This window comes from Lagopus muta, chromosome 1 (assembly GCF_023343835.1).
Source record: "Lagopus muta isolate bLagMut1 chromosome 1, bLagMut1 primary, whole genome shotgun sequence".
In the NCBI taxonomy this organism is placed as follows: Eukaryota; Metazoa; Chordata; class Aves; order Galliformes; family Phasianidae; genus Lagopus; species Lagopus muta.
Window position 1 is genome coordinate 15,551,892 of NC_064433.1, and position 143,598 is coordinate 15,695,489.

Sequence of the window (143,598 nt, forward strand, 5' to 3'; positions counted from 1 at the left end):
CCCCCCTGCAACCCCTGCTTTCTGACTTCTGCTGGGACAGGGGGCAGTGACAGTGGTTCAATAGTGCAGGTACGACAGTGCAGGTACTTTTTCATCTTTGGTATCTGATTTTGACTATTTAATTGGAAAACCAAAGGAGGTGCTAAGCTGTTTCTTCCAAAGTGCCATGAGGAAATGGTTGAGGTTGGCGACAGATTTCTGCTGCCAAATACAGCTGCTGCTGCTGGGAGCTGCTTGCTGTGGATGCTGGAGTCTAGAGACACAGCTCGTGCTTTCTGAAAGACATTGCTAGTGATTCCTGCTGGAATTACTGTATGAAATGTGGCTGAAAACCCTCCAGTGTCCTGCCACTGAGCAAAGCACAGCAGGAGAGCCTATTTTTGGGTGTGGGGTGCTCAAACCCCAAGCTGCAGTAGGCTGCCACCTGTCCTTAGCTCCTGCACAGTGACCATGTGGGAGCTCACCTTACTCCCAGGTTTCTGAAGTGCTCTCAGTGGCACGGCCACAAACAGCCCCTTGCTCAGGCCAACTGGATTCTGCAACATCCTTATAAGCCAGGAAGTGACTGAATCTTCCAGACATGCAGAATTCTGCATCTTCAAAAACGACACAACAAGGGTCCCCATCATTCTCAAAGGGAAAAGAAAAAAGATGGAGATAAAAAGTAGTGGAAAACGAGAGATGTACCACAAGTCTGTTATTTAGGGGTAGGAATTTGTCCTGTTATCAGCAATGAATTTTGGACAGCACCTGCATTAGTTCTGGATGCTGTGTCTTTGCTGCTCTTTTTATTTACAGAATAAATTGCAAAAAGCAATTTAGGCATGAATCTTTTTGATCTGAAAGTGCTAAAGCCTACCAGAAATTTTGACTTTTTTCAGTGTTGGCTAATTTTGTGTTCTGAGTAGGAAGCTTCAACTTCACACCATTTCTACACATGCTCCTTATCTGTTACCCAGCAGTTCAGGCATGCTAAACTTGTAACTGAGACATTCCTCCACTAATATCTATGGCTTTATGGGGATTTTATTATTGCTCACCTTACTGTAGATCTTGAGAAGTCATGGGGAATATCTGAAGTAGCTTGGAATGATTTAATTTGTGAAATACTAGTGGGATGCAGTGATATTTTAAGAGTCCCTACCTATTCACCCAGCCCTGACTTTGTTTCGCTTGCCAGCAAATGAGCGAAGCAGGGAAGGCAGGGGCAAGGTGAGCTGCCCACAGCCCCTTGGACAGCACCCACTTGTCCATCCTTACAGTGAACACGGCAGAAGAGAGCACACAGGCAGAAAAAAGTCTCCAAGAAGAAGCAGCATTAGCAATGTCTTGCACACTGAAGTATGTCTCAGAATTGGCAAAGCAGCAGCTGGAGGAGGCAATGACCGGGTTCCACCATTGCCCTTGTTGGTCCAGATGCTTTGGCACAAGCTGAGAGCCAGCTGGTGGCTCTGGCATCTTGGTGGGTAAGGCCACACATGCCTGTGCCACCAGCCCGCTCGCTTCTCCTCCCTCAGGAGCAGCAAGGAGGGACAGCACATGGCATTATCACAGCATCTTTAACAGAGGCCTTGCACACCATTGCCAAGCAAGATCTCTGCTGGATCAGTACAGATTTTAGTCTATGGACTGTGCCTGGTGGTTGCTGTGGCTGATGTCAGCTTCACCTGTACAGGTAGGCTGTTTTGCTGTACAACAGGATGGATCCTGACTATCACAGAGTGGATGCAGTGCAGTCTTCTTGGTGCCCATCTTGGACGACTGTATGAAAGCAGACAGGAAGACTTCAGAGGCAATATCTCTGGAGCAGCCAGCCATCATGGCCAGCACCACACATGCATGTTTTTCAAGCACAAAGGAGAATTTGGATATGCTGCAGCCAGTCCCTTCAGATGAGATGTGAAAGCAGAGGCCTCCTCCACCAGCGTCGCCTGATGTGCAGCGTGCAGAACCCGTAGCACATCCTGAATTCACAATGAAAAGAAGCCAGCATCCGGTTCGCTGCCTCATCTTCTACTAGCCAGCTCCTAACGCCCATCCCAAGTCTGTCCACCGCCATGGAGAATAGCTGTGACTTTCATCCAAACCATAGCTGCCTACCTGTGCTGTGCTCAATGGGCCCACCGGAGAAGAAGCGCCGGGCTACTTGGAGCTGGTGTACTTGGTGACGGCCTTGGTGCCCTCGGAGACGGCGTGCTTGGCCAGCTCTCCGGGCAGCAGCAGGCGCACGGCTGTCTGGATCTCCCGCGAGGTGATGGTGGAGCGCTTGTTGTAGTGCGCCAGGCGCGAGGCCTCACCCGCGATGCGCTCAAAGATGTCGTTGACAAAGGAGTTCATGATGCCCATGGCCTTGGAGGAGATGCCGGTGTCGGGGTGGACCTGCTTTAGCACCTTGTAGACGTAGATGGAGTAGCTCTCTTTCCTGCTCTTGTGTCGCTTCTTATCGCCCTTCTTCTGCGTCTTTGTCACGGCTTTCTTGGAGCCCTTTTTAGGGGCAGAAGTGGACTTTGCTGGCTCTGGCATCCTGAGAGCTCTTTTTTCTGGTTCTTGAAGCTGCTCGGAAAGAACACAAAAAATCACATTCATTTTTATTCTCCTATGGTATAGTTCTACTGAAAGATGCATCAGTGCCATCTCCAAATCTGAGACAACCACCCCACGACCCCATCCAAGTGTTTTTGAACTGCCACTGGGAACCACACTGGTTTATGATTATTTTTGTGTTGTTTTCTGTTTAAATCCCCATGATACTGGCCTTGTCAACACTGCTGAACCCAGACCCAGCTGGCATCTGCTTAGTAAAGATGGGCTGGGGATGGACATATTTCTGAGAGGGACACCAAAGTTCCAAATAAAGCATTAACTGCAGCATGGATTAAATTCAGTCTTTCTGGAACATGCTGGAGGCACTTGGATGATATCACTGCAGCCAACTTTTTATGAGGCTGTTTATTTTGTACAGCTACTACAAACTCCAACAGAACTTTTTGTTTGGCACGTCCACAAAAGTTTGAGAGTGCCCATATTTATGTGGCTACTGTTTTAAATCACGTATTATAAAGGAGCATAAAAATAACATAGTTTTAAGGTAACCAGCTGAAGCACTGGAATCTCTCAGCATGAAATTTAGTAAAAATGTAAAGAACTAGAGAAACTCAAAGGAGATGTCAGGAATCATGTGACAGAGAAGCAGGAATGCAGATAGGAGGAAACAAAATGCTTTTGGGCTACATGTTGATTGAGGCAATGTTCACAAATGTTCATTTCTGGCTATTTGGGGCTTTCTGCTTTGTGGGGAGCAGGCCTCTGTTGGCCAGCCTACGTCTAAGATGTTGGATTCTCTCTCTGAGCTTTAATTAATTCCACCACAGCTTGCAGAGCCTCAACCTTTAGCTGCTTGTTGTCGTCAAAGAGTGCTGTAGCAAAAGGGCAGTATGTAAACAGGTCATAAAAGTGGATGCCTCCTCTACACTACAAATTTACATGTGTTTTATTGTGGGTCAAGGGAATAACTGTGCTGCAGCCTGGTCTCTTATTACAAAGGTTTTGTGTTTGAGTGCTCCCTTGGAAGACAAATCTCCTGCAGGCTCTGGATGCTGGAGGATCAGCTTCCAGCATCGCCCCAGGGCTTGGTCTTTCATGGCTCTGCAGTCTCCTGCCTCCTGCTGAGGCTGCACCTCCCTCGAAGACAACCTATGGATGCCAGTCAGTTGGCCAAGAGAGACAAGAGGAAAAAAAGGAGAATCAAGGCTGGAGAATCAAGGAGAATCAATGGCACATGTGGATATCATAGAATAGCTTGGGCTGGAAGCAATCTTAAAGACCATCTATTTCCACTCTGTGGTGGAGACACCTCCCGCCAGACCAGGTCACTCAAACATGTAGAAGGATGTGGGGTAACCAGGCATGCCCATCCAGAACAACTTCTTACCTTTCTATAAAACCTGCAAAGATTTTCACCAATCTATCTGCTTGATTCTCCCACCCTTCTAAATTCCTTTCTGGTGTTTTTCTCAGTGGAGTTATTTGGATGGGTAAATTCTAGATTGACCAAAATACAGAACGCACCTCAAAACTCTGACACCTGTTCACTCAGATATTGTGTTTTCCTCCTTTGGTGACAACAACATTTTTCTTCCTTTCTTCCTCTACTTGAGAAGCAACATTCAAGAGAAGAAAACCCCTACTGTTCTTGTTTGCAGACTTGAAGATAAGTCTTTTTAAGGGAAAGGCATTTTTCCAAGACAAGAAATAACTGTGCACTTTCTTCATTTTCTCTTGGGCTAATTCCCTAACTGAAAAAACACTGCAACTGAAAAATGGACGTGACTGTTTCTTATGCTTACAGGACAGTTTCAGCTGTTCAACTCATTGAAGCCCTTGGGTAGTGCAGCCAGGATCTCAGTTTTCTCCCATTTATAGCTGTGATGAGGGGAGTAAAGATGCTAAAGCTCAGAGATTAGCACAAATGCTTCAGTGTCCTTGCTTTTCCCCACCTATTTCTTTGTAGCATACAGTTTAACAGCTAAATAATACCTTCTTTGGGAACTGGCTTCCTGCCTTCCAGTTTGCTGGGATGATGCCCAGTACAAAGGGCCTGATTGAGGTTGCTAAGTGCTAAATAAATCATGTCAATAATGGCCCACAGTACCACCTAGAACTCTGGTGACACCGCTATTTTTCTGCCACACAGACAGGTACTGCCTTGCTACAGAGGTGAAATTAGTGGGATTATCCCACTGAGGACAGTCTGCTGAGCAAACATTACCTACCTTAGGAAAAAAAACCAACAATCACATTTCTTTCCTTTCTTAGGAAAAGAAAAAAGAACAAAAAGAAAACCTGAAGAGACCAACATCTATTATTTTGCATTTAGAAGCATTGCCATGATGTCTGGCTTTTTTACATGGAGTGTGGCTGACCCCTTGATCGGAGAGGCTGTGGGGTCTTCACCCTTGGGGACACACAGAACCCAGCTGGATCCAGTCCTGGGCAGCCAGCAGCAGCTGGTCCTGGTGGAGCTGCACTAGACAATCTCCAAAAGTGCCTCCAGCCTCAGCCATTCTGTGGCTGCTGGAGACTGAAGCCGGGTACCCAGAACAGGCTTTAGAAGTTGTGCTCCCCCAGATGGCCATTTCCCATGGGATGCTGCAGCTAACAGCACCCCTACAAGCACTCCTGGTGAGGGGTGATGACACTGGTCTCCAGGCACTCCAGGTCTTTGGGAAGCAGGATATGGCCATGCAAGAAGAGGCACTTGGAATCATCAAGGTGAGATTTAAAAGGATTCAGGCTTCTGAGGAAAATCTTCTGGAATGTTTTTCCTTTACTTTCTATGCTGTGAGTCAATCAGTTACCATTGTTGGCATTTGTTTCCCTTCCTCAGAAAAACAACAAAACCACTGCAGTATTTCTTCCAGCAGTCCTATGCTGTAAGCAGCAGCCTGCCTGCTGCTAGGGAGCAGAGTGGTAGGAAGTGACAGATACACCTTTGCCTCAACACCCCTTTCCTCAGCATCATTAAAAGGAAAAAGAGTTGAAAACATATTCAAAGAGATGAATCACTGCAGCCTCTCTGATCTGAAGAGTCCTGCTGAGAAATCCCATATGAAGCCTGATGCTGCCTGCATCTTTCCTATGCCTGATACACTGACAGCCAGACTGGAAGAGAGACTCCCTCAGCAATTCTTTTTTATTTTTGGGGTTGCTGCCATAAAATCAGCACCAAGTTAGTACCAGTGGTGTGCAAGGATGACAAGGGCTGGACCATTCTTTGGCCTTTAGGACCTCTCCTCATGCAGAGGTGGAAACAGCACTCACATTTTTCCTCCTTTTCTCTCACAGAATCTGTCCCTGCTGAGATGAGCTTCGTGGCATCTGCTGTAAATCCTCACGCCCGCCACACTGCCCCCTTGCTGTAATTTACTAACAGCCACAAGGACTACACTTCTATCTTGGTACTTTGTTCTTGGGATGTTTTGATGAAAAAAAAAAAGAATATTTGTAGGAAAACCTGAAGCTCTCATCTTTCTGACATCTGGTACTCTTCTGATACTTGGTGATCCTCTGATGATCTATTTTAATCCTTGTTCTAATAAATAAGAGCCAAGAGGATCCTGCTCTTTACTCTGCCCCTTACATATGAAAGCTTTCTTAGTTCCGGTCAATCATTGTCCCATTTTTTAGTTTCTCTCATGATATAAAATCAAGAAAACTTGGCTTTAATCCCACACATCAAGAAACCTGAAATTTGCTACTGCTGTCGGTTTTACTCTCAAACACAAAGAAGGGCAACAAATATCAGAATGTTCTGCAGAAAAGTTTCATCAGGCTTCATCTGCTCAGAAATGTTTGTATGAGTGCAGACAGATCTGTCAAATGCAGTTAACAAGTTACCAGATGTCAGCAGATGACTGTTACTGGAGCACATTTCTGCAAAGGGCAGATCCCCTCCCTTTTACAATGGATTGCAATGTACCTCACGGTTATTAAACGAGAACCCTCTCCTCCAGCTGTGTCGTTAAGAGTTGATACCTGAGAAAACAGGCACGTAGTTTATGGTTATTTGGTAGCAAGCTCTGCCTAGGTAGCAAAACAGATCAGAAGTGAGGTGAGTCATGGTGAGACGCTGGTGACGCTTCCTCATGTGTAAAAACTGGTAGTCATGTTTTGGACTGGGAAGAATTTTTCTCTTGGCATGTTGTGTGGCATGTGATCATGAGGTAACGCTTGCTTTCTTCTGAAGTAATGAGGAAAACAGTTTCCTAGAATAAGGTAGATTAATCTGAGCTGATTTTTTTTCTGAAGGTGGAGGGCCAAAGAGCAGATTTCAGGATTCCCATATCAATAATAGTGCCCGTCCCCAATCCCACATGCTCTGCTGTGTTTTATTTGGTTGTTCCTGTAAAGTAATCATTTCAATGGCTAAATGTTTAATCCAAATTTGGATTCATGGTTACATATTGGACCATGAAAATCTGTTAAAACTGAAGCTCTCCCCCTCCTCCATCATATTTAAAGAAATGCTACAGCTCACTCCCACACACAGGTGCACTACGTTCCAAGTGACCCACAGCTTTAGAAGAAACACAAGCAGAGTAACAGAGATACACTGGCATCCTAACCCTGTGACTGCTCCTCATCATTGCTTGTGGTAACGCATTACCTGGGACTTCCGTCCAGGAACCTCCTTACAGTAACCTATGCTTTGCTTTTCTTTGCAGGCATTTCCATTTACAATTTTAGAAAACACATTTCTGAACACCAGCAACAGCTGTAATTTCTTGTGCTACCTCTACCGAAGCTCCAATTACTTCTCAGGACTGTGGGAACATCAGAGATGCTTATGCACCAAGTATAGAGCAGGACCATAGATCAGAGCTGTCTGCAGGGAACATATACTGAATTTCTAAAGAAAAGAAAATCTTATTCATGAACCAAGCAGAGCAGCAGAGGGACACAGGACTGCAAGAAGAATGGCTGTCAGGAGGTTAAATATTGCTCTTGTTACTCTGAGAGTGCCTGAAGTCAGTGGGGGTTTAACCTGTGCCTGAAACCACAAGTACAATATTTAGAGATGCTCAGCACCAGCAGACAGCATTGATTTCCACTGGAATGCTGGAGGTTCAGTACTTAGCAAAAATCAGACTCTGTGTTTTATCAGGGTTTTGTTGCTGCAAATAAATATGTGGGTACTTAAAAAAGCTATTTAATGTGACTTTTATCTGCTCGTCCAAAGATCACTTGATAGCTACCTGCTCTGGCATCTCTCCATTCTACACTCTTGAAAATAGGTCCTAACAAATACAAAAAGGAGAAATTATAATTTTGATAGATCAATACCCTCTAAAAGTTTACAGGAGTATATCTCGTACTGTCATCTGCTACAATTATGCTCCAGTCAGCTTTCTCTCTTTCTTAAAGAGCCATGGTTTAAGAGAAGTATGTATTATCACAACCATCCTCCACACCCTCAGTACTAGAACCTCCAAGAGAGAACACAACCAGGCTCACCTTCATCCCTTGCGTTTATCAGCAAGTCAAAATATTAACACAACATAAACTTCAGCACAAGCATCCTTTACAAATTTCATAGTTACTGGGATTTGCCTCTTCTTCCACAAATCCTTTCCGTAAGCAACAGCCACCTGAGTGACTGCAGGAGCGAGGTGAGAACCAGTGCAGATGTATGAGGCACCTCCTCCTCCTCCATCACCCACTGCCAGGTGTCAGGAGTTTTGTGTGACCTCTCCATTTCTACAGATAACCCACGTAGCAGAAAGGCACTAGAGCAGGGATCATGCTCCAAAATGTTCCCTGACTGGCAATAACATGTAAAGTCATGAACGTTTTAAGAATGGTGGGCACATCAAAACAGAAGTACTACCAGTCTCCTCTGGCACAGACGAAACCTTTTTGTGAACCTTTGTGCCATGTATACAAGTCTATGCTCAACAGAACAGCAAGTATCACAAACTCTCCTCTATGTGCAGAGATGCAGCTGAGCAAGGGTGTGCTTTGTGCAGCTGTAATCAATCATGACCCACATTGCTTCCAAATGAGAGCCTCCAAGTTCAATTATAGTCCTGCAGTTACTGTGCCTGCACCTCCACATTTCAGCATTTCCTGAAAATGATTGAAAAAATAATATTGGAAAGCATGTAATTAATGAAAAAGTCAGGAATATGTGAAAGCTGCTTTATCATCAATGTAAAACACAGGAGTCCAGGAGTGCAATGTGCAAATGCAGACATCGAGCATTGAATCTGTAAACCAAACAGGTACATTTGAAAGTGGTCTGTCATGCCACAAGCTACACATGTCAGATTTCATTCTTGCAAGGTACTCAAAACACTGCTATGTGTACATTAATAACAAATTGGGCAATTTACAGCAATTTCACTGTAAAAGGAAGATGTGTGACTGTCACTGCAGGGAAAGGAAGACTAACATCCTTCCCCAGAGCTCCCAGCAGGCAGGAACAGACCAGCAACGCAGCCCAAGGCTGCTGACACCTTTCTGCTGCAACCAGCAGATCGCATTACTGCAGCCCCCAGTCGTAGAGCACTGGAGGTCACAGCTGCAGGGACAGGGACAGCCTCTCCTAGGGCAGGGGATGAGGAGAGCACGACTTGCACAGTGCAGCAAATGGCACTCAGAGGGAGCTGGCTGCTCTCCAGGAACACAGCAGGGTGAAAATGAAGGACAAAAGAATTGTTTAAGTTAAACCCTGCAATAAGAACTGACCATAAACTGTTTCAAAATGTTCACAAATAGTTTCATGCTGGAGATGAGATATGGAAAACTTTACCTGAAAGTGGTGTGAGATGGAGGGAGAAGAGAGGAGAAATTAAGAAGTCTATATCTTTGAATCATACCATAGTATCATAGAAAGGCCTGGGTTGAAAAGGACCACAGTGATCATCTAGTTTCAACCCCCTGCTGTGTGCAGGTTGCCAACCAGCAGACCAGGCTGCCCAGAGCCACATCCAGCCTGGCCTTGAATGCCTCCAGGGATGGGGCATCCACAGCCTCCCTGGGCAACCTGTTCCAGTGTGTCACCACTCTCTGAGTGAAAAACTTCCTACTAATATCTGACCTAAACCTCCCCTGTCTCAGTTTAAAACCATTCCCCCTTGTCCTATCACTGTCAACCCATGTTGATAGTTCAAATCTGATTTCTTTGGAAAGGATCCCTAGGATATGGCTCTGACAGAGTAGTAAGCAGCTACTCTGCATTAACCAAGCAATTTCCTTCTGCTCCATACTGCCAGGCTACTGGGCTGCCATCAAAAAGCAGAGAAGCCTTTCACCTTGCTTTCTTCTTTCTTTGTTATTTTTGTTATTGTCCCTTCCTCCTTTCTTTCCCACCCATTGTAGAGGCCCAGAGTTTTGGAGAAGTCTGCAACCACTTGTTCCCATTCAACACATGATATGGGCACCAAGGCTGACACTCTGTTTTGACTGAGCAGCCATGGGGCTGAAGGGCTTGCACTTCCCCAGAAACACTGGAAAAATGCATTTCAGGTCAGCTCACACCCAAATTCCACACTCCACAGCCTGCCTGCAAATGGAGTTCTAAGTGGTGTTTTAATCCAGCTCTAACACTGAGACTAGCATCACTGTCAAAAGGAGTACACGTGCTAGCCACTACCAGCTGAAAAAAGCAATCACCCTCCAAAGAAATCAAAGCATAATTAGGGATAAGTCAATATTTACATCAGGCTGCAGCACAAAGAGCTCTCTGCTGCAGACTTGGTGACAACCACTAGATCAGCACTGAAGAGAAGAGGGCTGGTGGACAAAGTGACAGCCCCAAATGCCAGCGGTCCTTGCTGGTAGGTAGCAATTAGAATGCCTAAAGGTAAGACTTGCTTTTCAAAACACAAAAGGGTTGTCAAGCACAGTCTGTGTAAAATGTCACATTATCTGTACCATACTGTTATTTTTAGCCATCCATGGCTTCATCCTCCTACGCTCATTTTCCTCGAGGCTCCCACGCCTTCAGTTTCCTAAGCTGTTTCTCCCCTAGATGAGGTGCTCGCCCCTTGCTCTGCCTCCTCACTGCTGCTGCCCCTCTCAGCACTCCCCCCATAGAGCTCACTGATGTCCTAGATCCAAGAGCCACATGCTTATGGAATCTGCCCAAGCCCTCACCTTGTGTTCTGCCCTCGTTGTTTAGCAGGCTGGACTGAGGACCCACAGGCACACAGAAGAATAGAACAGAGGAATTAATTTTGGTGTGGGAGAGGACAGGAAGGGTGGGACAGCTGCAGCATTCCTATCTCCAGGACAGAGCTCCTGTATTTACAGTGCATTTAAGATGCAGACACATCAAGAATGGAACTAAACTTATTTATACTGGGAATGGTCAGATAGTTCACTCCCAATGGGATGCTCTGGTGTTCCCTATCCCAGGATCCTGACTCTTGCCTTGCAGCATCCCACATGAATCCTGAGCATTTTTCTGGTTCCAGAGAGGACAAGGTACCAACCCTCCCTCTCTGCTGATGTTTTAGCAACATCTTTACCCTTTCTTCAGCCGTGTTTCTCAACTGTTCCCTCTTTTTGGTACCCTGTTTCTCGATTCTGGCTGACCTTGAGACAGAGGAATACGGAGACTCACATGAAATTCTTTCTCTGGCCCATTAGCCAGAAAAATGGATCATCAGATGTTTGTTTTTTTTCTTTCTGAGAATCACTGAGATTCTTCTTTAAGCGTTAAATTTCAGAGGGGTCTCAACTCATTCCTTCTCTGGCTCCTGAACCTCATAACAGAAATTTCTTTAGCAGAAATATCACGTTTTCTGCTCAAGCTTCCTCTCACCTTCTACAGCAATTCATATCCTCTATGTAACACAGTGTAACCTTGCTGAAGGTCCATTTTCATTTCCCCCATCCTTTCTTCCATTGCCTCCTCCACAGACATTCATTGTATTGCCACCTTTGCTTTTTGTTCTTATTGCTATCCATACACCTTCATTTGTGCAGTATTTTCTGATTGACAAATACCAGCCTATTACATATAATCTCTTCACCTGCAAGTGAAAGAGCTAAAGAGGTTACACAACCAGGTCACAAAGAGCAATTTGATGTGCCCATTTTTCCTAACTTTTGCTTTTGGTCTGATATGAACAGAGGCTAGAAAGGTGGGCCCAGTGAACCTGATGAGCTTCAACACGGCAAAGTGCAAAGTTTTGCACCTGGGCCGGAGGAATCCCAGGCATCCATACAGGCTGGAAGGAGTGATCCTTGAAAGCAGCTCTGTGGAGAAGGACCTGGGGGTCCTGATAGATGAAAAACTTAACATGAACCAGCAGTGTGCTCTTGTGGCTCGGAGGGCAAATGGTATCCTGGGGTCCATCAAAAGAGGGGTGGCCAGCAGGGACAGGGAGGTGATTGTCCCCCTCTACTCTGCTCTTGTGAGGCCCCATCTGGAATACTGTGTCCAAGTGTGGAGCTCGCAGTACAAAAAAGACAGGGAGCTGTTGGAGAGGGTCCAGAGAAGGGCCACAAAGATGATCAGGGGACTGGAGCAGCTCCCATATGAGGACAGGCTGAGGGAGCTGGGCTTGTTCAGCCTGGAGAAAAGAAGGCTGCAGGGTGACCTCATTGCAGCCTTTCAATACCTAAAGGGAGCCTACAAACAGGAGGGGAATCAACTCTTTGAAAGGGTTGATATGTGTAGGACGAGGGGAAATGGTTTTAAGTTGAGGGAGGGGAGATTTAGGTCGGACATCAGGGGGAAATTCTTTACCCAGAGAGTGGTGAGGTACTGGAACAGGCTGCCCAGAGAGGTTGTGGATGCCCCGTCCTTGGAGGTGTTCAAGGCCAGACTGGATGGGGCCCCCCAGGGCCTGGTTTAGCATTAAACATGGAGGTTGGTGGCCCTGCATGTGGCAGGGGGGTTGGAGATTCATGATCCTTGAGATCCCTTCCAACCCTGGCCATTCTGTGATTCTGTGAACACTGTCTTTGCTGTCAAAACAAAAAATCCTTTGTCACCATGGCTGCAGCACCACTGTTTCTTCCTCCTGCATGGGTTACTTGGGGGAAGGATCTCCACACACTGACCCACCTTGCCTGTCCAGATGGCAGATCTTGTGGTAGAGACGAGTCCTCTGCAAATGGAACCCCTTCCTGGTCCTGAAGTAGTACAGGTAGTACACTGCCAGCATTTAACAGTGAGCACAGAAAACCTTGGACCACTTAAGTATTTTTGCTGAATTCAGAAAAAAAAACACCTATTCTAAAGAAGTTTTTAGGATGGTCTGAAAGATAAATAATCACCCCTGACAGATCACATCTTCAGGAAGGTCGGTGAAATAATATGACAAGAGTGGTGATTAACTCTCGCCACAAAGGGAAATGTTGAGCTGATGTAGGTGGCACACAAAATCCCCCACTCCCTTTATGAGTCAGGTAAGCTGCCAGGAGGCGAAGGTGGGATCCGTGGGATGGAGCTCTGTTTGCCCCAGCCACTCAGCAGTATTCTTTTTGAAAGACAAAAAAATAAATAGTTTAATTATTAAATCAGATTTTTCAAAATTAAGTTCGATTTAAATAGCAAAATCTAACACTTGCCCTCAATCTCCAACGATGCTGTCTGCAGTGATAGGCAAGGAGAAATATTACTAAACAACTCCACCCCCTGAGGTTAAAATAGCATTTCTGGGTAATGCATCTATTCTTCTGCCTCCCACCCACACCTGTGATCCTGCAGTCACATTGCTTCTCTCTCTCTGGCTTCAGAAAAAGAAGCAGGCAAGCCAGGATCCCAGCCCCACACAGAACTTGGCCCTAAAGAAGAAAAAACATTTCTCTCACAATGGCTGCAGAGCGGTTTAACAAATGCATAAAGCAAGGCAACTGGGGGAGGGAAAGGAAAAGCATTTTTTGGTCCTATTTTGGATCAGACCACGATTCAAAAGATAATTTAAATCATCAAACATCCCGAGTTGGAAGGGACCCATGAGTATAACTGAATCCAACCCTTGGCTCCACAAAGGACCACCCCCAAAATCAGATCGTACGTCTGAGAATGTTATCCAAACGCACCTTGAACTCCAGCAGCTCGGAGCCGTGCCCACCGCCCCGTTAGTCAGCAACCTTTCCCGAGCCCCTTTTCCCGCCCCTCCCCTGACGCAGCTCCATGCCGTTCCCTCGGGCCCTGCCGCTGTCACACAGAGCAGAGCTCAGCGCTGCCCCTCCGCTCCCTGTGAGGAGCTGCAGCCATCAGGCCTCCCCTCGGCTCCTCTGCTCTGTGCTGAGCAATAGACAGCTGTGTCCCTTATTTAAAATTATAAACTTCTCATTACCAAAATGAAACTCAGAAATGTGAAGTAAATACCATCAGTTACTTAGGCTCCAGTGCAGGCTGAACAAGCTACTTTCCCAGTTTCCTTCCTGAATTTAGGAACGTTTCCCACACACTTAATTCTTCAGTCTACCTGACAGTGTGTCTCTGAGGAAGGGCACAGAGCAGTACCTGCGGGTGCTGGGAAAGAGAAGTGACAGGATCAGACCTTCAGCATGAGTTAGTTCTTTGTTTCAGCTGGAGAATGGAAGATCTGGAGTGGAGTCCTCATAAATGTATGGATGGGTGCATCTATACACATGGAAATGTCAGCCAGGAGAAAGGACACAGTGGGACAATGAGCAGTGTGGGAAAAAAGTGCTAAGGGGAAGGTTGAGTACAGCCCCTGCAACATCTTTCTTCCTAAACGGGATACAGATTTGATGATTGGACTACTCTTCAGTGGACTGGTTGTGAGTTTGTACCCAGTTGTGGTCAGTGGCTCAGTGTCCGCACAGAGATCACTGATGAGTGGTGCACCCCAGGGGTCAGCACTGGCACTGGTGCTCTGTAACATCTTCATCAACGTCACTGAGTTGAGTAACCCTCAGCACGTTTGCTGGCAACACCAAGCTGTGGGGTGTGGTCAACACACCTGAGGAACATCATCCAGAGAGACCTAGACAGGCTTGAGCAACAGGCCCAAGTGAACCTCATGGGGTTCAACAAAGCCAAGTGTGAGGTTCATGGCAACCCCTGCTATCAGCACAAGCCGAGTGATGTAAGGATAGAGCACAGCTGGCCATGAGCCAGCAATGTGCCCTCACAGCCCAGAAAGCCAACCATACCCTGAGCTGCATCAAAAGCAACACAGCCAGCAGGGCAAGGGAGGTGATCCTGCCCCTCTGCTCTGCTCTGTGAGACCTCACCTGGAGTACCGTGTTCACATGTGGAGTCCTCAGTGCAGGAGAGACATGGACCTGCTGGAGTGCGTCCAGAGGAGGGCCACAAAAATGATCCAAGGGATGGAACACCTCTCCTATGAGGACAGGCTGAGAGCTGGGGCTGTTCAGCCTGGAGAAGAGAAGGCTCCAGGGAGATCTGAGAGTGGCCAGGTTACCCAGAGATGTGGTGAAAGCCCAGTCCCTGGAGACACTCAAGGTCAGGCTGGATGGGACTCTGAGCACCTGACTGAGCTGTAGGTGTCCCTGTGCACTGCAGGGGATTGGCCCAGATGACCTGTAAGGGTTCCTTCCAACTCAAATGATTCAATGATTCAATAGAGATTTCAGAAAGGAGAGAGCAAGACAGATTATAAAAATCAAGCCAGGAGAAGAAGTAAAAAAGATGGGAGAAAGAGAGAACATATAAAATGGCACAAAACTGCTTTTCTCCTCTCAAGCCTTTTCTCTCAGAGAGAAGGGGGCAGGCAGGTAAAGTAACCAGCATAATGTCAGGTAAGAGGGACACAGAGGGCTGCAAGAAGAAAGAAAGACCTGGCACAGCAGAGAGGAAAAATAAGAAACTGTGAGGAGCACAGCCCTGGAAGTGAAGGAATAAAACCAAGCAGAATAATAGGGAAGGCCCTGGAGATGAAAAGTGACACCGTCCTGCAAGGCTACTGCTTTCATCTGAGACAGAAATCCAGGAGGTCACCGAAATTGCTGCTTGGATCTCACATTTGAAACTTTAAGATAGGTGTTTTTTTCACCACAACTTATCCTCCTTTCCAGTGCTGATGACATTGATTACCACGCCCCCCACTTAACACCTCCATGCCAAGGAACAAAGCTCTGAGACTATCATGCCTGCAGCAGACTGCTTCCTTTGCATCTGGAGGCTTCTGCAGAAATACCTCCGTAGACAAATCCAAATTGCTGCAGCTCCCAAATTACCACGAAAGAGTTGAGTATCATTAGCGGGATGAGGAAGGAAATAGGAAGGAAAGAGAGGCACACGCTCAGGGGAAGGCTCGTTTTGTTTTCATAATTAGCAAATCATACAGTACGGAGGGAAAAATTGCTGCTGGGACCTGAGCTGTCAGTCCTTCACACATCAAATAATAGGAACCAAGAGGAGGGTGTGGGAATTGCATTCAGATGATCAAATTCCTCCTGTTATTAGTGTGCGTTCAGTGTAATAAAACCTCATCAGGGAAAATACACACTGTAACAGAAATCCTATGGAGGTTATAGAGCAAAACCCCAGGAAGACCAAACAGTGTTCCCAGGCAGCCTGAGACCCAATGCAGTGCTGGCGGCACCAGGAGCAGCACATGGAGATGAATGAAGCCCTGTTTGTAAATGTGCCATGCAACTGCATGCTCCTGGCTCTCATTTTCTGTGATCTGACTCAGCCTCCGCACAGATCCACTCCCCCAGGTTTTGATTCATAAATCCTTCATCTCAGGGAAAGTTACAAAGACATGACACAAGCAAAGGGCACGCGATGACGTGAAATGGGAGAACGGCAGCGTGGAATGCGCTCCGCTGCAGCCCCGTGCACTGACCTGCTGCCATAAAGACAGCCCCGGGCCGTGCCCAGGGCAGGGACCTCGCCGGGTACACCGCCAGGCCACACACGGGGCTGCTCCGGAGCTGCATGGTGACCACTGGGCTATGCGCTCTGCGTCCCCCGGGCCAGCGGATGGGACACGTGCGGGACGGAAAGTAAGAGGCTTTCTCCCTTTAAGCAACGAAAGAGATCGGCGTTAACAGCAGCAGTGCAGATATAACAGATGATGCATGAGCAATGGTGTATGGCGCTCTATGCTTACTAAACAATTAACGAGCACCCACAGCGTCGGTACAGCGATGCACCCACGCAGGACTGACCCTTCCCCGCAGCCTGCTCTGCTGGGTACGAGCTCAAGACAGCGGGCCCAGCCGCGGGTACCGCGGGGCCACTGCAGCGGGACAGGGCTGAGGGCTGAGGGCTAAGTCCTGCGCCCGCCGTGGGCGCGGCTCCGGCCCCGCGAGCGGCTCCGGGACAGGGCTGGCAGCGGCGCGGCCCCAGGTGCCGCAGGGCTCCGGGTACGGCACGGCGCATCTCCGCCAGCGGCCGCCGCTATCACACGCGTTCCGGCACAGGCTGCATAACAAAGAGCATTCTCAGCCCCGTCCCCGCGGCCGGGCACGGAGGTCCTTGCCTGCTAGGCGTCCGGGCTCCTCCGCGGGCGGGCTCCGGGCGCGCTGCAGCTCACCGGGGCCGGGTAAGGCCGCCGAGCTCTGCGGGGCTCCGGCTCTGCGGCGCTGCACCGCTGCGGGCCGCCCATAGGCCGGGCTGCGCCCCGCCCGCCCCCGCCTCTGCGGGCTCCCGCCGCCGGGCCGCCGGGGGCGGGGCGCGGCGCGGCCCCGGCGAGCGGCTCGGCGCTGCGGCGACGGCGGCGGCTGCGCAGGGCGCTCGGCGCGGCCTCGGCACGGCGGCCAGAGGAGGCGGCGGCGGACGGGCACCTGCTGCCGCCCGCGCCCGGAGCCCGCGGCGGGCGGGGGCCGAGCGGGCGCGGCCGCGTCCCGGCGGCGCAGCGGCTCTCGGGGCGGCGCCTGGCTCCGGCGGCCTGGGCACGGCGGGGAGCGTGAATGAGAGTTTGCTCCGATTTCCGAGCCGGGTGAGTGCCCCGCCGGGCGCCTGTTTTAACGTTGAATGTCGCGTACGTTATTTTCGTCCGAGCCTTCCCGTCCCTCGGATGAGCCGCTTCGCCTCCTCCCCGGGGCACCGCCGGGGCGGCCGCCCCCTCCCCGCGTCCTCCGTCGCCTTTTGTTCGGCGCGCGGGGCCGGGGGACGCGGGGAGGGCGCGGGCCGGGAGTGCGGCGCTGTCCGGCCCTGGGCGCAGGGGGCGGCTACGCCGCTCCGTCCACCTCCGAGAGGCAGCGCCCGGTCCGGGCGTGCGGCGCGGGTCGGGATCCGGCGGCGGCGGAGGAATGAATACGGCGCGGGTGGGGGCTCGTCCGGAGCAGTGGAGGTCGCATCCCCGTGCACAAATACGGTTGGGCCGCCCGGTCTCCGTCGCTGCTGCTGGTTAGGAGCTGTTGGGTCACAGTGTCTCCCTTGGACCCAGTAGTCTGTTTGGTGGCTTGTGGCTGGGAAATGAAGCTGGCGGTGCTGCTGGTACCAGGCGTCCTGTCTCTCAGTTCAGTATGTTTGGGTGCGCCTGGCTGCGCTGGGGCTGCCCTGTGCCCGCTGCGGGCAGCCGGTTATATGTCTGGGAAGCGCATCGCTTTTCCAGGTGTGCGGATGAGGGCCGTGCGGCACGGCTGTGGAGAGAGGGCTGCTGCGGGGAGTTCCATTGCTGGTCTGAGGGAGCTCTGCTGGACGTTCCGACAGGAGCATGTGTGTTCTGGACCACGGGTCTGCTCCGCCGACAGTCCCTAGGTTTTCCCAGCAATGATGGTGCAGGTGGGGGGCATGACAGCTGGCTGTCAGCCCTTGCTGTTGTTGCCTCCGTGGCAGAGCTTGGGTAGCAGTGATACTGTGATGCTGGTATGGATGTGGAGTAAGTGTTGGAGGAGTTTTTGGTGTTATATGTGGGTGAAATTGGAGGTGCTCAGTAAGGCTTCTGCATGCCGTGTTACCTGGCCGTATCTTTCCTTACCGTGTGACAAGTGGTTTTGTTCCTCAGAAGTCGTCTAGCTATAGGTCCCTGTTTATTGCAGGACTTGCACCTGCACCTTTAAGAGTCTCCTCCAGCTCAAATGATTTTTTTTAATTAGAAGTGGGAGCTCCATTAAACCTTTTTTTGTTCCACATCTGGTTACCTGGCCCTTCAGAAATGAGGGCTCTCTCAGTCTGCATTCTTTTGAAGCCAGTGTTGGATCTTAAACCTGATTCTAAAATGGGTAAAATATGAAGCAGGTTAATTGTACACTGGTACCAAGTGACAGAAGAATCCCTGGCAGCCTGAGCTGGATGTCACAGCTCTCACACTGGGCTCCTTTCCCCACCGTAATGTAGGTGATGTGGGGCTGATACTGGGACGAACTGAAGACTTGCAGCATTCATTACATGTCCACAGCTCTGTGCATGTCCTCCTGGAGGCACTTCTGGTTGGCAGCAGGTAGGGCTGTCTGAGGGATGGAGTCAGGCAATGGGTTTCTCATTGTAATGGGGGCGTCGCTGAGCTGGGTGCTGGGACGTGCTGCAGTGGTGCCCGTGGGTGCTGGGAGAAGCCACACTGAGCCCATCTCCCTGTCCTTGCCTCCTGCCTGGAGCATCGCTGAGGCCTGTGACGTAAGTGCCTGTGGGGGAGGAGGAATTGAGGGCAGCAGCTGGAAAAGCCTGTCCTCACTCCTCAGGGATCTGCCTGAGGGGAGAGGAAGCCCTGCTGGAGGCAGAAAGCCCTGCTGGGGAAGGAGCAGGGCTGGCCGGGGGGTGTGGGGGGGGAGCTGGTAGCAAAGTGTGGCAGCCCCAGGCACTACCCCTGCCCTCCTGCCCTTGTGTAGTGTGGAAACTGATGGGAGTTCCTTGTAGGTGTGAGTGCAGTATCAGGTGTCAGGCGTTCAGTGTTGTTTGAGAGTAGGAGGCTTGAGGGGAGAAAAAAACCTGTATTTGTTTTTGTAAGGAAGCTTGTGCAGTGTGTGAGAAGTGGTTAGTGTCACCGTTAAATTCAGATATACCTCCGCAATATGAAGCCTTGTCTGTCCGTAATGCTGTATGTATTCAGTGTCTTCACCATAGCTTGGTATTTCATGTTCACTCTTCAATACAAAGACTTTACAGCTGAGGAGAAACATAAACTGTTCAACCTCCAAAGTAACGACCTGTTGGAAAATGAACCATGACCTCATTTCACATTGCGCTGCTGTGAAAATTCATAGTTTAGTTTTAACTCAGTCACCACCTCTCCTGTTCTTGCAGACAGGAGACTGCTTTGTGTGTGACATATGGCTCCATTAAAAGTTTTATGATGATTGTCTTCTTGTTTACGAAGTCAAAGATCATGTTTCCTGATGTTTTGTTTCCTAAAGGTCAGGAAAGTGAATGCTGTTTAGCAATGGATGAGCACCTCGCTGGATTTTCCTGGTTTGAGCTAGGCAGTGGCTGCTCCAGGTCTCTTCCTTCTCAGCCCAGTATTTGTCAGGCTAATTTGTCAGGGTTACTCTCAGAGTTCCCAAATCCCAGGCTGTTAGTAAGAGACTGCAGTCCTATGTGCAGATAGTCTGCCATCCTGAGCTGTGGGCTCTCTTCTGCAGACCTGACTGTTTCTGACCCAAGTGAAGTGTACCATTTTCCAGCTTTATTTTGCAACACTGGTTCTTTTTCTTCTCTGCACTGATTTGTTTTTCTGGGTTAGGTACTGCCTGCACGTTGGAGAGCTGATCTGTGGAGCAATCTCTGCACAGAAATACAGCTGTTAAGTGTTGCTTTGGGTCACATCGTTGGGCACTGCCAGGATTTAAGAGTTTTGGTCTTTAAAGTCTCAGAAAAATGCGAGTTTTTTTTTCCTTTTATCCCATGATCACTGTCAGTCGTGGGGGGGGGACAAGGCAAAGAAGCGGAGCGTTTTCCTTTTTGGTCAGAATTCATTAATACAATGACAGTTTAGTGGTGAATTCAGCTGGAAGTGAGTTAATGCTGCTTTGTGTTATGACACACACACAAAAAAGAAGTCTTTGAAGCCACTTCTGACTTCATAAATATTAGCAATCTTTGGAATCTTTGTGGAGAGTAGGCACTAGATTTTTTTTTCTTCATCTTAAAGGTACAATTTCTCTTGTATGGTAAATCGCCTTGACTAAAGGATGGCATTCAGCTGCAAATTAAAAACACGTTATTTCCAGTTAGGAGCTTTTTTGCTCTTTTCACTCTCCTCCCTTTGACACCCAATCCTTTCTCCTGATGCACCCTCTGGCAGTAATAGATTTAATTCCCTGACAGGAGACCAGGCCTTCAGAGATGCGTAAATGACTGAAGATGCAGTTCTGTGCTTCTGAGAGTGGCAGAAGGTGAAGGCTCCTGACCTGCTCCGTTGGTTGCATTTGAAAAATTTGAATCTTGGGTCACCATGTGTCTTTAACATTTGCTCATGTTAACAAGGGAAAAAACTACTGGCTTTGATGGTTTTTGTAAATGTACTTGGAGAATACTTAGGGTTGTCTGGTTTGCTTTTAGTTTGAAAGCTATGTCTGCATCTCAACAGAAACTGGAGTTCAGCTGAGATGAGCTGCTTACAACTCGGAGTTACTGCAGCCATTCTCTGCCAAGCTCTGTTGAGAACACATCGCCTGTTGTAGAGAAATGCTATAAAGAGTGCACTGCACTTAGCATAAGGCTTGCTCTATAGGTGTCTTGGGGACAGAAACAAACAGATCTTTTATTTCCTAGTATACTTTAAAAAAAAGTAAATGTTCTGTGTCTTGCTCTTTCTTCCTGGGATGCAGGTCTTAGAGGTCACTGTAAGTCACTGGTGCTGCAGCTGTTCCGAGTGCTGCTGCCCTTCTGCAGGAACTGATGGTTCTGGTGGCAAACCTCAGACACTGCAGCCCTCTCTTCCTGATCTCATCAACACAGATGTTGACACATCTTTTGACCCGTGATTAAGGGATTTATGACTAGATTTGTGGGATGCACGTGCCCAGGAAGCGCAATCATTAAATGCTGCATAGCACAGGTGTGTGTGTGTTCCTTGGGATGTTTGGTCTCAAACTTATCTCTGTTTTGAACAAGTGCTTGCTGATGTGTGGGCACGTTGTTGCTGTATGCTGCCCTGGCTCAGCAGCAGCCACCTCACTCAGGGCTCTTTCCTTCATTAGGAAAATTAGGGCTCTTCTGTCTGCTCAGTGCATATTCCCATGTTCTCAAGATTCCTTTGTGATGTGCGTGAAGGTGAACATCTGCCTTAGAAACTAAAGTAAATGGGGTGAAGTTCAGATGTTTCTTATTCTGCCACATCTGTTTTGTGTGCTTATGTGAGGAACTCTGTGGTCCGTGTTAAATTTATAAAGGAGGATTTTATTTTTAGGTCAACGCTCCAGGTGCAGAGTAAAACTGTTAGTGGAATGTTGACAGCCACGTAACACTGCTGTCAGCTGGGAGGGAGGCAGGAGGACAAGAGAACGGAATGAAGCATGAAACAGCACTTTGTCCTTGGGATACTCATCATGCTCTGTGGGAGGGCACAGTTGTGTTTCTTGAGTGTTGAGCGTCTCCTCCTGTATATCTGTATGAAGTTGGCCAAGCTGTGGTGGATTTTTTTTTTATGCAGGAAAAGTAGTTAGCAGTTGCTTGACTTCTCCACATTGGTAAATGAATTTTAAATTTCCAAAGTACCCCCCTGAAAATAACTTTATTATGAGAGGTCTATACTTATCTTAATTAAAGAGAACAAAGCCGCACGCTTTGTGGTGGCCTGGCATATACAATCAGTGCCTGAATTCTATTATTTTCTACCACTATAGCTGCCTTATCAGAGCTCTTGATAGGACTGTCAGTGGCTTTTATTAATAGCTTCCATTACTAATGCTTGGCTTTTTTACCATCTCATAGAAGCCGGTTGTTACTTCAGTATTCATTTCAGGTGCAAAGTTGCTTATATATAGAACACTGGAGATTCACAGGTTTGGAAACGAATCAATTTTGAAAATTAATATCAGAGTTTTGAATGAAGGATCCACAAGTTATCTTTAGATGCTCAAAGCAGAGTTATGAAATAAACTTGAAGATTACCATGAACCTGAACGTTGAAAGTTAAACATGTAACAGAACTTTTTAAATATAATATGAGCAAGAGTTTTAGCTCTGAAGCTGTCTGCAGGAGTCCTTCTGTCTCACGTTGCTGATATTACTGACTGAAGTGCCACATTCTGGAAAGGGTTTATCTGTTTACTCTCTCTGGATCTCATTTGTGTCCTTATGCATGTAGAGTAACTGCGCTTTGAAATAACCTGCTGTGCTTCTCAAGGTTAACAGCATTTTGACATGCCAGGCAAAATGTGGCGGCGCTGCACAGAGACACGTGGATTTACAACTGTCAGCAGTGTTTAAGCGGTAGCACAGCCGTACCGATGGGGGAGTTCTTGTTATGTGGTCTGAAGGCCACACATAGTTGTGGTGCTGCTTTATGAGTCTGAAAAAAATCTTTTCCTTTTTGCTTTTGGTAGAGCCAGCTCTTGGCTGTAGATGTACAGCCTTGGGGTTCCTCTAGTTATTTGAGGACTGATGTGGAAGTTGTAAATCCTGTAATTGATTCCAGACCTTAGTCTTGAGGAGCTGTGTAGTCATGGCTTCCATGCACAAGCTGCTTCCCCCAAACACTGAAGCAGGGCCTGCTGCAGGTGTGCCAGGACAGAGTGCTGCCTGGAGCCTGATGACTGTGTGCTGCCTGCATTGGCTGCAGAGCTGGGTGGTGTGCCCAGTTTGGGCTCCAGACATCCCAGCAGCAGAGACCATTTGGAAAGCCCTCTTGGAGCTGAAGGGACCAGTGGCCTGGGCTCTGAGCGTTCTGTAAGACTTGTGACAAGATGTCATGTCACAGCAAGAAAAAAATAGCACATTCAACACCCAGTGATAAGATGCTGTTTACTCTGTGGTGTTCCCTGCACTTATATGGCCCTTGATGAACACACCTTTGGCTGCATGATTCAAAACCAAGCTGCAAGTCGATATGTAATCCAGGATCCTATCTCTGGGGTATAGTCACTCTTTCTTCAGACTTCCTTCACCTTCCTTATTCCTCACCTTTTCCCTTCTGAGATAAGCAGTAGTTCTTGGAGTGTTGTCTGTGTGTCCCATCCCAGAGCTCCTGGCTGTTTTGGATGGAATAGGAATACGTGGAGCCTGCAGTACTATGTTCTTTATGTAGTCTGTCTTTTCAAAACATTAAACCACTTCCAGGCATTACAGCAGTTTGATTAACTTTGTAACTTTCTGCACTGAAGTGCAGCTGCTGCTGTGTGAAATGCTGCGTGGTGTCAACACTGCAAGAACTGGGAGCATGCAATGGGGGATGTCATTCACAATAAGCTATAGAGCACCTAGCTAGATGTGTGGGTCCTTTAAGAGCTCTGCCAGCTGCTGCAGGATGCTGTATGTTCAAGTTTCACTTGAGCTGTAAAAGCTTCCTGGAAACGTGCAGTAATTAAAATGTTGGGAGCGTGCAGCACACTGCAGAAGTGAGGGCTGTGGTCTCCTCCAGACGTCATGGAGCTAACACTGTTGTGTTTAGAGAAACGTTCTGAGTATGAAGCTTAGAAAAGGATCTGTGCCTGTTTTGTGCGTTTTTCACTTTCCCTATCTAGCAGTTACTGGTGGGATTGATGAAGGTATGTGCATTCAGCAGCTCTTACTTGTACTCCCAGTGAAATAACCAGTCTAAGTAAGGTAGTTCTGATTTCCCCAGAAAACTTACTATTAAGAAATATTTTTATGTCAAATCTGCTTCTTTCCTGTTTCTTGTAGTAGCAGTCTTGCTTCCGTTTTTGACGGATCTTCTTACAATGATCTCATTTAATGTTGGATCATTAATCCCTCTACAACAAGGAAAAAAAAATGAGGCACAGACATCATTTCTTGGAATGTTTTGTAGGAAGAACGTGGAGATTGCATTGCTGAGCAGCTGACTGGTGAAGCTCTCTGGCACTTGGGAGTCCTCTCATAAAGCAGAGCAGAGACAGCACGTGGTTTTTGAGCGAGAAACTGCCTGGTGTTCTCAGGCTGGTTTTTCTAGCAGAGTGCAAGCCTGAATGTACAGTATCTGCTTTGAGTTTCACTTAGATGAGTTAAGTTGGAGAAGATGGAATTCATAAGTAATTCTATATTTTGCTGTTAATACTTTGAAATTGCATAAATATTTTCTTCTTTATAGATAAGCATTAAGCTATTATCTGTGACCCATTCCTCTGTAGTCTGCTGTTGATGGCCATTTATTGTCTTTGTTAAATCATGGAAAATCCTTCCATGCAGTTTGTATTTCTTTGTGTCTGAAGCAAACTCCACTTGTTTATCTTACCCTCTAGGTGGCTTTTGTTCTCAGCTGGTTGGAACTTCATCATAATATCTGAGCACTACAGCAGACCTCACTCGTGGCACAAAGATGTTGTGTGTGTACTTAGAGCTGTGGAACAATTGTCTTAGGTGGCTTCTGGAAACACTGCATGGACTTAAGCAAAGAAGAATGTCTGTTTGTTCTAAAGGTGGTGATTTGCTTTTCTACTTTCTTGTTCCTTTTCAAATATCTCAGCTAAACAAAGCATTTGTGGTTACATAGTCTGATATTCCTTTGGGCTTTTTTTATATAAATATCAAAGTTATGATGTTAATACTGCGTTCTTATGAATGTCAGAAGTAGGAAAAGACAGATGTACTGGAAATGATAAGAAGGGGCTGCACCCCTGACTGGCTGACCACAACTTGCTTGTTATCTGAAACGAGAGATGAGGACCCGTGGAGCTGTGTTTAGGCAGCAGACGCATTGCTTATGGTTTCTGAACCATGGAGGAAATACCAGATGCCAACACTTGAGGAGATTATCTACTGCTGCCACACATACTTTCTTGCTTGCAGGATGATCATTGTTTGAAGTAGCTTCCTTATTATATGAAGATTTACCAGTAGATGCATTTCATAAAAATATATATTTGCCAAATGCAGCCATAAACAGTAATATGAGTGTTTTTAGGTGGACAAGGAACAGCAGATCACTCCACTTATCAGGGTGTAAAGGAAAGCTCATCTCGTAGCCAGTCAGCTGAAGAAAACTCCCACGTGTAAAAGGATGTAACACCATGAGGTTGAGCAGTCCTGATGTTTCTGTAGGTGCTCCCATCTACTCTTGTTTGCATTTTTGTGTAGGAATGCCACTATGATCTGAGCTCGTCTTGTAGCTGTGTTAAAGCATGTGCCCAGTCTGTTCTCCAAAGGTTTTTGGTGTTTTTTTTCATACCCTTGTGAGCTTTTAGTCAAGGTCTCTGGGGGGCTATTGGTAATAAATTGGACCTGGCTTTCATATTTTACTGCTTGCCTTTGTTCCTGGGTACCCAGAAACCTTTCCAATTACTGGCTTGAAGGCACTTTTCAAGACCAGACAAATGTGTGTGTGTCTCCTAGGTGGTGAGGCTGCCTCTTCTGAAGGAGAATTTGCAGGAGGGTGTGACTTTACTTCTGCTTCTTGCAGCGCAGCTTTTGGAGGCCTGACAGCTCTGGTTTGCGGTGTGCCATTGGAGTTGAGTGCAGTAGCCAGAACAGTCCTTGATTAAAACTACTTCTCTTAAGGTTTCATACTATCCAATAAATTCCAGAGTCAGGCTGGAGAAGAAGGCAACTTTTTTCTTGCAACGTGATAAACTCCAGGCACCATATCAGTTTAAAGACCATGGAGCACATTACAAATCTTCACTGGATTGTCCACACCCACTGTGTAGTCTGGATTTGGTGTCTTCTGACTTCATTTGTTTGGACTGATTAAAGATGCACTGTGAGCCACATTTTCCTAGTGATGATGCTGTCAGAGCAGCTAGGTAACGGTAGGTCATCTCTGCTAGTGCAGATTTTTATGCACATGGCATTCAGGCCCTTGTTCACTGCTGGTGAAAATGCATAGCTAATGGTGGTGACTATTGAAGAAACATTTTGTAGCTGAGAGCTTGCTTGATCAGGCATTGTTATTGTGCTCTTGGTATCTGTTGTAGTTTCTGTGGAAATAAGTAGGAAGTGTTTCTTTTGGAGTGACCTGCATATTGCATATAACCATATTGGATCTCTGTGGTTTAACTTGTCCTGCAGCCTTCAGCTTGTTGATGTTATTAATGCAAAAAGTCCTGAACTCCAAGTTACTGTGACTTTGGGGCACTGCATCTGTTGAAACACTTGCAAAAGGTTGAAAAGTAGGCTTGCTACCCCTGAATCAGAATTTGAGGTTGACAGGTAGTTACATTCTTAAGATATTTGTGGAAGAATGAAATCCATGGTTTAATTTTTAGAATTCCAAGGTTTAAATATGCAAATGCTCACAAAGTAACTGAGATCTAGATGGAGCTGGAAGAAGTCCTTGCTAGGAGGCTGACAGGTGTCAGCAATGGGAGCATCTTTGTGCGAGGGCAGGGGCTTGGACTGGGGAACAGCCTTTTGGTTTTGCTGTGAAACACCGTTGTCATCTTCTCAGCTTTGAGTTGAAAGCCAAACAATTTCTTAGAAGGGATTCTTAGAAGAACACTACAGCTTGGTGGCTAAGCAAGTTGTTACCTCTATAAAGGCCTCTTAAGAAGCTTTGAAATGCACATAGGTGCAACGATTTTATCATGGCCTGTGTGTGAAAGGAATAGCCCTGCCTCTTTCCCCGCACCCAGCCATGACTATTCAGAAAGGTTGTGTATACAGCGTTTTTTTTTTCTTCAGCAGCTTTGACCTTTGGACCTTTATCGTTACTGACTGAAGCGTCATAGTGGCATAAATACACCCGTCAGCTCAGACAGTATAACTCTGGCCCTCATCCCAGTCTTACAGGCAGACTTACCAATGCCATCCTTTATCTGCCTTTGAAATTGCTTGGTCTGATTGGAATGATGACAGCATTAATCCTTTTCATATTCCTTCTACCTTGATTTCTTCATTACTAAACTATCCATCCTGCTTTCCTTGTGTTAATTCCATTTGAATCCTGAAGCCTCAGTGATGTGTGAGATTACTACTTACTGTCACTAGCTTTGTGCTGTTTTAGGAGCCTGACTGCCTTTGTGGTGTGTTTGTGATGCTTTGAGACAAGGAAATACTTTGTTTTGGACCAGAGCATGCAGAAAGTAACTCGGGGTGCTTGCACAGGCTTGGTTAATAACCTCTCCCAAGGGTCAGTCCTTCTAATTGCTGACAGCATTGGATTCAGGGACTACTTCATGTTTGGGATTAAAAAAAATCCAACAGTTTGGCAGAACTTGTCTGCCTCTTCCTTTTGTCCAGTACCTCTCATGTTGAAATGCAGTTGAAACTCTGCTAATATGGCTGTGTCAGAAGAGGCTTCTCTTGGGAGAAATGCCATTTAGCGTAGATTTAACCTGCAGTGATGCTGCCAAGAGTACATTCCCCTCCATATACAGGGTTAGAGCTCAATATGATGTACTCTGGTTTATTTAAAGGCTTTTTTCAAGATGCCTTTTTCCAGTTGTTTCAAGCATCTTCAAAACTGTAGTTGTCAACTTTGTGCAATTTTTTTTTTGCCACTGGAAACATCTGCTGTTATGAGGCAGTAGGATAAAAAGTGCCATTAAGATGTTAATTTCCTACCAATGCAGCCAAATTAATGAGAACTGGACTAGTTTATGGTAACAGCTTCAGCTGGTTGGCTTTCTTGTTAGGAGGAGGCTTTGTACTTTTCTTACAGATTCATGTAATGCATCATTTCTGTGTTTTGTTGAAATTGTGCAGTTTTTTGCTTAGCTTTCCTCAACTCTGTGCACACTCTAAGGAAGCCTGAAAATTTAAAAGATATCTATTTAGAATTGTTTCTTGTATGGCTGCCTGAAGAATAGTTGTCATAAGCTCTTTGAAAGCTGGGGAAAAAGCCGAGGACTGTTATATTAAACTCTAGAAACTGCTGTGCTTTAAAATTTTTTATCTGGAAGTTGTATATGAAATTACTTGGACTACCAGTCTTGCCCGTAGGACTACTGTACTTGCAAGATTTTGGAGATGTTCTTTGGTGTCTGATGGAAACTGACCTGGACATGACTTTGTCATGAGACTGTGGAAAACAATGGCTGGTTGCAAAGCACTGCTTTGAGGTGGTTTCAGGATTCTGGCAGGGCTTCAGGCCTGACACTGAAATTTTCTTATTGTCTCAGAGTCTGCAGTGCCTGGAGGGGAATTTGAGTGTCACTGTAGGGTGACATGGAGGACAAAAAGCTGAGGAAGGAAGTGGTTTTGTTAGTGAGTACCATGCTAAGGCTGGTGACCCAGTAGTCCATACATGTTAGTTCTTTTGTTGACTTGTAATGGCTAATTGCTAGACGAGTCTTATGGCTTGGCACAGCCTCATAGTTGCTTCCCTGTAGGCTGTAGTTGTGTATCTTCACCTTTTCCCTCCTCTTTTGCATCAGACATGTATGCAGTCCTACATGCCAAGCTGTTGAAGATGGACAGTTGAACTCTGTGTATCTGGGGATGAGGGAATGATGGCTGCTGACCGATCATTTGCGTCACTATAGTGTTTCAAGTGATGAAATATATGAATTGCTTGCAAAATGCCAAGTGGATGAAATTGGTTCCATGAACTAATAAAATTTGAGAGAAAAGACAAGAATGTGTGAGAAACTTAGGGTGTTTTTTTTCTTCACTCTCCCACCCTATACTTCCTTACAAGTGTCTGACTTGCGTGTTCTGTCCTTCTTTCTGAGGGTATTGCACTTCATAGTATCATTTGAGTTGGAAAGAACCCTTAAAGGTTGTGTAGTCCAACTCCCCTGCAAAGCACAGGGACACCTACAGCTAAATCACAGTGCTCAGAGCCCTGTCCAGCATGACCTTCAATGCCTCCAGGGACGAGGCTTCCACCACATCTCTGGGCAATGTGTTTCAGTGCCTCACCACTCATATTGTAATAAACTTTTTCCTTATATCCAATCGAAACCTCCCCTCTTCAATTTTGAAAGCGTTTTCCGTTGTCCTGTCACAACAGACCCTGCTAAAAAGTCTGTCCCCTTCCTTCTTACAGCCCTCCTTTAGATACTCTCAGATCTCCCTGGAGCCTTCTCTTCCCCAGGCTGTACAGCCCCAGCTCTCAGCCTGTCACTGTAGGAGAGGTGTTCCATTCCTTGCATTATTTTCATGGCCCTCCTCTGGATACACTCCAGCAGGTCTGTATCTCACTTCCTGGCACTGCCCATGTCCTTCCCTGTCCATAACTGCTGGTGGAACAGGGAACAACTTCTGCCGGGGTTAATTTTATACTTCTCTGCCCCCTGACTGTTTAACCATTCACAATTGTGCGTATGTGTGGATGTCTAGTGCCTGTCCTCTGCTTACAATAATCAGTGAGAAGACCCAAATTGGCTTTTTGTTTCTTAAGCATGCAAAGGTTAGTGGGAGAGAAGGTGGAGGAGATGCTGGCAAATCACAGGCTGTCAGTACCTCTTGGCAGAATCAGACTCAACAGCAAAGATCACTGATTTTTGCAGTCCAGAGAATGTTCAAGTAAGTACACGAACAGAAAGGTCTGTAGTTATGATGAAATACTCAGGCAATTAACTATCAGGGAGAGTTAATGTACAGGATAATGGGTGATTATGTTCCTAATGGCTCTTTTATTTTCTCATAGGGTTGGCTGCTCCACTGCCTGGTATGCCTGTACCAGCTTGTAACAACCTAAACTAAAAGTAGTTTTTATTTCTTAAATTCAGGATCACTGATCTATGTGTGGACACAAGAATAGATATTTTACACGCTGAGTGAATGATTCAGTTTGAAATTTGATCGAGGCTTGCTCCTGTAATAGAGATTAGCTTGAACTGCAGTTTTCCAACCTTATTTCATTGTTTTAAGAGAAGTCATTTAAATAATCAAATCATTTAAACAATTGATTGCAATCCAGAAATCAAAACTCTTTTGGGTACAGTGAATCAGTTCTGTTTATAGCAAATGTGCCAGAAGTGCAAATGTGTTTACATAAAGAATTACAGAGAAGAGGTCCGTGACACCTAGAGGACAAGTAAAGTGCTTTCCTGTGTATCACAACATTCTCTATTAATTCCATATGAAGAGTTTGGAAATACCATTTCTCTGATCTCTTCCCAAGCTGAGTGTGTGAGAAGGAAGGAGTGATGAAGTTCTGCCCAAAGGTGCTGCCGTTTCACTTCTCCATCAGTTTGGTGGGAGCTTCATCTTAAACGTTTTACTCTTTGATAAGATTTGAAGAAAGAGTTTACGTGGTTCTTATGAGCTGCTGGGTAGTACAGACTGTGCCAGAAATGACGTTGTTCAAAGACAGACTTACTGTATGCTACTTGCTTTCTCTCTGTTATTTCTTCATTTAACTTACTTGGACAAATTCCTCCTACGTGCCTTGTGCAGCATAACATTCTTTAGCAGAGTGCCTTTTTACATGTTATCTTGGAAGTTTTTACACAATACTTAACTGTATCTTCATTTAGAAGTTGATATGATGAGGAATTAGAAAACGACATAGTTTGCTAATTTATGCAGTGATTTATTTTTTCCTTCCTCCTCAATTCTACGTCCATAGATGTTAACAGGAAGATTGTTTTCAGGTTTCTGTTGGGGAAAGGAGCAGAATGAAAAGCAGCCCTGCTTCTTGCACAGAAATGTGGGATTTGGAGATTCTATGCATTCTTTGTGAGCTCAATGCCAGTAGGAATTAAGCTGAGGATTCTGTATTGTGATGATGGGTGTAGTTGATGTGCCAGCCATATCACTGTAGTTCATTTTCATGTACTAGAATTGTTGAACTTCTTTATTTATGAGAAGGTGGTGGGTTTTTTGGTGTTTGTTTATTTTCATGAATGTACAGTGATTGGAGAGGTGGTTGGTAAAAGACTCCATTTCTTCCCTTGGCTGTGTCCATCATTGATTTCTGTGGTCACTGCATCTCAAACACTTGTTAACTTATGGTGAGTTTTATTTCATATAGAGGCTTAGATCTTTCAGATGACAGTAGAATAGCTCAGGTTTGCAGAAGCAAGTTAACACAGCACTGTGCTTAGAATCACCACACCCTCAAAGCATGTCTGTGAAAGTTCACATATAGATGGTTTCTTGATAATTTGGTTACTCATAAAACTGTTATTGTTACCTTTTGCTGAATCCTCTCTAAATTGAAGAAAGCCTGTAAAATAGACCATCTTTCTACACTCTGTATTTTTGCCCATAGCCTTGTTTTCAATTAGGTGCCCCGGTGTAATAGCTGAATGATCTGGAGGAACCCATGGTTGAATAAAAAGTTAGGAGACTTCATTTTGTCACTGCACACTTAGCGTAGCAGTTAAGTATCTGTGATCTTTTGTGTGATAGCTTAGTAACTCCTTTGGAGTGGTCTTGCCTAAGAACATCTGCAGTGCATAGGTAGCTTGTGATGCACTGCCCAGCATGAAAGGGGAACAGATGTGGCCCTGCTGTGTTTGTTGGTAAGGGTTGGGACAGGCTTTGCTTCGAGTGTGAGCTGCGTGATCTTAGCTGTGCTGAGCTGAGGATCGCTGCGTTAGTCACTTGCAGTGAGCTTTGTCCTGCTTCAAGTGTGTGCCTTTTTGCTCTCTTCTATATTTTTAATGAATAGCAAGTTGAAATATTTATTACAAAGTGACTGTGTAGTCATTCGTGCAAACAACACATCAGGTTTTACGCTTTTGTTTCTGAAGATTACTGGGTGAGCTGTGAGCTGGAGTAGAAGTACTTGCCTGCTGCTGGGAGACCTCTCTGAGAGGCTCCAGACCATCCTGCATAGACCTCGGCAGGCTGTTGCCAAAATGCCTTTCTCTTAGCTTGAAGTATGGTTCACCATTCATGGTGCCTTTTGTCACAGCACTCCTTTAATTTATCTGTATTTATCATTGAAAGATGATGACTGTGCTATTCAGATTGTTCAGTGCTGACTGCGTATTTCCACAGGTTTAACTGCATTGGTCGCGACAGCTTGCATTTGTTTTTACTTGAAGGAACTAACAGGGCTTTCACTTTATAAACAGTGCAGTGATCACCTTTCGTAATAAATCTAGTACCCTGATTAAGATGTTCTGTGCTAGCGTGTGTACTTTCAACTTCAAATGTTTATTTTAAAACGGATTGTATGTAAAAGGCCAACTTTATCCTAAGTGTTATGTCAAGGTAGGCTTTGTGTATTTCCAGTAGAAGAGTGGAAAAAGAGATGGATGTAATGAGAACATAACCTTGCCCCGTGTCAGTGGTCCCTTCAGCCTCCATGTTCGTTTGTTTGTTGTGGTGCTTTGCCCCAGCTCTGCCTGCTGGAGCTGGGCCAGAGCTGAGCTGCGGGTCTGTGCCGCCCTGCGAGCCGCTGCTGAGCTGGTGCTGCTCTCATCTTCCCGTCCTCACAGTCAGCGCCCCTGGCCAGCCCTCAGAAATCAGTGAGAGACTGACAAATGCATTTTGTCTGTGTTAATCTGTGACACGTTCGCCATCCGTCCTTCAGAGGAGGGACTGAAGATCTGTTGTGGGCCTGATTTTGGAAGATGTCGCAGAGCAGCTTCATAAAGGCTGTTTTCAGGGCGAGGTTGCACAGTTGTTGAACCTGATTTGGGTGCGGGTGGCTGCTGTAACAGGATACGTTCTCCTCTGCCCGTGACCAGAAGCCTCTTCTGTGAGGGAGGTGTGAGGGCTGCAATGATGTGTGCAACTGTGAGGCTGAATGGATGTCTGCTCCAATTAAACCAACCCTGCCAGAAAGCAAACACAAAAAGTAGTTGGATCAGCAGTGAATTGATAAACCACATTGAGCGGCAAAGTGACAGAAAGGCTCTGGCAGAAGTGAGGAGCGCTGCCCTGTGGTGTCAGCTGCATTGGAGCTGCCTTCGGCTCGGCCAGGGGTAGGCCCTGAGGGGAGAGCTCCGGTGCTGCTGGTGGAGATGCTGACCGGGATGGAAGTGTTCACCTGAAGGGCAACCTGCTGCTGTTTCTATTGTGTGTGCTACCCCTCTGACAGGTCATTTGCCATGCTCACGGGACTGAGTGCGTGAGCTGGTAAACACAGATGCTGAGAAGCAGCCTGCTGCCCTATGGTTTAAATCTGTGGGCTCTGCCTGTCACTGCAGCTCCTTCGTGCAGGCAAAGTGATTTTCTGACAGGGTATTTTTGGTGGTGTTCTTCAGGGGGAAGAGTGAATGTTTCACTGTTTCGCTTTCTCCCTTGAGTGCCTTGAGAAAAATGAGCTTTTCCCTAGATCAGGAGTTAAAATTGCCACTTAAACAATTTACAGAGGGATTAATTTAATGTATTTTGCTAATATTGTTTTGTGATTAGAGAATGGTACGGGGAAGTAAGGTGTCAATGTATTTTTGGAAGAGGTGTGTTTTGGGAGATGGACTTTTCCAATTAAGTACAAAGGACACCTCCAATAGCTACTCTGCTGCAATTGTCACTGATCTCGGTTTCTTCATGCACTGACATGTGACCTGTGTAGGTATGTGTGTAGGGTGGTGGTGGTTTTTTTGTCCACTCTGTGCATCCCACAGTATTCCAGTGGTAATCAAACCAGGTCCCCATGGTTCATCTGGCTGGGGACTGCCCAGCAGTTCTGCCTTCCTTGGGGGACCGCTGGCTGAACTCTGTCACAGATCCAGAAGCCAGTCCTGCAGCTGCACTCTGCTGCCTTGTAGTATGAGGCTGTGTTCTGTGGCATCCCTGTCCCTCCTGCCTACAGCTGCCAAAGAGAATGTTCTGAAGACAAATGGCTTTTACTGTACTACCTTGGTCCATCTCCTAGGCAGCTTCATGTTGGATACTGAATGACACATGAGACTATTGGAAAAAATAGATTTCAGAGTAATACATATTCATGAAGCTGCACTATGGTTGCTGTGACAACCTCACCTCAGTCAAGATCAGTGTTTTAAACTTCTGTCTCCTATGTCTGGGTTTTTCCCTTAGAAGATGTTACACATTTTCCGCTTTTCTCCCAACCTTCCAACAATTTAAATTATTGTCAATTAATAGCTGCATCTAATAAAGCTTATAATATGTCCAAGCACAGCTTCCTGCTTCTTTCCTACTGGTGTTAATTGAGTGCTGTGGGAGTGGGGTGCTTTCTTCTGCAAGATGTCTTTAATGCTGGCAAGAATATTCCGGCTGGATTTTCCTCGTCTGTTTTTCTTTAAACTTGAGGGGAGGAAAAAAGGAAACTGGAATTAACAAGTATATTTCTCCAAACCTTAGGTAAGTAGCCTAACTGATAATGTAATTTCTCATGCCAAAAAAAGCTGATCCCCATACAAGAGTAGTGTTTTAAGGGCTCCTGACCTTGAAAGGATTGGGTGCTTTTGACAGGTGTTACTCAGAAAATAGTTTGCTCTGTGTACTGGATGCATCCTGTTATGACTCTGGGGCCAGGGTAAGATAATTTGAGGAAGATTATAGCAGGCTGTGGCATGAAGGCAGTGACTAATTTCTGGATGAGCTTGTGGTGAGTTGAGCGTGTGGAGAGAGCTTAGCTCTGAAGGTTAAGTTCTGCCTGTTGATGTGAGAAATTGAGGGCACTTGTGCAACCTTTGTGACTTTTGGGAGGCGTTTATATGCTGCTCTTGCCTGGTCTGACTGAATGTTTGGCCCAGAGGACTGCAGTTTGTTTCCAGTGAGTATAAAGTGTGTGGCCTTTTCCCTAGCTCCAAAGCAGGCAAGGATTATTGCTTTCGGAAACTAGCTGCTCACTTAGAGCGTTTCTTTCTGAGGCTCTTGGTCAGTGTGTGGGTGAGGTGCTGGTAGGAGAACTGTGCTGGCTGGTGACTGAGTTCTGGGGAAACAATGACATGGTTCTATACGGAGAATTTAACCTATTGCGTGGTCTGAAGTGAGATGCATGTTTCCACAGTGGGATTTAGGATAGTGCTGTGCTGTGTCATCCCTTCCCCACTCTTCTGTGTCTTCTCAAATTGAGCTTAATGCCAAGTTTTCTTGAAAGATAACGACTTTATCTACACAAAACCACTTCCTGTTGTTCAAGAGAAGAAGCTGTAAATAAGGTTTGGTTTTCTGAACAGATTTGAACCTTCTGGAGAGCAAACTGGGAGAACTACAGGGGAAAGAGAACTGAACAGGCAGGGATTGTAGAACCATAGAATGGCCTGGGTTGAAAGGGACCACAATGATCAATCATCGAGTTTCAACCCCCCTGCTATCTGCAGGGTTGCCAACCACCAGACCAGGCTGCCCAGGGATCTTACGGTGCAGTCAGTTGATCTTTCTCCAGTTAAAGTTTTTAAATATTAATAAGTACAAAATGTTCAGACAGTGACTTCAGATGAGATTCTGTCCATTAAAAAGAAAAGCCGGAGGAATGTGTGTAGAAAGAGGGAACCTTTTGTGCAGAGCTCTGTGCAGAGCTGCCCTTTAAATCTGTTGTAGGTGTAGGTGTTCCACTCAGGGTCCTGTTTTAATTAGACATGTCCAGAAGAAAGCATGCCAGGCCTTGTTTTCAGTGCTCTATCTGGTGACCTATATGGACCGTCCACATAGCTTGTGGTGTCCCTGCTTTCCTGTCAAGAGAATACGCAGGATTGTTTCACTGAAAAAGAAGTGAATACCTAAAGTAAGCCTGATGCTGTCCACTCCCTCCATTTGCATGTCCCTCCCTCGTGATAAGGCTGAAACGTCCTGGTGTTGACACTGCCTGTGTTTGTTCACACACACAGTTGAGCTCTTACCGAATACCAGAACTCCCTGACTTCTGTAGAAAGACGTTTTGAGATTAAAAGGAGAATGTGAAGGAAAATGAAATGTGAAGATGAGAAGCAGGGGTATGTTAGATCTATTTTGGCTCTAATGTCTTTAGCTTTCTGAAATATTGTTTTTCTAGCGATAGGAGCACAGGTGCTTTGAGGGCTTTCTCTGTGTCGCAGTCTGGTGTGGCCTTTTTGATTTTATATACAGTTACACTATGATGTTGTAGTGCTTTGTGTTCTTTTTTTCTCAGAGTCCCAATGAATGTGTGCCAAGGGGATGCTGTCTGTTAGTGCCTCTGCATTTCGTTATCAGATGAGGAGATTGCAAGGGTTGAGAAGCAGAGTTCCCTCTCTGACAAAGTGTACACCAGAATTTAGTTGCAGCATCTCTGCCTGGTCTAGCAGGCCATATATTCACACTCGCTGTGTTCTGGTGTCAAAGTCTGGATGTGAGAAAAGAAAACCGAAACCCTTAAGCAACTCGTAGGAAGCTGCAGGGGAACGACTTTTCCACATTCAGGCAAGTGCAGATCGTGTTTGCTGCTTCCACAGGGCTGCAAGGGCTGCTGGTGTTAGCTCGGGATCTGCCAAAAATCTGACAGTTAGTTGGGGGGAGGGGTGGGGAGCAGTGCTGTGATGAAGTGAGACTCTTTCCATAGTAGCAAGTCCTGTAACTGCTGATCCTTGGGCTATGCAGGGCAGGCTGGCTCTGGTTGTTCTCCAGCTGCCTGAGGCTCACGGGTAGCTCACGGCTATCTTCATGCTGAAGCTGCTCTGGAAACACTTGCAGGAAGGCTGCTGCAGATCTATGTGATTTTTATGAGAAAGTTTAGGAGAACTTGAATTTTTCTCATCATCAGAAGTTTGGGATGTGTGCATACGTTATTTTGGGGATTGGCGTCTTGATAGCTTATATGTCTGATAGTCTGATAGTTATTTTTGGTGCCAATTGAGGGTTTTAGTTCTAGGTCCAAATAAAGTCATCTCTTTTCTGGCCCTCTGTAAAAGAAATAGAACTTCAGCCACGAAGTTTTTGCATTAGCTGAAGGATATTGATTGCAATGGAAAAAAAAAAATTAAAGGTGGTTTTGCTGTTTGAGCATTTGCTTGTTTTTTAAATGTGACAAGTACAGACCTTTTTCCCTAACCAAGCTCATCAAGTAAGTACATGAGCTGTTGCCTACCTTGTTACAGGATGATTTGGGAGCCAAGATAATTTTAACAGGCTGGTATTTAATTTTGCTGATTTGACCTCTGCCACTGCAACGAGAGAAATGAAAGCCACCTTCTTAAAAAACAAACAAAAACAAAATGTGGGTGCCTGAATAGCCTTGTTTGTAAGCACGTTAATGCAAGATAGCTGCACCGTATCATGAAGAGGGCCTGCTAGTATTACGAGGTCTGGCTGTGGTGCCATGATGTTGGACCTAAATCAGTCTTGCAGAGTCAGCGTCTGCCGTGCTGCACCCTGTGCTTAGTGCCACAGAGCTGGACGGGGGAAAGATCTCTCATTGCTTGCATTAATACTGCAGTGCTTGTTTCAGAAATAGTCTTGTAAGAATTAGCATTTATTTTGCTTGAATTAATGATTTATGAAGGTGATACCAATCTTAATTTTTGTATTATTTTTGTAGTATGCTAATGTGAGCAACTGCTGCCTTATGTACAGCAGTGCAATGTACATTTGCAGTGTGCAAAGTTAAAATAGTTGCATTTCTTTCTGCTGATAGATAGTTTGAGAGAAGGATCTGCGTTCTTGCTTGTAGCTCTGCATATACAAAGCTGCCTGTCAGGTTTGATATTGCTGCTATGGGATCTCTCTAGAAACAGCCTGAAACTCAGAGCTGAGCTGGCTGGGGCTGGGACATGGATGGGGAGCTGGGAGAGGGTAAGGGGGTGAATAGCTGTGGTGGTGAAGCAGGTGTTTTGGTATTTAGTTACTGTGTTTTACAAGACCAGATTCTGACCTATAAATAGATTTCTTTTTGTTCTGTAGGGACTTATTTGCTTCCTCATGCTTAGCTAGATTTCATCTGAGTCACTTGGAATCTCTGAGAAGCTTTTCTTCTAGTGAATGCGAAGCTATTGAAATGTTGCCATATTTATCGATCTTCATCTAAAAAAGAAGAAGTTGCTTGTTACAAGAATAGGCTGCTGACATGAAAAGCCTATCTGAGAGCACGTGTTTGGCTTGAGGCCAAAGAATGAGCTTCTATAGGAGCTTCTTGGCAAGCTGAAGTTTTTCTTCTCTAGTATAGCTAAGCAATCTGGGAGCCTGTTACATTTGAACAATTTTTAGACAAGATGGTCATATTGTTTTATAATTTAGCAGATATTTCTATGTGATAGTTTCTTGTTTAAATACAAAAATGCCTAGGAACACAATTCTGTGCTATTTAATCATTTAATGATAGACTTACTGAATGATAATTTTAGGAATTAATACACTGATGAGATCTTGCTAGCCTCTCCATTACAGAATTTGAGCATGTTGTTTAGTGGAGTAATCTGGTAGTGTCTCAAACAAAGGTCTGCATTTTTAAATAAGCAGGTGCTGAAACACTTAATGACAGGTACATCTGTTTCATTAGTAAAAATACAATAAGTGTATTCTTGGGCACATCTTTTGGCTTGGTTATTCTATGAGCAGGGCTGAAACACATGAATGGTCCCTACGAGACAGCTGCCATTTGGACTTCTTGTTCCTGAATAGTGTCCCAATGCAGGCAGATACAATCTTGGGCTTCTTCACTGGCCTTGTGGGTCCTTCAGTTTTCATCCTTTGAAAGCAAAACTAGAAGAAGAGTATCTGAGTTTGCTGTGTCTCAGTATTTTTGTTGCCTCTTGCTGCTTTTATAAGGTGTGTATAAATCCACTCTAAGATGAAAACTGACTTCAGATCTCAAAATGGCCGTTGAAGTGCTGTATGTGCCAGCCTGTTGTTGGGAAAGGTCCTGCAGCAGCCCTGATCCTGGGGAGCAGTGAATGAGCATAATCCCAACAAGGAACTCTGAGGGTTCTAGCTGTGCTGAGGAAAGATGCCCATCTGCAACCTTGAGCCAACTGCTTTGTCTGTAGGAGGGTGGATGTGGCTTGGAATGCTTGTCTCTGTTGGTATCAGGCAGCGTGTGCCATCCTCATTTCTTCTTCATGCAGTGATGGAAGGGGTGATGGCTAGAGAAGCCTGGTTGAGAACTGCCTTCTTGTGGGTCTGACCTGCATACTGTGTGACATCAACTGAATGGTGATGGAGATCTTTGAGATGGAAGGAGCATAATGCATTTGTTCCAGTGCTTATCAGGGGTTTAAACTTCCCTGATAGCATTTGCTCTTCAGTTTCTATTAATAGCAGGGCCTGGAGATAGTTTGGGATGTGATAGCTGACAACTTTCTTCATCATATAGTCAATGAATGAGCAGAAGTGTTTCTATTTTAAGCTTAGCTTTGACAAGTAATAGAACTTCAAAGAGAAGCAGTTCGTAGAAAATAACCTTGGAGTGAGCTACTACAAGAGGTTGAAGAGGAAAAATAAACGGGGCTGCAACTCTGATGAAGGAAGACGTTTCTTTAGCTGGCTGTGCTGTGGGGAATTTGTATTAGTTTCAAATGGTTTGAGCTTGGTGCGAAGAGTTGCTGTAGAAGGGGAATCTGGAGAAAGAGGGAACGGTCTGCTTGAAAGAGATTTGTACAAGGAGGTGAGAATTACCTCCAGTCTTGTACCCTTGGTCTTGCCAAGGCTCCTCTTTCTTGCTGTTTGTATGTCAAAGGTGTTGCCTGTCTATATCTTGCTTGTCTTTTTTATGTTGCATTGGTTCCTGGGATAATGTGATGATGTGCAATGCAGCTAATGCATTTCTTTTAACGATGAAGAGGGGAATGTTGACCATAGGGAAAAGAGGATAGTAATACAAACAGATGCATCAAAACAGATTTCAACCCTAACAGGCATTCACTTGTGAAAGTTTTAAAGCATCCTCCATGTGAAGGCCTCTGAGCTGAGGAAAATAGATTGCATGAAGAAAAAAAACTGGCTATTTCGCAGTAGATGCCCATGGAAGCTTTCTGGAGTGGTGTGATCAAGGAACTGACTTTGAAGTTGGAGTTTGTGACCTTTGTTACCCAATGTGATAAGTTTACAACACTGAATTGGACTGAGTCAGGGGAACCAGTTTAAATCATAGGTGGTACAGTGCAGTGTCTTAGAAAGCTAGAATTACGGTGAGTTTACATATATTAATTAATCTTTCTTATGTTGTCTTCTGAAAAGCAAAATGCTTCTCCTGGTAGGGTTGAAGTATTTAAAGCAGATATGAAAGAGGAAGAGGTTAAAATGAGGCTCACTAAAGATGAGCCGAGGGGAACAATGTCAGGACTGGGGATAAGACAAATGCTCAACTGAAGTACATCTACACCAACACATGCAGCATGGACAACTAAAAGGAGGAGCTGGAAGCTGCTGTGCAGCAGGCAAACTATAGCTTAGTTGCTATTACTGAAACGTAGAGGAAGCGCCTCCACTGCTGGAGTGCTGTCATGGAAGGCTGTAAGTTCTTCGGAAGAGATAGGCAAAGAAGGAGGAGCTTTGTCATGGCTCTCTATGCTAGAGAGGGTTTTAATGTTGTTAAGATTGGGATTGGGAATGATGAGGTTGAGTCTCTGTGGGTAAGGATCACAGAGAGGGCCAACAAGGCAGACATCCTGGTGGGGTTTGTTATGGACTGCCTAACCAAGATGAAGAGGCAGATGAGGCATCGTACAAGCAGCTGGCAGAAGTTGTGTGGTCCGCAGCCCTTGTTCTCTTGGGAGATTTTAACTTCCCTGATGTATGCTGGAAATACAGTACAGCGCAGAAGAAGCAGTCTAGGTTTCTGGAGCGTGTGAAGATAACTTACTGATGCAGCTAGTCAGAGAGCCTACCAGGGAGGTGCCCCGCTAGACCTGCTGTTCACAAACAGAAAACGCCTAGTGGGGGATGCAGAGGCTGGGAGCTGTCTTGGGCAGAGTGACCATGAAATGGCAGAGTTCTGTATTCAGGATGGAGTCAGGAGGGGGAGTCAGCAAAACTTCTGCCCAGGACTTTTGGAGGGCAGACTTTGAACTGTTCAGGATACTGGAAAGGACGGTCCCTTGGGAGTTGGTCCTTGAAGGGTAAAAGGGTCCAGGAAGGCTGAACGCTCCTCTAGAAGGAGCTCAGGGGGAGTGCAGGAACAGGATATCCCCCTGTGCCATAAGATGAGCTGAGGGGCAAGAACATCAGCATGGGTGAACAGGGAACTTTTTCTAAGTCTCCAGGAGAAAAAAACACTCTACCTCCTGTGGTATATATGGTTTATATGGTTATATATGGTTTAGTAGCTTGTGGTACTAATAGGAATGGGAGGGTAGTTGGACTAGATGATCTTGCAGGTCGTTTCCAACCTTGCGATTCTGTGATTCTGTGGAATAAAGGATGGGCAACTTGGAGAGTACAAAGAAGTTGTTAGGATGTGCAGGGAAAAAATCAGGCATTAACCAAGCTTGAACTCAACCTGGCTGCCATAGTAAAAGAGAACAAAATGCTTTTCAACAAGTATGTTAACAATTAGAGGAGAGCTAAGGAGGATCTCCATCCTTAACTGGATGTGGTGGGAAAAGTTACTGCTGTGGATAAGGATAAAGCTGAGGTTCTCAGTGCCTTTTGTACATCTGTCTTTAAAAGCCAAACCAACTATCCTCAGGGTACTCTAGCCTCTGACCTGGAAGTCAGAGTAAGCCCCCCATGATTCAAGTGGAAACAGTTAGAGACCTACCACTCCACCTGGACTGCCACAAATCCATGGGGCTAGATGGGATCCATCTAAGGGTGCTGAGGGAGCTGGTGGAAGTGATTTATCAACAGTCCGGGTCAACCAGAGGAGTTCCAGAGGGTTGGAGGCTTACCAATGTGACTCCCATCTATAAGAAAGGTTGTAAGGAAGATCTGGGGAACTACAGGCCTGTCACGGAATCATGGAATGGCCAGGGTTGGAAGAGACCTCAAGGATCATGAATCTCCAACCCCCCTGCCACATGCAGGGCCACCAACCTCCACATTCAATGCTAAACCAGGCCCTGGGGGGCCCCATCCAGTCTGGCCTTGAACACCTCCAGGGACGGGGCATCCACAACCTCTCTGGGCAGCCTGTTCCAGCACCTCACCACTCTGTCTGTAAAGAACTTTCCGCTGATATCCAACCTAGATCTTCCCTCCCTCAACTTAAAGGCATTTCCCCTTGTCCTGCAGTTATCTACCCTTTCAAAGAGTTGATTCCCCTCCTGTTTGTAGGCTCCCTTTAGGTATTGAAAGGCTGCAATGAGGTCACCCCGCAGCCTTCTTTTCTCCAGGCTGAACAAGCCCAGCTCCCTCAGCCAGTCTTCATAGGGGAGCTGCTCCAGTCCCCTGATCATCTTTGTGGCCCTCCTCTGGACCCTCTCCAACAGCTCTCTGTCTTTCTTGTACTGGGGGCTCCTGAGCTCAACCTGACCTCAGTGCCAGATAAAGTCATGGAGCAGATTATCTTGAGTGAGATCAAATGGCAAGTGTGGGACAGCTGGGGGATCAGGCCCAGCCAGCACTGGTTCATGAAATGCAGGTCCTGCTTGACTACCTTGATCTCCTTATGCAACTGAGTGACCTGCCTGGTGAATGAGGGAAAGACTATTGACATAGTCTGCTTAGATGTCAGTAACACCTTTGACACTGTCTCCCACAGTATTCTCCTGGAGAAGCTGGCAGCCCATGGCTTGGATAGATACAATTTTTTTCTGGGTAAAGAACTGGCTGGAGGGCTAGGCCAAGAGAGTGGTGGTGAACAGGGTTAAATCCAGATGGCAACCAGTCACAAGTGATGCTCCCCATGGGTCAGTGCTGGAGCCCATCCTGCTTAATATCTTTGTTGATAACCTGGATGAGGGAATTGAGTGCATTGTCAGTTACCTTACAGATGACACCAAGCTGGGAGGAAGTGTTGATGTACCTGGAAGTAGGGAGGCCCTACAGAGGGATCTGGACAGGCTGCATTGCTGGTCTGAGGCCAATGGGATGAAGTTCAGCAAGACCTGGTGTCAGGTCCTACATTTTGGCCACAACAACCCCAGGCAATGCTACAGGCTTGGGGCAGAGTGGCTGGAAAACTGCATTGAGGAAATGGACTTGGGTTATTAATCAACACTCAGCTGAACATGAGCCAGTAGTGTGCTCAGACAGCCAAGATGGCATCCCAGCTTGTATCAGAAATAGTTTGGCCAGCAGGAGCAGGGAAGTGATCAACCCTCTATACTCAGTACTGGTGAGGCAGCACCTTGAGTTCTCTGTTCAGTTTTGGGCCCCTCACTACAAGATAGGCATCAAGGCTTTGGAATATGTCCAGAGAAGGGCATTGGAGGTGTGAGGGATTGTGAGTGCAGGTCTAATGAGGAGAGGCTGGGGTGGTTCTGTCTGGAGAAGAGGAAGCTTGTGGGAGACCTTATCACTCTCTACAGCTGCCTGAAAGGAGGTTGTGGGAGATGGGGGTCAGCCTCTGTTCTTGCATAACCAGCACTAGGGCGAGAGGAAATGGCCTCAAATTGCATCAGGGAGGTTGAGGTTGGATGTTTGGAAAAGTTTCTAATCCCAAAGAGTGGTCAGGTGCTGGAGCGGGCTGCCCAGGGAGGTGGTGGAATCACCATCCCTGGATGTGTTTGAGGCATGGTTTAGTGGGGAAATATTGGTGGTAGGTGGGTGGTTGGACTAGATAATCTTAGAAGTCTTTTCCAACCTTGGTGATTCTATGATTCTGTGGTTTCTGAATTACAATTTTAAGACTAAATTCAAAGACTAAGTCTAAATTCAAGTACTCTTGCATGAGCTGTTATCTCCGGAAGTGATACGTGTGCATCTCCTATCCCTCCCGATGAGATGATATCTGCACTGTTAGCAGAAGTGCTGGCTGAACTGTTGCACTCAGAGTAAACTTCTGCTTGCTCTGCCTTTAGGCAATGTGAAAATCACTAATGAAGTGATTCTCCTTTGCATTGAGAAGAGAGTTGTAGAAATCTAGCAAAATTGCTTCCCGAAGTATACAAGATTGTTGATAACAATAATGTTAAGGATTTTGGCTGTATATTTAAATAAGTGCTATATCAAATTCAACCATCCATAAATTTTTGATGGGATCTTCTGTGTGGATCTACCTGTCAGCATTCCTCAGTGAATCCCTGTTACCTTCCTTTTTCTTACTCTGAAGTAGGAGAGCGTTATGATAGCCTTGCTACTCTTCTTCTTCAGTTTTTCAGATTTAAAGATGGGTTGTGATGTGTAATGGATTTTCATGTCTTTAATTAGACATGTCAACAAGCTGAACAATGTCAACTGAACCTTTTTGTTTAAAGTAACTTGTTTTGGGGGCAGGTTGTGAGTTTGTTCCCATTCTGTCTTTAGAAATAGCCATGAGAAAGAGGTTGTAACAGTAGGGGAAGATGTGCAGGAAGATGGTAAGTTATCAACTACTGGAAAACAAACCGTGCACCTGTTACACAGGGGGTGGGGAGAAATGCCTCTTAAAAAAAGCTAAGCTGCAGAATGTTTTTTCTTCTAGTGACAGGAAGGCTCTTGAAAAGATGGCTGTAAGTAGGTAATTAACAAAATGTATGTATTTAGGCTTATTGAAAGCTTTCTAAAGTACTCTTCATGTCTTGCTTCTTGCAGAGACTCCAACCGTCATGTTAAGGTAAAGCAGAAAAGTGCAGTGCTGAACATGCTAAAGAAGTTGGACAAAATAAGGTTCAGAGGTCACAAGAGAGATGAGTTCCTTGATTTAGCAGAGTCTCCAAATGCTTCTGACACTGAATGTGGAGATGAAATCCCAGTGAAAATACCTCGAACATCACCCCGAGACAATGAAGAGCTGAGAGACCCTGTAAGTACTAGCTTCAAGTGTTGTTAAATTATGTCATTGTTGGGTAGAAAAAAAAAACACAACCAAATTAATAATTCCTTGCCCCCTATATTTTGCATTTAGCACTTGAAGATTTGTGGATTGGGAATAAAGCTTTAAGTAGGCTTCCACATTGTGGAAAGTTCAAGGTACTTTCTTAATAGTAATGTTTCCTCTTCCTGCTGTTGTTTTTAGATGTTGTAGATTGACAAGTCTGTTAACTTTGGATGTGCTTCTGAATGCTCTCAAGTTTTATTTGCTTTGTTAAAATACTAATAAATACAAAGGAGAAACTTCTGGTTGTTTTTCAGCTAGAGAAACTCATAACTGCCACTGCCCAGAACTGTAGACATACAATTTCTGATTCCTCATTGTTTACTGGAGTGTTGTATCCAGTGATGCTGCCATATTTCATGGCTGTCTTAACCCCATGCAGGACTCTTCTGCTACAACTTTTTGACACTTGCAAGCAGGAGCAGCTGAATATAATGGCTTTCTATAAAAATAGAAATGCTTCAGGAATTGTTAAATATTGTTTTTAAAACAATATAAGGAATCCTCCTTTGACCTCTTACATGACTGTAGTCCTTGAGCTTGGACTACTGGGTACAATCTAAATTACAGTTTGGCAATTCAGCTGTTGAAGTCAGAACTTGTACCACTCTGGGGACTCACAGTGTGGTTCTTGGACCCAGATACAAGCTTTCAGATAACAGCTGGACCACGTTTCAAACACGCGTGCTCACTGCTTAGAGGAGTCATCTGAAAGATTTCAATCTGTGTAGGGTTAAGCATTTCCTTTGGTTTGGCAGCTTGTATCCTGTTCAGTGGCTATTATTAATGGTGCCTTTTTTTTTTTTTTTTTGTAAGCATATAGTAGCACAAATGGTCTTTGCTTATATGGAGCTCTTCTGCCAGGTTTTGTTTCCTATGATAATGAAACAAGTAGTAACAATAGAGCATTTTTGTATCACAAAAAAACCTATTGTATTCATATTGTCAAGCTCCTCAGACAAGGAAGGTCTTTTGAATATCTTTGCTCTTACTCTTCTGTGGCATCTGTCTTTTGTTACTACATATCTGTTGTATGTACTGAGGCTGTTGTGTTTTTACTCTTCCAACATGGTATTGTCTCAATTTATCTTAGGTAAGTAGTGGCTTATTTTCATCCAGACACCTCAGTGTGCAGAGCTGAACAATTTCAGAAACCAATTTGAAGAGAAGCACTTTGCTAGCTGGCTGATTACATGATGTGGAGTGCCCTGATCTAACTCTGTGGGATATAATTGAGCACAGAGAAACAGAGAGAAAGGGGAGAAAAGAAAAGCAGGAATGCTATCAAACTTGTTATGCCCTGCTCATAGTGTTAGTGACTTCCAAAGCCAGTGTGATGCCAGAACCACTGGCTAAGAGCAGCAGCTGTGTTGCAGATAGTGGCAAAGCAAACTTGGATGAGGAAAGAGACCTGAACTATAGGGGCTAAGTTTCACATGGAAAGTGTGAGGGATTGCTACTTGGCTCTGGAAGGCTTCTGTCCTCCTAAGCACTGCTGCCCACCCATAAAGTGAAGGGAGAAGAAATAATCCCTAGTCCTGCAGAGTTGCCAGGAGTAACCAAAGTAATTCTTCTGTATTTAAGCCAGTGTTAAAATAGTGGCTGAGATCATGTGAACAGAGGGATTCTGAGTTATGTCTGTTTCTTGTTGAGATCAGATGCTTGAGTTCTGCCCAAACTGTTCTCCATGACTGAAACTCAAATCTTAGATTGCTTATATGGGGTGGTCGCCTTTCACAGGCTTTGTAAGCACCGTGGCATCATACTATGATTATGCTGTCTAGGAGAGGGATCGAGAAAAGACCAAGTTGGGTTGATTTCTTCCTGATGAATACTTGAGGGAGCTCTTCAAAGCAGACAGAAGTGAGTGCAAATCTTGTGCATAAATGGAAGTTAGGTCACGTGTATTTTCATGTACAGGTGAGCTGGTGCTGTATTTTCACTTCTGTTGCTTTGTTGTTTCTCTTGAAATCTGAGTGGAGAACTCCTGAGCTGGAAACAGCAGCATTGTTGGCTTAGACCTGAACATAAGCGTGGAAGATTTGAATCTCAGCACCCTTAACTGCATCTTCAGTACATGGATGTCTTTGAGTCTGCTGTCAGCCATCCCTTTGTTAAAGGTTTCTTCTTTGCCCCTCACTGCTTTGCTTTTACTTCTAACTTTTCAGTCTAATGGTGTGCAGAGAAGAGTAATCTCTGTTATCCAGCTTCAGCAAGTTAAGTGAATGTTCAGTCACAAGCCACAAACAGAGCTGTGGGAGTTAGTCCCACAACTTCACATCTTACTGAAGTAACACATGCAGAATTTACATCCTGTGGCTAGAGAAAGGATGACCGGATGAAGGAATCTTGTATGCTCTATCTTAAACTGTAAGCATTACCTGTTTAGCTCCATAATAAACACCTGGACCTGTGTTTGGGTAAAGCAGCTGTTCCATAAGAACAGGTTGGCACTGTGAGGGAAGTGGTGAGATCAAATACTGAACAAACTTCTGGAGCTGGTCCCTGTTCATCTGGAAAAGGGTCTCTGAGATGGGAAGACGGAGTTTGACCTGGTCCGGCTTGCGAATCCTGTGCAGTGAAAGCGCCACGACGTGGGCGCAGTAAAAAATGTCCTTGTTCCCGCAGCCACATGTCACCGATGTGATTTTGCAGCGGTCGAAGCTGATGGCCACCTAGACTTGAAGATTTGTTGTTTTTCTTTGAATTCATCTGAATTCTGTTCAGAATCTTCTGTACTGTTCAAAATACTCGTTGCTCTTACCTTGAACTAGTTCAGTCTTGACTTACAGGCTGTCCATTTCCTTGTGTAGTTACTTCATAGAATCATTTGAGTTGGAAGGGTCTCTTAAAGGCCACCTAGTCCAGCTCCCCTGCAATGAACTGGGATGCCTACGGCTAGACTAGGTTGTACTTCTCTCTTCTCTGCCCTTACTACCCAGTACTTCTGGGATAGCAGCTACTTTCTTAGGTGTCTTTGGGTTCCTGGACACTGTGACCATGTCATAGCCCAGACACTGTGTTGCTTAATAAGCTCTTAGTGAAGCGTTTTTTCAGTTCTTGAATGGCTTCCCAGATTACTCCTTCTCCCCATTTTAGCATCAGGTTTGTTTTTTTTAATAAATGTGGACATTCAACTCCATATGCAGCAGTGGTATTTCAAGCTTGTTTTGTCAAAACACCACAATTATTGAATTGACTGTGAGTAACCGGTCCATTCCATCTTCTTCATAGTGAAAGTATTAGCATTTGTCATATTGTGATGTTGAAACTTTACATAAGATTTATTAATTGATTAATTAAAGCCCCTTTCATTCAGTGCTATCACATAGAATAGAATCATAGAATCGCAAGGCTGGAAATGTCCTGCAAGACCGTCCAGTCCAACCGTCTTCTCATCACCACAGCTACCACAAGCACTAAACCACATCTCGCAGCTCCTCATCCAGACACCTCTTGAACACTGCCAGGGACGGTGACTCCACCACCTCCCTGGGCAGCCATTCCAGTGCCTGACCACTCTCTGAGTGAAGAACTTTTTCCTCATGTCCAACCTAAACTCCTCTGGTACAACTTGCGGCCATTTGCTCAGGTCCTGTTTGTTGCCTGGGAGAAGAGGCCAAACCCCTCCTCACCACAGCCTCCCTTCAGGAGGTTGTACAGTGCAATGAGGTCTCCCCTGAGCCTCCTCTTCTCCAGACTGAACAATCCCAGCTCCCTCAGCCGCTCCTCATAAGACTTGTGCTCCAGACCCCTCACCAGTTTCGTTGCCCTTCTCTGGACACATCCAGGGCCTCAATGTCTTTTTTGTAGTGAGAAGCCCCAAACTGAACACAGTACTCGAGGTGTGGCCTCACCAGTGCTGAGTACAGAGGGAAGACTCAGGCATCACGTTTTCCTATTTTATAGATGTAATGTCTGCAGCCTGATTTGCTATGACGCAAATCTTCAGGGCTGGGACTGCACCCTGGAAATCATGGCCCATCCTTGTATTTGCCTGTTTTGGCTTGTCTTGCCTTCTATATAGTGTCTCGTTGTTTTGTGATCCAGGTGAATTTATGCACTGTTAATGTTAAAAGTATTCCATTTTTATAAGAGGGAGAAAATGTTTCCTAGTACACACAGTGAATTCAAGTACAGCAGAGAGAGGATCACGTCCCCTTGGGCAGAAGAGGGGAAGAACAAATTTGTGTTCCAGCCCCCGGAGCTTCTGCACTGAACTCAGTGAGAATTTCCAATTGAAGCTCTCTGGTACCTGGCATATTGTACTGAAAGCAGCCTAATCTACTTATGCAAGTTCCCTGCCAGTGTGCTAGGATTAAATCTGAGTTATTATGGTGCAGCAAACATTAATTTAATTGCTGTTCCAGTACAGTTTGGCTTTTCCTGAAACATGTCAATTAAAACCTTAAAATTTGTGTATCTGTTGCCTCATTTGCAATGATTTGAAGATATAAAGACTCAGGCAAACATTACAGATAAAATAAGCTGCCACTAAAATAACAACAAAAAAAATCTTTCAAAATATAGCAGTGCTTTGTGAGCTATCTGTTGTGGGTGTGCTTCCCAGAGCAGCTATTGAGGATTAGCAGTTGATGTGGATGCTTTGTTCTTGAGCCGTCTGCCTGGTGTTTTTCCCTTCCCTGCAGCAGGTACTTGTGGCAGCCATGGTGAACCCTTGCTTATTTTAAAGAATCTTTGAGCAGTGTCAGTTGAGAACAGCAGGCTAATTCATAGCGTGTGGGTATATGAAGAAAGTAATCTGGAAGTAGTGTTCACTCTGGGCAGCCCTAATATGTGAGGGTTTTTGTTGAGGAATGGGGGAGAAGGGCAGGATGTTATATCTAAGCTGTTGTCCCCAGGTATGGCAACCATTGTGGTGGGCAAATTGCAGTGAAAATAGCACTCATCTTTGCCTGCGTCAGTAGTTGTTTCATTTGGGAACTGTTCCTCTAATAAGGTAATTGCAAACCTGGAAACAAGACCAACATCTTCTTAGATGCTCCTGGAAAAAAAAATCTCCATGTGATGTTGTGTGAATAAATAAAAGGAATTGAACAGTTGCATGTCTGTGTAATGCTGAGATATGCTGTACTGCAGATGGAGATGCACCCATATCTGCTGAGCAATGGAGTTCCTCTGCTGCGGCTGCGCAGTGATGGCGTTCACAGGTTGGGGTGCTCAGCATTCAAAACCAAATGCCAGGGCTCTCAGGATACAAGTCTGTAGAAGGTAAAGAGCTCTCAGGTTGAGAGGTGCTGTTGCTAAAAACCTAACCTGCAGGTGGCTATAAAAGCACATCAGTGGGCCAGTGAGATTTGCCTTCAGACCTGGAGCTGGATGTGGTGTGGAGCAGGAGTTCGGACAGCAGGTTATCTGTTGTCATCAGCAATGTGCCTTTAACCCCTCTGACTTAAACTCTTCCTGCTCAACTCCGTGGCATTTTGCTGGCTTCCTAGGCACTGCAAACTCATCTTCACTAAGTAATTGTGATTGCCAACATTTTAAGAGGGTCCTTGCGTCAAACATTGTCAAAGCTGGAGAGGCAGAAGCTATGGAAAAGCAGAAATCTGTGGAAGCCTTTAAGGCTTTTACTGAGTCATGCAGAAGCAAGAAAGGGCATCTGTACAGTAGAGTTGTGTTAATCCAATCCCAGTCCCTGAGCTGTCCTACAGCAGCTGAAGAAAGAAATGTTATTACCCATTTAACACAGGAATTACAACAGGAACATTTTTTATTAACCTGTGAGTGGAGTCAGTTATGCATTCCTGAGACAGGCAGCTGACTTCCAGTGAACGTAACAGGCTCATTTCTTATCTTTTTAGCCCATAACACCTCTTGACAGAGCAAGGTGTGTTGGTGTGGAGAAAAATCTTCTCTGACAGAAGTGCCATCTGCTTAAATGTCTCTCTTTCCTGTATGTGCTCACTTTTTTGGCCCTTCTCAGTTGTGTTCAGTAATACTTTACGATGTCACTAAGTTTGGAGTGGGTGCTCTGTTTTTCACCAAATTTGTGTTGCTGTGCATCTCATCTTACTACTCAGGTTAAACCATTTCATTATTATTGTACATCATACAGTACTTGCATGATATTGCTCCTGGTGTTCTTAGCAAGCAGCCTTATATTTTAATTTATCTTTTTATTTGTTTTCTTCTCTCTGGCTTAGGTTGTTTGGGGTTAGTTTAATGGCCCCCAGCAGGGGGGTTGAAACTAGATGATCTTTAAGGTCCTTTTCAATCCATGCCATTCTATGATTCTATGTGTACCTGCTGATTTTTATCCCATTACTTGGGTGGAAACTTGAATATCTCAGACAAGTACAAGCCCCTTTCTCCCTCCACTCTTCCCTCACCTGTCATCTTCTATCCCATCTGCTCTGCGTGGGACTGGGGAGCAGTATGGCAGGAGCAGTGTGCCTCTAGCAGTACGGCTGAAGTGTCACAGCACATGCTATCACATGGCCTGATGTGCATAGCTTGTGAGCATTCCTGATGAGTATAGCACCTTACTCTCTGGCCTTTATGTTGTGGGGGGGTTTTAGTGGTTTTTTTTTTTTTTTAAGCTGTGTATTTTCTCAGCAGTGTCTTTAGCCAGTTCCATATCTAATCCTACATGCTGGGGCCAGAAGCTGTCCTCTTGTGCAAGGTGTACTTCTGCCAAGCATGTTAAGCTCCCTCCTATATGAGTCACAGAGTGATAAAAACTCAGTCTCAATATAAAATCTGTGCTTTCATGACTGGGTAACAGTCTGCATTTTTATAATGGTTCCTTCTGCCTGCCTATAGCATATTGCAAGGTGCTCCTGCCTGACGTCTGCCACACCTTCTTCAGTGGGACTGTGTCTAGCAAGCAGTAACACTAAGTCCTACAGCACTGAATGCATATGATCCAGGTTTAAAGATAAGAAATCAACACCAAGGTTAATCACCGTCCTGTGCTCATCTGGAAATAAACCGCTCTTCTCACCAGGCTGGAGCAGTGTCAGGTGGCCTGTAGTGCTGCACCTCACTGGCTGGAAGGGAGGTGTGGTACCTGGACAGCAGGATGCTGTGCTGCATCTCCCCATACCAGTATGGCTGTGGGTTCTGTCTGTCTGCTGTGCCATGCTGCTGGGATGCTCACGCTCCAGCTGGGAGCAGCGCTGTGCTGACAGCTTCTCTTATCAGGGCCACAGCTTGCAGGATTGTGGGTGTCACTGTGGCACTTTTGGAACAGGAAATAGCATCCCTGCTTGGCACTATATGAAACAAATCCAGGTGGGAAGCTGGTGGCAGGTAGATGTCCTGCAATAAGTGTCCACCACTTCTTCATTTGACTTCATTGACAGTTCTGAGGTTCAAACTGTGTCTGTTCAGCTTGAGCAAGAAAACAGATGTTTAATAGGTATTTCCACACTGCTTTATTTAAAAGAGCAAATCATTCCCACCAGTAAAAGTACTTTGCAGCCTGTGATCTTTGTACATCCTTTCCTAAGACATAAAAAATGTATTTTAATTAACTCTCCTGTAAATTAGCTGAGTTGATGTAAGTATGTAATTAAACTGTTGCAGTTAAATATATGTAGCTGACTTCAGAAAGCAGTAGAGCTCCTGTATGTTTTCAGAAATAAATAGGGATTGGGGAAGTGTTCATGATAAATCCCTCTTTGTCTGAAGATCATTTTCAAAATGCAGGCTCCCGTAATGCCGTTCAGTTTGGCCTCCTGTAAACCTCATTGGCAGCGTTCTTGTAAGCAGTGGGCACTGCATGCAGGGCCTCACCCTCCATTGCTGAAGAGATGCCCTCACACCCCCCCCTTTCCCTGCTTTCTGAAAATGCTCACTTCATGAGAAATGGGCAGCATCACCTGCCTTCTCCTGTGTGGGCTCACTTTCTCTCTCTGCTCTCTTTGTGGAGGTGGCGATTCTCACTGCTGTTCTTAACTGATCACATTGCTCTTTAATTCTCATCTCTGGCAGTATTTCCCGTGCTCGGGGTGACAGCAATAAATCAGTCAGGACAGTCTCCTGACTCCCCTCCTGGACCTCCAGGATGCTCTTTTAGAGTAAATATTTAGAATATTTCTTTCACTAGCTTTTCAATTTAATGTGTAAAGTGTGTCACATCATTTCTTAACTGGGAGTGGCAGGTGCATAGTATAATTACACTTTTCAAATCAGCAGAAGAAAGGGTAAATGACGGTACGGCGTAGATGCTGAGGGAGCAGAAAATTTGTTTTCTGTATCTCCTTGAGGTCTGCGTCATTCAGATTCACGTGGGAAAGATACCATGCTTTGGATTGGTTTGCACTCATCCATTTTTGGTTGTTAAATGCAGATTAAGAGACATGCAAAATTGTTGATACTTGTGTGTTTTTCCCACGGCTGTCTTTACTGCACTAAAAGTAAGTTGATATATTTAAATGACCAAAACCAAATGTGCCTCTGAGCTGTCAGTGTGTTCTGGCTTTCTTACAGGCTGGTCCAGGGACCATCATCATGGCTTCAGGAGTCCAGGATTTTAACAGAACGGAGTCTGACAGACTGAATGAAATCAAAGGTCACCTGGAAATAGCCTTACTGGAAAAACACTTTTTGCGTAAGTATGACATTAGTACTCTGTGGAAAGGAATGGCTTAGGCCTGCTGGAAAAAGACTTGATGTATGTTCTCCAAAACGGCAAGAGGTTGCATCAGAATTCTGCAGTGTGCTGATGACTGGATAATGCAGGGGCTGACGTTTCTCAAGGTTGCTAGATCACTGAAGTATTTTTTTTTTAAATGGCATTTGTCACAATATACAGTGCTCTGTGACAAATGCTGTTTATTTGAAGCCTTAATGTTATAAGGGAATATTGTTGGAAGGTTCAACCTCTAGTGCAATACCACCAACATCTGCCTCTGATACTGTGGGCCAACATAATAAAACGAGGAATTATTTACAGAGCAGCCCTCATTTCAACAGATCAGAACGGAAGACAGGCATTCCTTTAATGTTATAGAAGCAGAGATCTCCAACAAATAGAGTTCTCACTCAGCTGCTTTCCCAAATGGTCATTTTAGTGGATAATTTTTGAACTTAAGAATATGAGGGTTGTTTTTAAGATGCTCAAAGCTCATCAAATGTTTTCTAAGGATAAAAATAACATGTTTACAGATTCTATTCAATAACTAGATTAAAGTCTTAAAATAATTTAAGACTTGTATTTTACCTTCAGCATGTTCTCAAGGACTTGAAATTAATTTTATGTGGCTTGTTTATCTTTTGGCAATATTTTTTTTTGATGTTTTATTCCCCTGAGTGCAAGAGGGTGGCATGATAAAGAAACTGGACAAAAATGTATGGTAAGCTGATACCAACTTCCACTGGTAGCCTGGAAGAAGTATCATGATTGATCTACCAAGCAAAAGCTGGTTGTAATTTATTTGAATTCTAACTCATCTGTGCAGTACTGAAGTTACCTCATACTTCTTATATCCCTGGAATTGTATTGCTTAAGCTACTGTTATCAGATTGTTCTTTGAACCAGATGGGATTTTCATGATTTCCTAATGTAACTTGGTGTGTGAGAGAAAGTAGGCCTTCCCAGAACTCATTTCTGGCTTGAACAAGGACGTATATCTTGCTATAAAAACATTGTATGGCTGCCAAACACTTCCACTGCTGGTGAATCCATTTGCAGCATGTAGTGTATAGTTACAGGAGCTAAAAAATGTGTAGGGGACACATTTTTGCAAATATTTTTTTACTTTCAGGCTTATGCTGTAGTCTGAAAACCTTCTTATCAACCACTTGTAAATGAATCCTTTTCTTTTGCATATTGAACACAAATCTCAAGGCTGGAAGATAAGGAACGTAATTGTTTGAGAATGTGTTTGGAAGTTCAGGCCAACAAGGGTGGTTCTGGTAGGTAGGTCAGGCTCACTCCAGCCTTCCTGCTGGGTCAAGAGGTCTTTCCTGAAGCCTTGGCTTTGCTTTAGCTGCAGTCATTCTTATCCTGATGAGTTTTTTGCAGCTCTACAGAAAATCAAAAGAAGGAATGATAAACTGGTAAAGGAATAAGCACAGAAAAATCTCATTCCTCACTCCCACTTTTACCCCCTTCAGAGTTTTGGTCTGAAATGTGTTTGCCAGTTGGAACTGAAGTAGGAGCTGAATTTTTTGAATATGGTTGTTGTATTCATTAATTCTCTTCCTTATTTCTTTGAGGTTAACGAGTTGAAGGGTTCTTTTTGTGTTTTTTATTTGGTTCTAGAAATGCTGTGTGATATATATATCTTTTTTTCTTCCCAGAAGTGAACTGACAATGAGCAGAGAAACATTCTTGAAATGTGCAGTTTGTTTGCTTTATTTGCCTTTGGAAGAAAGCCTGGTTTTTAGTGTTTTCTGTTGTTGTTTTTTAAATCTTACTGCTTCAATAGATGATTTTTAAGGCTATTAACTGTATCTGCATGCTTTTATTTGTTGGATTTTGGTTTGTTTTTTTTTAAATTATGTGTTCCCTTAAGGACTCTTAAAATGTTAGGTGTACACCACACTGTACGGTATGTGTATATAAAGCTGCAGGTCACTTTATGGCTGTAAATGTATAGCTCAGTGAGTAGCAGACTGCTGATCTTTCCTAAATTACAGTCAGTCAAGTTAGTGGGCACAGTAACAGTTACAGTTAGTGGGCACGAGTAAAAAGTGCAGTTTGGCTCAGTAATATTTTCAGTAAGACACATCTACGCATGACCATAGCCTCTAAAAGCTGGAAAGGAAATCTAGAGCAAATATTTACCCAACACGCTCACAAAATAATGTAGTTGTCTAAAGAGAGAATATCTTCATCTGTGGTGCCAAATGAGTCCCTTCCTTCCTTTCTAAAGAGAGAATCTAAAAATCCGGGAAGGTGAAGATGGAGAGGCATTACTTAGCATGTTCCATAGCTATAAATGCAAATAAAATGTGACTGAAAATATGAGGATATTAAGCTTCAGACTGACAGGAGTCCTTCTGTCACTCACCAGGAGGAAAGGATCTTAGATAATGACATCTTAAGCAAGGGAGGGATCATCTGACTCTTCCAGCCAAAAGGGCTAAAGTTGCTTTTCCTGTCCGTACAGGAATGTTCTTAATCTGCATAATCTAATGGGTCCTTCTGAGCCTCGTTATAGGAATGATGACCACAGCATTTTGAGTACCAGGCTGCAGTATTGGAGTGGATGACTCAGTGAGTCGTTCCTGCAGAACAGTGTTTAAATGCCTGCTGAATGAAACCTGCAAAGAGTTCCGTCTGCTGGAAACACCGAACAGAAGTGGATGAAAAAAAAATAGTTTTGGAGCTGTTGCTATTTTGCATTTGTAAAGGACGGTGCATTACTACAACCTTGCACTCCAGCACTACGTGGATGCTAGCTGAGGGTTCAGGTTTGGAAGACAGATACTGAACTGGGGTGCCTAGACTAATATGGTATGGTTAGCACGGTTTTTGAAAACATGGTTCATAGTATTTGTTCTTTCAGATCATACTTAGTACAGATGAACAAACTATTGAACCATGCTACAACAGCTTTCAGTGCTTCCATTTCGCACTTTCTGTATCTAAAGGAGAAATAAAGCCTAACTTGCTGCTCTTGCATTCGGAAGACAAAAGGATAGGCGACATCCTTCTGGATTTGTACCTCACTGAGGGCTTTTTTCCCTGTGTTTGTGCCTGATTGTAGAGGGCAGTTCTGCAGCTGGTATTAGTTTATGCCAGCACTCTGTGCTACAGGCATGCTTTGTGGGTAGGCATGCATCCTATGGCTCACCTGAAGCATTAGCTAATTCTCATTCACAGATGTTCAAGCCTGTTGCAACTCAATTTTAGCAACTCAAGGAAGAGGAGATGATGGTGGCAGCAGCTGTGATTAAATAAACCAGGTGTCTTAGAGAAGAGTCACCTGGTGACATGAACTGAAGGAACTTGGAATGAGAGTGAAAGGCTTTGGGAGGAAATAAGGTCCCTTCCCACAAGGATTTTGCATCCCTCTCTGTTCAGCAGGCTGTTGCAGGAGTCCCTTGGTGCTTAAAAAACCACTGTTCAAGGTTATGATTTTTAAAACAATATTAAAGAAGTTGAGAGAATGCATCTTTCACATTAAAAGTTCTGCTGAACTTTTCTCCCTCTCTGGTATGCATTTTTAAACTGTGTGTGTGGCTAACTGTGACTTCTTCTGTTTTGTTGCTAACCAACTCAGTGACTGTATGAAGAGCGAATTAACAGAATGTACTAAAGAAAGTAGAGCCTCAGATACCTGTGTGGTCTTCAGGTACATCTGGGATGTTAGAAAAGGAGATTTAATGTGTGGTGCTGGTGGTTGTGACCAAATTATCCTGTTTGAAGGCCTATTCTGTATAGAAACACTAACAGCTCCTAGCAAAGCCACAGGAATTGTATGCAACAAAGTGACTGTAAAGCTGAGTCAGAGTCCCATTGTCACAGTACCCTTGGTGTAATTGTTCCTGATACCAAGGTCAAACGCCTGCTGCAGCAGCAAAGCTGGAAAACAGCAGGGGAACTGTTTCAGTGCAAGTTTGCTTTCTTGCTGACTCAGCAGCCTGTAGTCACCTTTGGTTCAGAAATTTTGAAGTAGCATTGGGAGTTGATGCAGCAGCCCGCCTTCTTAAAGCGTGCTGATGCTTTGTACTGCCTCTGCGCCTTCACCTCAGCCTTGTTTTTCTCAGCTTAATATCCTGGACTCCAAGATTCCTGATGGGTGTTTCTGGGAGATCAGCACATGTCCAGTGCTCTATCTAGCTGGTGGAGAATGGGTTCTGCTCTTGCTCTCTCAGCTTGACTCCGAGAGCCCAGGCTTTCCAAGACCAGAGAGGGAAAGGCTACAATTACAGCCCAGAGCCAGCAGCAGGATGGAGTCCTGGGCTGGTCCTGTTCCAGGGCTACCTTGTGCAGCCTGCACTAGATACTGCCCAAAACGTGTTGACAGTGGTTGTGTGAAGGTGCCAGAAGCCTGGGAGGCCCAACCCAGGAGGATCCCACACTCCTCTGATGTCTTCTGTGGGGCCAATTAATCTCAGTGCAGCACTGTGCTGACAAAGATAGATTGGTTTTGGTTCTGAAACTTGCTCCCTCACTGCTTCTGACAGATGCTGCCTACAACACTGTGTTATGTAGATACGGCATGCTCTTCCTCCTGCATGGTTTTTTTTTTTTTCTTTGGCTGCCCAGCTTTGCTTCATGAATTGTGAGGCTGGAAGTGGCTGAAACCTTGAGCGGGGCAGTGTGGACACTACACTGTGCCTGTCCCTGTTGTAGAACTGGGCTGGAGATTTTAGGAGCTCTGTAGAACTTGCCCTTCCCTTATCGGTTCAGTAACACAGACGTCTTAGAGAGTCTGCAGCTATTCCCAAGCCACGAGATGAAATGTTTATAGCCTGATTCATTTATTCTGCCAAAATCATGGAGTGAAAACACTTCCTGCACTAACGACAACATTTTTCACAGCTCTCTTCATTTTAGATGGATCTGCAGCTCTTCTGGCATTTTTATTCTCTGAAATTTCTGAAAATTCACAGAGCAGTAGTTCTCATGACTTTTAAGCTGACAGAAGTGCATCTAACAATAGCGAACTTCACAGTGCATGTTTTGAGAGTAGGATCTATCTCAGTGCGTTGTTGATTTTTAAGATAATCAGCATGTTTTCAGGAAGCTTTTTAAGCTAGAGCCCGTTGCAAAAGTGAAATGCTCCTGTCTTTTCTGTGTCTATTATAATAAAGCTCAATTGAAAAGTCTGTGTGTAAATGTAAGGTAACTAATTAAACATTAGCATAATTATTGTTCCAACTGTAGTAATGACATCTCAGTTCTTTCTAACATCACCTGCTCCAAGTGGGATGCAATAGGAGTGATGAGAAAGACCACACCACTTCGCATAGATGTTGAATAAGATGTGCTTTTTAATTTAGACTTCCTCATTTATGTAAGACAGAACAACACTTCACACACAACACAAAATTCTGCTACTGAGATGAAGAATACCACACTCCTGAGCAGCAGGATGAAAGTTCAGTCTCAGCCTTTGCTGCTGCTGCTTCAGGATCAGCTCTGCTCTGCCTTCTATCAGTGCAGAGGAAGTCCATGCCTCTCTCTCAGTTCCTGTAGGCGTATGCTAAGAGACTGAGAAATTGGTTCCCCAAAGCTGTGCCTATTGAAGATGCTGGAGAAGGAGCTTTGCCTTAAAAAGCAAAACAAAACAAACAAACAGAAAACCACCAAAAAGCAATAAATGGAGGTGCAGCAAAATTACAAAGAAAGGAGAAGGGGGAAAAAAAGAGCAAAAGGAGAAAGGGGGAGTTTTTAACAGCCAGATTTGAGATAGGTTGGCTTAAAGCGAGCTGGCTTAGCTGTTTCTGAAAGTGACAGGTCACTTCAGTTTGTGTGCAGGTAAACTGGACTGAGCTGGAGAAAGTTTATGGTGAAAATGTGCGTGTGCTTTATTCTTTCTTTTTAAATATTTAACTGTTTCATTTCTCCGCTCTTAACAGAGTGCCCATACAAAATGCAGGAGGAAGGAGGAAAAGATATGTGCCAGATAAACACAGTCCATTTTTAATGTATCCTGTCTGCTTCTCTGGCTTCATGAGACAGCCGTATTCCCATTAGAAAATCTTCTTCCTCTTCTTTAGGCGTGAAAGACTCTTTCAAGCAGACAGGAGGGATGTGATCACAAAGGAAAACCATTGAATTAACAAAGCAAGGCATTTGCAAATGGAATAAAATGAATAGCTCTTCCTTCCATTTTCCATCTTCACTGACTTTTTTTTGCCATATCTTACCTCATTAGCATTTAAGTGTCTTACTACTTGCCCTCGTACATAGTCTGGTTGGATTTAAAAAAGAAGAGTGTTTTTATCATTATTTTCTTCCACATATCACAGACAGTGTAGTTCAGCAAAGATCAGCTGAAGATAAAATAGTGCAGGGTAAGTTTTATAGGACAACGTGAAAACAGGTTTTTGAAGCAAGAGGAATGAGAATTCTGTAAGAGTAGTTAAATATGTGGAGAATGCATTTCAATCCTTATGCAGCAGTGTCATAGAATCACAGAATGGCCTGGGTTGAAAAGGACCACAGTGACCATCCAGTTTCAACCCCCTGCTGTGTGCAGAGTCGCCAACCACCAGACCAGGCTGCCCAGAGCCACATCCAGCCTGGCCTTGAATGCCTCCAGGGATGGGGCATCCACAGCCTCCTTGGGCAGATCATGAGAGGTCTTGGATTTTTTTTGTTTGATTGGTTTTTTAATTTATTCATACAAATTCTTTGCTCATCTGAGACTCCTCAGCACTGAATGTCTTGTGATTTAAAAAAAAAGCAAACACCAAAAAACAACCCAACATGACAAAAATTTTATGCTTGCGGTATCAAATGTTACTGTGGCACTAACTGCTGAATGTTCCATAGGTGAATCTGAACCCTTAAATGACTCTTTTTTGCTCTCAAGAATGCATTGACTGATATTTTAAACTGTGCTTGTAGAAAGAGGGAACTGTAGTTGCAACATGCTGGAAGTATGTAGGTTGCTCCAAAAGTAATGCATCCTATTTGTTTCCATGAAAATTAAAACAGCTACAAAGAGCAAAATAGTGCTATTTGACAAAGCAAATTCTCATCTACAAAGCACTGTTTTTCAGCATTATCACCACCATTAGCTGTGCACTTTGCCTAATATGAACAAGAGCCTGCGTGCCATGCTCAAAAAATTCTGTACCGACTTGAAAGCTCATAAATTGAAGAGGTGATTTAAAGAACAAAGGACAGCTAATAAAGTGAAGCTGCTGGAACAGTGTCTTAGTCAAGCCCTTTTCTTTCCTGAGCATCTCTCATGCAAAAAATTAGAATGTCTGGCACTGTCTGGTATCAAAAGTTAGTACATTATTTGAAGTCTTACAGATAGATGTGTGGTAAGGCTTTGGAGTCTCCATGGCCCTCGAGTCTGTGGTGAAAAGGACAGAAGCCTTTGGGGAGGGAAGGGAAGGATTCAAAGGAGAACTGGTAAATAATTAGTTCACACTTCAGCTGTATCTTTTTGTAGCTGTGGATTGGGAACTTGCCTCCAGGATACAAAATAAATCACAACATCACCATAAAAAGTAGGAAAAAAAAAAAAAAAAGACCTACCTACCAACCTAAGTAGTTATTTTTTGGTAGGTCTTTCCTCATCACTACTTGTTGCTCAGACAGCAGAAAGTGTTCTTAGAATGTGGCTTTACTTTATGACAAATGGTGAAACGCTTCCATGTCTTCTACTATGCTATTTATTGCTGGAGTTCAGGATAAAGAATAAAAGCACTTCAAAGTCTATGACAATAAAAATATATGTATTTTCAGATTTTTAACATTTTTGTCTGCTATGTTGTACTGGCTTACCTGGGACACAATACTCTGGCTGTCTGGAGGAACTGGGAGTCAGGCAAAGGCAGAAGGTGCATGTGTTGGAGATAGCTTCTAACACTGGTGCTGAGATCCACTTTGGTAGTGTGTTGTTGAGATTTAGCACGTTCATTACCTATTGGACTACATACTTGAACTCTAGTAATTGTTCATGGGGTTAAAGGGAGATTTGCCATAATTAACATAGACGTAGAAGAGTTATTCCTGTCTTATTAAGCACTGGTGTTTCCCCATGTAAATGTGGCAGGATACATCCAATGCTATTTGGCACTTCTGCTATTTTAACTTTGTCTGATTTGATTTAACGCTGAGCTGACGGTATCCATAAACACCAATTTACAGTATTCTCTCTAGGCTCTGCTCTGGAAGCAATTTTTTCTCTCTTTGTCTCACAGGGAGATTTTGCTGCATACCTGTAGGCCTCCAAAGGAAAGCTATTATGTAAAATAGCTACTGGGAGTCTCCCTAATCCACCTCCAATCCCCTTATTAAAGGAAACATCCGCTTTACCGCACTTGCGGTGTTGAATTAGAAAGCCAACTTACTGTGTAATGCCTTCCCAGCCTAACATAGCATCTTCTTTTCCCAAATGTGGCTGGGCTTTCTTTGTTCTCTCTGAACTAGACATATAGATATACAGTATTTATGGGGTTTTTAGCAAAACGTTTCTGTCTGTCCTGAGAGGGAAACTGATTTTTTTCAATTGCTGTAAAGGCTGATGGCATGGTGGGGAATGATAGCTGCATTGCATTGAAATACTGGGTAGCTTGCTTTGAGTGACTGGGTGAGAGCAACTAAGCTTCTGGAAATGTTAAATCTTTAAATTTAGATGACTGACTCCTTGCAGACTTCTAAAGCTCATTTTTAAAAATGCAGCAGCATCCAGAAACTTCACTTCACTTGGAGAGTCTTTAAAGCATTTTTGAGGGTCGCATCTCCATGTCTGGTTGAGCCATACCCCGAATCTCTTGTAATGTCATATACAGCAGGAGACTGGGAGCTGTGACTGATGTGCCTGGGAGGGAAGTGGATTAATCTTGGACCTGAAGCACAGCCTTCTTTTTGTGCACCCCTTTGGGGTGGTGGGGGAGGGAGAGCACTGGACTTTGGCTGTCTGAGGGTAAACTCCAAGGAGTGCACTTCTCTCATCATCATGGAGAATACACATCTGTAAAGCTCAATGGGAAGACATGGTGTTATCTTGTGGGCTCTGCTCTAGAGTTCGTGGGTTCTGGTCTTTGTGGCCAGTTTGGTTGCTTTGCAGGAGGAGCACCTGGGACTTGAGAATTTCAGTTCAGTTTAGCCAAACTGTAGATTATTTCAGGGCAGAGAGCAAGGAAGAACAGCTCTTTTTTTTTTTCTTTTTTTTTTTCTTTTTTTTTTCTTCTTTTCTCTATCCTCTGTGGTGGTTTCTGTTGCTTAGCAAACTTGGCGTATTTAACTCACCAGACACGGAGATTTTACAACGCCAGACCCATACTGCTGCCAAAGCAGCAACAAATGCTGCTTTAAAGAATGGAACGGGCAGAGCTGAGGTGGGTTTAAATTGCAAAGTTGCATACTTGAAAGTTAAGGAGTACTATCAGATGCTGTGTTTTTTGCCGTGTTTTATAGGAGTTCTGTCTTGTTCATTGTGCACCCTTTTATTCTGCCTCCTTTGCATAAAATAATTATCTGGCTCTTCTTGTCCTCCCAGTGTTCAAGTTTCTGGGTTTTGTTTTGTTTTTAATAGGATGAGACACAGTACAATCAGAACAAGAAGGATTAAGAAAGCTGGAAGATCTGTGTAGGCTTTCAAGAGCACTGAGGTTAATTTATACTACTTGTGGTTTTCTTGTGTACACAAAATGCTTATTCATTTCCTCTTTTTTTCAGTTTTTATTTTTCAAATAGCTATCAAAGAATTTTTTTCCCTTTAATGGTCTTGAGAAATTAATCTTCCCTCTGGAACCTTTTGTAATATTGCACAAGCTCCAGTGTATTTGAATTACAAGAACTGCTTCCGTTCATTTGAATGCAAGCTCTTGTTATGCAGCAATGCAAACTCTCGAAAGTGTAGGAAAGGCTAATTGCAAGCACAGTTTTCTTGCTGGAATTCAAATTGCTTGTAGACATGTAATTAGAAACAGCTCTGTGTAAAAAGATGTGCCCTTATACCTATATCTTTCTCTTTATCTACAGGGCAAACAATCTCTGCTGCAACAGCAGGAGATTTCCTTCTGTATCATATCATAGCGTAGTATAGTCTTGAGAATAAATCTGGAGTTTTTTTGCTAGAGGACAAGTTGACTTCTCTGCTTCATGTCTTCTTTCTGGGGCTGTTAACAAAGCATCAGTGGTGAAATGACAGCACACTCCTGTTTGCTGGAATACAACCTGTAGCCTCCCAGTGGAACACATTGCATTGTGCTGTTCTCTCACTTCATGTTTTTCTCTCCTAATTCTGTGCTCTAAACCTCTTAGTGTGGCAGGAATATGGATAATCCACCACCAGCTAACTGGCACAGCAGATAAAATGATGGGAGATGCTGCAGGAGCCCCTCGTGCAGTGGGGGCAGAGAGTTTATCAGATCTTCTGAATACTTGCAGTGGGACTTGTGACCTCCTCAAGGCACATGCTGATTGAAGTGACAAGGTTCAGATATCAAAACTGTCAGATTGACCACAAATTTACAAGACTATATAAAAAGAAACAGAACAGGTTGCTGTAGGGTAGAACATAATCTGTGACTCGTGTAAAATGGTAAAGCTTGAACTCCTGTGTCTGTGGAGATAGTAGAATTAGCAAGTATTTCTGTTCTGGTTTGCTATAAGCCTGAAATACACCTGCTGTTCTACTTACTGCCAAGACTGAGCTAAAAAACTCAGCAGCCCAAAGAACAAAAAATAGAGTAATTTTGTCATTTAAAAAAAGGAAAGAACAAAAGAGATTCCCAGTCTTCTTTTTGTCACATCTCTTGAGTGCCTATCTTGGCAAAGTGATTGGTGACAGCAAGTCTGCTGTAGCTCTAGACTAAAATAAGATCATGACAATGATACTGTCAGTGACAAAAAGCAAAGCTAATTAGCCACAAAAAAGTCTTATGCATAGTTGATAGTTCATGAAAGAGAATATGTATGTTTGTGTATATATAGGTGTGTTTATCCATACATAATTTCTTGGAATTTAGTCAGGCACACTGTAACCTTGGAAAAAAATAGAAACCTGAACTCAATTCCTCATCTCATAACCTGTTCTGTGATGTACTCAAGACTGTAATGCATCCACCTGACTTGAATGAAAATACTGGCATGCCAGTTGTTGACAGAGAATTATATAGCATTGGATAACTTCATGAGTATGTGTTTGTTTTTTCCTACCCATACACATGGGAGGAAAAGGAGGAACAGATTTTTTTTATTATTTTATTTTATGAGCAACAAATAGCCTTTCCTGCTGATTATTTCTGTGGGGAATGAAGGTTATGTCAAGCTGTATTTAGCTAAAGGTAGCTTGTACCAAAGGATGTATCTGTAAAGGAGAACTTTGAAGTCATTTTTCTACTTGCTTTAACAGTTAGAATGGAACGTTTTGTACATGGTATACCTGTGCATTTTTTGTGAAGTTATTCCAGATCTCAATTATTTGTTTTTTATGGTGAAAATATTTGCTGTAGCCCAAATGGAAACAACAAGAAAACGACAAAAAAAATCTTATTTGCCATATTTAGGGTTTATTGTTCTTCAAAATAACAAAATGTTTTTCTTCTATCCTATTTGACAGAGGAGGAACTCAGGAAGCTGAGAGAAGAAACGAATGCTGAAACATTAAGGCAAGAACTAGAAAAGGAACGACAGAGGAGGCTAGAACTGGAACAAAAAGTCAATGAAGTGCTTAAAGCAAGGTAAGAGAAATGTCTTCACTGTATAGCTGAAAGCCACTTGAGGTCTCAGACTCTCTGAATGAGGAGTTTTGGTGAAAACATCAATTACCAGCCTAGACTCACTTAGATGAGTAATTCACAGAGAGAGAAGCTGTGTTTTCCTGTAAAAGTACATCAGGAAGCTGAGTGATGAAACAAAGACTGAAACATTAAGGGAAGGGCTTTAAAGAGGCAGGGAAAGTGAAAACTAGAACATGAAGTCAGTGAGTACTTAAAGAAGGGTAAGAGAAATGTCTTTGCTGTATAGCTGAAAGCCACTTGAGGTCTCAAACTGAATGAAAGTTTGGGTGAAAATATCCATTTCCAGTTTAGACTCTTAAAATAAACGAGTGGTTCACAGAGAAAGAAGCTGTCCTTTCCTATAAAAGTACATCTTGTACAGAGCAGTACTCCCGTATTACTTGACCATACGTACTGTCATAGCAACAGAGATGTCCTGGCAGTTGTCTGGTTGGAATGTTCTTCCTATCATCTCTGGGGTCTGACCTGCATGGAGCTGTCAGCATGCCCTGTGTGATGCTGAATGCCACAGCCTGTGCCGTGCTGATGGATATATGTTGCCTCTTCAAACACTGTCATCTCCTGACTGCCCAGTCAGTGCTACTCCTCTTCTGGTGAGTACAAGGACATCCCAGTACCACACCACAGTCCTTAATGTGTGGAAGTGGCTGAAATTTGAGCCTTCCTTGCCACTGCAGTGAGGAGTATGTCCCTCCCCATACTCCTAAATTTGTACAGTTTTGAAGACATTTCTCCTGATGCTACTAAGCAATACATTTGATAATGTCTCTTCTTAGTCTGCCTGTCTGTATGGAGACTTTAGGTCTTAGAACTGTAGCAGATGCTTGGTGACCCTGATGGTCTAACTTGCTTGCCTGCGTTGTTGTCCTCAGCATAGCTAAGGTTACTTGGCTGAGTACTTGGAGCTGTGGTTCAACATCAACTACAGTCATCACTAAATAGTGCAAGCTGAGTTGGTAATTGTGCAGAGTAAACGCTGCCAGCTATTTGGAGGTTACAGGCAAGAGCACACTGGCAAAACTTTTTGCTCTGGATATGAGATTTCCAATATTATACAGACTTCACCAGCTACTTCCTGCAGTACATATGCTGAGCATAAAAATCCTTTTATGGTTAGGCCAGCTGCCCTTACACCCAGTATTCTGTTGCAGGGGGATGGGAGATGTTTATGGAGAGTATGTGAGCTTACTTGCTTTCAGCAGTCTATGCTAAGCTATGGAAGTAGTTCAGAAGTTCACTGTTAACTATGAAGAAGCAGTTGTGGGAGTTTGTTTCTTTAATACATTTCCTAGTGTCTCTACTTAGAGTTGAGTTAATCACAGAAGTGAGTAACTGTTAAGCATTCAGCTTAAGTACTACCTTTGGTCACTTACTCTTTTCTGCAGACTGTAGAGTTCCAGATTTTCCTGTGTTTCCCTTCAGTGCTTCAGTTACTGTTCTTTAATTCTTCTGTCTTAAGATGAAAAGTCTGTGTTCACACTGTAGGTTCACCGAAGCTTTTATATGGCAGATGAAATACTCTTACTCTCTTACTCTCAAAACCTAGTACAGCATTAGATTTTTTTTATTTTGGCTGATGCTTTGTCAAAATCACTGGTTCCATGCAGGATTGGTCCATGTGCAGTCCCGACCCACGCTGTATGCTTAGAAGAGGCTCTGTGAGGTCCTTGCAAGCCAGTCCTGTGGTCATGCACTGGAAATGTGACCTGCATGGTTCTGTTTTGGGAATTTTTTCTGTGGTTTTATGGTTGCTCTCAGAGCTGTGAAGTAGGAGACCGTTTTTCACCTCCTGTGCTGGTTGGCTTTGCTGCATGCACATGTAACTTCCGTTTAGTGTCTAGACTGAAGATTCATTGTTTGAATGAACTGCTGGGAACAGTGGAAGAGGGACAAAGTTGGACCTGTTCCCATGCTGAGAATATCTGTTTGCCCCGTAACAGCATTATAAAGTGTGAATGTTAGTAGGTGAAACTGATGCTTCAGGGCACCTTTTTGTCTAATGTGCTACCTGCTGTGGTTCAACCAGGCAGCACCACACAGTCATTTGCTCACTCCCCTGCTTCCTAGTGGGACAGGGGAGAGAATTAAAGAAAAAAAACAACACAAACTAGAACTGGTGGCTTGAGATAAAACTATTTACTGAGATAGAGAAATGGAAACTAGTTATCACTATGTATATAAAAATGTGTATAGCAAGTGATGCACAAGCAATTGCCTGTCATCCCCCAACTAGACCCCCAAGCAGCAGAATAGAGAGAGATGAACTCCCACCATCTCCAGAACTCCTTCCACTTGATGTCATATGGCATGGAATATCCTTTTGGCCAGTTTAAGTCAGCTATCCCAATTCTGTTCCCTTCCAGCTCTTTGGGCCCTTTTGGCCCTGTACAGCACTGCTTAGTGGGCAACTGTAAGCAATGGTGTGTTATCAATTTTGTTTTTCTTCTAGAACCAAAACATAGCATTATACCAGACACTTTGAAGAAAACAATTCCATCCCAGCTGAAACTAAGCAAATCCCGTACAGCTGAGTACAGTACTGGTTGTACCATCAACTCTGGCCCTTAGGCTTTCTTCTGAGAGGGGAACACCTGGGTTCATGCCCATCACAGAAGGGGGAGAATTATTCCATTCTAACTGAGAGTTCTGAAGAAGGACAAGGGCTTCCTCTGTAGGAAGTGCCCACCGTCCTGTGTGTGGACTTGCTCTTTACAGGAAGCAATGGGGGTGTCCCAGGATCTGATATTGGCCAAATAAGGGTCTGACTGTGACTTGCAAGTATGAGCATTTTACAGAGAAAAGAGTTTGATCTTTGTTTATCAAATGTTTGGGCTTTTTTTCAGCTCTCAGTGTTTTCTCTCGAACTGTCAACATCTGTTGTGTTGGGTTGTGGATAACCATAATCAGAGAAAATCTCTAACAAGTGTGCCACTATTAAACTAATGTGGCATGACCTCTGCCCCTCAGTGCTGTATTCCCATTTAGATATCTTAAGGATTACACTAGCCCTTTGAACTTGGCTTGCACTGGAGGTTTACATTCAGCCAATTACCCATTTTATCCAAGTCTTTTTCTGATTCATGTTGCTAACATTTCAATCTTTTTGGGCAGACATTTATACAACAGCAAAAAAAATATATTGAAACTGCTTTCCAGTTTACACTCAGAAGAAAAATTGGTTTACCTAGGCTTTTTGTTACACCGTGCTCATTGTGTGAAATTCTTCTCCACTGCTTTTTATCTGTTTGCACTTTACTACAGGCATTTTAAAATACCTCTGTTATTACTACAGACACAGTGTTGACACAATCAAGCATATAGTAGGCTAAATATATATCTGCTAGCAACTTAATTTTATTAAGTGAATTTGCCTTGGAAAGTCACTATTTGTACTTACATCAGCAGAAACATTTGCCCAAGTCTCAGTTAAGTTTCCTTGTCATCTTCAAGTAGTATGTTTATAAAAATGTTTGCATGTATCCTCTTTGCTTACAGAAGTGAACTACTAATGAAAAACAAATCAAGCTATATTGTAAGGAGAAAGAAATTATTTTAGTTATTCCAGTATTCAGAATTATATGTGAAGCAGATCAGTACACGCAGCTGTATAAATACATGCAAAGTGTGCAACAAGGAGAGAACAATGGGTTAATGACATATTTTTTGTGTGGAGAGCATGGGCTTATTTCATCAAATTGTTTGTAGGGAGGAGTGGAAGAAGGGGATGTTTAGTTGGATTTGGATTTGTTTGTTGCAGTGTTCACTGTATGTCTGAGCATTCAGAAAGAGGCCCTCGGCTCAAGTTTTCCATAGACACTTTGAGACAGCCCAGCATTTGGTGCAACAGCTGAAGCCAGTAACATTTTACTGGTGGAACAATGCATAAATAATCTGGAATAGTCTTGTGTGAGTAATGCTTGTTTAGTGTAAATTGTGGGCTGTTGCTGCCTTGTTTTACAATTTGTTTCCAGCTCTGTCACACAATAAAAAATACGAAGTACTGTAACAACACTTACCAGCAAGCTGTGTCTCATATGAATCTCTTGAGCTATTTTTAAGAAGAATAGACAGTGGTTTGACATAAGCCACCGTTTCTTCTGTATTGTGCATTTTTATTGACTAACTGGCCCCTTGCTGAATGGCATCCCTTGAGAAGATTCTCTGCATGACAGTGAAAATAGGTGTTCACTGAAGACTTTCTCCACTGGAAAGGTACCTGTTAGGCTGGGACTGCACACAGGTAGCAAGAAGCTGACACCCAGGTCAGGTTTTTGGCAGTGGTACTGCGCTGGGATTGCTAACAAATCCAGCTGGCTGAACTCATTATTTTGGTCCTTCTCATTATTTTTAACTTATCAGCCTGTCACCAAATCTACCTCCTGTAAAGAGTAGTTTGGGGTGTTGTGGGGTTTTTTTGTTGGTTTTTTTGTTGTTGTTTTGCTCTGGCCACAGATACTTAGATGAGATCTTGCACAACTTTGAGTTGATAACAGTTCTTCTGAGAGCTTTTATTTTGTTTCTGAAAGTACAAACTGTATTAAAATGTGGGAATATCTGTGTGGGAAGGACAAAGCGTCTTAAAGTATTTGGTGTATTTTAATGGGAGGGAAATGGAAAACGTGAAAGTATTTTAACTCAAGTATGTAACAGCCCCTCTGGTTGAGATGCCATGTATATCTGACTGAGTTGTCTTTAAACTGAGCCATGAAAATACCCCATTTCTGCATAATATTTTTGTTTCTGTTATTGGAAGGTGCTTTCCGTGGAATCAAAAGTGTGCATGTGTTTCTTTGAGATCCAACAGAGACAAAACTGGCTTCAGAAAAGCTGTCAAAGGAATGATGATGGGTTTGTGAGCTCCGTATTAGAGCTAGTCTGTAGGAAGAGTGCACATGGCTGAGAGCAGCCCTGTAGCTGTTGTAAGGCTGTGTGCAGTAGGTCAGGTCTTCGTGTAGTTTTTTGGAAAGATTCTTTTGATTCACATTCAGTTCAACTCACAGCTGTAGTCAAGGCTGAAGACACACAAAGCAAAAATATTTAGATACGATAAACGAGCAGCAGTTCAGCATCAAGGTTCCGTGAACATTTGGGTCATATGGCTATGAAAATAACAGTTTGGCACCATTCTGTGTGTTTCTGTGGGGCAGAATTGAGTGGAAGCCTCACTGATGTGTGTTTGTCATTTTTAAACATTGCACATGTACTCATCATGAGCAGCTCTAACATGCATGCTTCCCTGCCAAGTGTGTATAAAAGAATTCCCACACTTGTGCTCATCTTTTCTTAGCTGTAGCTTGCTATTTCCTGTTTTAATCAGCCTTTGCTTCTAAGTGGGTTCAATCTGTAGTTGCATAAACATGCCCTTCCATCAGGAGGATGGCCCGTTAGCCTTACTGACCACAGCTTTTTTTCTGGGTGGAAAGCATGCTCACAGAGGCATTAATGCAGCTTGTTTTCTTCAGTACAGGCTGCAGTTAGGAAGTCTGCAGCAAAACACAACCTTCTGTGTTGTTTCAAAGACAGTTCATATTTTCCTGCCTTCTAATTGGTCTCTGGCATGAGAAGAGGTTCAGAAACTGTAGGAAGGATGATTCCTGCCCATCAGGGGTCTTGCTGTAGTGAGTTGGGCTTCCCAATGGGTTTTCAAGCCTAAAGAATGAATTTTGAGCTTCCTGAACCAAATTTGTCTGAGGTGGCTAATTATAACCTGATTCACAGGTGCAGTAATGAGTTGTCATTAACCTGGTGATTCATAAAGGTCATGTTCTTCATGGGGAAAGAGTGAGAGGCAGATGGCAAGTAAAACAGTGCCAAAAAATGAACAAATGGAAAAACCACCGGGAATGGCCAGAGCCAGACTCTGGTGTGCTACTGAGGAAGGCAGTAAGCCTGGTATTCCAGACTGTTGCTGGATGAGATCTTTCTTGATTTTTTTCCAAGTAACATAGAGAGTAATGACGCTGAGCTGCTTCTGAAAATAGATCCCAGCATGTCAAAGGAAGACCCAGCCTGAAGGCTCTGATGGTTGTTGATGGTGGGATCCCATCTCCATTCTGTCACTGGAGCTGTTCAGGTGTGACATCCCCCCAGGATGCTGCTCAAGCAACGGGAACCTGCCTGTGAATGACTGTGGCCTTCCTACCAAAATGAGCTTTCAGTGATATGTAGTGGCAGTGACAGACGGTGACTAAAAATGTCCCACCTGTATGGAGTCACTGTAGAACTGTGTTGGGAGAAAGACACTGCTATGCAATAATCTGTGCAAATTTGATCACATTCATTGCTTGTTGTCTTTAGAGGGATGGAGTTGGATGCATGTGTGAGAAGGAGCAACAAGAAGGAATGTCTGGGTGCAGAACCTCAGGGTTGTACAGAACTGGGGAAAAATTGCAGAGAAACACAAGTGAAAGTTTAGTTAGGGGAAAAAAAACCTGCTGGTATTTAGATTACTTCTGAGAAAATTTGAAGAGTTGCTGCAAATATAGAAACAGTGTGGAAAAGATCTGCAGAGGGGTGAAAACAAGTGGTTTTCAAAGATGAAACCATTGAGTTCACCTTGACTGACATCCAGTTACTTTACAAATCAATAAACTATTTCTAAATGTTCCTTTTAGAAATAAACAGGAACGTAGAAAATCCATTATGTATGGGCAGTGCTTGTAATTAGCCCTGTCATTTTTCCATCTTAATGAGTCAGAATGCACAAATTCACAGAAGCCTTTGCCATGTGCAGACAATACAGTGAGATTTTACCTAATGTACTTCTTGGAAGAAAGGCAAGATGCCTATAAACCCATCTATATTCTGTTACCTGCCTAGTGCACTGTGATCTCCTCTTGCTGACCTGCATCCGTTCCACTTGATTCCTTTCCTGAGGAGTGAGAGATGGAATGAACATTTGAAAGCACCTACCTTGTCTCCTTAAATAAGTGTCAGTGAAAGTACACAGCTAACATGTTATTGTTTTGAATAATAACCTTTTTGATTATACAGTTCTGTGTCACAAAAAGCTTGCTGCAGCTGTTCTGTTGCAAAGCTGCTTCTTCATTAGAGAAATCTTTCTGTAGCATGTCTGCATGGATGGCTAAAGACTGATGAACTGATGCTGGAAGTGTTCTCAAGACACTTTAGCAGTTGGAGGCTATGGATCCTGCAGATGTAATGTGGAGCCTTATACATGTGCAGAATGGCCAGATGGTTCTTGTTTTCCAAAACGCGTGGTTTTAAGAATGAGAGCATTATTCTTGATCTGTCTTGAAAGATGAGACCAGTGATGCCTGATTCTTGTTGTGTGGCTTTGGAACATTATCATCTCTGTTTTTCACACTGATACATGAATTTTGCATTTATTTATTTTTTAATACAGTTTCATCTTGGCTTGGCATCTGTGCACTGAGAGCTAACAATGTATCATTTGAAATAATTCTTGGTATCTGCTCTTCTCACTGTGAAGATGAGTGGTATTGACTGTACTAACAGCAGCAGAATTCAAGGGTCATATAATAAACTGTGGTATTGGTTGAGTACTGTGGTTATCAGCTTGCAGTATGGAATCCCTTTTCATTTATTGCTGTGGGAAGAGTCAGGGCTCTGAAGAGTTTTCTGGCAGCGTTGCAATAAACATAAAATGCAAAGACATAAGTAATACAACCAAATGATACTAAAATATTTTGTTAAAAGATCAGGCTGAGTGGTTGCTGACAGAAAATGGCTAAACTACACTTATCCGTTACATGGTGATATTTCCCTGGATCCTGAATGCAGCGTACTGTGATAATTTTAATCCTGCACGTTTGGTTTTCTCTTTAATTAATTTGCAGGATTTTGCATTGTTTCTGTTTTTCTTTGCAGAGCTGAAGAGGTATCTGCAGCTCAACAGCCTGCAAAGCCACAGACACAGGCCAATGGAGCAGGTAATCTTGGTCAGATCTGTACTGGCAGTTTGATGCAGTTCGTTTTCTTTCCACTCGTTGCTTTTGAAGCTCTTCCAAAAAATAAGATGTTATGGGAAAACTTGCTTGGTCATGAATCAGACTTTTGAAGAAGCCAAGTAGTAAGAGCATCTGAGCAGATTCTTACGTCTGCGTATGATTCTGCTTTTAGTTTTTGTAGATGATTTTATATGCTTGAATAAGGATATATATATTTTTAATTAGACAACCTTCAGGAATGTAATGAAATCTGTTGTCTGACTTTTTGCATGTCGACCTGTTCAACCTGGAGAAGAGAAAGCTCCAGGGAGACCCGACATTCAATATCTAAAGGGGAGCTGTGACCCATCTCCTTTTTTACACTGTTTTATTGACTTTTCTTTCCAAAGAATGCTGCTAGAAAGTGATTTTCTGAGGTAGAGACAACACAAAAGATGTGTGTTCTGCTCTCATCTGCACTGCCTAATCCTGCTATGTACTTCCACTGAAACCAGCATAAAGAAAGCATGCAGTACTTAGTTGCTTTCCATCTCCTTTTCCTGTCAAATTAGCATAGCTGTAAGGTGATCATCCTATTCTCTGCTCAGGAGTGTTTTGCTTTACACTTCCTTTTCTCTGGATGACCCATCAGCACAACAGGAGTGCTGAGATTTGGGTCAGACCTTTGTTAACAGAACACAGCAAAAAGTTTGTTAGTGTTTGCTAAAAGTTCTCATCTGTTAAGAGTGTTTCAGTAATTTCTGTAGTTGTATAGTGAGGTGTTCCCATGTGCTGTCCTTACAGCAAAACTTGTGCTGGATGCAGGAATCTTCTTCAGTCATTTTTACAGGCATGGCATAGTCTCTGTTTCTGTGAAATAGCAGAACTAAATCACATAGTGAACTTCTAGGAGAAATGTTACGGAAAGACAGAAATGCTGTTACAAAGAATACTATCTTACCAAAAACAGCATTCGGGAACGCATGAAGTTTTATAGAAAGATGTTTTCTAGTAATATCCTGATACAGAGTGCTTCTTTGTTTTGTAGATAAACGTAGTCACACTGTATGTTCAAGACTCCAGAAGTGGTTTTGTGACAAATTTGGGGAGTATGTTGAGGACTTCAGATTTCAACCAGAGGAGAACACAGTGGAAACAGAGGAGCCACTTAGTGCTAGAAGGTAAATCTCCAATGTGATTGAAAGGAATTGTTGGTTTTTTACATGTTGCTTCTCTTCAAAGACAAAAAATCAGCACCTTTTAGATGATATGAGCAAGTGTTTGTATCAGGAGTAATTAAACTAAAGCTATCTCAAATGGTTTGTGAGTACCTTGGATGAAACACAAAACTCTATCTGCAACCTGAGGTAGAAGAATTGTTTAGCAGGCTCTGCCATGCACTTCTTAAAATGTGGGCTAAGGCCTAGTTAGGCTGCAGAGCTTTTACATTTCAATTTTTGATTTGATTCAAGATAGCCCATGTTACTAGAAGCACATTTCATAAGAGGCAAGAATGAAGCTAGATGTACAAACGTTTAATTTATAACTGTGAGCAGTTTTCCAGAGACCAGGGGAGCATGACTGCATTTCAATATAATTCACTTGTTGTCTTTTTAACAAGTTTCTTTTATTGATTTTTTTCAGGTTGACTGAAAATATGAGAAGATTAAGTAAGTATTAAAAGTACTTCAATTTCTGCAAGTAGTTCTTAGTGATTTTATTGCGAGGACTGCTGCATACAACGTATGAAGTTTAGAAATACTTCTGCCTGTTCAAAAGCAGGAATGGTTCTGAAATCCTGCATTAGTGCTTGGAGTGCAAAGTAACTTAAATGAACAGTGGTAGGAGCTTGCCTTAAATCTAGCATTGCACAGAGTATCTCAGTGGTAAAAATGTAGTGCTAATTAAAATGTGAAAGCACATAACAAGTGAGAACAGGTTATTTCTACAGTGGCAAGATGCTTATTCCTGAGCTGCCCACATACTTTTTCCCAAGCTCCTTGCAGTTTGCTTGCTGGGCTTTTAGCTTATGCTTTCAAAGGAGGATAGGTTAGTCTATGAGTGGGTCTTGAGTTTTTTCTCTTAGTGAGGTATTTTGGAAGGTGAAGGATGGGTGGTGGCAGGTTAAACTAAGTAGTTAAACCCTCTAGAAGTTCTGTACAACCAAGAATTGCTACAGCTTGAAAAAAAGGCTGTTTTGTGCCTCAAATCTTTATAGTATTGTCGATGGGAGGCGCATAAGGGTCTTTAATCTCAGTATAATTGTGATTTTAGTATCCTTGGAATCAATACCAGTACTTTGGGAGCATACCTGTGATCTGTTCCCTGTAGTGAATGTGCTTTGCCTTTTGAGTAGTTTAAAAAAGAGTACTGAGCTTATGCTTTGAGTGGTTCTCAAAGGTGCCTGTTGTTCAGGGGTGCCTGGTTGCCACCTGCAGCTCTCAAGGGCCTTTCCATCAGCAGTGCTTTCCAAGTGGTGACCTTCCCTGCAGATTTGGCGTGGGATGGTGAAACAGAGCAGATGGGAGGAACTGCTGGAAGCATTGCTCAAGTCAGTGCCTTGTCTGAAGCCTCGAGTCTGCCCATCCACTTGTTTCATCCACGGCTTTGTTTAAGTCACTGATGCTCAAGGAAATCTAGCTGTTTAATCACTTCCCATAGGGAATGCACCAAGGCTAGCTGAATTTCAAGCCGAACAAACTAGGACAGCAAGTTGCAGGCTCTCTTGAGGACAGCCTTTCAAAGCTGTGAGCTGTGCTGCAAACAAGGGTGGGTACCTCTGGGCTCCCCTTTCCAAGAATATTTACTCTTATCAGTAGGAGAGGCAAAAGCAGTGATTTTCAATAGAAAAAGCAAAGGTCTTCTTGCAACAGCCCCTTCCTGTTTTGCTGTGTTGCTTAGCTAAGTGGTAAAAAAGCATATAGGAATAGGAGGAGTGAGGGACAAGTGTATTTTAGGGAGTTGAAAAAGAGCTGCTTTTGCTGCCGCTGCCTGGCTGAGTGTGTCTGCAGATGGGAGCAGTGCCCTTCCCTGTACAGATTTGTCACTCAGCAAGAGCAAAGGTCTGCAGAGCTGAGAGACAGGCAGCAAGGTCTTGTGCTGTGCCTTAGAAAGAGTAAGCAGCCAAGTCCTGCTACCTGCTACCTGCAGCAGAAGTGCAGCCAAGAGATATGTAACCTGGTTTGAGGTCAGCTTTTTTGAAGTAACAGTGAATTGCTCCTTGGTGGCTTGGAGTCCAGTCAGGCTAGTTTAGCTTGTTTTACAGTACAGTGGGCTGACCTATGCTGAGTTCTTTGGAGCAGTGTGAACAGAGCTCGGGACAGACTGCTGCAGGCATCCGAGTTACCCTTCTAAAAATAATGCAAATCTTGATTTATTTATTTGATGTGCACTTAAGAGTTTAGATATAACTTTTATCTTGAATAGCAATTCAGTTTTCGAAAATGCATTACTGAACTGGTTGTTGTTACGTTGATGGGTCTCTACATTTTAATTTTCCTTAATTTTGATATGGCTTTTTTATATTTACATGCCTTGAGTGTTCTTACTAACTTTCTGATTTTGTTGTTTGATGTTTACAAGTGACTTAACCCACTGTCTGCTAATTCTAATAATTGTGTTCTTTCTCTGCTCTGTTTAGAGAGAGGTGCCAAACCTGTTACTAATTTTGTGAAGAACCTTTCTGCCTTATCAGACTGGTATTCTATCTACACTTCTGCTATTGCCTTTATTGTAAGTTATGCTATTCCTTCAGAAGTTGTAAGAACTTCTTTTAAAATGTATTATTTATGGAAATTCATTGAAACTGCCATATATTCAGAGGGATTACGTTGAAGTCAAGTCAAATAGTAGGATTGCAGTTAACAAAAGATACAGTGTAGTTGCCATTTAAATTAAATTTCAGAGCCATTTCAGTTGTACATTCCAAATTTGTTTTGTAATTGTTAAAATAATTTGGAACAATATGGACATTGTTCTCATGTTCTTTGCTTCCTGTCTCCCTGGTCAGTGAACTGGTTATGGTTACTGCAGCCTCTGCAAAATCTCTCTTTTTCTGGAGCTGAAAGGCTGATAGAGGCTATACTTGATAGGAAGATATCTTTCACCATCAGTGCTCTTTTCTATTGATTAGAGTCACACTTAGTGATGAGAGACAAAGCGCACTGATTTTAGTTTCATTTAATGTGCCAACATGAGATCTGTGAACTAAATCTAAGTGTTCCCATGAGCTAAATTTAAGTGTTCCCATAGGGCAATGTAAGAAAGTTTGCATGCTGCTGTGGCATTATTATTTAGTGGAGTTTTGATTTGTTCTTTTTTATTCTACGTGTTAATGAAATGATCTAAATTCCTTTGGTTGTGCTGTAGACACAATATTTAGAATGTCAGAGGAAATTATAAACAGTAGTTCTAACTGAATTCATCAGAATTAATCTTTTTGGTGAAAATGCTGCACACTTTTCCATTAAATGATCCACCTCTGTAAGTTATAGAGCCTTGTTGAATGATACTTTGCACTGCACAGCTGAAAGAATACTGAGGAGGAGACTTTCTCACCACTGAAGTTTGGGATTTAATTGATCTGAAATAAAACAGTGAGTTGTCCTGATGCCCTGTGAGGGTATAACTGTCCTAGCTCTTCCTCTTCTACAGTGTTTCTTTCACTGACCTAGCCTGGTCCAGCTCATCCCTGGCCTTGAAGACATTCAAGGCCATGCTGAACAAAGTTCTAGGCAACCTGATCTAGCTGTGGTGTCCCTGTTCAGTGAGGGGAGTTGAACTAAATGACTTCTAAAGGTCCCTTCCAACTCTACAGATTTTATAAGATATTAGACCATATCATGTTTATGTAGTAGATTCAGACTTGAAGATTTATGATTATTTTTTTTTCCCCACATCTTCACATAATTGCAACCTTGGAAATAGTCGATCTTGTGCAGCTGAGAGCTATTTAAGTGTTATCTCTGGAGATTTGGTTCAGCCTTATAGTTTCAGCTTTACATTCATTAATGCATTGCTGTTGTCAATCCTGGAGTGGCTAAAATTCATTAATATTCATGATCTGAGTTGTATTCTCCTGAACCCGACAGTACCGTGGGAAAATGTGAGTGACTCACTGTACCTAAGTTTGTAATCTGTGTCTTTTTTTCTTTTCCTTCATAATCTGCAGATTTACATGAATGCTGTATGGCATGGCTGGGCCATTCCTATGTTCTTATTTTTAGCAATTTTGAGGTTGTCCCTAAATTACCTCATAGCCAGGTATGTATGTACTTAAATACTAGATTATTTTCTTGTAACACTTTGCTTGAATGGGGATTTTTTGTTCTTGTATTGATTTGTAAACTGTTACTTTTTCTAACATTGTGAATTATGTTTACAGGCTAGAATTCAAACTCCAGTATCTATGATTTCATTGCTTAATTCTATAATCTTTGAATGCACTTAGGAATTATCTTTATTTGCCACGGCTTGGGTCATCATAAATGAGACTGTGTGTTCTCAGACAAACCTCTTAATACTTACAGAATCAAAAATAAAAATATCCTGCAGTATTCAGAGTATCACCTTACATACTGAAGAATATCTTGAATATCACCTTACATATTGAAGAATATCTCGAATATCACCTTACATATTGAAGCCTGCAGCTTCCTAGAGAGAATTTTCACCTACACCTAAATTGCAATTTATTCTTTTTCTTTGGCTCTTATATCCAGAGTATTCCATTTGTATACTTGGTCTCTATTAAAAATTAAGGCTTCTTAAAAAAAACTTTTTTTCTTCTTTCTGTGCTGAGAATATCTTTTAAAATGCTATTATAAGCTTATGATTTTTTTCCCCTTAAAATTGAGATGGGGACCTTTCAGTGTGTGTCTTACAAAATCATTTTCTAATTTCTTGCTTAATACTTGCAGTCTGATGCTCCATTCTTTGAAAATTAACAAGACCAAAGAGGCTCCTGAATATGTTTATGCAATTCGTTCACTCACAAAAAAATCCTCATTATCTGTTCTGTGCACGCAGTCCACTTTTATCATAAAATCCACAAGCAGTGTACCTGATTCCATGCAGTATCTACTTAGCTAATATTGTTAAATATATATATATATGCATTTAAAGCCACTTGTGGTTGGCTCCTTCTACTTTTGTCGTGTTGTAGGCTCCTTGTTGGTTTTTGAGTGCTTTTTTTTTAAAGGCCATTTTACTTAATGCAGAAAACTGCTTTTCAGCCTCTTAGAGCCAATCCATGTTGGCAGATGGAAAAGAAATACTTGCTCTCTTTAACTATTTCCATAACTTCTAGGGGTTGGAGAATACAGTGGAGTATTGTGCCTGAAGTTTCTGAACCTGTGGTAAGTCTTTGATCAGTTTGGTCTGTGCAACTGTGTTAAAAGCTGCACTTTCACAATCTTTCTATGTGTGTGAGTAGTTGAGACAGGAAAGAAGAGTAAGGTGTAAATAAAGATGTAACAACTTCTTTCTCTTGCCACTTAGAAACTAATAGCGCTCTTATATGTGGGTGCTTCATAAAATGTTCTGAATTTGATTGAAATTTCTGGAATAAACTTTCATGTAATAACTGGGGCCAAGGTAGATCCTGTGGGAACTTAAAGGAAGCCTTGTGTTGCGTTTTGTTTGTAATGAATTATAATTATTACTTGTGAACCTACTTTAAGCAGTAAGTTGGACTGGGTGACCTCTTAAGGTCCCTTCTAACCTGAATTGCCATCTAACTTTACATGTTTTTTTTTGTTTGAAGTACTAATGTAAGATGGAGTTCTTTGAATTTCACATTGTGCACTGAGACTTACCAATACTGTTAAAAGATCAGTAATCTAGTGGAAAAAAAAGTTGCAAAATTTCTAAAAATGACATTTCCTTGCTAGACCAGAAATAGGTCACTCTAGGTCTGTGGCATAGACTGAAAGCCATTGTAACTGCATTTCTTCAAAGACATATTGTCTTTTGTCTGCAGTCTCGTATGACTCATATTTGTATATAGCATGGAGGAAAAGCATTCATAGCTGAAGATAACCATCAGTGAAAAATATATTCTGTAGATCTAAAACAAGGAGGAACTTGCTACATTTAGAGGTTGTTTAAAGTGAAACTATTGTTTTCAAGAATGTGGAGGAGTCGCATTGTTGTGAGGAGTTTTGTAAAATGTCACTTCCATCTGAGACAAAAATTAATCGGTTATCTCTCTTTCTTGCTCAAGGAACCTCCAAAAGAGGATCTGACGGTGTCTGAAAAGTTTCAGCTTGTTCTAGATGTGGCTCAGAAGGCGCAGGTACTGTGCTACTCTCATCTCTTTGGCTTCTTCCCTAAAACAAAAAGGTTCATTCTGAAGTGGTCAGAGCACCTACACAGCCTGTTACAGATGGTGTGGAAACAAGTGCTTAAACAATACTTTTCTCACATTCTTTACTTACAAGCAATAGAACTACCAATAGGATGCCTGGAGCTTCTGAAATGGCCAAATGCTTTGGAGAACTGGTTGGCGTTCTCCAAGTCATGATTCAGAACAAAGTCCAAAGGGGAAGAGAAATCATTTCTGACTCTTTTTTTCCCTACAGTATGCAGTCAAGTTTCTGAAAATGTAGACCAGGCAGTGAATCTTAGAAAAGTACTGGAACATAGGTCCATACCACAAATGTGCTAGTCACAAAATTAGCTTGAGACTTTATCCCTTCAAGTTTTAAGGTGAAGGTTGCTGCATGTTTAGATGTGTTAGTTAACAGTTGTCACCAGAACAGTCTGGTTTTTAAACACCACCCCCTTAGCCTGAAATCTGTTTGTGTGGCAAAAGATGAGGGAAGACTTTCTCTCAGCTATGTCATTTTGGTTAGCTACACTGGTAGTTCATTGAGTCAACCATAGAGTTGAACTGCAGCTTATGTTTATATGAATGCATCTCAAAGTTCGTTTGGAAGATGAAATTTACAGGTATTGTGACAGCAAGGATCAGTTAGAGAAGGTTGCTGAATAACACTGTTAATCCAGAGAAGTGATCTATTTGTATCTGTAAGAATTATATGGAATCTTCAAGGGTGTATCATAAAAATCCCATTAAAAAAAGCGAGTAGCCCAACATTTGACAATCTCAGTAAGCACTTCCTAAAATTTCGGTGCTCTAATGATTCAACCAGGTTTCCATTTTGTTACCAACTGACAGAAGCTCCTTGCTTCCAAATTCTGGCAATTTAAATTTTTTGCAGTGATACAAACAGTTTCCAGTCATAACAGTGAATTTGAAAAACTTCTTTCCTTCACTTCTAATAACTAACTTTGAATTGAAGAACAAGGTGTTAAATTAGAAGTCATTGAATGTTGCTGTTCAGTGCTGTATTTATTCAGTTGTGAAGTCTGTAAATGGCTAAAAAATGATTTTTTAAAAAATCACTTTCAGGGATTGCTTATTCTGTAAGATAACTTTGTTGGTTTCTAATACGTGGACAAAAACCCTCCAAAGTAACACAAGAATTGGATTTAATTCTCTTGCTTCTTATGCAGAATCTTTTTGGGAAGATGGCAGACATACTGGAAAAAATTAAAAAGTAAGTTATATAAGTTATTTTTTTTTTTGTCCTTTTTAAATTAAGACAACATCTGGAAAGCGTGGTAATACAGTTCTGGTTTTATTTGTTTTCAGCTTGTTCATGTGGGTCCAACCAGAAATAACACAGAAGCTCTACATCGTTCTATGGGCAGCTTTTATTGCATCCTGCTTTTTGCCCTACAGGATTATTGGACTTGCAATGGGTAAACACATTAAATAATTGACCTATTAAAGTCTAGACTTAATGCTTTAAAATTTAGCATGATCTTCATAGAGGGAATTTTGGAGTGTAAGAAAGAATACCCTACATTAATAAATAATGCAGTGTTGTAAAGTGTCTTCACTGAGCTTGGCATTGTTTGTTGCATGCATTTCTGAAAGCCACATCTGAATACATAATCTAATAGACAAAGACTGGAGAATACATTTAGTCCTTAAAGTGGGGAAGTCTGTGATGAGCTTTTAGGAGAGATTTTCAGACTGTCAGCTCCAAGACTTACAAGAAATCTTGTACTTTGTTTTTTTTGCTCATGCTTCCTTGTACATGAAACACACACAGAAGGCTTGAGGATGGTAGGGTTGGGAAAACTGGTATGAATAGAAGATGACAAGATATGAGTGTGAACCAAGATCTTTGGTTTTATGGTCTTTTTCTTGAGGTAATGAGATGATCGGAAGAGTATTAGCTTCAGTGGAGCTGAATTTCAAACCTTTAAACCCTGTTAACCTAAACATATGTATGGATTTGCTTGATATAGCTATTGAATTGTAAGTGTGAGGTATTATTTTATTGCTCTGACTCTTAGGAGATCTGAATCTCATTCACTGAAGTCTTAAGAGAGTATTTCAAGCCCTTTTTAATCTGTCAGAATGCACGAGAGTACCTTCTGTCACAGAAGGTAAGATAAGACATGCTGTACTGGAAGGTAGAGGTTAATGCAGTACGTGAGAGCCCTCTGTTGCCGTATAAATTTTTGCAAGTAACTGTAGAGCTTAGTGCTCTGACATGTTTTCTATTCTGGAAGTATATTATGTTTTCAAGATGTTTTTGGTAATAAACTTTGTATGTTTGAATTATTTCAATGCTCTTCTACATAGTAAGAAACTTTGTGTTTATAAGAACCTGGGAAGGGGAGAGATCTGTGGGTGAGGAAGGGGAAAAAGGTTTTGCTGCCATTGTAAGAAGACTCCAAGTAGCACCAAGGACTGGTTTAGCACTGTGAATGAGGAGACTTAAATAATTTGGTTTCCTTCATGAACTTGTTCAAACATGGTCAAAACTGTGATTTTCTCAGTGCCTTTACAAATGCATACCATAGTGATTTATTTTTTTCAGGACTCTATGCTGGAATCAAGTTTTTCCTTATTGATTTCATCTTCAAACGATGCCCCAGACTAAGAGCTAAGTATGATACTCCTTATATCATCTGGACAAGTCTCCCAACAGATCCTCAACTCAAAGAAAGATCTAATGCTACAGTGTCGAGACGAGTAAGGATAATAAATCATTTTGTACCTCTGTCCCCAGCATCTTAAAATCAGATACCTTTCTCCCTTCCACTTTTCCCCAGTGGCTAGAGCACAATTAAGAGGAAGATTAATTTAAACTTAACAATTATTATTAGTTCAATTTTTATAATTATGTTGAAGATTCATCGTGTTTTCATATTGACTTTGTTTCTTGTAAGAAATTAATTCAGTATCAAAGTGTGCATGTACGTATGCACGCAAAAATAATGGCAATCACATGAAGCTAAATACACAAAAATAATGCCATCCATATTAATTCCTATTACTATTTCTGTAACATACACTCTGTGTGATTTTTTTTTTTATAGTCAAAATTCAGTCTTGTGTTGCCTTTCTCTGTTCTCAGCTATTTTTTAGTGGAGATTCGGCTGCTTGCGTGAAGAACAGGAAGAAAAGAGTAAATACATAGCTTGCTAATGGGATACATGTTAATGGAATTAGTAGCTTAGAGACATAGATATTATGTCTAAAAGTTATTTGTATTAGACAACCTTTTAGCATAGTGATGACAAATGATTTTTCACCATGTTGGTACTCTTTGCAGTGAATTTTTCTTTTGTTAAAGTCTCATAGACTGTAGTCTGATCCCATCTTAGTGTTGGCTTAATGCCTCTTACTACAGAAATTGCATCATGGGGTTTCTGAGTATTCTCATAAAGTTCCTGGCTAAAATGTGAAACACTTAGCAGTAACTCAGGCTGGGCATGCAATTGGGGAGCAACAGGGGTAAACTGTAACCTGTGGTTAACCTGTCAGGAAGAAGTCTGGGGCCTGGGGGAAGTTGAATAGAAGGTGGCAAAATGATAAGTGCAACATAAGCTGAGTTTTTCGGAAGAAAGTAGAAGAGAGAGAAAATCTGACTGAAGTTGAATCTTCTGTTTGTATCTTCTGTCTAATGAGAGAAATGATCAAGAGGTTAGGCAGGGCTGTAGATTCTGTCGTCTGTAGCTGCTATTTCTGTTGCTTGCAAAAGATGGATTTAAAACTTCTTGTATCCCTTAGAGCTTACAGGTTATCATTCACTTGCTCTGAAGATTGTGTAATCTACCTTAGGGATAGAAAGGCTCTAAGGAGCTGAATCTGAATCCATAAACTTAAAGAATAACTGTCTTTTCTGCTTCTCCTTTATGGCTTAAGTTTTGACAAGTTGACCAGGCTTTTGAGACTGACTTCATAGAGTTGGTTTTTCATCTTGGAAATTAATTGTGGGACAGCATTATTTTCCTCAAAATGTCTTCAAAAGCATTAACTTGATCTCAGTAATTTCATTAATTTTAGACAAACTTTCTCACCCCTTGGGAGATTTCTGGGAAAATTGTAGAATAAAAATAGTTGTGGTTTTTCTTTTCTTCTTTTTTTTTTTTTTCATACAAAAGAGAAAGCACAAAAGCATATATTACATTATATGTGCATTTGCCTTGGCTTTTTATCCTTAAACGATGTACAAGACACAGTAAACTTAGACACCATGCAATATTCATCAACTGTACCACCCTGGCCCCATGTCCTCAGAGAATAGTCTTGATAACAGTATCTGATGGGTACAGGTTGTATGTCAAAAGCTGATGACAGATCAAGTGGAACCAACAAGGAATACTGCTTGCCTGCTTCCAGACTGTTGATGACAATTCCAGCCAGGCAGGATTCCACCAGTATTACAAATCTAACACCTTCCAGTTATATTTAAGCTTACCAAAATTCTTTTAGTAAAGGACCCTTCATTGTCTCATGGCCTCATAGCCTGAGAGGTTGTACTTAAACGAGCTGGTTGCTTTAAGGGTAGTGGAAACATGTGCCTCTTTTAGGGAGGATGCAAGGAAAGGGCAAAACTTCTCACATCTCCAGCCTCAGAGTGGAATATGGCATTGAAGCCCGGCCACTTTTTTTTTCTCCATGTAATGGTTAGGTAGGAAGCTGTGCAGCACAGAGCAGGGATAATCTTTATTTCAGAGCAAAAATCATTAGGTCTCTTTTCCTGACCTTTTGTATGTCTCGGACCATGGAGCTTCACCTGGTTACGCACGTATAGAGCCAAATAACTTGTCAAAGGGTGCCTTCCAGAATCTCATCTGGTCTTTACTCACAAAGAAAGAATTCCTTGGTTGCAGGGGCTTTATCATTGCTAAGGGCACAGCAGAAAGGCAGTAACTGAAGCAATAGTACAATTATTGTCAAACATTTGCTTTCAATCTCAACTTTCTTTATTCTTTTCCCCTGAGGCATCGTTGTATTACGGTTACCCTAAAAGCTGGATGGTAAATACACTCTGTTGTGCATAACTGTTTTGTCAAGTCTGATTTTATAGTCGGTGAATGCAATGCACACTTTTCATTTGCTTTTGTTAAGCTAAATCCTGTGAAGTGTTGAGTGCTGCCAACTGAAACTCAGAAAGCAGCTGAGACTAGTCAGCTTCCCATGGCATTGGGCTGCTGCAGGAGAAGGGCTTAGTCCCAGGCTTGCACGCTGTCACTTTGCCAGTTGTTTAACTGCATGTCTGCAGTAGGACTAAGAATGGAGCTGTTCCTGCTTTTGTGACAAAAGCCAGCCTTTAGAATTGTGTGGTACACTAGCAAGATGAACAAAGCAAATGGAGGCAAGCTTTTGGAAAATAGCTGCCTGCTGTCCTTCCAGAAGCAAGGCTGTTTTATTAGGGCTACAGTGGTTCAGGAGCCCTGCTGAAAAGAAGATTTTACTGAAGTAATTCAACTTTAAGAACGCCGTGCTACTTCCCAGCCACCCCACCCCCTTCCCAAGGATACTGACTGCCATTCTGGTTTTATTTCACATGTCAACGCTCAAAATTCAGTGCAACTTCAAAGGAAAGCAAAGATCAATGACTCTAACACAACCTGAATAAATTGAACTGGTGTGCTCTAACCACTGCTAACTCTCATTTTTAATTGCATTTGTCGTGTGTAGTCTTTTGGTATGTGAGCAAGATCTTGCAGCTTCACTCAGTTCATGTTTTATTCTATCTAATATGCTGTTATATAGACTTCACTTTTTTCTTTTGTCACTGTCACATTTGTGTTGTTTGTTTCTTTTCCTGCTAGCTGTCAGGGCATGAAAAGGTATGGATCGTAGCGTGGAAAACCCCTTCAATTTCAGCATTTGTCTTCCTAATGAGCTTCTGCAGTTTCGTGTGACTTTTTTTTTGTTTGCTTTTTTTTTTTCTTTATAACCTTAGTTTGTGCAAAAATATCTTGGCCTGTCTCTTGAAGACAAACTGAATAGTGAAATTATGTTAACTTGTGATTAGTCCCAGTAGCGCAGTTAATTTGGAATTGTGTGCAGTGGCCTAGCTGTATCTAATCAGATATAACCTTTTACTGTAAAGAAATGATATTTTAAGACAGGAATATCTAGCACCATGTACTTTCATTTCTGTAGAGGCTGCCCTTCAAAGTGTAGCACTTTGCAAGGCTGTCTGCAGGTAGAAGCTCGCAGCCTTGTGTTATAGAAGTAGTATGGTGCAGCAGCAGCAACTTTGTTGAAGTAGTTAATGAAAATTGTTGTCCTGCCTTTCCTTGAGGAAGCTAGCCAGTCTTTTGAGAGCGCAGTTCCAAAATGTTGCTGTTCAAATTTTGGAATATGTTTCTTGCTTTTTCAGCTTCAAACAGCAGCATCCAGAAGTTACGTGGGCTCAAGTGCCCCAACTGGAATAAACAAAGATGAAGACACGAGTCGCTTCCATACCACTAAGAGGGGGAATTTCCATGAAGTTTTTAACCTGTCAGAAAATGAGCGTCCTTTGGCAGGTATTGCAACATTAGTGGAATACATTCTGAAAAGCCAAAGATAGCTTAAAGCTGAATTCTCCCTCTGTGTAATGTATAAATAGAAGTTTTTGATGTAAAATACCTGCTTTAAATTACAATGAATAGTGGTGGTCTCTTTCATTCTATGTCTTTACAATTGTTTGCAAGAATCAACAGCAGGTCATGTCTTTTGTTGTAGTGCAAATGTTAAAGTAAATAATTGTGTTTGTGGGTTGGACCTTTGTTCTTAACTTTAAAAAAAAAAAGCAACAGTGTTAAAACAGTTATGATGCCTAGAAACACCTTCTCTAGGTTTTGCTATGCAAACACTTCTTGTTTTTGGTATCTAAAGGTGAATTTTCAGTTCTGCCCTTTTATAAGGGAATTGCTGTTTCTCTCTTTCCTGAAGTAAGATTTCCTCCTGTGATTTTTTGTTTAGTGTGTGAAAATGGCTGGCGTTGTTGCTTGATCAATAGAGATAGGAAGATGCCTACAGACTACATCAGAAATGGAATTCTTTACGTCACGGAAAAGTGAGTCATAAAAATTGACACATTTCTTAGGAGGAAAATGCAGCAGACGTTAAAAAAAAAGAATCTGAAAGTGATCCTTTGACAATATTTTGAAACAACGCTCTTCTTATAAGTGGGTATAAAGTGCCTTTCATGGTGCTTTAAAACCTCAAAGCATGATAGGAGAGCGAGATCAAAATCTGGGGTGTAGTAAAGCTTAACAAGCCTGGTTTTGTCTTGGGAAGGCTTGCGTGGGAATGGAGAGCAGCTCTATAGCCAGTTGTTAGTAGCTGCAATCCGTGATAAGGATAACATACACTCTCTATGTGTGTATGCCAAAAAAAAAAAAGAAACCTAACAGCCAGATGTATTTTGGGAGCTGTGATTAACGGTTATGTGACAATTATTCTAAAGTTTCATTTTTAAAGAATGCTTCCTTGAAGCAGTGTGCAACCAAACCAGCAAACCAAAGAAACTCAAGCCTTGGTTTCAAAACTAGTAATTGATTTTTTTTGTTGCTGTTTTTTTTGTTCTTGTTTTTAGTTTTTACTTCCTTTTTCTTCCTCCCCTGTGCTGAAATGAGTGTCACTACCGTTTGGCTCTTGCACTGAAATTCCTTTGGAGTGTAATGAATGGAAGTAAAGCTAATCCGTATGCAGTGTCACCCAGTGATGGAGAGTGTTTGGAATCTGTAGTGTTTAAAAATTTGAGCTTTTATCTGCATCACAATAACATGAAATTAACACAGTAATTTTCCATTAGGTCCTATTTTAGGGGAGGGTAAAAGACTTACAAGCTTTTTGAGATAGAATATTTCAACTGTTTAAGTCTTTACTTGTTTCCTGTATTTTTAAAGTGCTTGTTGGGTTTCCCCGTAAGTGCAGTAATATAAAAACAATGTTTTTTTGGTACTTGGCTGTGTGTTCCTGGCTTTCCAATGTGTTAGCCAATTGCTAGCATTTCATGAATGTTTGTTCTGAATCAAAAGTTGTAATTGAATTAATTGAATTCAAATTAATTGAATTTTGTTTTAGAATACTGTGTTAAAATGAGCATTTTCTTTTCTTGTCTTCAGTTACTTGTGCTTTGAAAGTTCCAAATCAGGCTCATCTAAAAGAAATAAAGTTATAAAGCTAACGGATATAACAGATATTCAGAAGGTATGTCTTTTTTGTGTTGCACATAGAGAAAAAAGTTGATTTTCTGTTCTGTTAGTTATGTCTTGATTTTCTGCTTATGGTGATTTGGGATTTTGAGGGAGGAGGGGAAGATGACATTGATTGTTTATGTAACTGAGACCGTTCTTTGATCAGGAATATTTGTTCAGTTGTTTAGAGTAACCACAGGCAAACTCACTGGGAGCATAAATGTGTACAAAACTCTTACATTCCTGAATTATTTTTGAATTAAAATTATGTTGTTTCTCCTGTATTGACTGGATCTGCTTAGGCTTTAAGATTTTTTTGTTAGCAAGAACTGTGTAACCTTAACTTAAATTAGAGGGTTGATGTCAGAAGATCCACCATCTTAAATGTAGATGCCTTGGAGGAAAGAGGGATTACTGACAGTGAAGAAGGATAAAGCACTAGAGTAGCATTACTGAATCGGACTGGAATTTTGTGTAGATGGAATCCATCACTAAGAGAGTGAAAAGTGGATGGTTAGAAGCCTGGCAAGTACAGCATGATCTTCTGGTTGAGCCTGCTGTCACCAGTGGCTGCATTCTGTGCCTAGCATCACGCTGTATGATGTTTAGTATCACTTCTTGTTACCTCTTTTAAATTGTCTCACTCTTAAATACAGGCAACCCTACTCTTTGCTATATCCTGTGGCCATGAGAACCACAAATCATAACCCACAGAGAAAGAAGTCAGTCTGGTGTCTGTAGTTTGGGTACCTCCAGATTTGCAAATGAATTCTTTCCATTCACATCACGTGTCCATTAGGGAGATGACTCGAGCTCAGCTCGAACTTCTCATTGAAATTAATAATTCATACTGATGTATTTTAAACACCATACTTGAAGCAGCACTAGCTTGTTTAGTTGGTCTTTACTGCCATGGAAGTCCTTTTGTATCAGTGTAGCTTCTTGATGAAGATGAGACAGAGATTGTGCAGCCAAGCATAAAAGCACAGTGGGCCTTGTTTTATTTGTGGGTGGGTGAAAACAGGACAGGCTCAGGCTCCTTCTATATTTAGGATATTCTCTAGCTCAGCCAGCAGTATTTCTGCATAGCCTTGCAGACTTTCTTTAAAAAGCCCAGCTGTACATATTCTGTTGATCTACTTAATTTTGAAAATTAGTTTTTTTTTGTCTATTTCCTGCTGCTTTAAACTATCAATGAATATTATTAATTCTAGGGAAACCCTTAAACTCTAGGCACTTGCACACCTCTTCTGCCTGCTTAAATTTATGCACATGTATATATATGTAAACAATAGATATGAGCACACAGGCACACTGATGTACTGCAGAAGAGCAGGGTGCACGCCTGGTCAGTGACCACTGATATCCCTTAGTGTGAAGCTGCTGACTGGACCCTGGCAGGGGAAGCTGGGGCAGCTCCCAGTAGCAGTGCTGGGCTGGGGACCATCGGGGTGGGCAGGTAGCACAACATGGGGCAGGTGCTTGCTGCGTGGGCAGAGCTGTGCTGGTTTATTTCGGGGCCAGCAAGAAGTGTCTGGCCTGTGCTGATTTTAACACAGGCCTGTTAGTTGTGGCTGGAAGGGTCTGCCTCTGATGAACTGCATAACCTCCTCAGCACTTCTTACAATTGTTGGGTACATCTAAGATACCTTAGGTCTGTGCTTGCTCTTCCAGTATAAAGTGCTCTCTGTTCTCCCGGGATCAGGGATGGGTATTGCCGTATCAACACCATCTACACAAAAAGTAAGTAGCTGGCTCTATCTGTGTTGTCTGTTTGCCTTCATGCCCTTTTTGACATCTTTCTCTGGCAAGTGGTAGCAAAAAGGGTTTTTCTTTTTCCTCTTGCTAGTGTTTTGCTTCTTTCTCTAATTCGCTTGTACATAATTCAGCATGTTTCTTTCAGAATTTTAATGAATTAAACATTCAACCTGTTTTACTGCATCTGACTACTTTACTGTAACACTTCAGACAGATTTGCTTCATCCTTTCAGCTCCTTTCTTTCATTACCTCAATTGACTGCTCTCTCAGCATCCTTTGAGAGCGTAAGGGGTGATAGGCAGTGCAACAGTCAGAGAATAAAAGCTGATGGCTTGACAGTATCTTTGGGTGAGGAATGATCTGCTGTATGGCATGTTTTGGGGTGGATTTACTTTTCCTGTTCAAACCTTATTGTACTAAACAGTTAAGTATCATCAGGAAAACTTCATGCACTTCATGAGCGAGTTAAAATGCCCTCGGTTGCCTGTTCTCTGTGCTTTATGCTGTGGTTGTTTTGTAAAGACAAGATGGAGATGGAGACACATTAGAAACTTGGGCATATATCCAAGGATTTAGTAGAGAAAAGGATTCTTACTCTTTATTAATGTACTTTGAGTGCAGTCCTGCTCCTAATGATATGGCCAGAACCATAAAGTACCTAAAGGAAGAGTTTTCTTATTGCAGACTGACGTGATCTTTTCTTTCTTTCCCTGTCATTTAGCCTTTGGTGTTTGGTGCTATGGTACACAGAGATGAAGCTTTTGAGACGATTTTCAACCAGTATGTGAAAATAACCTCTGCATCATCGAACAGTGAGAGCTAGTATCTTATCTTAGAAAACATAAAGGAAACTTTCTTATTTTGCAATTTGGTAGTGAAAAAAAAATAATGAACATCCTCATCTATTTTGCAATAATTTTTCTTGTCTGGTGGTTTATATTCTATCTGTTACATAAATCAAGTGTATTTTATATATGCCTTCATGTTTGTTTTTAAGGTTTTTGTAAAAAAAAAAAAAAAATTGTAAAAAACCCACAAAAAAAAAAAACCAACAACAAAATGAAGCGAAACAGTGGAAGTGCTATCATCACTATTAGCCTTGTACATTAAGCACTTTTAATGTTTATTTACTGACATGAGTAGCTCAAAAGACACTAGAAGAAGTGACTGAGTAATGGACTGAAACAGACTGATCCCTTTTAACTGCACTTATATCACTGGGGATACGTTGGACCCATTATCTCAGTTATTTTTTCCCCAAGATGTGAGAACGACAACTGCAATATCCTGAAGTCTGTTTCTTCAGCTTTAAGTTTTAAATTGGGTTCTATATTAAAACTGGTGGCCAACACCAAGGAAGTATTATCATCTTAGTATTTCCATATTTGTAACTGCACTTAACATAACTCCTCCTTGCTAAATCTTGCATCGAAGAAGGTTGTTTACCAGTTGGGTCAGTTTTTTCTGCTTACAGAGATTTAAATTGTTTGTACAGTGAATTGGAGGAAAACATTTCTAGCTATATCTTCCTTTCCTGATTAACCAAAGCAAGAGGAAGGAAGGCAGGCAGATACTTTTTATAAAAGAGGGCATCAAAACGTTGTTCCTAAAATGTTAGGCATCATATATTTGTATTTCTGTAGATAGTTGTCATAGAAGGGCTCAACTGTTGTACATGTTGTATGTACAAGGTGTCTGTATGTTATTGCATAAAAGACTCGTGGGCTTTTTGTGTTGGGGAGCTGGGAGCGGTTAAACTAACCTGCAACATGGCTGGTTTTTAATTTGGCTTTTCTCTGGAGTTACCTTATAATAACACTATGAGACAGCAACTGAAAGCACTATTTCCTTCTCACGACATCATTTGAGGGGCATTGCACTGTCACTGTGTTTCCACTTGTAAAATTAAATTTCAGTAACAGTTAAACCCAATTGCCAGGTAAAACAGGAAGGCTGTGCTCCTTCTCTAAACTCTCTCAGGCCTTTCTGGCAGCAAAGCACATATTGATCTTCAACTTTAATACAGAAAGCTTTTTTATTCTATACAATAGCACCCATCTGAGAGGTTTAGAATTCTATTTGCATTTTTCCTGAAGCACAGTAGGAGTTACACTGAGCCTTCCAGTTTGTCTGTTCCTTCTCTGTGTCTTTTGAGTTGAGTAGTGCAATGTCTCCAGGTGTTATATGGAAGACCCCAGAAAAATAGTGGAAATGCAAATTCTTATATAAAAAATAGGACTTAGTTTCACAGATTTTTTTTTAACAGGGATTTTTCTTTCTTTATATGGGGAAAAAGATAGAATGAAGGAGTGGCAGAGCCAAACACCAAAGCATCTTTAACACTTAGCACAGTTTTTACTTAAAGTAACTAAATGCAGCAGTACTGAAGGAGGCAGTTAAACTGTACGAAACTATTTCAGTCTGGCTGTGAAGAGGTATGATGCAAAGAACTTAAAGTGCACCTGATATGAAGAAATACTGTCGAATACTGTGATTTGGTTGGGTGTTGTGAAGTAAAACACTGACTGTGGTAAAGCACCATGCCCTGGATGGAACTGTGAACAGGAGCAGGAGAGAATCCATAAGGGCTGGGATGTCATTTTGGAGATCTCTTGACCTTTGCAACCAGGAAAAGGGGTGCATTTCTAATGCTGCCCATGTGTGTACGTCAGGACCTGAAAACTTAACACGTAAGTGAGGCTGGGTGGGCTTTCCTTTTTGCCACCATCTAACATGGATGTAGCTTGGCAGTTCATGGTTTCTTTGCTTGACATACTCAGGTTTTATGTTTAAATTCCTTTAACTTAATTTTCTTCTTCAGACCTGCTTCAAAATCAATTAATCTTTTTGCAATTGTTTTGTATTATCGTCTGATTTTCCTTCCTAGAAGCTTCCCTGAGTAGTGAGTGTGGCTAATAGGCATTAAAATCGCTTAATGTTATACAAATCTTAACCAGATTCATCCATTTTGTCTTAAGGAAGAAATCCCTTGGGTATGTTTAAAGCTATTGGTTTTTGGGCTTTTTTTTTTTGAAGAAACAGAAAACTATATTTTTTACAGAGAGCCTGCTCTTTTTCTTATTTTTGTATCATTTTTTCAAGTGTAATTTATACCTTCACTCTGATCATAACAGCAGTTTCAGTAGGAAATCAGCTGACTGACACTTGTTACTTCCCCCACACCCCCATCACTGGTTGACCCTGGCTTATGGGGCTGTCCTGGATTCTGGTTCCTGAAGGAGCTGTAGGTCCTGTGCTTGTGGTGCCAGGGTGGTTCACTATACCTAGGCTTCAGAGCAGGAGAAAAGAGGTCACGATCCTTTCTCCCAGCCTGAAATGCCTCGTGTACAATATACTGTTAATTTTATTTTCTTTCTGGACAAAGAAATTAAAAACTTTTTACAAAATCTAATGTGTTGGCATTCAGAATCAATGCACGCTTTAACAGTGTGAGTTTGAAAATGAGCAATTCCTTGAGCAGTAAACCTAGGGCAAACTGCAATGCAACACCATTTCATTCGAACGTGTAGAAACCAGACTGGATTTTTTGGGGGAGCTGTAATATAACAGACAGACGTCTATGTACATATTTTGCAAAGCTCACTTGACATTAGGCTGTCCAGGTTCCTGCTGTGTAGCTGCTCTGTGTGTTACAGAACATCACTGCTGCTCCAGGGTGCCCTCAGTGTGTTTACTGACGAGTCCTGTGCTCGTTCCTCTGCTGCATCCCCGAGTGCTCGGAGGGCAGCAGGGGTGGGACAGTGAGGAAGTGTGTACTTGATTTGTACGATTACACTCAAGTTAACCTTCGATTCCAATTGACCTACGTAACTTTGCAGTGTAACCTGCTTTGCTTCATTAGCAGGCTGGGTAGTACCACTTAATGTAGAGTGTTACTTTCTAATAGCAGAAAGTGATGTTCTTGTCATTCTGTTTGCTGTTTATATTTGCAGTTCTGTTGATGTATGCGGTTCGCTGCTGTTGGATTTAACTTCTTTTAATAGAAGTGCATTGGTTAGTTTGAGTCCCTTTTACAGGAAGAAAAAAAGGGAGATGAAAACTGACTACTTCAGTTTCTTATTGGTGACCATTTAAATTCAGAAGGAAAAAAAAAGCTGAAATATGAAATCATGCCTTTCCATACACTGTAGCTTTTGTGAGGCAAGATTGAATGAAACAAGCTGTTTCTAAGTAGCAGCATCAAATGGAAGCCAGCAGCAAAACCCCACTGTTGTTCCTGCAGACAAAGAAGAACAAGATTTCACCCAATCTTGAAGAGATGACAGGATGTACTTTTTTTTTTGGCTACTTAAACTTGTATGAAGAACACTGGTAGTTTTTATTGAATTCTGTACATTTTGGCAGATGTTTAATTTCTACTACTAATCATTGAAATATAATGGATGTTAAAATTTTTATGTCTGAAGTTTGAGTCTATATTTTGAAGTTGTAAATAACTCATTATCAGTGTAACTTTTGTTTGACAAAAGACTTATACTGTATGAAAAATTGAGATAATGAAATGATTTGCCCTGTACATTTTTTAAGGAAATGTTGTTTGTTTAAAAAGTCTTGTATAAATTATAATTTTTATTTAAATAAACATACAAATGCTTTGTGCTAACCCTTTTTACAAACTCCAGTAGTTGGTGCAGCGAATTCGACAGCAGATTTCTGCCTTTTGGCATTTTCACAGCAGACTCAAGCCCTTTGCTGGGGAAGTGTGTGGTTCCTGGTGCTCACTGCTTTTGAAGCTCAAGAACTGTGCTTTTATCTGAAGTGATCCTGCTGGTGCATTGGAGAGCACGGCTGTGGTTTTGGCTCCTGTGCTGTTGAGCACCTGTCCCATTGTAACCATGTAGTTAAATCCAGGGATGGAGAAGCAGCAGGTGAATCTGAGGTGCTCCCACTGAAGGAGAGCAGGGGTAAAACAAGACTCAGTAAAAGCTCTTAGGCAAAGTAATAGCTGCAGACCGTGCTACAGGTAGGCACGGAGGTAAGAATGGGAGCCTTTCTGCCTCAGAGGTATGTGGGAGGTGTGCTTAGAAAGCTTGTATAGCTGACCGAGGGCTGTTCTTTGTCTTTCAGTACCTGTGGTCGTTTCAGGTCTTCTGTCTCACAGACTTAGATGCAGTCAGTTGCTGTGCCTTTGGCCGTGCTTCTGTGAAATCTGTAACCCTACTGGGGATTAATGGTGGGGCTTCTTTGTCCGTGGTGTCTGTCACAGGAGCTGGCTGCACAGCACTGGCTTTCACTGCATACTCAGGGCTTTGTCTCTGGTTAGGAACATGATACCAAGAGTAAGCTTCCTGATCATCTAATCTGAGTGTATTTGTTTGTCCCTACAATACTCCTTTTTATGTTTTGCTCCGTTGAAACAGATCAGTCCACAGCAGATCCTGCAGTCATGAATGCGCGCTGTTTCATTTACTTCTATATTTAGTTTCCTCACGATGGCAGCTATGTGTTTGGTGACAAAGTGATGCTTTTAAGCTGCTATTTTAAATACTTGTGTGTTCAAACCATACTTAACTTCCCTCTTGTTCTTCTGTTAATGCCTTTTTCATTAAATACTTTTATACAAGGCCAGGTGCATCTGCAGCGGCGCTCACACAGGTTGGATTCAGCCCCGGCTGCCTGCAGCCTGGTGGGAGGAGTGCGTGGAGCCTTCATGTCTGGTTTTGGCTGTAGGCTGCGTGAGACCTGGGGAGGGGAGGCCGTTGTTACTGAAAACGGCTCTTGTTTTCTCAGCCCCACTTTAGCAGCCCATGGAAATAATAGGATTTACTGAATGAGCTGCAAACCTGCCCTCCATGCAGCTCCAACTCCATTGTGCAGAACAAGTATTAATGAGATTGTAAAGGACAGTTACTGCATTCAGACCAGAGATACAAATGTGGTTTGTTCTTTTTCCCCTATTCTAAGTATTTATTTTTTTTTTAGATCTAAATTCCTCTATGGAGTCCCTGGATTCAGTACATTCCTCTTTTTAGACAGTTTCAGGGTAAGCTAAATGTTCTGTCTACAAGTTAATGGCTCATCTCAGCTTCAAACATTTCCCTACATCATGAGTTAAGAGTTGTAAAAGATGTATTTTATGTGTTAGACAAGCTGAGGCATTCTTAAGAGAACTCTTGCAGCAGCAGCTCCTCACTGAGCTGTTGGCATGAGAAGTTAAGTGGGCTTAATGCAGTGCCTCGAGGATGTAGTTGAGAATGTGCCTGGTACTGTATTTAACCTGAACTGATTTATTTGGCCAGTTTAGCTTTGGTTGGGAAGCAGAGAGGGAAGATGATGGGAAGATAGAGACCTGTTTCCACATTTAGATACCTGGCTCTTCTTCGTGCATTGTGAGCTTCACACCTTTTTGAGATGTGAACTGTGTATAATCTGTTTTTGCATTCTGTACTGATGCTCTGTTTTTACCACTTCAAACGGCTATATGTGGAGAAGGATTTCCTTCAGTCTTCCTTTTTCATTATGTTTTTCTTTTGGTTAACTATCAACTTTGCCTATTCTTTAGCTGCTCCCTGTGTTTCACCCTCCCCTAATTCCATGTGTATGTTTTCCTCTATACACCTACCTTCATCCTTCTCATGTGAGTACACAAACCTTTATCCAAAACCATTTGATCCATTTGCCATCTGCTCCGTTTCATCTCTGAATGATTCACATGGCTGGGTAAGATCCTATGGACCAGAAATTAATCTTCATCTTTGCTTCACATGGTAATTAGTAGCAATGAGTGGCTGGCTTCTACCCTACAGTCTAGCTGAGATTGAAGGTGAATATGTCCAAGGGTTCTGACTGATTCAGGTTTACCTTGAGCAAAAGGTGTGTCTGTAAAAGATGAATGTAAAAGTAGCTGCGTAACACAGAGAGGTATTTGGGGAAGATTGTTCAATCTAAGCTGATATTTGCTCAGTCATCTCCATGCTGTTCTATTGAGCACAGGGCATCAGGTTTTGATCTCTCTCAGCTAAGTCAGTAAGAGCTTCTGTAAATGCTCTCCTTGGTTTTCCTAAGTCGAGGAAGTATTTAAGAGGAACTGCTGTTAGTATGAAGTCTGTAGACCAAACAGGTGCATTAAGTGTTATTTATACATTTTGAAAAGTCGTTTCTGATCAGAAATGTCTTTAGCCACTGACAAACGCTGACATAAGTAAGGAATGAGTTGCATGGGCTGTTTCTAAAGCCAGCCATCCCTAAAAATATCACGTACGTCTGTAAATTTGCAGAAATGATGTAAGTCTGAGAAGCACTTTGGTGTTTGGGAAAAATGATCACATCTTTCAGATCCTCTTTGGGAAAAGCTGGGGGATGGGCTCCTGCGTAAACTAACAGTGACATACACTGAACATTTCTCCATGGGAAACGTGTGTTACGAGTTGGTATTTACTCACATTGCTGTCTTAATACAAGGGCTGAGAGCTCCTGTGTGCTGCCACCTACCTAATGCTGGCACTGGGACTCATCAGACCTTCCTAAAAAGGCAGGAGCCCAGCAGAGCACCTTGGAGTGCTCTGCACATCTCCCTTTCCAGCACAGTGAGCCATCGTGGGTTGGCACAGCTGCCCTTGCAACTGCAGCCTCAGGTAAGTTTTGGGGGTATATAAAACTGCCTCAATGTTCCCCTGGCCTACAGCATTTGGGAACATTCTGCAATGTCCGTCGGATTTCAGAGGTAACCTTTTCATACAGATTGGATAGACATCACAGTGTTGGCCCTGACTATAGTGTTAAAGAATAATGAAAGGAACTGTGAGCTAAAGCTATCTTCTGTGTGCACAACTTGGTGTGAATCCCATTGGTGCAAATATTTGCAGATCAGCATGCTGCTGTTAGCTCTGCCTTTCATCTGAGCCTTCAAGCAGCAGCTTTTCCCCTGCTTTTGCTCTCAGAACTTCAGAGCTGGGAAGAAGAAGGCAAAGAGGGAGGTTCACCTAGGGGTGTTTGGGCATTGTGTTCCGAGCAGGGAAAGTTGTAGGGCATCCACAGAGCACAGGCTGGAGAAGACTGGAGTTCTGTTGTACGTGTGGTCCTTCATATGCTCTTCGTGTTGCTCTACTGCTGATACAGCTGCATTATAATCCACTTTTTGCCAGAGAATAACAAAATATAAGTGCCCAGTTTCAGCAGTTTGTAAGCTTTTGTTCTTTTTAGGATGTATATATGTATTTTTCCCTATTGATACCAAAAAAGGCCTCATGAGAGACGCTTCTCTCCCAGCTTTCAGCAGCACCATTTCAGCAGCCTCATTAAGTTGCTCGTCACCAGATTGGTTGATGAAAGAAGAATCAGGCACGTGGCCTGACGGAGGGCACATCACGAGCTGTGCAGTTGGGTGATGACAGGAGAGATGCGATGGTGGGACAGTTGATAGGACTCCCTATTTCGGGTGCAGGTGATTCAAGGCTGGGTCTCTGATTGGCTGTGCCTGCACCACATGGAGAGCAGCTCTTGGTCCCCTGGCACTGAAGGTTGCCAGAGCCACGTGCTGCTCCTCTCTAGCTTGGTGAAACTGGGCCAGCTCCAGGTCAAGGCTCATCACAGGCAGCAGAAACACCCAGGCTTGGCACCTCATGTGCCCCAGGACAGTGGATGCAGAGGTCCATTCCAGCCTCAGCCCCTCTGTAATTCTCTGATCATGCTGCGTTGGGTCGATCAGGACTCGGGGAACTCTTCCTGTCTGCACTTTCTTTTGCTATCAGTGCAGCTGAGGAGCTCAAACTCCTATTCCTCTGCTAGATCATTGTTGAAACATAGCTAATGGATGAGATATTTGACCAACTTAAATTGAAGTTCTTGCAGAGAATGAAGTTCAGTGCGTTTCCCAGATGCTGAGTTTGATGCTCTCACTAGGAAGAACTACACTGCCTGCATTCTCTCTCTCATTCTGTGTGTTTTTAATGCGCAGCAGGCACCTTTTTCATCTGCATTTGCCTGGTGGTTGATGCAGACTGTAACTCACTGGAGCCTGTTCAGCTGCAAGGGTGATGTGTCAGCTCCTGTGCAAGGGATGGAGAAGAGCTGTTTCGTGTGACACTGGGGTTGCTGTTGTACTGCTGTAGAAGTCTTCAGCCACAAACAGAGCTCAGGTGGGTAGGGAGACTTTGTTAGAGGTTTTTACCTACTGTGCTTTCCTGTGAGCTCTCTTGATGCATTCAGCTCGCTAATACAGCTCACGTTCTCCCTGAACCTTGAGCACAGCCTGGTAAAAACACCAAGTCTGCCTGCTGGTGTTCAATAATGAAGGAAAGAAGCTTGGAGAGTACGCGCCGTTTAAGATCTGCCCCTCAGCAGTCTGCGCGTGCTCACGGGCTGTGAGGTGGGAGCAGCAGCTGGCCTGGGGGAGGCCTCTGTACCGTGTGTATTCCACATGCACCCAGGCCAGTTAAAAGCATGGCTGCACAATCCACGCAAAGCAGCCGTGAGGTTCAGCCAAGTGCACCGTGGTGCTGAGATGCTTTTGTGCCCATTTGAGGCTGAAGCCATGCCTGATTTCCAGCCCCACACAGAGGCCTGCAGGCAGGATGGGCGCTGTGTGGCCCTGGGAGCAGCTCAGCTGTCCTGGGGAGACATGGCTGCCCCCACCAGAGTGCTCAAGGCTGGGTGGGATGATGGTTTGAGTGGGACATGTCCCTGCTATGGCTGGACCTAAATCATCCATAAGGGTCCTTCCCAACCTTTGCATGGGTCTAAATGCCATCCTCTCTAAGATTGCTGCCTTCTTGTAGGGTTGGAAGGGCTGCTCCACGGAACTCCAGCATGGTTACTAAGCTATGTGTGCTTACAGGCAAGCATTCTTCTTGTACTTGCTCTCTGCTCTAGTTAAGTGCCTGAATGGAACAGCTGCTGTCAGACACTTTGGGGACAAAAAGCCATACTTTGGGAAGCCTCTAAACCTGTGCCATGCAACGGGGATGGACTCGTGGCAGAGGAACTTCCCAGTGTCAGGCACAACTTGTGCTTTTTTCACAGAAGGTATTTTTATGCAGACAGTTTGTGAGGCATACGAACAGATGGGATTCATTATTTTAAAGTTTTCTTTGTTTTTAATGGTTTTATTATTTGTCTTTGAATCAACTTGCTTCTTCCTGTGACCTAGAAAGTCTTCCAGAAATTGTGAAGGAAAGGAGAGAGACCACAGGCAAGCAATGATAGTTATTTCAATGTTTCAGTCATTGTAAGCATACAGAATTTTTACAAGCCAGGCAGCAGCAAGGCTTTTTTTTTTGCTTTTTTTTTTTCTTTTTTTAATAAATAATATATCACTTCTAATAGAATTACCTTTAGTTTGCCAGTGTCTAAGGAACAACTAAAATAATGGTGTTAGGCTGTGGGATATAGCATGGCAGATCATTTTAAGGGTCTATCAGAACAGAACAACTGAAGGAGGAAGCAGAACAAGGAAGAGGATCTTTAAAGCAAAGCCAAACAAACCACCTGAAATCTGAGGTACAGTGAGACTGCTGTCTTCTTCTGCACCTCAGTTATGTGCTCTCCCCAGCGTACCATTGCCTTTTTGCTACCTGAACGTGTTATTTACCTCAATGCATTCTTCAGATCCTTGGTGTCATACTAATTCTTCTCTATTTATGCCTCTTAAACTTTGCTTCAATAAATAAGCAGTGTTTGCTTAGGGATATTTGATGCTTTCCTAAGAATGTTTGTATTTTCTTGTTTCTTTTTGGTCTGTTGTCACGTTCAAAATCGGAAGAAACTCAGTTTCCATTAGGAAGATATTTGAAAAAAAAAATAATCACATTTCCTTTTGAGATGCCAAATTCTCTTGATAGTAGTCCTCCTGACTGCTGCTCTGTTGCTATGGTGATTACTAGCCCATTTAAGCAGCTTTAAAATGGTAATGATGAGTAGGAAAAAGGGATTCATAACAACATCATTAGCATAGCTATTTCTGTGTGTTTCATGAGATTAGGATACGGTCAAAGTCCAGTGAATAATAGGATGATTTATTTTCCATTTTTGTGGGTGGGTAATGCTTTAATGGAAACAGATTTGAGGCATGCTGCTATCAGATGCATCAGTTTGGAGCTTTGTGATGATAGAGCTACTGGACTTCTGTGATGTCCTGTGACAGCATAAACCACCTTGAACTAATTAAAATACCATCCTTCATCACTGGTGTGGCATCAGCCACGCTCTGTGAGAAAGCTGGCCCCACTGCTGCATTATCAGGGAAGGGAAATCTCTGAAGATGTTGAATTGCTTCCCAAAGATTTTGGGGTCGGTCAACTTCTGAGCAGGCATGGAGCTGACTACAGGCCCTCGCTGTAGGACAACTCCCTGCCTGGGAGGACATCTTTGAAGTTGCTCCAGGGGAGGCTCAGATTGGGTATTAGGAACAATTTCTTCTCAGCAAGAGAGGTGAGGCAGTGGCACAGGCTGCCCAGGGAGGTGGTGCAGTCACTGTCTGTGGAGGAGTTCATGCAACGTGGAGATGTGGCACTGAGGGATGTGGTTAGTGGGCATGGTGGCCATGAGTTGATGGTTGAACTAAATGATCTTCGTGGTCTTTTCAAACCATAACGATTCCATGATCTTTGCTAGGGAACTTTAAATGAGCGAAAGGTGTGAATAATGCGGGTGTGAGAAGTAGCTGGTGGGGTTCTTGGGGCTGATTTCTGTGGAGGATGGCAGGGACAGAAGCAGGGGATGTGCTTTCAGGCAGCGTCAATGGGAGAAGCTGGATCTGTCCATACAAACCTGCATTCCTTTTAGTCTTTTGGTGACCACTTCAGAACACAGTAATTCCTTTACCCGTTCATTTAGATACCCATTTACATTTAGTGGATAGAGCAAATGTGTTTCTTACTGACAAGAACCATTGCTTAGGGTGGTTCTGGTTGATGCCAGCAGGAGCTGTGATGCTCTCCAGCATTTGGAAGGACGCTTCCACTCTGCTGACAGGACAGAGGATGGGGGATGCTGTGCTGGCAAGGAGCGTTTGGTGTGGGTAGGTGGCTGCCAGTTGTCCCTTCAGCAAGCAGGACACAACGGCCTGACTCCAGGGATGAGAGTACTCTGCAGCTCCATTTCCCAAAGAGATGCATCCTCTGCAAATTCATCCTTACTCAGCTCATGTATCAGGGAATGAGCTCCAAAATCTCTCATTTTATGGAATGTGCATTACATAAAGGAGTTTTTTCAGTGACTAGAAGCCTTAAAAATATTCTCCAGTGGTTGGGAGGGAGGGAGAATGGGAAGAATTAAGCAAAATAAAAGAAACAATAGGAAGTGCCAGGCTGCACTACTGGTGTCACTGATACTGCTTTGGCTTCAGACTGTGAGACGAGAGAAACTGAAGTCTCAGACTGCATTTTGTCACCTGTTCCTTACTTTATCTCATAATAGCAATGTAGCTGTATATTAAATGAAAGGATCTTGTCACAAAATCACAGAATTGCATAAGTCGGAAGGGATCTCAGGAGATCATCATCAAGTCCAACCCCCTGCTAAAGCATGTTCCCTACAATAGGTGTTCAGAACAGCTTTTATGATTTCAGGTTTTCTCTCTGCAATCCTCAGAGCATCACTCTGCTCCTTCCACCTCAGAAAAGTTAATGTCATTCAAAGACAGGAAGCCAAGATGCACTAGAAGTAAGTGCTGGACCTAAGAAGTCTATGTAGGTTAATGGCAGCCTCTGCCCACCCCTGCTGCCACCAACAGGCTGATGTGCTGCTCTGTGCTGCCTGCGGGTCTTGGGTGATCCCTGCGATTCCACCTCCAACAGCGGAGGGAATGCAGGATCCCCCACGTGTTTTCTACGTCCTAAAGAAGGAGGTGAAAACGTCATTTTAATTTGAAGGCTGTGCACCGTGATGTTTTTTAATCTCCACCATGTATATATGGCTTTTATGTGAATAGCAAAGCAAAGCAAGATAAACAGTATCAAAATTAAAAATACAGCAGTCGTATTTTTGTCCAGCTGAAATTTCATCATACATCTCGTCGTATAAGTGATGGAGTGGGGATAGACTCAGCTTGTCACTTCAGAGGCAGGCAAAGGAAAAGGTAAATTCAAAGACTGAGAAGGAAGGTGTTGGGTCACTATCTGTAATAACACATCCACTTCTGTCGCTATTCCATCTCCAGGCTGACCGCTGGAATTTGTTGAACTGTGAATTTCTGTACACATAGAAAGTTCACGCTTCAGAGCACAGCACTGATTGCTCATCACAGGCCTGTGAACCAAGGCAGCTCCTGCAGAATTCAGTTCTTCTCTAATGAGCTTGTCTAGAAGTAAGAACAGAAAGGATTAAAGTCAGTAATAAATCACATATGTTTTATTTTTCCACTGTAATTTGTCTTTGCAAACATCTTAGGTTTCTCTCTCAAGAGTTCAACACACGACTGTATATTTTTCCCACTTGAAACACAGCACCAGAAGAATTCTCTTTCTGACAGACAGAGAATAATCAACAAACCCAAGCCCCAGAATGCTCATTTGTTGCCTGTGATGTTTCAGTAAAGAACGTCTCCCTGTTACCAAATTAAGCAGCTTCCTCCTCTCTTTGACTAACAGATGAACATATCTGAAAGCATTTGCTATTGCTTCTCTTCTGTAGTAAATAATCAGGGTAGAGAAAACTTACTGTGAGGCACTGAGGGCAGTGGTGGCAGCGCTGTGCTTGCAGGGGAGCCACCAGCACCGCACCACCATTAGTGTGAAATGGGGCTCTTCTCCAGTAGGGGAATTAATTCAGTGCAGCAAAAAGGGAGGCACGCAGCAAACAATCCTTTCAAATGGAATTAAACTCTACAGGTTTTAGTGTTGCTTCTTTGAAATCCGTCCTGGGGAATCTCTGGTGAGCATTTCTTTCCTCCCACAGGGCGGGTGCTGAGGGACTGGCTTAGGCCCCTCTTCCTTTCAGTTGGTGCTGGGAATAAATGTTGTTTCCACCATTTCTGAAGTACTCCTATTGCTGTTTTTCATTATGTCTTCATTGTATCCTGGTGGTAAAATCAAGCAGCTCTATAAAACACATCTTGTTAAAGTAATATTCTCCATCCCGTGGGTCACTCAGTGCTTACGTTAGTCATGTTTATCTCCAAGGGTGCCATCAGCGAAGGTCGCGGTCCCCACACTGGCTGCTCTTCAGAACTGCTTTTCTCATTACAGTGCAGACTCCAACAGCCTTTTCTTTTTCTTTCTTTTCCCTTTGATTGCTCTCACAAGCCATTAAAAAGTTGATGTTTGCCAGTTCTTACCACAGGTATAGTCTGCTTTTAATTAAGCCTCCAAGCTACTGCAGATTGTTTATTTTTTACAGCCAAGCAGAAATCAGGTATTTCATCGCAGGGGAAAAATGGGTTCTTCAACATTTGCTGTTTTGTCCTAATGCAAACTGAGCATAAACATCGGTACAAAATATCCCAAAATGCTGTCTGATTTGGAAGCATCGAGGTGTCTGTGCTATAAGCTGTGATCTACAGCTTGCACGTGCCTCTGAAGCTGCAGCCCATGAGGGCATGTGGCTGTCCTGTCCACTCCCACTGTCCCCATGGCATCAGCCTTCAGCTTTGCTACATCACAGCCAACAGCCCTCAGGAGGCACTGCCCATTAGGCAGCAGCCTGCTTTGCTTTCTCTCATTTGCTTCTGTGGGACCTCATCAGCCCCCTGAGCACACATACAGCATCCGAAAGGCTGAGGCCAGCAATTCCCAATTTTAAAAAGGAGGCTCGTGGAAGCCACAGCATTCCTATTTGATAGATTGACCTGTCATGTGTTCCTCCAGCTGCCTTCAGAATCTGTGCTGACTTTCAGTTTGTGAGACAGGACCCAATTAATATTCTTGCAGTTTGCAGGATTTCTTCTGAATCTGCTGCTATGAAATTCTTACAGAAAAAAAAGCTCAGAGAGAGGGATTAACCTGATGCAGAGTTTATAAAAGGACAGACCAAAAAGAATTCAAAATCTGGCTAAGAAGAGGAGGAGCTCCTGCAGAAACTCAATATGATGCATTGCAAGAAGGATAATGCCACAGTCTGCAAATACTCTCAGGTCAGCAGAAGTATAAAAGAGGTCTTCAGAGACTGTAGGAGAAGCTAAGACGAGAACAGGCAGGTCAGATCCTTAACAAGCTGAACAACTTGAATAACAGACTTAAGTCATGATGAAATACTAAGCTGGGGCACCACAGCACAGGCATCCAAGAACAGGTGAATGAAACTTTGGAAAAAACATCACAATGAACAGCTCTGTAAAGATATCAGTGATCAGAAAAGGCTTGGATGTTGTCTTTGCCCACTTTGTAAAGACATTTGTAAAACAAAACAAAACAAAACAAAAGCATTCTTCTCCTGCCATTTAAATGCAAACATACATTCTGTGCTTCAACTGTGATTTCAGCATTTCATAGAATCACCAAGGTTGGAAAAGACCTCCAAGATCATCTGGTCCAACCATCCACCTACCAGTAATCCTCCCCCACTGAACCACATCCCTGCCACATCTCCACTCTTTCTTTTCTTGAACACCACCAGGGCTGGTGAATCCACCTCCTCCCTGGGCAGCCCATTCCAACACCTGGCCCCTCCTTCTGAGAAGAAATGTTCCTAATACCCACCCCGAGCATCCCCTGGCACAACTTGAGGCCATTACCTATCGTCCTACTGAAGAGGCCGACCCCCACCTCGCCACAACCTCCCTTCAGGCAGTTGTAGAGAGAGATAAGGTCTCTCCTGAGCCTCCTCTTCTTCAGACCAAACAATTCCAGCTCTCTCAGACAATCCTGTAAGACGTGCTCCAGCCGTGTGCTACATTTTTATTTTAATATTTTAATTATGCTTAAATTATGATTTTCATTCAGAGCTGAAGGCAGATTGATATTAAAGCTCATTGAGGTCTTGCAGCTTCCAGTCAGGACAATCTGGGGCCAAACTCAGACCTGGGCGTTGGACATCAAACGTGTGGGTCCAGGTTGGAAGTGCTCTTCGTGGAACCAACCATTGGATGTAACTCTACATTTCATTTAAGAAAAGGAAGACAAAGAGCCCGTTTCCTTCCCCCAGGAATCTCTACATCAAGCCATTTCTTTTATGAATCTGTGGTATTTATTTTACATAGGGAGTGCTAATTAAAAATATCCATTGATAAGTGATTTTTTTTTTAATGTTCAGAACTGGAAGATTACAGCGGATGGCTGGAGCAGATTAGGAGGTTATTGATACAAAATGACTTTTGCTCCAAATCCTCCTTGTTTTCTTCCGCAGGAGACTTAAATGTCTTCTGAAGGCTTTTTATTCCACGGGAAGTCAAATTGATAGCTCCCAGTTCCTAGACTTCATGATAAAGGCAAAAGAAATGAATGGGATGAAAGCCTTGGAAGAGGGCATCCAAAACACAGCCCCTTCCTCCCCAAGTTCAGGTCTCCTTTACAGATTCTCAAAGTCTTTTCTGTGCTTCTGGTGATTTGTTTTAGATAAGGATGGAAGTACTCAGGACAATTTTTTTAATTATTATTCTTGTGGAAATGGGTCTGCATTTCCCTACCGTCATCATTTAAACCATTTGAAGGGTGTAAAAACCATCTTGGTTTAATTTGAATCAATTTTGGAATCAATTAAAAAAAAAACAAACACAAATTGAATCAGATTAATTTCTCTTTCATTCACCGCTCTGAAGGAAGCACAGAATTGGAAACAATGATAAAGGAGGAAGAGCACTTTTTAAAGGGTTCAGTTGAAACCTTGTAAGACGCAGAGATTAGCTGAGGCAAAGATTTTTAATTAACATGGTTCTAAAAGGAAATAAAACACAGTAAAACGTTGTAGCACAAAACACAGTACTGGATTATGGTATTCAGCTGCTCCTCAGCCTCCTGCTTACGTGAGAGAACGACTAAGCAAAGAGCACCCCACTGCTTGAATGCATACTGTGATGTGGGCAGTTGTGTTACAGAGGTGGGAGCTATAGAGGCCCTTTTCCTCCTCAAGGAGAAAAGACAGAAGGAAAAAGAAAGATGTCTGCGTGTGGTGGATCTGTGGCACGGGGAGACAAAGGCTTTGGTGCTGATGGGATGCGTGCTCCTGGGGATGGGGCGACCTGTGGAGTGCCATGCCAGACAGAACCAGATGGCCAGGACAACTGGGTCGGGGTAGCTGAGATGCTTTCCTGTGCCAGCCTTCCTGGTTCAATACTGCTGTGGAAGGGCGAATCCTGTGTATTTGTAACCTGGGGCCAAACTCACCTGAGATTCGTGGAGTATCCGAACAAGGTGTGCTTGATGCTTTATGTGGGGAATTCATGGCTGTATCAAGTGTTTTCTGGGCCAGGTTTTCCCTTCTTTGAGCTGCCTCACAGTTTGCTTCCGTCTCATAAAATCTTTCTTGGTCCTTTATTAACTAGCTCATTGGTCTGGAGTATTGACACCACAATGTGTTAAAAGGTAGGGGTTTCCTGTTCATCTAACCACCTGCTTGGCATTAATATGTGTACAGACCACAGCAGGGTTATCCTGATACCCGCACACATGCTTCAACATTTTAGTACATTAGAAGTTAAATTACGTTATATTTATGAATGTTATTATGAGTTACTGCGTCATTAGAGGTTCATTATCTTAATAGAACTTGAAAAGTGGTTAACTCATAAATGTAAATTAAACTGTTTGGCTATAATTTTGACTAGAATTGCTGTACGATATTTTCCTGCCCTGCACAGTGTTTTATTTCAGGACAAATCCATACATTTTACCACATAATCACAGGACGTCTGAGGCTGGATGTGCCTCTGGAGACCATCTGCTCCAACCCTTGCTCAGCGCAGGATCAGCAACAGCATCTTGCTCAAGACCACATCCAGCTGGGGTTGAGTATCTCCAAGGCTGGAGATCTCACAACCTCTCTGAGCAATGAATTCCAGCATTTGACCTTCCTCACAACAATAATTAAAAAAACAAAAGTGTTCAAGTGCTGTATCCTGCAAGCTCAGACTTCCTTAAATCAGCACTTGATGGCAAAACAGACTTCAGTTTAGATATACTACTATATATTTTTTCCTCAGTAATTTCTTGCTAAATGTGCTATATCGTTGCAATAGGGAAAGTACCACTAGATGGCATAGGTAAACTCTGAGAACACAAAAATGGATGCATACAGCTCTTCAGGCATCTCGCCCATTCCCAAGACAAGGAGTGCTTGTGGAACTTCTAGAAGGGGGTCTGAGTGCCTTGGGAGGACGGGGATCAGCCTGGCTTCCCAGCTCATAGCCCCCAGCTCCTCATTTGCTCCAGTCCACTCTCTCCCAAGCTCCTCAGGAGATCTGCAGTAACATTTTCTGGCCTTCCTGAAGCCCCAATTTATCCCTTGCAGCACTAAGCCACTCTAACTTGGTCATAGGAGCAGAACATATGGTTACCTTTCCTCCCTCTCCCTAACAAGGACAGTTCATTATGAACACCCCTCTACATTTCATGAAAACAGGAACAATATGTATTCTTTAAGATTTAAATCTCTGCTGCTTCAGCTCTTAGATGTTGTACAAATGTTGCAGATCTTATGAAGTGTGCGATCCGGGTGAGATGGATGCTTCTTAGGTGCTGAGCTTTCACTTCCAGCCAAGCAGAAGCAGCTCATTCTGTGAGAGCTGTGTGAATATTTGCAGGCTGTGCTAAAGCAAATCCTGGGTAGGAAATAAAGAGGAAAAAAAAAAGAGAAAAGATTAACATCTTAAAGCCAAGGCAAACAACAATTGAAGGTGCTCATCCTGAAGTGCTTTCCCTCCAACACCTGCAAACAGCAGCTCTGTCAGCCTGCTCCTATGCTGGGCACGCTGAGCCCTACAGACGGGTTTGGGCCACTTAAGTCCCATCGTTATGAAGTGTCAGCACAGGGAGACACTGCAGCATCACCAAACGCTGCCAGCAGCGGAGCCGTGCACAGCTAAGTGCTGTAACACGCCTGTGGCACTGCTCCTGATAATGAGGCTGGCAAATTCACGGAGTCTAACAGCCATGCTGTGGGTTAGCTCTGAGTGTGAGAGCAATCTCTCACACAAGCACTGGATGGCAGTAAATGCACAACAAAAGTTCCTCAGACAAAGGCAATTAAATATAGCACGGCAAAGAGAAGCTGAAAACTTCAACTGCTTCAATGATCAGTTCTTTACAAATGGCTATTATGTAATATAATAAGTAACTGTAGTTTTACTTATTCATTAGAGAGTTTTGTGCATGACTACAATCCATCTGCTTTAAATGGCTTGAGACTGAAATTAGCTGTCTCAGATGTGATGGGAGTTGCTGCATATCAGTAAGGAGGAGAAACCTTTCTGTTTGCAGGAATATTGCAAAGTGGATGAACTAAAGATTTTTCTTAGGAAATTTAAATAACTGAATGTATTTTCTTATTTGCCGAGGTTTTGCAGATTGATTGCTTTTTTTTGTGTGCATAGGCAAATGAGTGCAGAGCAGTATTTCTGTCAAACCTGATATTGCTTTTTCTTTGGGATTCGGCTGGGCTGATAGAAGAAACATATTGCCAGACGCTGCACTGTCAGGCATCTTGTTGGATAGCATCTGACGTTCTGTTAAGAAAACCAACAGCATTTCTGTTCACAAACCCCTATCAAAAGGCTTCAGAAATCTGCTAATGGATGGAGCCCGGAAAGTGATTGTGTTTAGGAGCCAGCATCCCAGAGGAGTGTGTTTGCTGGGATTTACCTGCTCGTGGTCCACAGCAGCTGGGGATGCAGCAGTGCCCCGAGGGAGCTGGCTGCCGATGGCACAGAGCAAGATGCTGAAGGGCAGCTCTTCAAGGCTATCAGATTTGCCCAGCAGTCTGGCCCCACTTGAATAATGAGCCATTTAATGCTGTGCTGAACTGCTGGAGATAGAAATGCGTCTGCTGGAACAAAAACGCAGGTGCCAGGGGTAGGACTTGGGACTGTATTTCAGCAAGCAATGGCCAAGAAATGGTTTCACAGTGGACAGCTGACTGCTAATGGCTCCCCTCTAACCAAGTGGCTAAAGTGCTGCAGCAATCCTGGGCTGCGAAGGAGGAAAGTGCTCATGAGAGGCGTGAGGAGAAATTATCACTCTGTGAGGCATTAGCAAGAGCATTACTGGAACAAACTGACCACTTCTTGGATCCCCAGTTTAAAGAGCATGCTGATAAATTGGAAAGGATTCAGAGAAGTGCTGCAAGAATGATTTGAAGTCTGGAAAAGCTTAGAGGGTGCCAAGTATTCAATATAATTTATCCAGAAGAAGCTTAAGTGCCTTCATCATGGCCTGTAAGTCCCTACCCAGGGAAAAGGCTTCTGAAGTCTCTGATTCACTTTAATGCTGCAGAGACAGGGGCAGGAAAAGACTGAAGATCCAGGGGCAGGAGAAGACTGAAGATCCAGGCTGCAGGACAAGCACTTCTTCAAAGCATTTGTGCATTATCTATGAGGAGCCCAGGCTCAGCCCTACAGGCACGATCGTCATCCAGAAAAATGAGCATCCTGTGGCTGTTTCTCCCCTGTTGCACCAGTGGGTATCTAGATGAGCAACTGAAGTCAACAGTTGTTTTAGATTTATTCAAGCATAAACACGAGCAGATTTCTGTCTGCCCTTCACCAAACTGCAATGTTCCTAATTTTTCACAGCAACATTAAAACAGAGAGAACTCTGTTGCCATAAAATAAATTGCGTAGTGCTCAGAAGCAATGTAAATGTAGACAACGAGGTCCTTAGGATAAACAGACGTTTCTGTTGCAAATGCAACAGAGTTCTTTTTATACAAAGAAAGTCAGAGATACATCAGATAAAAAGCTCAGTACATAGCTAGATAACAGACCATATTCAGTAAGTTTTCTAAACATCTTGTTCTGTCTGTCAGATCTAATGATGACTGGTGACTAGACACCTCAACAAAATGCTGCTTTGCTATTTATTTCTCATTCGCTCTCCTGAGAAATCTCAAAACATTTCCAATTTGATTTAAGGAAGTTTCCCGAAGTCAATTGTACACGCTACAGAAAACAGTTCACTTACATGGTCAATATGAAGTCTGTAAAGAACAATAAGGAGAAAGTAATTTCATTTTGATGATGCTAACCCTGTCTATTTATGCTATTCTTGGATTTTAATCCCCCTGTCACTCTCTCTGAAATTTGTTTTATCTTGAATCTTTCTGTCACATTTGAATCTTCACTGAGACAGGATACAAGGCTGAACTCTGCTCCCACCAAGGCCCGTGTGGGCAGCAGCCCAGGAGGCACACAAGGGAGAGCCCTTGGGGGATGGTGGCAGAAGGCTGTGTGATGGGGCTCCTGCTTTCACAGCTTGCCTAAGCATTCCCTGGGCTGTTTTTGAAAACATCTCTGGGGAATTTAACTATTTTTGCTGAAGAGAAGGCAACAGTGAATAGCTTTTACTTCAGAGTTCCTCAAGCAAGGTTACTCTTACACTGACAGCAGTGATGTTCTGATCAACTTCAGACCCATACTCATCTTCTGCATCTGCTCTCTGGTATCCAGAAGAGATGCCTGAGAATCCAGGTTGTTATTTCAGCTGTGGGTTTGGATCCCACTGCTGCTAGAGGATCTTTTCAGCCTGGAGAAGGCTTTAGGTAAACCTTGTTGAGGACTTCTAGTATTTGAAGGGAGCTTATAAGCAAGATGGAGACCAATTTGTACACAGTCAGATAGTGATAGGACAAGGGGAATGGTTGCAAACTAAAAGAGAAGAGATTTAGGTTAGATGTTTACTTTTCAGAAAACACTTTATTCAGAGGGCGGAGAGGTCCTGGCACAGCTGCCCATAGAGCTGTGTGTGACCCATCCCTACAGGCAATCAGGGCCGGGTTGGATGGGGCCCTGGGCAGCCTGAGCTGGTGGGTTGGAACCAGATGGCCTTTATGCTCCCTTATAATTCCAGCCATTCCGTGCTTCTGTGAACAAAGGGTCTGTGCTCATCCAGGTAAAATATAGACTGTGAGTGGATCTGGTCACTGCAAAAACACATTCTTGGAGCAGAGGCTGACCTCTACCTCACCACAGCCTCCTTTCAGGCAGTTGCAGAGTGATAAGGTTCTCCTCTGAGCCTCCTCTTCTCCAGGCTGAACCATCTCAGTTCTCTCAGCTGCTCCCTATCAGACCTGTGCTCCAGGCCCCTCACCAACTTCACTGCCCTTCCCTGGACATGTACCAGGGCGTCAATGTCTTTCTTGTGAGGGACCTACAACTGAACAAGGTACTTGAAGTGCAGTCCTTGTGGGCCCTTCCAACCTGGGGTATTCCATGGTTCTGTGGTCTGTGGGACCTGCTGCCACCTGAGCTTTTGCAAAGGCTGATTGATCTTAGAGAGGACTAGAGGATGTGGAGCCACAGATATCTGTAGTTATGGTTTCTTTGAGTGCAACCAACAGTCTGGGGTGTGTTGTTAATGCCGTCCTCCTGCTACAGTCCTACATAAAACAAATTTAAATCGTGGAGGTCCTCAGCTCTTTGCGAAGAACCAAAGGCTCTGAGGCTTTTCCTTGTGCTGAAGGTGGCTCAGAGCAGTGCTGATGCCCTGGTGCAGCCCTGGGCTGAGGATCCCCATCCTGCCTCTGAACTCAGCACTGTGTGTCCCTGTGCCATGCTCTTCTGTAATCTGCATGTTTTAACACTCCTCAGGCCTTGATTTTTGTAGAGCAGACCAACTTGTCTGCCTCCAAGTCTCCTTCCCAAGCAGCATGCCTATGCCTCTTCCAGGCTAACACTCCCTGCACATCTATGTGAGAGCTGTGCAAAGGCTGCCTACACCTCTGCATTGCCATGCTGTTTATTTTCCTCTAATACACTATGCACATTGTTGTTAATATATATGAGGTTTCTCAGTCCTGAGAGAGCTTTACAGACATTCATCTGAGAGACCTGTGTCAGCCAGAAGCAGGTGAAGCCACCTCTGGGGTCACCTGCCCACATTCCCTGCACTTCCTCCTGGTTCCCAGTTCTGTTTAAGCGCTGAGTGGCAGGCGGGGGATGTGGGAGGAGAAAATCTTGGCACCAGATACTTATTATTGGGCTTGAATAATATGTTTTCCTCATGTTTTCTGGCAATTAGCAGAGCACTGATATACCAAAAATATACATATATTAACTCTTCCTGATAAGTTCTTCTGCGAATCCAAAATCTCATGTCCCTATCCTACAGGATGCTCAGCACCCACTCTCCCCCAGGGGTTCCCAGCTTGCTGCAGAGTGAGCAGTGCCACACTGGAATGGCCATGCTAATGCCACAGGGAAATTGGGGCTTCCAAGCAAGCAGACAAGCAGCTGTGCTGCCTGTGCATCGCTCCTACATTACTGCAGGCTGCTCTTAGGTGCATGGGGTTCAGTGCTGCAGGAGTTAACAGCAGCCCTGCTGCCAGTGGCAGAGGACTGCAAAGCACGCTTTTTAGCATAACAGTGCCTTGCCCCCTGAGAAACACTGCAAGATCAATCATATTTCTATTTTAAATTCACATCCTTACCTCGACAATATGCAATGCCTCCATCTCCATGGAAATCCTGGTGTTGTACAGGGTTTGCAGCACACAAGCAAGAAGCACAGAAGACACATTTTGCCCATGTAAAGGGCAGGCCCAAATTCTCCAGCAGCTGTGAAGGGTTCCCTGCTGCCATTTACCCATTCAGTACAGCTGTTCTGATTAAAATGCTTTTAAACATCAGAAAGCGCTGGGCTTTCAGCCCTTTTCTGTCTCAAATCATGAGGACCTTGCAGCAGATTCCAGGTTGGTATAAAAGACCTGCAGAGAAGTGCAAAACTCGGTGTAGTGAGTATTGCAGTTCTCATGAGTGTGTGTTGCAGGCATATTAATGAAGGAGGATTCTAGTTTGTATGGGAGCATCCTTTCTTAAGGTAGAAAAAAGCAAGCAAGCTACTCCTTTTCTCCTATGTATCGGTCTTTTTTTGTTGTGTACCTCATATTAATAAGAAAAGCAAACACACCTGGAGGTCTGCTTTATTAGCACAGCACTAATTCACTGTTTCCTTTTCACCAGCGGCAGGGAGATGCACAGCTCTTCAGGCTGTCTCCAGTGAGCTATTGCTGCCCTGGGATGATGCTGTGCAGCACCGGCTCCTGGGCCCATCCCACCCAGTGCTCTGATGCTTCTCCCACCAACAGGGCTGGTCCCTGTCCCAGGAGATGCTGCAGGTACCAGGGATGGGCAGTGGAGAGAAGCAGCCCTGCGTGCTTTGGAGAGCTCACGAGTGAGTGGAGGGGAAGGAAGCACAGGACTGGGGGCTGCTGCCTGCCCTGGTGGGATATGCCACTGAGCTTGGCTACCTCTCTTCTTCTGGGAGAATGTGGAGAGTGACTGTGATGTTCTTTTGTGGAAGTGCTTTAAAATCTACAGATAAAAAGCTGCTACATAAAGGCAAAGTACTATTATTTCTACTTCTATTCACACAGTACAGGCTTGAAGCACTCTCCTGCTTCTGCTCTCGTTTTTAACACAAATAGGAAGAAAATAATAGATCTAAGGGGATGGCCAGCCTAGAGTGAGCTGTCTTACTTGAGATTAAAGTTGTCTGAGTGAGGTGATGGTTTCCAGGGGCTGCTAAAGGTCTCGCTGCCACCAGCCATGGTTTTGCTCCCATCCCTCACTCCCAGCTGGCAGCTCCTCACTATCTTTGTGCATTTGTTCCATGGGATGGAGACATCAAACAGGCAAGAAATTCTGGTTGCTGGGGTTTGTTGCAGTGGTTGTCCCTGGCCATATCAACACAGCTTTATGTTTTGCTGTAAATTCATATATCTCTTAATAAATACCATGGGCTGCCTATTTACGGCCAACCCAGGGCTGCTGTTTCTGGAGTAGCACTGTGTGCCACATGCTTGCATTTCATTTCCCTGTCTCCCCAGCAGATGCTGCAGAGGAAGAGGCTTTAAAGGCTTCTCGATGAGAAGAAAGAACAGACCTTTTAAAATTGATAGGCAAATACAAGCTAATGCTTAGCAAGAAAAGCTGATTATATGAGGATGAATATGGTATCAAGTATAACAAGGAATTATTGGGTTTATTTTAAGCTGATTTATTTTAAAGTAATTTCTGAGCTCCTGAGGAACTGCATAAACATTTCTCATAGTATTTCACAGCAATAGCAAGAAATCTGGGCTTTTAGTAAAGCTTAAAAGTTGTCTCCAGACCCCACTGACTTTGTATATGCACTGGGCAGCTTACAAACCTTGACTTGTTGACAGGCTTAGCTCAGAGGAGGTTGTAGAGAGGTGGGGGTCTCTTTTCCCAGGTAGCAATAGGACAAGAGGGAATGGCTTCAAGTTTCACCCACGGAGATTCAGCTGGGACATTCAGAACAATTTCTTCTCAGCAGGAGTGGTGAGGCACTGGCACAGGCTGCCCAAGGAGGAGGTGGAGTCACTGCCCCTGGAGGTGCTCAAGAAACGTGGAGATGAGGCATTGAGGGACTGATCTGGAGTGGTCAGATGTATGGGTCGATGGATGATCTTACTGTCTTTCCAACCTTAATGATTCTATGACTGTGGAATGTTGTATTGTTTTCAGCTGTACTCAGTTTGTAATTCTGACTGAGTTAATTCCCTTCGAGTTGAGAAAGAAAGGAAGAGGCCGACACGACCCCCGGATGTCTGCGTCTGAGCTAGCCCCAGTGATTCCCTTTGTTCACCAGAGAGAGGCAGACTTGCCCCACTCACGAAAGCCACGAGGGTGCTTGAGATGCCTGACATATCCTGAAACATCACTCTGAAGGTGACACTGCCACAGTCAGGGGTGCAGGGAGACTGTCCCTGATGCCCTGCAAGCAGAAGCTCTAGGCAACAGGGAACATGACTCATTGAAACAGCCTGACTTATTAGGAAGGACAATCCCACTGGGAGATTTCTGTGGTTAAGCAACCCATCAGAAAAGGACCTGAGCTTCGTAAGAGAGGTGGTGAGCTCCAGAGAGCTTCCCTGGGGTGACTGAGGTTGTGTCTCTGCCTCCTGAGTGATTCCCCTGGTTGTGAAGTATAAAATGTCACAATTGTGAAGCCAAAAATGCCGGTGAAGCAAGCGGGCTAGTTTCAGATTTGTAAAGTTTGGGATTCCCAAAGGGAGGCTGCCCCTGTGACTTCTACTACTGAAAGTCCCAAGTTTATTACCAATGCAGAAATTAACATCTTTGTCTTTACAGCCTGTGAAAAACCTGATGGAGTTATTTTTATAAATGAGTTGCATATTTTTATGGGCTTAACCTTTTATCCTGAAACTTCTCGTAACTCTTTTATTAATGCTCAAGAGATCTGAAGTACAGATTGCTCAGCTTAACTAGTGTAGGAAATTTAAATTATAGTTAAGACTTGGCAGGAAAATTAACCTAAGCCACAGCTGCAGCTTGGAATGAGTAGCTGGTGGGTTAGGTCATCTGCCACTGACCATCTGCTTGGAAAATGTAGGCTTTGTACACTGATATGTACTTGGTATTTCACGGCAACAGAGCTTTTGTAGCTAGATGGTAACCCTTGACATCAAAATTCATTGAGAAGTAGTGGTTTTCATTCCCTTTAAATGCTTTCACTCATTTTGAAACTCTACTTCACTTGAGTAGAAAAATGGAATCCATCTGAAATGATGCTGCCACGTCCCTGTGCCCTCAGCAAGGGCACTGTGAAGCTGTCGTTCCCCCAGAGCTGAGCAGGGCACGATGCTCAGCTCTGTGCCAGGACGCACTGTGGCACAGCCGGAAGCTGGCATCACTGTGGAGGGGAAGCTCTTCCTCCATTACAAGCTGCTGTACCAAGGAAGCAAGTTAAATGACAGACATCCTACTCTGACTTAATTATTAAATTAGAGGTGACCTGTAACTTCCAAGTTTTTGCTTGGTTTTTCACATGCTGTGTTAAGGTAATATTTACAATTGTCTTTAGAAACCCATGAAAATTCATCTCTCCATCACTGTCAAGAAAAGAAAATGAAGAGTCTGAGGGACAGGAAATTACTTCACTTGGGATGAGCAGAGGAGAGCAGTCAGTGCCTCTGTAAACAAGGGAAAAGTGTATTTGGAATGGACTGACCCCAGAAGGAAAGACTGAACTGCAATAGCCAAAGGACTGCTAGGAAGCCAGAAGCATATAGGTGAGACTTTCAAATAACTCTAAAAAATGTGAATGAGAGGGTTGTGATGCAAAAGCAAAAGATGGCTTCTCTTTCCTTCCTTGGGTTGATATAGAATTTTACTGAGTGTATTTCAAAGCCCACATTTGTATGTCAGCATGGGCAAATAGCATGAATTATTTCTACTGCAGACCTAGACTGGATGGTTCTCACTAAGGCTATAGTTGGCATTGTGTTCAGGTAGAGAAGGGAATGCATAAATGAATTTCTTGGTTGATATTACAAAGCTCAGGTGAGAGGCTGGTATCAGCTGAGTTTGCATGCAGGCTCTCAGTTAAGGTTGGTAGGGTCATCTGAGGACCTCTGGCTTAACCCTGCAATCAAAGCAGGGCCAACTTTGATGTTATGTTCGACTTCAAAGCTAGATCATATTGCTGAAGGTCATGTCCTGTGCTGCACAGCACACACCAAAGCTACGTGGCTCAGTGAGGCATGCAAACCAGGTGTTGAAAAATTAGAGGTTCTTTCTGCTATCAGAGTCTCTGAGGAGGGCCAGTGCCAACAAACAGAGTGACTTACAGTTCACTGAAGCAGAGATGCCATCACCTGGTACACAGTGAGGTTGGCATTAAGGTCTATGAAATCCAGGACTGGAAACCTAGTATGGTACAGAGTCTCACAAAATAGCAGCCTTTTGTTACATTTGGTGCCATTGGCATCATGCACATTATAGTTCCACGTATCACAAATGTGGGATTCCTGTGACAGAAACGCTTGTGCCATTGCTGTGTCCTGCAAGGCTTGTTTGCTGAGAAGAGGAGCAGTGTTCACTGGGATGAGTGATTTGCCTTAGGGTTGGTTGCATTTCTTCATCTGTTAGGGAATGAAATGGATAGTTATGAGGTAGGATTTAGAAATAGGAGCTGAAAAATAATATTTTTTTTTTTATGATCGCTGCATATCATGCTGTGCTACTACAGTGCTCAGAAATTGCTCTGATCTATTGGCTTCATTTCATAGCAGCCTACATTGCTGCCTGCAGTCAGCACAGGCTACGGCAACCACTTCTTCCTTATCCTGAAACAGTGGCCATCTGTCCCACCACTGTTAGCTTCCACATTGGTCTGGCATGTTTACTTTCTCCTTCTGCCTGCATAGAAGACTTTTCCCTCTGACAAAAAATCACGAAAGGTAACCATTTGATTTAGTTAAGCTCAAGGCTGTGAGGAAATAAAGCGCTGAGCCTGACTCAGCCCAAGGAGTGGAGTGTTCATAGAGATGATAAATCCAAACCCTTCTCAGAGATGCAGAATGAGAGGGTGAGAAGCCACAGCCACAGTCTGCAGCAACAGAAATACCAACTAGACATAAGAACAACATTTTTCAAGGGGAGTAATTATGAACTGGAAGGGGATGGCCAAACTTGTGGAGCATTGTCTTGGGCAAGGGCCTGCTCTGCTTTGAGCAGAAGGTAGGACCAGAGATCTCTGCAGGGATGTCCTTTCTCATCTGAACTGCTCTGCAATTATCTGGTTCTACTTTTTCACTCCTAGGACTTAATACCCAGCAATAACCTTTACAACAGGGATCTGCCAGGCCTGGAAAATTAATCATTTATTGTTTATCTGCATTGTGTTCTGCCGAATCTTCCATGCTAGAATCAAGACAGGTGCCTGCAGGGTAGAATTACTTCTATTTTATCTAGCAAAGTTATTGTTTATGGCATTACAGCTAAGACAGAGATGGAGTGGGATAAAGAACATGCCTTCTGATCTCGGGGCCTCCAGGGCTGTATTTATTACTGTATTTGTGGCTATATCTATCGCAGTAAATTAAACAGAGCCAGGATATGCAATTGACTGTATTGTTTGGTTATTAACACAGTCCCCTGTGGGGCATTGGCCTGATCTGGCTGTACACAGTTTGGGACATACCTTAGAGCATAGCACAGGCTGGAGGAAAGAGCCAAAGCTCCTTTAAGAGGTAGGATAAAGACTTGTGCCTATGGGGTGATGTCTTGTGATTTGTTCTGGTCTGGGATAGGTGGCTGGGTTGTGATCTACACAAGGCTTGGGTTTGAGGAATTTTTTTGGGAAACCATATGTCAAAGAGCTGGGACACATCCTGAGCTCCTGAAGAAGAGGAGTGAGGTTTGGTTCCCCTGGAACACAGCTTCTCACAGGCTGTGTGTCTGATTTAAGTTAAGGTCTGCTTAAAGAACAGGAATTAAGAACCTGAAGAGGGTTATGCATTGGCAGCCCTGTGCCTCCTGTGGGGTAGTAAAGGCCACTGTGTAGTTCTGGTGCATATTGTTGAAATCCCCACTGTGGGTACAGAGCTTCACCCCAGACTTTGAAACTTGAGACATAAATCTAGCTCTTTAGTCCCTCCCTCATATTGACATATTAATGCTGATAGATCCCAAAACCTCAAGGAATAAAGACATGGTTTGGCTTAAGGTCACGGTTCCAGGTTACAAAAGGGGAAACATGAAATATTAAAATGAGAGATGAAAGCAAGATGAATGTGTTCTGGTTAATGATAAGCTAAATTTATTTCTGGAATCATCCATGTTAAATTTTGAGACACAGAGGTATTGCTGGGCTGGATTTAAAGCTAGAATTAGGGCTGAGGGTTACAGGTAGAGATGTGCAGTGTTAGAATCACAGAATCATTAAGACTGAAAAAGAACTTTAAGATCATCTAGTCCAGCCATTCAGCTACCACCAATAATGCCCACTAACCATGCCCCTAAGTACCATATCTCCATGTTTCTTGAACTCCTTCAGGGATGGTGACTCCACCACCTCCCTGAGCAGCCTGTTCCAATGCATCACTGTTCTTTCTGAGAAAATTTTTTTCCCAATATCCAACCTGAACCTCTCCTGGCACAACTTAAAGCTATTTCCTCTTGTTCTGTTACTGTTACCTGGGAGAAGATATTGATCCCCACCTCCTCACTACTTCCTTTCAGGCAGTTGTAGAGAGCAATAATGTCTCCCCTGAGACTCCTCCAGACTGAACAATTCCAGTTCTCTCAGCTGCCCCCATCAGACCTGTGCTCCAGACCCTTTGCAGATTTGCTGCCATTTTCTAGGCATATTACAGGCAATTGAATCTTTCTTGTAGTGAGGGGCCCAAAACTGTACACAGCACTCAAGCTGCAGCCTCACCACTGTTGAGCACAGAGGGATGATCACCTCTCCTGTTGACATTTACAAAATCTCAGCAGATCAATGAGGTTAGAATGAAGCTGATTTTCACAAGAGTAACTGAATTATAGTTTAGTGACAATTAATTATTGTTAAGCTTACAGTTAGTGCTAAGCTTGGAGATTGTGAGGGCAAATAATTTTTTACTAGCTGTTGGATGCTGTAAAATCCCAAGGAAGGATAAGGTGGGTGTGAGTGAAGGAATAGTGGTACCTCTCCCTGGACTGGGTGAGGATTTGGGTGCAGCAGACAAGAGCAGTTAAAACACTAATGGATTTGCCAAGATCTGCCATTGTGGGATAATTGTACAGAAAAGCAAAAATAAAAAAAAATGAGCGAAGTGGAGAGTTGGCAGGCAGGCCTCAGAGTAAAAGTGTCCAGGAGAGCATGGCAGGGGCTACAAAGCACAGATCAGTCCAGCTGCTCACTGTGTCCAGTGCTGGCTTCTTGCTTAGCTCTCTGCTGCCAGAATGTAGAATCCAGCCAACGTCCTTTCCTAGCTGAAATTTCCAGTTTGAAAAGAACTGGTACGCTTTTGAAAAGGGGCCAGATTTGAAGGGACTGACCTTTTTTACTCTAAGTATTGGGCAGTATATTCACGTTTCATGGAAGTGTCCATATACAACCTTGATTAAAGGATGAAATGGAAGTCTTCATACGGTACCCACTATAATTTTCCTGACCACAGAGGGCAATGTTTAATATTCGTGCTTTGGATGTATTAAAAGATAAAATATAAATCAAATAGCGTGACTGGAATCTGGTTCCTTTCAGAAGAATGTAGAAGTTAAAACTTTTATGCATCTGCACATCAAAGTGTTACTACTAGCTAAGGTTTCTTTTTATAATTTAAGCCCATATCTGAATTGAATTTCAATGGGATGGTTGTGCAGTGTATTCCAATCTCCATATCAGTCAAATTTGATGAACACCCCAAAGCTTAGTGGCTGAGAAAGAGAGAAGAAAAAGGCTGCCTAGGAACATCAAATGGGAGTGCAGGCCTGATATCTTTTGTCAGTAGAAAGATTGTTTTAATACCCTGTCGGTCACAGTAATAACCTTAAACAAATAGATCACTTGTATTTACTTTGTAATATCAGTGCTTTTACAAGATTGACTACCTAGTGGGATTGTCTGTACAAATTTCACAGTTGTCCCCAGGCAGCTCTGTGAAGAGGACACTTTAACTCCATATGCCACAGAAAGATGCCTTCAGTGATGCTCTATGAATTAATCATATCCCCAGGGGCTGTGGGAGGATAATCGGAGAAAAACCCTGCTGGAATCGCTGGGAGAGCTCCAACGAGCTGTCTCAGCACCTGGCCACTCTGCAGTGGGAGCAGTCGTGTTGAATGGGCTGCTCCAAGCAACTGGCCCTCACTGAGCTGCTGGGCGGGGAGATGGCTGTGAGCTGAGACCAAGTGGTTCACATTTCACGTCTGTGTGAGCTCCCTGCCTCCTGCGTCCATAGGGGTTAGAAGAGAGAAGAGGCGGCACACGGTTATCTAGCAGATTGCTCTTTTCTCTTAATCACAGCACTTGTGTTACAGAGGTACTCTAAGGACAAGCTGTTCATGCTGTTCTTCACTGTTAAAATTGCTAAGTAGCAAGCTGAAAGTTTTGATGAGCAAACGATGTTTGTCTTTCTTGGTCATCCATTGCTGCTTCTCAACTTCTAGGATCATACCCTCCAGCCCAGGGCTCAGCCATTCCCAGAAAACACAGTGCTTGTCCAGGCTGTGCATCCCAGGTTAACTGCTTGCAACAAAAAGGTAAAATGACTGCTGAGAGCATCTCCGTTTTCTATTCTTGCTATTTACAGCAGGCTGTGTTAGATCTGGTTCAATATTCTTTCATCTTTTCTGGGCAACAGAAGTTTTCTTTTCAGATGAAAATAAATAAAAGCCTTTCAGAGTAAAGATGTTTGCACGGGAGGTGTGCTAGCCTACAGGAGTGTGAAGTAGGTTTACATTCAGAAAACAATATATGCAGCAGGATTATTTACCATCCCTCCATCCATGTGAAACCTTTCCCTTTTAGTTTCCATTTGTGTGAGGTACCAGTTCATTACTCTCAGACATTTAAAGTGCATCTAGTATAAGTAATACATCAGCTATTTTTCTAAATGTTTTTTCATTTGGTTTGTTTCTACTGCATTTTAAGCCTGTTTTTCCCTATCAGGACAGATCTTGCCTGGGTGAATATGATTACAGCTCTGGTTTTGTATTTCTTGCACCTTGTTCTGAGTTGGCAAGATCTGATTCACCTCTCCTACCCTGCCCAGGAGACCGCTGGAGGAACACCTGATTTACAGCTACAGAGAAGGTAGGAAATCAGACCACCAGTTAAAGCTTTAGATATGCCAGGCACGAATTGTCTGACCATGCAGACACATGAATGGCTAGAAATGTAAAGCAGATCTGCACCCTAAGCACTCCTCCTCCTCCCAGATGACATACGTAAATGAAGTCTTGGTGTAACTAGCTTGGACGGCACCCACTGCCATCTCTGGGCTGATGAACATGTTTCTCATCTTACCTTTCTTACTCTCGCTGTTCATCAAAATGCAGGGTGCTGTTGCCTTTTAAAGACCTCAAAGCTGAAAACCAGACTCCTGCACACCCAGGATGTGCCACTGTCACCTCAGAGGGAAATCCACCAGATGCTGCTGGCCACCCATCCAGCCGGTAGCTCCAGCCAACACATCCTGGAAGGTGTCCTTTCTTCCCCACATCAGTGCAGGGCAGATGAGAAGGAGCTAGACCCAGAGGAATGAGCTGCATGTCACACTTTATTTCACACAGTTCCCAAGCAGGCAACCCACCTCCTGGCACAGCTGGAGACAGGGCTGGATCCACACAGGCCTCAGGTCCTGTCAGGTGCTGAGGGAATCCATCCATGAAGGCATTCTGCACTGCAGGACTCCATCCTCTGTGTGACCACACAGGAGGTCGTGAGCTTTGCTGGGTCTGACCTTATACCCTCATGGCTCCTATGGCATTTCTGTCTCCTTTCCTTGTGGCAGCACAGCACGGTGCTTTTGTATTTCTGTGGAATACGAGTGGGCTTTGGACTGGGCAGGTACACACAATCAATTTTATTTCTACTGTGAGTAAAAGCCTCAAACTGTTTAGTCAACACATCTCCTCCAGAGAAATTCCTCCTTGCCTGGCCGCTCTGTTTCGAGGCCTTGTAGCCATGAAATGTGCTGGGAGAACACAGACAGCCGTGATTACCTGACAGCTCCAGGAAATGGCACACAGACAGTGTTTGTCTTGGAGATAAAAGTGCTGATTGCAGGTGGAAGCTGCGGGAGGATTTTTGGAGCTGCTGCCAGGCCTCTGGGCTCTCAGAGCACCAAAGGCAACACGCCCTGCCTGCCCGCCTCCCTGAGCTGGGGCAGCGTGCGGCTGCGCTTCCCCGCAACTCCCAGAATAACTGGTCGTGTAAAGCTGAACAGGGCTGTGGGTGTCTGCAAGCCTGATACTGGTGCTTTTGTCTGATGTAAGTGTGAATGCCATCATTTCTGTGTAATGTAATTGCTCTGTTACGCAGATCCTCTTAGTAACGCTGAGAGCCCTTGGTACTGCATGCGCTGTGCATGCCCCTGTGAGGAGCAGGTCCTGAGCCAGAGACTTGGTCTGAATCATCTGCAGGGAGTCACTGAGGGGTGTGCTTGGGAATCTCTATTTAGGGATACCAAGCAGTTTGTACCACGCTCAGAAGAACATCTATCATACAAGGAGTCAGATTTTCAAGAGCTAAGCCACAGATTCCCCACAAATTGGCCAGAGCATGCTTCATTTGCATTTGTCTGTCTTGCAGCAGAGCTCACAGGAACAGGAGCGGGCACTATTAGGTGTCATGTTCCTTAGGGAAGGTTTGGAAAATAGCTGATTCTTCTTTCCTCCTCACTCCTGCCTATCTTCTTCCCATGAATGCTTTACCCTGTCTTAAAGGGCTTCTCAGGTACCAAACAAGGACAGGATGTCAAGTCAGGGTTTCTCAGCCATAAGCCACAAATTTTCACTTCTGTTCACTCTCCTTCACAAGAGGGAGGCCCTGTACTTTCTTACACACTAGTCCTCCCCTTCTGATTCTTTTTTTCTGCCACAGCCTTTTACCCATTATAGGCCTTGAACCATTTGCTATGGGAGTATAAAATGCCCTGTGCACTTTTCTTTCTCTCTCCTCTTTCTTCTTATTTTCTCCTCTAAAAATCTTTCAGTGTTAGAGATCATCAGATCCTGCCAATGCATCTTTCTTCCTGTGACTATACCCCAGCACTATCTGTGCTGCAGTGGAAGAGAGGATGCAGACGTGCAGGATATAAGCTAATCCCAGGATCTCACTTCTGTGATGTAAAGTGGAATAGCTGTAAATACCTGGTGGTTATACTTTTGTTGGTTTTTCTTTTACAGAATGCCTCATTTGAACTGCAGTTGTGACCCAGACAGAAAGCCAAGGGCAGAAGCATGTGTCCATCATGCAGAGCCTGGTCAAGGTTAAGGCATTCCTGGCTCACAGGCTCTCCTTGCACTTTTGTCTGCTGCAGATCAGTGCTGGGCCAGCATCTTGCTTTTCTACCAATTGCACAACCACATGGTGGCTGCAGAGATGTAAAAATCAGGGCAGTGCAAAGCAAGCCACCAGGACTGCCCATGGTCACTGTATGTCACTGGGGAGCAACCCTCTGTTGGGCTTATTTCGTGGCCAGTTCTGTTCCGTTTGTGCCTAAATTTCCTGACAGCAGAGCACCAAACACTGAGGCTGGACCATGCTCTCTTTAAGTAGCCCAAATTATTTCTGTAAATTATCAAAGAAAAATAAGAAGTTATCTGGACTCGTTTGGATTTGAGACCTTGGCTGGGTAGCGCTTTGCTTTAGACTCAACTGTCCTGGAAAATTTCCTTGCAAGATTTTGAACAGAAAAGTCAGAGATATTACAAAACGGATTGCATGCTTGATATTTCTACTACTCCTGGGCAAAAATCCCAGGAGAACTGTTATTCTTGTGAGTTTTCATCTGCATCAGAACAAGAAAGAAATACGTTCTTGAAGCTTTAAATCTCTCAGTCAGATTCACAACGGAGTGGTACATCTGGAAATTCAATTCTGACACTTCCTAAAGACTGAAGAATGAAGTGGGCTGGACTGTGTATTTTTCTGCCCCTTGCCACATCCACAAAATCACCCACTGATGCCCACTGTGAAGGCAGTGCTCAGCAATGTGGCTCAGCTTGGGGGCAATGAGGAGAGCACGACTGTCCGTCCTGGATGGTCTCTAGTGGTGCCGTGTGAGATGACTGGTCCTTTGCAGCCCCATCCCACATCCAGTACAGCTCTTCATGGATGGATATAGCTTCTCCATATGCTGCAACATCCCATCAAGACTGAACTTAGATGGCCAAGGCAGTCACAGACTGAAATTCTGGGATCAAAATCAGCAGGAGGATCTGCATAACCTCCATCATGGCAACAGCCAGAAATGGGGTACACACCTCTAAGAGCCACAGGGGTAGGGATTTAGGCATGGCTCCAGTCCCCAACCCCAGGCTAGGAGATGCTCTCCTCTCTCTTGCTGCCATCCAAGATAAATGGACCATGGTTGAAAGGGGTTTTTGCAACCAGACTAGATAACAGGAATTTCAGACTACTGAAACGTTAAGAAAACAGGCAGAGTTTGCATTTGGTTTTCATAAGGAAATCGGCTATGACCTGATGTATGCAAATGTCTTCTGATGCAGAGAAAAAGATTTCAGGACTGCGGAGGTGTAAGAGTTGGCAAATTGCATAGCATTATGGAATAATACTTCATTTTAGTGCAAATTAGGAACCACAGCTGTTACAGCGTGTCAGCATTTGGGGAGGTTAATTCTCAGAGCAGAGGAATAGAAAGCATCACTGTCACGTACTCAGAACAGAAAGGGAGAGAACACAGCAACAAACAGGTGGAAAAGCCTCACGTTGTTATCCATAGGAAGATAAGACCACTAACTCCTTATTTAATCCCTTTTGAGTTATTTAAAATATTAAAAGTAGTGGATCTCATAGGGGATTTAGAATAGTTACATAGAGCAAGTTAAATTATGAAGTGAGCATTTGAGGTTTGGGACATTCTTGCAGGAATAAGGCAATTATTTCTTTTTTACAATTCTTTTTTATTTTTTATTTTTCAAAATACACAGCAGTGTTTGTGCTCTTAAAATCCAGAGGGTTACTCCAGCTTCACCCCTGTCCTCCAGCAACCCTGATCCCTGCCAGCTCCTGCAGAGGACTTGGGCATCTCACAGGTTCTCCCTCAGCCTTAATCTCCCTTTCTCCCAAGGTGTAAGCAATGATCTGATTTTCTGTCTTCCTAAAGCTGACACTTGTCTCCTCAGCTTCTTGATCTTACTTTCTCATTTTCTGTTCCCTGCATTCAGTGAAGAAGTTTTGACTTCTCTGTATGCACTCTTGGTCCCTCTATTCCTTCCTCTGCCTTCTTGGTCTGCTCTTCTGGAATTGGGAAGAGTGTTTGTCTGGTTCTATTTCAGCATGTTCATGCTGATAAATTGCAGGCTTGTCATAGAATCACAGTATGGTTTGGGTGGGAAGAGACCCTAAAGCCCACCCATTCCCAACCCCTGCCATGGGCTAGCTGCCCCCCACCAGCTCAGGCTGCCCAGTGCCCCATCCAACCTGGCCCTGAGCACCTGCAGGGATGGGGCACCCACAGCTCTATAGCAGCTGTGCCAGGGCCTCACTGCTCTCTGAGAAAAGAGTTTCCTTCTAACACCTAACCTAAATCTCTCCTTTTTTAGCTTATAGTCACTACCCCTTGTCCTATTACAACACTCCTGGATATAGAGTCTCTCTCCAACTTTCCTGCAGTCTCATTTTTAGCACTGGGAGGCCATAATGAGGTCTCTTGGGAGTCTCCTCCAAGCTGAATAAGCCCAGCTCCCTCAGCCTTTCTTTGTATGAGGAATGCTCCAGCCCCCCTGTAATCTCTGTGGCCTTCCTCTGTGCCCAGTCCAACAGCTCAGCATCTTATGTTGGGTACCCAGGCCTGGAAGCAGTACTGCAGGCGGAGGCCTCAGGAGGGCAGAGCAGAGGGGCACAATCACCTCCCTCTCCCTGCGAGCCACCCCTCTTTTGATGCAGCCCAGGATACAGTTGGCCTTCTGGGCTGCAAGCACACACTGCAGGCTCATGTTCAGGTTTTCATCCACTGTCTCAGTAGCAGTCATATTAAAGTGGAGCCTGGGCAACCAGCTCTAGGTGGCCCTGCTCAGGCAGGGATGCTGGACATCAAGGCACCCTAGCAAAACATGATTGTAACTGCAACATTTGTCTTGGGAACCAAGGTGGAATCAGTTTTCCTGCATAAACATCTAGTACCATGAGAGGTGCTTGGTGTGTCTGCTAGTCCAGGAGCATGGGGCCTTCTGCTGGCCCTGGACCATCTGACTCCAAGTGCACTTTGCTTAGGGAATTCTCTTAGATATATATCCACAGCTGGGAATTAGTGAAACCAACACCCAGTACAGGGAATGGATGGCGGGATATAGATGCCCATGTTAAGAAAAGACGATTTGAGATGCTCTATGCGTAACTGAGATGACTTCACCAGGCAAGAACACAAAACAGGGTGAAGATGACCTTCTGGTGCTGTCTTTGAAGCACTTCCAAGCATCACAAACATCATTAGGTGCCTCTTTCAGTTTAGGCAACTGAATACAGTACACTGAGCCTTTGTCCTCCCAGCTATTGAGGGTATCTAAACATAGATGTCTGCATTGATCTGGATGTCCCAGGACACTTGAAACAGTTGCAAGGGCTGGTGGATGTGGTAGCAAATCAGTAAGCTCACTGCTGCTATGCCAGCAAGGTTCCTGTAATATCTGAAATGGTACTTGATGTCTGTGTTTGTGCAGCTGAATCACTCTGGATGTGACCTTGTTAGTGAACTGAATCACTCTCTATGCTCTGCTGACTCTATTGACTGGGCCCCCCTGGACTGTAATACAAACTTATACATGCAGCATAGGAGGTGGCACCTTGATTTAGCCTTGAGCTGAATCCTGTCCTTAGTGTTGACAGTCTGAATGTAGCCCTGTGGTTTTCTGCGGAGCATTTAACACACTTCAGAAGTTTAAAATCTCAATAATAATGGCAGAATAATAATGCAAGTGTAATAATGTCATTATTTTTATTCTAATTTGCTAATAATGAAATTGTGTTGTTTAAACTATTTCTATGCCCCTGTAGTAAACAAAAGATGAGGTTAATTTGCTCTCCAGAGCTTATCTGTAATTACATTATATTCATTTAAATAGCAGTTACATTCTATATGTATATAAAAATGACATATTGCCCTCATTAAGAAATAAAAACTATCCACCATAGAGGTACAAACTAGAAGACACAGGATACAACCCTTCTGGAACAGTGAAGGCTAGGAGTCTCATTTGGAGAAAAAACAATTTATTTTCTCTCTTTCTTATGGTGCCTTCAGCTGTGCAGAGGAATAAGCCACGCTACCCAGCCTGGCTATCTCAGCCTCCCTGCTTTCAGCGCTCAGCGCTTTGCTGGCTTTGCCTGTGCTAAGAGTTGGCCAACAGCACACCTTGGCTGGGATTTCCAGCCGCCTCTGAAAGTAGAGCAGAGTGGAGAGCTGGCTCTGTCCGTCCTTGCCATCGGTCCAACAAGAGTCGCTCCTGTAGCAGAACAAACAGAAATATTGTTTCTCCAATTTAGGCTATGCCAGCTCTTATTTTTCATGTTCTATCTGTGCTATAACTTAGTTGATGCAGCAGGTGCTTTTTAAACAAAGGGAGATATATTGCTTTCCTGTTTATTTCGTGTTTGATAACTTCTAGGTGGATACATTCTGCCTATGCCATCCTTAATAGAAACAGGATTCAAGAGAGCTGTTGTAATATCACAGGAGCCAGTGTTAAAGACGGGCTGGTACTTCAGGAAGCCTTAACCCTCTGCTCACTAGGCAAGGCTGATCATGACATATGTGGTCACCCAAGAGCTCCCAGTTCTCACTTTAAACCAAAGCAAATGGCAGGAAATTAAGATCTTCCTTCAAACTCTGAGGGGGAAGGGTGGTAATTTATTTGTTTTTAAGTAGTCTCTTAAAAAGGTGAATAATTTGCATCTGGTGGAATTACAGCCAGAGCAATTACTGATTTTGTTACTTGCAGTTTTATTCATGGTTATGGACTGAATTACTTTCATGCAGCTACAGAATGACAGGGTTTATTGCTATACAGGAAACCATTTTGACCTGCAACATGAGAGCAGGAGGAGGACGAAGTCACATTTGCCTGTTTCAAAGAACACAACTTAGCAAAAGTAAAGAGCAGCCTCGGGCAGTGGCTTGTGGTTCACAAGTGTATGTCCCCAAGTAGCTCTGAGTCTGCTAGCTCAGCTCAGCTGGAAAGCTCAAGCAACCTATGTTCCTCATGGCTGGCCAAAGTTTTTGAGCTTCATGGCAAACTTTGATTGTTAGTGAGAATTTCAGGGTCTTGTTGCAGAACAGCTCTGTTTGCAGAGCTGATGGGGGTGGTGTTCAAAGTAGGAGGGAGCAGAGAATCATTAACTGGTTGCAGAAAGAGCACCTGCATTGGCAGGAAGATCAGATGTGGAAGAGCTCATACTGAGAGATACTGAATATGAGTAGCAGTAGGAAATTCTTTTGGCTGGACCCAGATTTCTGCCAGTGGAGAGGATGAGACAAAAGTGGAGGGGGCTGAAGTGCCGTGCATGAAGCAAAGAATGACTTGGACACGAGAATTAAAAAGCAAGAAAAAAAAAGATGGGTAAAAATGAAGAGCAAAAACTGTAGCTACAATTCCAAACATTTCTCTCCATTTCTCAGGAGAAATGGCCACGGGAGAATCCTGCTGCATCTTGCTCCAGTCAGCTCTAAAGCATGCTTCTGAGTGTTTGTGCAGTGCCAGTAGTTCCATCCCCACCAATGCCTGCACTGCATCTCACCAGTCCTACTGCAGTCCTGCTGCTGTTTGTGCAGTGTGCGACAGCCTCCAGAACATCAGGGTCTCCTTTTCAGACTCCAGCCGAAAGAAAAGCACAGTGCTTGATTTACCAGAAGGCCTGACAACACTCTGTGTTTCAGAGACAGGCAGTGCAGAGTTGGCTGACTGCTTTATTTTATTGCACCTGTTCCTTTCTCCAACACTGATATGCTGCAAATTGTTTTCCTGCTCTCGCTCAGACTGGAGAGCAAGAAGGTGTTGTTTCCCTTTCCTCAAAACCACATTTTCATCCTGAGTTTCAAGGGCTTTATTTTAAACTAAAGAGGAGCACCAGTACGGTTTTCATTAATAAAATATCACTGCGCATGCTATGCAGTTTGCTACTGGCAAGGAGAAAAATGACTAAGCAGCAGAAATGCTTTTATTTATTGTAAGCTTATTCTAAAATTGACCTGGCAGTTCCCAGGGTTTCAGACTGTTCAAACAGATAATTTTCAGTTCTTGCATTTCACTTTGGAACTTCATACACAGACTCTTCCACAATATTTAGCATGTCAAAGGCTGTCTGACAGCTCAGGGACCTGCTTGTAAAACACATGCGCGTCGCAGTGTAACAAGATTCTGTTTCAGCAACAAGCTTAAATCTCACAGAAAAGTTCCACTGCCCTAATTAATTAAAGACAACCCATGTTACCTCCAGCCTGCACTGGTGCATCATTAAGCAGCGTAATTAATACCAGGACATATTGAAACAAGAAAGGTATGTTGGATTTTCAGTTACTAAGGGAAACCTAAATGCTGTCTGTTAAATGCTCTGGCCTCCTTCTCTTGTAGAAAATGCGTTTTGTAACTTCCCCATATGCTCCTACTGTTCTCTTCCTGATGGATGTTGCTATGGAAGCAAACGGGGAGAAAAACGGAACAGCTAATAATGCTTCTGCAAATGATTGCCCAGGTGGAGCTGAGAAGTAGATGACACAAGTTAGTTAGGCAGTGGATGGGAGATGCAGCAACTATTTGAGGCCAGGCATCAAACAACTCACATTTCCCTTTTCTTCATCTTTATATTTATTTATTGAAACCCAGATCTCTGCAAGCTGCTGAGGTTTGGTTTCTCTTTTATCGAGGCAAATAATTTGGAAAGTTTCAGAGATGCCCTAAACCACTGAATAAAATAGAGGTTTAAGTTGTGAAGGAGAGCAAGGCTGGCTGCTCTGCCCACGTGGGCAGGATAGTTTGGAGAACAGAGGTGCCTCGAGGCTTCAGAATAACAAACTTTTGTATCTCACTCGAGTTAGAAGAATGGTTTTATGTGGGAATGATAGAAACAGGGGAGGATGCATATACTGGGCACTGGAGAGAAAGCATGCATGCAATTAAATTTTCTTCTTCACAGAGCGCTGGTTTTGGTGCAAACACACCCTGGAAGTGTATGTGGGTGAGGAGGTACACCACTTTGTCAATATAATGCATCAACCTAAGTACAGCAAGTGGAGACACAAAGAACCAAGGAGTGATACAGCCTGTGGCAGGCAGCGTGGCTGGCAGCTTGTTTGCAGGGCACAGAACTGGAGCTATATGCTATTGCTTGCTTGCTTGCTTTTCAATCCTGTTGGCTGCTGCTTTCCCTGACTCCGTAACACTGAACTTCTCACTGGCTTTTCTGAGTCTTAGGTAAACTCATACATATGGATCTGCTTCAGGCTGGTTCCTGCTGCTTAACCCTGTGACCAGGTATCCATTCCTCTCTGCTGACAGCTTACAGCCTGGGGCTTCTTCCTCAGAAACCAGTTACAAAGCGCAGCCAAATGGTCCATGGTGGTCAGATGGCTACAGACCTCTTCATCCAGCACAAGATATGACCCAGGTCCCAAAAGCACAATTGAGCCCACCCAGCAACATGAGAGAGGGCAGAAGGTTCACAGAACCACATTTTAAAAGTTTTCCAGTTGCTTTGCTGAAGTTCTCCCCCCGAGCGGAGATCTTTGCTGACTGCACTCACTGTATGTAGCTATGCACTTCAGTTATGGCCAGGCAGGGGCTTGAGCTCAGGGCTCTCAAAGATCAAATCAGAAACCCACACCGGCACTATTTTAAGAAATTACCTCTTCCTACCAAATCCCTTTGTGAAATTTTTAAGGAAAATAATATATCCTACCAACACTTTATGATGCTAACATTTTAACCAGTTGTAATCAGGATGACATCAGGAGGTGACAGGGTCACCTCATATACTCAGTCCCTAACTAGGCAGGGGAAAAGTGCCTGAATATCTACTTCACGCTCCAGCTGTTAACATATGCCCAGGGATGAAGCCCTAGAGAGGCTGTACCTCGAGTACTGCATTCAGTTTTTGAGCTCCTCACAAGAAAGACATGGAGGCCCTGGAGTGTGTCCAGGGAAGGGCAGTGAAGCTGTGAAGGGTCTGGAGCCCAGGTCTGATGGGGAGTGGCTGAGAGAACTGGGATGGGTCAGTCTGGAGAAGAGGAGGCTCAGGGGAGACAATATTGCTCTCTACAGCAGCCTGAAAGGAAGTTTGGTGAGGTAGGGACTGGCCTATTCTCCGATGTAACTGGAGATAGAATGGGAGGGAATGTCTTGAAGTTGCAGCAGGGGAGGCTCAGGTTGAATATTTGCAACGATTTCTTCTCTGCAGGAGTGGTGAGGACTGGCAGAGGCTGCCCAGGGAGGTGGTGGAGTCACTGTTTCTGGAGGTGTCCAAGAAATGTGTGGATGTTGCAGAGGGATGCGGTTAGTGGGCAGTACTGGTGGTAGATTGATGGTAGGACTAGATGACCTTAAAGATCTTTTCCAATTTTAATGATCCTATGATTGTATAAAAAGAGGTATTAAAACCACCTGTACATAGAAAGTACTGCAACATAAGCACAGATGAAGATGAAAATGTGTGGTTTGTGATTCCAATCCTATCAGTGTAGGCACAAAATGTGGGCAGCCATTTGGGGAGTGGGGCATGAATCACCAGAGTCAGGCAATGCTACTTGTGTTGTCAGCCAAGAGACAAAACTTTAGGAAGAGCCCAGAAGCTGAGAAGCTCCTGAAGTTGGTCTCCCATCACCGTGCTCTTGCTGTGTGAAGGAGCACGACCAGAGCCATGTGTGAGCTTTTCTGTTGATGTGTCTCTATTTGTGTACACTGTATGTGTACACAGACATAAAAACACAGCTGCCTACTTCTGATGTTTCCTTAAAAACCAGCTTCCTGGCTTCTGGGGGGCTACAGACCAGGCTGTCCTAGTTCTTGGCATGTTGGCAGCCCTGCCCTCACTGCCGAAGAGACCTGCTCTGGGCTACTCCATCCTCTCGCTCTGTTCTCTGGGAGAAGAACTGCTTGCCCCTGTTTTCTCTCCCAAAGGAAAGGCTTTCCAACTGCTTCTGTTGATTATTTTATCTTTTTTTTCAGCCTTGAGAAGAGGGACAGCACACTGCGTAGCCGCAGTCACTTGGTATTCAGGGGAGGTTCAGAGTTAGTGAGGCGCCTCTAGAGCAGCTGCAAAGGGCCTAATATAAATATGAAGAGCTGCCGAGATCCATGATTGCACCTGGCTGTCCTGCTGCTTTACAGCCAGTGCAAATTAATTCTTTCTGCATGCGAGTGACTAAGTCAAATCACTTAAACCAGTGGCCTCTTGCTGTCCTCTTAGGAAAATAAATGGATGATCCGTGCTGCAGGGACCTAATCCTGCGCCAGGGGAGTCACAGCTACTCTGCTGTTACCTTTAATGGGAGTTGGAGCGAGCCAGGGAAGGATTTTCAGTTGAAAATTCAGCTCCTGTATAACCCCTCATATGGTCCAGTTACTGTCCTCTGGACCTGCATTCCTGATAGAGCTCCAGGCCCAGGAGAGCAGAAAAACCAACTCCATATTTTTCTGTTGAGTTCATTAACTGCAGCTGGGATGGCAGGGGACACAAAAGGATACCGCCTCTTTGGGAAGGGACATCATTCAAAATGGGAAAAGCTACTTGAGAATCTGTCTGGTTTAGCAGTACTCTGCAGATTGCACCGCAGTCAGGGAGACAGCACTGCTAACACCCTGGAAGGTTCCATTTCAGTAGGGGCTGTGCCCTCTCCCACGAGGACCACCGCCCACAGAGCCCCACTGCCATCACACAATGAAAAGTGTATGCCATGCTGTGTGGTTTTTATGCAGAGATCACCCTCTTTCACTTTCCGGAAGATCTGATTTATAGTTGCATATATCCAAAGCACTGCGGAGGGCTCGTGCAGCATGACAGTGTTTGTGGCATAGTATATCTAATTCTTGTAATATATGCAAAGCCCTCAAAATGCTAACTTTTTATTTCACTCTGAGAAAGAAATATATTCTCTCTGGACTAGAGACATCATTACCACAGCTAATACTGTCAGAGAGAGAGATGTCCCAGGTGTGTTTCTGTCTGGTGATATGTTCTTGGGTAGAATGTTTCCTGAGCCTTTCTGAGATCCTGTGTGAGCACCACTGATAAATCAGCGTATCTGCAAAGTGTGCCAAGTGTGTGTTGTCTTCTAGGTCAGTGTGCATACTTTGCTGCTCCTTCAGATGCATCTTTAGAGAAGATCAGTGGCAGACACCAAAGCAGAGCTTTATGAAAGTAAAACCTGTTAGACTGCTCCGCTGAGGTCCAAGGTTCTATGAGCCAGGACTCTGTTAGCTGGTACAACTCATGGATCTCACATGAAATCTGCAGCAAGTGGTGTATGACTCTTCCTACATGACCTGAGAGGACTCACCAGCTGTGGAGGAGTGTGCCAATCTGAGCATCACTTCTCCAGAACTCACTGTGTCCTCTCTGACCAGGATTTAGTTCATAGTTAAAGATGTGCAGATTTAGAAGGTGATTTAGCAACTAAATATGTGTATAAAAGTGAGCTGAGCTGGTTCCTGAGCCCTGTCTCTCTTTACCCTTAGTATCTTTTCTTGATATCTAAAATGTCTTTGCTTCACATTGAAGCTATTAATTCTTCCCAGACTTGACAACCCTGAGTCCTCCTTTACTGTAGCTTTTCTGGTACTGCAAATCCATCAGCTCTCTTTCTGGACCATCAGCATTGACAGTTCTGTATGGAATTTGTCTTCAGAAGGAGAAAAGAGTGTTTATCTTCAGTACATATAGTCAGGATTTGCTTTTCAGGACATATTGCTGGGATGCGGCTCAAACCCATGTATAGAGCTAAGAAGCCAGAACTTCCCACTTTCTTTCCAGAGAACGATGATAACGCGCCAGCTACAACCACCACCTGTTCTTTGTGTCTTGCCCAGAAGAGGACTGGGTGCAGATCCCTCAGATCTCACATTTGTTCTATACATCCTCCAGAGTAGGGATAGCTTTAAGTGACCTACAGCTCCCTCTGAAGTGCCTTTGGTCCATACAGAAGCAGAGGAGAGACAGAGAAGCATCTCTTCAATAACTTGGCATCTTAATTGACCTTAAATGGCCTTAAACAGCCTGCACCCTCCCCTGCCTAGAGCCAGGGTCTACCTGCTCAAGGTGTCAATGCCTACGCTGGCTTCTGGGATCCAACAGAAAGGATCTTGGGGAAAGAAATGAGAAAGATATTAAATATTAGCAGAAAAATTGATGATCTGTTTATCTAAGTGTTATGAACCTGGTCTAGCACACAGTGCTATCTACATATACACGCTTGTTTCTTTTTAATGCCTTGGCAATCATCTTTCTGCCTGACACAAGATTCTCTTATTTGCGAAAATAAAAATGCTATTATTACTGACCATAAAATTACTCATCCCTTTTAATGCATAGATATAGTAGTTGAAATGCTACACTGATTTTCAAGGATGTTCTTTTGTTGCTCAGATGTAGTTTGTCTGTTAAATCTATGGCCACGACAAATTTGACGTCCTTGCACATGTGGCCTCAGCAAAAGCTTCGTAAGAGTCATTGTCAGTAGCCAATTACTCATATGAATGAGTGACTTCTTCATCATCTCTTCATTTCTTTCAGTGGAACTGTATAAAAAACAGGCACTCGTGGATTTTACTGCAGTATAAAGAAATCTCAAAATCTTTAAAGAAGACCCCTATAATTTTCAAAGAGGAGCTGTGCTTGATTTTCAACTCCTTCATCAAACTAAGATCAAACTGCCATCTGCTTAGCAAGAGTTTTCATGTGTTGATTTAATAGTCCTATTACAGTACTGCACTTAAGAGAGTTAGGATAAATAGTAGGATATGTATCAATGCATCAAAAGAGCACCACACATTTGCAGCCTTCTTTGATCTTCCAGGTACCAGTTTAGCAGTGGGAAAAAATCAAACTGGGTCTCAAGTTCCTGGCACGGACAGTGTCTTGTATATACTACTGTACAAAGAATCACAGAATCACCAAGGTTGAAAAAGGCCTCTAAGATCATCTAGTCCAACCGTCCACCTACCACCAGTATAGCCTATTAAACCACGTTCCTAAGTACCACAGCCATGTCCTCAAATACCACAGCCATGTCCTTAAGCACCACACATGTCATAGCATAAAAATGTGTTCTGTTAGGGGTCGGCACTTGTATTCCCACTTGCATTAGTGGAATCATGATAATAACGGGCTGAGGAACTGGACCTTGATGGAATTTTTTGGATAAGGCACTTCATTCAGGACGCTTCTTTTTTCTCTCCTGTATTATTAACAGAAAAGTTCCTATTATTAATAACACATTCATTTGCAGCTATTTCTATGTCATGGAGATAAGCAGTTGAAGGTTTTTTCCTGACTTCTGGCTGGGAGGACAATGCTCCTGCTCCACTTAAATGGGGTGTTCATTTTGTATGACTGTAGAGGGATAAAAATGTACCCTGTTAAGGAATGATAAATGGTCATGTCACTGGAATAAAATACAAACTCCTAGAGGTAATTAATCCATTAGCTTATCCTAACTCCCCAAATGACTGTATTAATTGCAGCCTAATTTCTACTGATTGGGACAAAGAGGTGAGATGCGCTCTTGGAAGAAAGGAATGACAAAACTTTTTGTGTTCTAGTGGCTGTCCCTGAATATTCTTGCTGAGAGGCAGTGCTCAGCAGTAAAAAAAAGAAACAACAACAACCAATAACCAAAGAAACAAACAGAAAAAAAAGTCCAAACAACAACAACAAAAAAATGTAAAGAACTTTCAAGCTGTAGAAATTTTTTCTTGAGTTAGCTTATGACCTGACCTGCTAGCTCCAGCTCCTCTCGCTCTTCACGGGACTGAAAGGAGTTCAACATACATGGCACTTGTATGATTTTTCCCTCTGAATGAATGCGCTGTCAAGCATGCTGTTGAAGTTTCCGCATCTCTTTACTAAGCCATTCTCTGCCTGTAAAAAGCAGGATGTGTTCACCCAAGCCGTGCCTTTCAAATTTCAATTCTTTCTGCCAGGACTACTTGCTAGATGCTGGGATCTCCAGTGCTCCAAGGAGTGGCAGCTTGCTGGATGACCTCCAGCACTAGAACTTCGTGCTTCTCCTCCCTGCTCCAGCGAGGCACAATTCGGGCCTTGAGCTTGTTTGCTGCATTTGAAGAGCAGGGAAGAAAAGCCTGACATCTTGCTGGAAGAAACCCAGAGTGGAAAGAGTTCAATCACAGTAACTACAATTTGCAGTTCAGCGGCCAGAAGTAGGTCAGGCTTTGTGCTATTTGCAGACTGCTCTTGCAGGAAGGAGTTGAAGGCTAATCAGCCCCAAGGTTAAGGTTAACGTAGATGGCTACGGTAGGTGCCAGCTCACCCGTTCCCAAGTGGAGGTTTGTGGCTGACCTGTCGCGCAATGCCTGCCAGCTCTCAGAGCCTATTTTACCAGGAAGCACCACAAAGCCCTTCCCTCTGTGCAAAATCCCCCCACACAGATATTGCAAAGCCTCACTCCTTGCTTTACTGTTTTCTTCTGTTGTATGGGAAGTCCCGTGCAGTCTGGAACTCTCTTTTAGGAAATGGAAGTTGTATTTTACATGTGAGAATCTTTGGCAGCCATGCAACAGTCACATTTGAGCCCAAATTTAACTTGGCTTAAGACTCAATTCATCTTCATAAAGGAAAGTTTGTGGTTGTTCTTTTCTGTTTGGCATCTAACACAAGAGAGGCATTTAAATCTCTCAGGAACAGCCATGTCCAAAGACATGAATTTCTGAAAATGAAAACCCTTAAAACACAATATGGGTATTTACCCGCAGCAAGGTTAAGTAGCCAGCCTCAGCACTGAAGCTCATGTGGATAAGTTTATATGTATCATAGAAGTGAATGATGTACGCATTACCAGAGAACCATATTCCAGCTGCCATCCAGCAGTGCTCAGGATGAGGACTCTGGTGCATTTTAATCCGTGAGTGCAATGAGTGATTGGGATCACTGCCCTGCTGTGGTTCCCTACGTATGCAGTAATGCTGTTGGTACCTAAACTGCATTTCTGGCTGAATGTGTTCAGAATGGGTGAAATGCAAGTACATGGCTTCTGGTTTAGGTGTTACAAGGAGTTGGGGCTTTGCACAGCAGTAGAAACAAAAAAAGCCAGAAAGCTGTAACTCGCAGGCTCAATTGGCAGATGGGCAGTTATTCCTCACAAATGGCTGCTGTTCTAGTGCTGAAACTAACTTTGTGCTTGGCTTTAATTTCTTATTTCTTTCTCAGATGTCACTGCTGTGTGTGCTTAAACAAGATCTCTGTTCCAGAAAGTTCATTTATACAGTGTTTATATGGCAAAGACATCTTTATCTTTCTTTTGTGAGCCTGTGTTCTGGTTTTGATTTAGTATATCAGGTCCCTTTAGTGCCAAGAAAACACTCTGCTTCTCTCTGGCTGATAAATTTTGATGATTGCTCTCGTTCTGTTTTCTTATGTGAGGAGACATTTTAATATTGCCTTCTCATCCATCAGACCTCTTCTCCACCTCACGGATTCAGGCAACTATCTGTTTGGGCAGTGATTTCTTGTAAGCGTCATTTTCTAAAGGTGAAGTCCTCCTGACCAGTGCATCATATTTAATCATATTTAATGGCAAAGGGCTTGCAGAGACATTGTGAAATCAGAAAGATGGCTTTGCACACCCTCCTGAGTGCTTTGCCACCACTGAACTCAGCCTGCTTCCTCCCTCCCTTGTTGAGCAATCACAGCAAGGCAGGATATGGTGCTCTTCACTTCAAGCTGCACGTTTGCAATGCTTGGAGTTGGCTCCTCACCCAAAATGTCGAGTGGGAAACAGTTCCAGGAATCTGTGTAAAGAGATGTGTATTTACATCCGTAACCACCAAAGGAATTTAATTTCTTATGAGTCTGTGGTTCACAGTAAATAGCTATTTGTCCTCCTGTCCTGGGAACTGTGAGATTGCAATTGCAATCTCAGCAGAAAGCTGGCAAGAATCAAAGATCCTGCTTTGTTGGTGGGCTTTGCTATACAGTGTTGTGCAGGGCCACCTCGTTAGGTGAGTACAAGCAGGCTCTGCTTCCACAGCCTCCAGAGACAGTGCACAGAATACTACTGTCCTTAGTATGCAGGTGAAGAATAACGAGGCTAGAGACAACCAGAAATGTGCCTCAGCATGGTTTGTTTGTGGGAAGCACCTATTGTTTTGTTTGTTTGTTTCAGTCTTCATTTTCAGCACACTGATCAAAGCCTCTCTTTTGGGTGTTTTGATTATTTTCAAGCAGTGCGTTTGGTCCAGCAGCCAGAGCTGGCGCAGGTAATTGGCCAGGAATCAAAGAGCATACATGTGGTGGATAATCAGCCTTAAACAGTACAGAGGAAAGGTACCTGGAAACAGTTCCCCCTTGACATGCTTTCATGGAAGCCAATGCTGGAAAAAGGATACAGGGCACTTCCCAGGCTTTCTGTGCCATCTCTCGAGTTGTTGATGAGGGTTAATGTCACAGATGCTCTTGAAAAATTTTGCTTCTTTTTACAGCTCCTTTCCAGCCTCCCCCTGCTAATGGGGCAGCAGGCTATCCCTGTCTCTCAACGCCTACCCTAATCTTAACCCTAAACATACCATTTTTCCTCAGCCATTACTCAGACAAAGTATTTCTTACAGCCAATATCTCTGCAGCTTTCGTTTTCCTTTTGCATCCCCATCTCAGACTCAGTGCCATGACCACTCAAATTTTTTTTTGCTACTCTGACCCTAAACATGGGATGAGTTCTCCTAGATTTATGTTAGATCATAACAGCAAGAGCAGCAAAACCCCTTTCTTCTTCCTCTGGGAAAAGGGCTAGCTTTAAGGTCAGGGAAGGGCTAGGATTAGGGGTACGGTATATGCTAGGGCAGTCAAAAAGGGAAATGTCTTGCTTTTCCCAGGGATCTGCAGCTTCTGGAACAGTTCCCAGTGGCTTCCTTGCTCCTGAGATTGCCAAGGAAACCATTTTCTGGTCCGCCTCAAGTAGATGGTTATTTCATAACAAAATGGGGTGGTGTGTTCCCAATCAAAATAACTTGTTATCTGGTTTCTTTCCAAGAATGCATGAAGCAAAGGCAGATTTATCATGCTCACTGTAAGACCTTGTCAGTGCATCTTAAACCACTTTTTTTCCTGTGTGGCCCTAAGCAGAAGAGCTGCAGAAGAGACCCAGTCTGGGAGTGGCTCACAGCAGCGCAAGGTTATGGGGCATCTCCTCTCCAGCTCTGCAGGGTGGTTCACTGTGTTATTTTGCTAGAATAAATTAGATCTGTTCTGGTTGTGCCAGTTCAAATAGTGAATAATAATTCAAACAAAACAGTGACTCAGATGCCTGTGAAGTAGCATCTTTGGGGTATAAGTCCTTGAGAAACAAAAATTTCTTTAAAGGTATAAAACTGAGTATGGCAGCTGAGAAACAACAAATGGAAATGTGTGGCATGCATTAGCACAGTCACAAACAGGTTCCTTCTCTTCCCCTCCAGATGCTGTGGAAAGGAGAGGGCTGGATTCTGTAAAAGCATCCCGGAGTGGTCTCATTTACCTTCATTAATCTTTGAGGCACACGTTTCTCCCCTCTGCAAGAAGAACAAATGCACAGCCTTGAATGTGGGATGATGAAATGCTGTAGGCGGCGTTGGAAAGGCAGCAATTGCCGTGGAACAGCTGCGTGTTCTCTCGGGCCAGCAGGCTCACGCTTGGTTTTGCAAACAGGGCCCCTTGCTTTGTTTTTTGTTGTTTTCATAATACCACACAGGAGCTCTTTGGTAAATTGCCAGTGTGATTTTTCCACTTACCTCGTAGTTTTATAATACTTCAGTTCTGAAGTACCATAAAACCTAGATTAATAATATAATAGGAATTTGGAGAGCTGAGACATACAAGCAGTAGTCCATGAAGCACAATTATAATACTGAGCTAATCAGCACTGCATTCAGTAGACTAAATTCTCACCTTTTTAAAAAAACTTCACAGAAGAAAAATTAAGAATGAAGCAAACTCAGAGAAAAGACAAGGCATGCTCACCTGTTTCACTGGGCAATGTATCAGTGGTGTCCTGTTGATTGAAGTGAATACTCGGACGGAGCATCACGCTTCCCAACTTGTGTCAGTTTAAAGGCATGGGCAGGAAGCCACTCTCATGGCTGGGAGCATCCAGAGGGCATGAGAAGAATTTTGGAGAATGGGAAGGAGGACGCGTGGAAGTGGGTAGAGCAGCTGTGATGCTGGGAGAGGAGAGATGCCAGCCCCAGTCCCAGCTCTGCTGCTCTCAGACTTTTGGGACCTTATTGGCAGGTCATTCCTTAACACACAGGATGACCATTTGTGTATCTGTGCTTAGCTTTGCCTCTTTGCACAGAGAGACCCATGAAAAGCAAATGCCTTCACTATTTTTGACCTTTGGTGCTGTCTGCCCATGAGCAAGGTGGCACAAATGGAGTTGTCTTCAAAAATATGTCTGTTGAGCCTCCATTTCAGCAGTTTCTGAACTCCTGTGCCATACAGCTTCATTTTAAAAGCCAACTGAGCATAGCTGCATTATCTTTCACTCAATGGAGCACATCAAGACGAAATAAGAAAATGAGATCTTGATTTCATCCAAAAAACCTGTCATGATTTGTTTGCTGTTGTTTGAATCTCCATTAAAAAGCTTGCTTCAGATTCACTGATGTCTTTCCATTCTGGTTCTCTTGTCATCTGCTTGTGTTGAGGCTGGGCCGGTTACGTCTGAATTTAAAAGATGTGCGGCCCCCCAGAGCCTGGCAGAGTGCAAACGTTAGCTTCCTGTGCCCTGCTTCCTTCTGCTACTCCTCTGAGGAAGATGAAAACTGATTAATCAACTTCAGAGACCTTCTGGACTGAACGAAACCCATTCCTCTTGCTACCCAAGCGAGGCAGCAGGCCTTGCTAATGAACCCATCGGAGGGCTGTGCTGTCCTCTCTGTGACAACCGCATCCAGAGTCACAGTGAACTTTGAAGCAGCAATGTCTAATTTGGGAAGTCTCAGATTTATGTAGCTATTTTCTTGTTTTAAAAGAAGAAGTCAATACGCATTCACAGTTTGACCCCCATTAAAAGCCAAAGCGATGCCACGTTTCACCAGGAGAATGTTAATGCTATCAATTTTTCAGCTCTCCAACTTTATTTTCAGCACGTCATGTCCCTTCATATTTAGCACGTGCTGAGGGACTGCTGCAATTCAATTACTGCCTGTCACTGTTATTTATATTGATTTATAGATCATCCATTTTGACAAGTTCATCGTGAAGCTTTAATACGCCTT

At 43.4% G+C, this 143,598-nt stretch overlaps 2 protein-coding genes across 6 annotated transcripts; one reads left to right on the top strand and one right to left on the bottom strand.

The window, feature by feature from the left end:
- Positions 1–647: 647 nt before the first annotated feature.
- On the bottom strand, positions 648–17,081 carry LOC125685102 (histone H2B 5-like). Of its 3 annotated transcripts, XM_048927914.1 has the most exons (3): positions 16,944–17,081; positions 16,305–16,480; positions 648–2,553 (listed from the first exon to the last, which is right to left on the bottom strand). In XM_048927914.1, the coding sequence occupies exon 3, from the start codon at positions 2,521–2,523 to the stop codon at positions 2,143–2,145; it is 381 nt and encodes a 126-aa protein (XP_048783871.1). In that variant the 5' UTR covers positions 2,524–2,553; positions 16,305–16,480; positions 16,944–17,081; the 3' UTR covers positions 648–2,142. The 3 variants fall into 3 exon arrangements, with proteins under 3 accessions (XP_048783871.1, XP_048783852.1, XP_048783861.1); XM_048927895.1 differs by lacking the exon at positions 16,305–16,480; XM_048927904.1 differs by lacking the exons at positions 16,305–16,480; positions 16,944–17,081 and adding an exon at positions 13,558–13,615.
- A 206-nt stretch (positions 17,082–17,287) lies between these two features.
- GRAMD4 (GRAM domain containing 4) lies at positions 17,288–91,698 on the top strand. Of its 3 annotated transcripts, none has more exons than XM_048956519.1 (20): positions 17,288–17,402; positions 44,819–45,029; positions 53,559–53,679; positions 65,279–65,399; positions 73,311–73,372; positions 74,418–74,550; positions 75,014–75,039; positions 77,010–77,101; positions 78,540–78,631; positions 79,677–79,725; positions 80,592–80,663; positions 81,887–81,930; positions 82,026–82,135; positions 83,269–83,423; positions 85,682–85,717; positions 87,073–87,220; positions 87,660–87,753; positions 88,808–88,892; positions 90,554–90,622; positions 91,360–91,698. In XM_048956519.1, the coding sequence occupies exons 1-20, from the start codon at positions 17,374–17,376 to the stop codon at positions 91,459–91,461; spliced, it is 1,851 nt and encodes a 616-aa protein (XP_048812476.1). In that variant the 5' UTR covers positions 17,288–17,373; the 3' UTR covers positions 91,462–91,698. The 3 variants fall into 3 exon arrangements, with proteins under 3 accessions (XP_048812476.1, XP_048812491.1, XP_048812485.1); XM_048956528.1 differs by lacking the exon at positions 17,288–17,402 and adding an exon at positions 36,056–36,189; XM_048956534.1 differs by lacking the exon at positions 85,682–85,717.
- Positions 91,699–143,598: the final 51,900 nt, after the last annotated feature.

Bases quoted from the DNA above. Each gene is read 5' to 3' on its own strand.
- LOC125685102 (XM_048927895.1), bottom strand. From the start codon at position 2,523: ATGCCAGAGCCAGCAAAGTCCACTTCTGCCCCTAAAAAGGGCTCCAAG.
- GRAMD4 (XM_048956519.1), top strand. From the start codon at position 17,374: ATGAGAGTTTGCTCCGATTTCCGAGCCGG. The intron at 45,030-53,558 runs GTAAGTACTAGC...GCTTTCTTACAG, and splicing joins ATGAAGAGCTGAGAGACCCT to GCTGGTCCAGGGACCATCAT. The intron at 77,102-78,539 runs GTAAGTTATGCT...CATAATCTGCAG, and splicing joins CTTCTGCTATTGCCTTTATT to ATTTACATGAATGCTGTATG.